This window comes from Chelonus insularis, unplaced genomic scaffold, assembly GCF_013357705.1.
Source record: "Chelonus insularis isolate UGA/USDA-ARS -01 unplaced genomic scaffold, ASM1335770v1 contig_67_pilon, whole genome shotgun sequence".
Classification (NCBI taxonomy): Eukaryota; Metazoa; Arthropoda; class Insecta; order Hymenoptera; family Braconidae; genus Chelonus; species Chelonus insularis.
Genome location: NW_023276701.1, coordinates 235,923 through 376,946, shown reverse-complemented (window position 1 = coordinate 376,946; position 141,024 = coordinate 235,923). Strand labels below are relative to the sequence as shown.

Genomic DNA, 141,024 nt, shown 5'->3' with positions numbered 1-141,024 from the left:
TAGATTTGATAAAAATTCAAAATATATGAGTTTAAACAATTTAAGAAACATCTCGTAAATACTTTTAGTAGTATTAATGTTTATTTGAATTTTATTATGATAGAAATTATAATATCGTAACGTACCAATGAACAAACAAACACTTTTATAAAAGTATAAGGGTGTTAACGGAACCTTAAAAACGATGCACGTGCCAGGATGTTGGTATATACGTAAATAAAAGAACAAAATAATGGATAGAGGAAACTCAATCATTGATACACTCTTTCGCTTATATAAAATACCATTTTCACCTGCATAACATATGGGGATGAGTTTAAATACGTAAAATAAATAATTAAATAACAGCCGTTAGGATGGATGCGTTGATGACACTTTAATAAATGAACGACTTCATAAGTGCGTTTGTTATACATATTTACTATATTTACTAATACTTTCTTATTAATTTGGGGTTAACTTTTTGGTCAACCATCATTTTTGAATTTAATTAATATAATATTTAGTTTTTTTCAACAAGACTGCTGGAATTAAATGAAGAGAAAGTGTACTTTTGAGATATATCAATATAAAAGTAATGTCCGCAAGTACTTATAAAGTTCATTTGGTACAAAATGAGAAAAAATGTAAATGTTTGAAAATTTAGTTGATCTTTGAATGCATGATGTTTTTCATCCAATTGATAAATAAAAATATATATGATTCAAATAATAGATAAATTCAAGAAAAAATAGTAAAAACATCAGTGCATATTTTTATACATATATTATAATGTGAAAAGTAAATTGAAAATTAAAAAATTTTAACTTTCAACTGCACACGAAATTTCCTAATGACTTTTTATTTCATGAAAATCTGTAGGATAATTCTACCTTTTTTATGAGTATTCATTGATGTAGAGTAAAATTTGATATTTTAGCTGAGTTTTAATAATTTTTCAATAAAATAAATATCAGGGTTCCATCAACCTAAAACTTTTTTCTATTATATAGTGTAATTTTCAATAGATGTTGAGTAAATTTCTATGTGCGTATAGGACGAACAGAAGTCAATTTCAATGCTAAGTACATGAAATTTACTTCCCGAATGTTTAGTAAAATTACTATACAATTGTACATGTAAAAAACATTTGTTACATGTACATTAAAATTAGTATAGAACATTTTTATAGTGATTTTTATTGAAAAAAGCTTTCTGTATAAAAAATGATACACTGTGCATTACAGGAAAAAAAATATTGGTTGTAGCTTGTAATGAATAATCCCGTGGAAAACGATCAAATCTGAACTTTAAATTCATTTTTCGGATTACTTCAGACCATTTCAGATCTGCCCAGATATAAATTTAGAAGACAATGTTAATTAAAGTAAAAAATTTTATCAAATCTAAATCTTATTACTGCATCAATATTTTAATATCATGATTACGATTTAGTGTCTGTGCTGAAAATAGAGTTTTTGAGGTAAAGTAATGAAACTTATTTAAATAGGTAGACTCGATCCTGGAATCCTCGTAACCGTAGACTTACATAGTCACCACTACGCTAACCCAGAAAACTTAAAAAACTACTTTTAAATCATCCATTTATATAACTGCAGCTATTTATTCTTATTACATCTTTTACAAGAATAATTAATTTTCTTCAGATCTGATTTTTTTTTCAATGAAAATGATGTATTGTTCTTCAAATCTGTTCAGATAATAAAAATTTTTCTTCATATGATCATACCTGATGAGATCTGATCTCTCTGTCTATAGGAAATTATCAACTTTTTTTAGTTTCGATCAGATTCAAACAGATCTGAATACCCTTCATCTGTCAGCATCTGAATATATCTTAATATGTCGTGTCTATTCAGATCGTTTCAGATCTGAAATTTTAATCCGATTACATGTGAACCATCTGATCAGATCTGTATAGTCTCACAATACTGATCTGATCCGATATGGCCATATCTGAATTTGTTTTTTACGAAATATTTAAATTGTTATGAAATAACACGAAACAATATAATTTTAATCACCGACAAAATTTTTCAATGTACAGTAGTTCGCACCAACACCCTTTTTCTACGCATTTACAAATAATATAAGACATCAATTACTATACATCTCAGTCTGGAGATTAGTAATAATTCTGAATGCGTAGCAGGAGCATAAAGTTACCATTTCATTTTTAATACGCTATGAATTTAAGGGTTAATATTCCATTTGAACTTTATTGTGTAATGAATTATATTTTCCAAAGTTTAGCTTTTGACAAATGTGCATCTCTACGTTTTCTTGTCTTTCATGTTTTTGAGAACAAATCACAATATCATCTCTGAGCTGTTTCTGTTCAATACTTTATGGTATTATAAACACTTGATCAAGTATTTATTATCAAGGGATTTTTTTTATAACAAAAATGTTACATTGCTATTAAAAAATCATAAAGAAAAAATATAGCAAATAGATAAAGGAAACTCAAATAGTGTATACTATAGTTACTTGGTGATTGATTTATATAGGCATGAATTTATAATGTTTAGATTTTAAAGTGGCTACCTATTTTACAATAGTAAGGTTTTTTTCATTGTGTAATTATGTTTTTATCTGTAACAATATTTTGAAATTAAACATTTATTTTAAATTTATGTATTCGTACGTTGTTATTTCAGTTTTATGTGTAGGCGATTTTTCATAGAATTTCTTATTGTGGAATAGATTAAAAAAATTAATTAAATTTGTATTTACTAAAAGTCTTTGAAAATACTAAATGAGTATCAAGATCCATTTTTATAATGATAGTTTTTAAGATACAGACAAAAACATATCCAATGCATGAAAAACGTGAATTACAAATTTTCTTGAATGTAAAATTTTTAACAATAAATAAAAAGTTATAAGATAGTTATTTAATTTATTGAAAGACTAGTCATTAAGTTTTTGTGATAAAGTTGTTAAAAATAACAAGGAATTATGAAAACCTATTCTTAACACACGTGACTGTTTATACTTGATAGGTAATTGTACTTAACAGGTCAAAATTAGTTTAACCATTGTTGTTAAAAACTTAATTGCATTGTATAATCATATTTAATTGAAAAATTGGATGTATGAAGAATGATTTGTGATTAAACGATAATTAAGTTAAACTGTACAGACAAAAAAGTAAAGAACAAAGAAGAATATGATACAAGTAATCACTCGTATCGAAAAGTACAAAAAAATAGTAATTGTATTAATACTTGATTAATATTAAATTATTTAAATTGATATATAATATATTTGAGATATTAAATTGAAAATATTCATATGTATATACAATGCTATAGATTCTTACCAATGAAAGTCAAGGCTAAGTAATAAAGTTGATTATTTTTATGTTGATAAAAAAATATCTCCTTTGATTTTATGAAAACCTGAAACAATTGATTAACAACTTAGAAATACGTGTGCTTGGAGATACATAGCGCTTCTATCTCAACAAAAAAGGTGTTCTTTGCCATAAGTTATCTCACAGAATTTTTTTTGAATTTCAATAATTCATCGTTGATATGTAGCATTTGTGCGAAGTGCACTGAAAATAATATATATTAAGAGAAAGTAAGATAAATGATATTATAGAGTTTTTAATGTATTGCATATATGTATAATAAATATATTGTTCAAGTATACATTTATACAATGTTTTTTGATGCACCTGCATCAGAGCACGCACTTAGTTTTTTCAGTTATCTCTTAGTTTCTCTATCTACATCATATTTATTACTCACATGTAATATAAAAGTTGCTCGATATTAATCAAAATTATCGATGCGGGAATTGAATGGAGAAAAAATGAGTGATTGAGTCGACCAAATCTATAACACATTGGTGTTATCCATCTATATATGTAATGCCCATCTGAAGTTGATTTGATTTATTCAATCATTTATGCATCGCAAATTGAAAAAAGTATTATTTTATCTCAACCTTGTGAGTGGTATAAATAAAATGGGCATTTTTTGTTTCGCCTTCAAAGGAGCGGTTAGGAAAATTTTCTATTTTTTTGACCTATAGCAGGTGAAAAAGGTTAAAAGAAAAACACTCGTTTGATGGGCGGCGAAAGTGAAGAAAAGAAGCAATAATAAAGGTGATTTTTCCAAATCTGATAATGATCATGGACAAACAGCTGCTGCAAGGTGCTCCGTTTTTCATATTTTACGTAGCAGAAACTTTCGTCATTAGATTTTACGTCTCACATTACATTTGTATCATTACTTGTATTTAATGGATAAAGGTACTCACATTATACTAATGATAGTACTTTATTCATTTTTTATGCAAGTAAAAAAGAGTCATCATATTATTCACAATAATTAATTGAAATAAAACACAAGTGACTTTACTGCTTCCGTTGTCGACGTATATGTCTTTACATTTTCCTTCTTCATAGCTGATATATTAAAAATGAATCCATGAATATTTCAACAATTCACACTATATATTCATATTCGTGTAGAAAAGTATAAAAAATTTTCCAAATAACAATGTTATACATACAAAATTTTCAAGTTAATAAAAGCTCAAGTATATTTATTATTAAGTTTAATGTTGAACTTGAGGATTTTGATATTAATCAATTCTTTAGAGTTGGTTCGTTTCTGGTCTCCAATGAAATCAAAATGAAACTGTAATTGTTTAAATAATTAGATTATTTTACCTAGAGTATTTAGATCTATAGATTTTTTCCAGGTATAAAAGAAATTGAAAATTTTATTGCGATTCGGTGGCAGGTGTCAATAAAATTGGATGCTCCGTTATTATCGTTGACCTGAATATTTGGCGTGAGCGTACACCAGCCAGTTTCAATGGTCATTTGTCCTTATAAGGTAACTCGAAACAGACAATTTTGGCAACTTGATTTAAAGTTAAATCTCACGTATATAGTGTATCAACCAAATGAAAAAATAATAACGTTTATGTAAGTATACTGAAATGTAATTATCAATACACGTCTATCTAGAACAAATGTACATTTACGGATAATGAAAATACATTTGACTTCTACATCTAATTCAACATTTGCTAAATAAATAATATCTAAATCGTGCTGCAAACGAACAAAGAATTTAAAAGTAAACCAGAATGAATGAAACTAAAAAAAACTAAAAAATTAATAATGCGTATGTACAATAATGTCATCCTAGAAGTTCTGTAAATTTTGTGATGTCTTTTTTCCTGTGGTTTTATGTTTTGATTTTTTAAAACTCTTTAAATACTCAGTGATCTCAATATCAAGATAAATTACTATCATTAATGTACAACTGCAACCCAAGAAGAGTTTGCTAAAATGGTGCTATCATCCATTTATGGTCTAGTTATTTTTGATAGCTGGGCCAATACTATTTATGGTAGCTAATGATGGGTCAATGATGGGCGCATTGTATAACCCGGTTCGTTAAAGAAATTATTAAATGTGTATTCAATGAAATATTCAATTATTTTACGTTGATTACACTCAATATCGTAGCTCTTCTCATTTTTTCTAATGCTATTTTCTAAAGTATTGTAATTTTCATTTATTAATTTCCTAATTAGAAAGTTATTATAATGGGTCAGATTTTTTGAATTGTCAGAAATTTTGATGTATCTCCCTCTTCGCACTCGTGCGCTAAAGATCAATGCATAAAAAATGCATTTAGGCACCAACGGTCTGAACAGTGATTATGACGATTCCAATGGGGCAATTGAAAATTTTATATGAAGATTTTAAGAAAAGAAAGTGTGACAATTTATCTCGAAATTAGCTTGCAGCTTTCATATTTACAGTGTTATTTTAATAATATATTATTAACGAAATGTATCACCAAAAGAGAAAAAACGTTGTTTCAGTGTATTTTAAGTTTATTATTAGGGTATTAAATTTTTTAATTTCATTTCATGATGTAAAAGAGTTTTAATTTCACATTAGTCAATGTGTGTACGTATATAATATAATATGTCTGAGAGGGTATTCACATAAATCACCATAGACTAACAATGAACAGTCAAGAACTACATGTATGCTTAGTACACGTGTAATCTCTGCTGTGTGAAAACTTTTACTTATGTTAGAGGGTTTCACGTTTCTAATAAAAATAAAAAGATGATATTGCTATTTTTTATGACTGTACAAAAATAAATTTTAACCTTAATTTGTTCTATGTTATTTTATATAAATATAATAATTGATTATATTCTATTATGATCAATGAGTTTATTGAAGATTTAAAATGAATGGTTATAATTTTGTATACACATATTTTATCAATTATTATTTGTACACAAATTACAAATTATTAATGGTATTATACTCAATAAATTAATATTCATAACAATATTGTTTAATAATCATCTTATCTCATTATTATGGTTTAAATAATTATTAAAAAGTTTGTCTTGTGCTATATCGAAAACTTCATTTTATTTGAAAACCTTTAGGGCCGTGAGCAGAGAGACTACCATAAAAGCTCAACCCAGGGTTAAAAATCTGAACAAAGTTTCGGCTAACAGGTTTTAAGTTTATACGTTTGCCCAGATAAAAATTCGGCTAACACGTGTAACAGGTCTGTTTATAAGCGCCTTTTTACGTTGAGCCTCTATATTCGTCTATCCTTTCTGGTCGTGAGATAGATTGCAGCACAATATGAAGGAAAATTGAATCTGTGATCTACATTTACCTACTGAGTAATTACTGCAAATGAAAATATTATTTCATCAAAAACTGCCCCTTCTTTCTGTTAAGATTCATAGAAGCATGAAATTTCGATTACATTGAAAATATCTGAGCCAATTAATAAGTAACAGTCACGTCCAGTTTTTAGTTAGTATGTTGATTGTGTCATAAAATGTACTGAATTTAAAAAAAAAAAAAAATACCGAAGAAAATAATCCGTTTTCAATATTTTTGATTTTGAGATTTAAATATTGGGCGTTTAATAATTTTAGAACTTTTTGAAGTTCCATTATTTATGCTTGGCGCACATTTTTGTACAGCTCAGAAGGAGGAGGCTATTATTGATAAGATTTCACGATTTTTTGTACATACAATTGTATTAACTGAAAAGGATTATTAAAAAACAATAAAACTATTTAGAAAATACTTTAATTATTTGTTGTATATTCATGCTAAAGCAAGAATAACTAGTTACCAATTTTATGATCTGTTAGTGAGAGAACTTGATAGTAATCAGAAACTCTGATCACCAACTTAATGAAAAAAAAATGTATGATTGCTCCATGATTAAACTCTCATTTTACTCAATTTTTGCGCAACCAAATTTTTACAATTTTGTGTACTACGAATAAAGTAATGATGATATTTAATAGTATGCTTAATCGAAAGCCAACATTTGCCTTCCGTGCAAATTCTTGATTTCAGTCCATGTTTATGTTAGAATGAGGAAAATATTTTTATTTTAAAAATTATAACATGCAAAAATCATCTTATATCTCTTGATATCTTTCAAAATCTTGTACATATTTCTTGATTTTTTTTAAAATGTAATGTTTTAAGCATTTTTCATTTCTTTTTTTTCCACAGTTACTATCAAACTTGTTGAACTTTAATATAGTAAAGGGTACATTGGTATTAATTTTTTTTCTGAACTCTAAATACAATTGAGTCTATTCACTGAACTAATAAAAAAATTAGTATCTTTGTAGATTTAAAATTTTTTCCCTTTAGATTAAATTATCATGAATAATCCACAAAAATTCGTTACAAAAGAGTAATTTGTTATTTCTTTTGTATGTCTATTTTAAAACATCATATTCTCAATATAATCTTAAATTTTATAGTTTTTCAAGTTCAGCCGAAACTTAAAAAACTCTTGATCGGAAACTCAATATGACAAAAATTGCTACCGCAGTCAATAATTGCTCTTACGGTACATGGAAGGCATTCATGAAGCCGAAGGTACTTCCGCTACAAATAACACGTAGTTTAATGAGATCATTAAGTTCAATTGTTTCATAAATCTATCAGAAACCGTATGTTTTTTTGATGGAAATTAATAAAGTATTATTTACTTTATTATATATTTCAAATTCAAGCATTAAAAATGAAATTTATAAAAGTGTCAGACATCCTTAAAATAATATTGAAAATATTATGTTTTAGTACATAATATAATTTTTTTTGTATGAAGAGGGTACAAAGTTCTATCGTGCTTAACAAAAAGTCGAAGAAATTCCCAAAAAAAAGAGTAATTAGTTATTTATTTTGCATATCTCGAAATTAAGATGGCCGTTCAAACACAGCAGTAGAAATTTATAATTTATTACTTATTTAAGAAATTTTTGTTGATTATTATTATTTGCGGCAGACCTTTCGATTGTTCTCATAATAAAAAAAATTATTTCTAATACTTAAGTAGCATATTTGGAATATAATTGCGAGTTTCATAATTTTTTGAGTTTAGCCCAAGTTTAAAAAATTCTAGATTGGAAACTCAATGTAAAAAAAAGTCGTACCCGCGGTCGGCAATTACTCTCCAAAGATACACCAGGCATTAATGAACCGAGTGTACTATACATAACGTTGACTTATTGCAGTTTGTTGACTTGTGACAAACGCAATGTACTGCATAGTTGTCAAAATGATCATTTTACGTAGATAACTTTAATTGATTTTAATTTAGTGAATAAATATTATAATAGATACTTAAAGTATATTGTATCTTTCTGTTAATGCTATTAAAAATCTTAAACTTTACAAATACGTGGGCACTCTAACTTAACTAATGAAAAGATAGACATAGCCTATTTTTAAAAATATGAAAGCTTCTGATGCAAGTGAAAGTACTTGTGATCTTTATTGATAGAATATTGAAGGTAAGAATTAGTTCATTTAAATGACTATCAATTCAACAATATTTTTATACTTAATTTTTATCAACATTTAAGATTCAGTTATTAAAAATTTTGATCATATTATTTGCAGTATTTTTAATAATCCAAAGATTCAGATTATTAACCATCTAATTGATAATATATACGAAGTGGAAGTAAAAACAATAAGACCGACCTGCTCGGTCCTAGTGAATGGTGTTGCAGATTGACTCGGTGTGGGGTTGGGCGTCACCCCCGCTGCGCCTTCAGCTAGCCGGTGGCAGCCGGGGCGCCTCGGGGAACGCAGCTGCCCAAACGTCTTGTCAAAGAATGGGTGAAATGATTGTAGAACGTGCTCCATCACCAGCACGACTAAGTCATACTTCTGAAAAGCATCCTCGAGCAACCTTGACTGAATTAAACGTTCTAAGGCGGCATCGAGAGCTTTGCGATGTTGTACTTAACGTTGGAACTAGGAAAATTTTTGCACATCGCGTAATATTATCAGCATGTAGTCCTTACTTCAGGTGAATTCAAATAATTAAATAAAAAATATCAGTGTTCTCCAGTGGTTTAGGTGTGATCCGAAAGGTTCGCATGACTAACTTCCCAGTGGAAAGAATGATAAAATTTAGCTTGTTTACCATTTTTTTCAATTTCTTGATGCTGCATAAAAAATGGCTTAACTAATTTTGCTTAAAATCTCATCAGTTTTAAGTTTTATAATCATGCGTTGAACGCAATTAGTTCCACGTCAATATCATTTTTTGTTCTTGAGATAATCGAGACGAAAAATAATTCCGAATGCATGTAAAAACATATGCACATACATACATACATACACACACGCAAACATCCACTGGAAAACTATCGTATTCGACTCTGGGGACCTTAAAATGTAGAAATATGCCACAATATGGCATTTGCAAAATCGGAATTATTACTATAATTTCCCACTGGAAAGTTGATAAATATTAATAATAATTTGTTGATTCTAAGTAACTTTGAATAGCTGTGATGTAAGCATTTGTTATTTTTATAAAAAATTACTTTTGAAAAGTTATCTAAATTGCTACATTTTTAAGAAATCAGTTTATTTTTTAAAATAATTAATTATAGGCATATCATAGATACATTTTAGATAAAAAGAGAAATATATTTCAAAAAATTCACTTTTTGTAGCATTATCTCACATACTTCTATATCTTATAAAGTAAATTTATTACAATTAATTTGTTTCTTAATCTTTAAATAATATGTAAATTTTTTAATGTTTCTGACTTTTTAATGAATGAAAAGCATTTATATATATATACATATATTTTTAGAGCAATGTTTACTGGAGAATTGGCGGAATCTCGACAAACAGAAGTAACGATACGAGATATTGATGAAATTGCTATGGAGTTACTTATTGATTTTTGCTATACATCACATATAATTATTGAAGAAGCTAACGTTCAAACACTCTTACCAGCAGCTTGTCTTCTTCAGTTAGCCGAAATTCAAGACATTTGTTGTGAATTTTTAAAACGTCAACTGGATCCATCAAATTGCTTAGGGATTCGTGCGTTTGCTGATACTCATTCATGTCGTGAACTATTACGAATTGCTGATAAGTTTACTCAACATAACTTCCAGGAAGTCATGGAAAGTGAAGAATTTCTTCTCTTGCCAGTAGGACAATTAGTTGATATAATATCATCTGATGAGTTAAATGTAAGGACAGAAGAACAAGTATTTAGCGCAGTGATGAATTGGGTTAAATATAATGTTACTGAAAGACGACAGCATTTAGCCCAAGTACTTCAACATGTACGGTTGCCTCTACTTAGTCCAAAATTTTTAGTAGGCACTGTTGGATCTGAATTATTAGTACGATCAGACGATGCGTGTCGTGACTTAGTTGATGAAGCAAAAAATTATTTGTTGCTCCCACAAGAACGACCACTAATGCAAGGTCCAAGAACACGACCAAGAAAACCGACTAGACGTGGAGAAGTTTTATTTGCAGTTGGTGGTTGGTGTTCTGGTGATGCAATTGCATCAGTTGAACGTTTTGATCCTAACACTGCCGATTGGAAAATGGTTGCACCCATGAGCAAAAGAAGATGTGGTGTTGGTGTAGCAGTTTTAAATGACTTACTTTATGCAGTGGGTGGTCACGATGGTCAAAGTTATTTAAATAGCATAGAAAGATATGACCCTCAAACAAATCAATGGTCGTGTGATGTAGCTCCTACTACTTCTTGTAGAACTAGTGTTGGTGTCGCAGTTTTAGATGGCTTTTTATATGCTGTTGGTGGTCAAGATGGTGTACAATGCTTAAATCATGTTGAAAGATATGATCCTAAAGAGAATAAATGGTCAAAAGTATCACCAATGACAACGAGAAGGCTTGGAGTTGCGGTTGCAGTACTTGGTGGTTACCTGTATGCGATCGGAGGTTCTGATGGACAATCACCATTGAATACAGTGGAAAGATATGACCCTCGTCAAAATAAATGGTCGCAAGTTTCACCGATGTCTACTAGACGGAAACATTTAGGGTGTGCAGTATTTAATAATCTAATATATGCTGTTGGCGGAAGAGATGATTGTATGGAGTTATCCAGCGCCGAAAGATACAATCCACATACCAATTCTTGGAGTCCAATTGTTGCCATGACATCAAGACGAAGCGGGGTAATAATTTTAATCAATTTTTCGTTGTTTCTTGAGTTAGTTTAAGTTAACGGGCTTACCACAAATTATAAAAATACTTAATTATCTTGGAAAAAGAATACATCAATTGTCAAAATCTGTCAGTTTTCCTCTCCTGAATTTTTCTTTTTTTTACTAAAAAATGGCTCAAACATAATTATGCATAAAATAAAATTAATCCTATGACAATATCATCATTTGTTCTCGAGATACATGAGACAAAAATTAATAATGAACATATATACACACATACCTACACAAAAAGAATATGACATTATTTTTTTCTACAGATTTAAATGAAATTTTGCTATAAGATGTGGTAATGTGGGGCCAGTTTGAACTTGTATTCCTTTGCACTGTGACCCATAGCAAAATCGCCATTGAGAAAAATTTTTCATTGATCTAGGCTTGAAAATACTACAGACCACAGTAAAAAGTCTTACAGTAAAAAATCCAATGTCAGCCCAGTTTGAACTTGAATAAATAATGAATGTTTAATCTGCGTTCAGAACATTTTTAAGAACAATAAAAATGCATGAAGAAAAGTATGTTCGGCCGTAGGAGTTTTTTCTGTGGTTGATAGTATTTCCAGGCTCAGGTCAATTGGAAATTTTTTTTCTCTTTTGTATAACGAATCCGAAAAAAAATTTACTATAGTCCGTAGCAGCATTTCATAATGACCAAAGAGCGTTTTAAATGGTATTTTATCCAGTTTACTAAAACTTTGGAGATAGTCCGCTAGTACTACACATTCATAGTAATTTTTCCTTGTATATATATACATATACATCGAGGCAAGGTGGGTAAAGTGGAACGCGAGGGCAAAATGTACTAATTTATTAGAATAAGTTTAAAAATGCTTAGTGTACTTTTCGTACATTAATTTTTCAATTTTTTTATGCATTAATAATTATTAACATTTGTTAATATACTGCTTAATTTATTAATTTAAATTTTTTCTTAGTGTTCCACTTTACCCCTTCTTCCCCTATACATAATACGCGACATAAATGCTGTCTGAAGTTGGTATAAGAGAAAAGAGATAATATATAGAAAAACCATCCCAATGAGAGCTGTTGGACGGTAATTTTTACCTACTGTTATATGGCTGGGGATACAAAGCAAATGCTAAAATTTCATATGTATCCCCAAGAATTCGTCCAACGGATCCCTATGCGGTGGTTCTTCTATATTATTTCTTTTCTCTGGTATAAGTAGTATAAGTATGGGAAATCGGATGTATAACCTTCAAAAAATTGGATAGCATTTATGTTGCGTCGTGTATATGTATACGCGGATATCTTTTTTAAAATTATAGCATTTGACTTTAGAGACTTTGAAGCGTGAAGATATATGCATTATAATAACTTTCTATTGGGAAATTAGTAAATAATAATTGGATGATGAAAATAACAAAACTCCGAAAATAACTATTAACTTAAGATTATTTTATAGATGCTTTAAAGACATTAAAAACAATCTTATTTCTTGTTAAAGGTTGGTCTTGCAGTAGTTAATGGTCAACTTTATGCTGTTGGGGGATTCGATGGAACAGCGTATTTAAAAACCATTGAAGTTTATGATCCTGAGCAAAATCAATGGCGCCTTTGCGGGTGTATGAATTATCGACGATTGGGAGGTGGCGTAGGCGTAATGAGAGCACCACAGACTGAAAATTATATTTGGTAGCTCAGGCCCCCCTCTTCGGCCCAATCGGCTGAAATTCTGTTAACTCCAGTAACTCCGGTAACTCCATCAGTTCCACTTTCTGGAATAGTTGCATCGACCAATACTAGAAAACGCTATCGACGCTCTATGAGTATCATTTAAGTGTGTTTAAAATTTTGAAACAAAGGTCATCCATACGTACGAAGTAATCTTAATTATTTGCATTTTAAGAGCTTCATAAATCACAAAATTGTGTAATTTTATTTTCTCCAGATATGTAAAATATATTTACTATGAATAGATAAGTAAGCTGTTAGTTAGATTAATCCCTAAATGCATATTTTTAATCATCTGCCATATTCTATTTTTAAAATGGAATAGAATAAGATATTTCATTGTAATAATTCCTTCGAAAGTTAAAGTTTTGTCTGTGTTTTGAAGTTTTAAAGAGACACATTTGTCCCTATATAGGAAAATAGGAATTCGTCGATTTGCGATCAGAATCGTGTTGTTTTTCTTTGTTCGACAGAAAATGTTATTTTTCCAATCTCAAAATGGATAAGATACTAGGTACGTTATGACAGAAAATAGTATTCGAATCATAAGAATAATTGTGAAATATCTTTATGTGCAAAATATTTCTGCGCCTTCGACTTAGGACGAAATTGTCTTTATGGATAAAATTATATGATTTCTTTCCGTAGTGCATAATATACGATTTATCATACTCTCGTGAAAAGCCTATACTTCTTCCATAATTTGAGGTTCAATACAGATGCTTTTCTGGTTCCTAGGGAGGACAAAAATCGTTTGCGTACAAGCGTCGTCGCGTACTAAATATCTTCATAAAATGGAGAATGTTACAACCTAATGTCAAAACATTAAAGAAATTTTAACTTTTCGATGATTTAACAAAAAATTACATACGTATTTTGATAAAAAGCGGAACTTTTTTAGAAAGAATATTTGCTATTCTCATATTCTCTGTCTGCAAGAATCTCATTTTTGCCCACAATATGTAATGTACTCTAGTAACGATCTAATCAAAATTAACAGTATTTACAAGGAGTTCGAATTTTTTTTTTATGTCATAATGAACAAATATTGAATAATATATTTTTTTTTGAATCTTAATTTTTTTTTATTGATCCACACTTCAATTAAAAATGTTTCTCATTGTTTTTAAGATTTTTCTCATTATACATATCAGATTGATGTAATAAAATACACTCAAGGTTAAAATGAAATTTGTGAACGTTTAGGAAATGTATAAAATCTCAATTTCTTAAGCTAATTTATAAATGATTTTAGTCATCAATATTGCGAAAAAAATAACAACATGATAAATAAATTTATTAAATTATTTTCGCGTTAAACGATTTTTTCGATAGAAAAAAAATGATCCACAAAAATATTATCGATGACTTCTTAATGTATATTTTAACATTTGTCATTTTTCATTGGAAGAGGACCCATATGATTTTCAATACAATTAAAAAGAATAGTTACTAATTGTAAACATTTAAACAAGTATTATTGTACAATTTTCTATATATTTAATCGTTATCATGTTTCTAACTAATTCTAATATTAATGTTTCCAAAAAGCTTATTTATGTGTACAGGTAAACAATGATGGAATTTTTGTTCAATCTATAATTTCAAAACAAATTGAAATTGTTATTAATTACAGATATTAAAATTTATTTAATTGATCAACTTAAAATAATACTTTAATTGAACACTGTGCACGAGCAAAAATAATTTGATGAAAAGTCAATTTAACGTTATGAAATAATGTTAAGAATACAATAGTGTATATTTTGTGTTATAAAAGCGCCAATTCACAATGTTTGAGTTAGTCATTTACTGATTGAAAAAAAATCCTGTTATTGGGTGTAAAAAATACATAAGCTTAATGGTAGAATTTTTGTTTTATAATATTCGTCAATAATTTTTATTTTCAATGTTTAGCCACATTAACAAAAAATTAATTCATGAGCTATATGAGGTAAGAATTTTATTATAGAAACGCAAATTATTATTTCAAAATTATTTGTTATATCCAAAAATGTGTTTTGGAATCAGTTTTAACTTAATGGTAAAAAATGATTCAAAAATTATATTTTGTCTCAGACATTTCACTGTACATATAAAAATATTATAATAAATCAACGGTATTCGAGTCTAAGGCTACGGATTTGGAGTTAGTTAGAAATTTATGGGTATGAAGATTTAGTTAGTTCAGACTCTGAACTAATTAAATCGATAACAATCATCACGTTTAATTTATAAATAGTTTTGCCAATATTTTACACAGTACCAATTTCTCAAAGACCTCTGTTAGCTATCCTTTCTGAGATGTCTAATTTTGAATATTTTTTAACAGATTCCTAAAAAATATCTGATGGATGTTTTAAATGTTAGATGTCTTAAAGTTTTTTTTTGTTTTTTCTTATATTTTTTTTTATTAAAGTTTGTAAAGCTCCAGAAGGAGCTCATTTCAGCGTACACATAAATAATTGTAAATACAGATAAGAACAAATATACAAATATCAGTGCTCTGCAGTGGTCTGAGTGCGACTCGAAAGGTCCACACGACCAACTTCACTGTGGAAAATATGAAAAAACACCTCGAATAGAATTCGTTTCCATTTTTTATAACAAATGGAATTGTTATAAACGAAATAAGTCTGTTTTTATTCATTTGATATGGTTAGTTACTTTATTTCAGTAAAAGAAAAAATTGTGCGTTAGAAGAATTCGAATGTACCTCATAGATCTTTTTTTTCATTATTTACAACGAATTTCATTGTTATACACGAAAAAAGTATGTTTTCATTTATGTCATACGGTTGGTAACATTTCTTTAGTAAACGAAAAAATTATGCGTTAAAAGTACTCTTATATATCGAAAGGGTCCCTATTTTTATTGTTTATAACAATTTAAAACTTATTATTTAAATATTACTATGATCAATAATCACTTGTTAGTAATAATGTTCAATTGTTATGGACACAATTCTATATTATCAACAATTATTATGAACTATTATAGCGTCTTTAATGCTGTTTTCTCAATCCTGACACGAGTTTAAAATTCTTTCATTGCTGATATTGTTTTTTAAATTTTTTTTTTTTCGATGAAATATTGTCATTATTTTTTCATACAAGTATTCTAATTATTTAATATTTAATATATAATTTATAAATTGCAAAATTCAGGTCGTTTTCCATTTTTGCCAGTTTTTTGATTCTGCATAAGAAACTACAAGACCGATTTTGTTGAAAACCTAATCAGTTCTAAGTTGCGCAATTATGTGTCGAATGCAGTTGGTTCCACGTTGATATCATTTTTTGCTCTCGAGATAATTGAGGCGAAAAATAATTCCGAACGCACATACACACACACAGACGTCCTCTGGAAAACGGTCGTATTCGACTCTGGGGACCTTAAAAAGTGGATACATGTCAAAATTCGGGATTCGCAAAATCGGACCTATTACTATAACTTCCCACTGAGAAGTTAAAAATATAACATTATTACAATATCATCTGTGACACTAATATATATTTATAATACTATTACATTACTATTTGTTGCCTATGGTTAAATTTTCAGTTTACAGGTACTGAAAAATTGGCGATAAGAGAACAGATTGTTGCTCTGATTGATGTTCTCCTCAGTGAGATTGCATTTATAAGTCGTGTCACTACATAACGTAATTCTCGCTGCCGATTCTACCAGCGCGTAATGATTTGATCTACAACGATTGACTGTAACAACTGACCGACGATCAAGTTCCAAGACGGTGAACCAGAGTTTAGAGTGTTCACTGAAGTTGTTTGCGAAGTATTCGCGGCCTTTTTGGGTCTATTATTGTTCTTAATTTTCTTTTTGAAGAGTTTTAATTAGTTGGTGTAGCCAATGGGACATGAGAAATGGGGTTGAGTGGTGGTCTCTCTAGCGAGTAGGTCAACTGTCTTTGATTCCTGTGTGAGAAGGAATCCAGTAGAATTCCACTTACCTATCAGGGTTTCTGCTATGGAGCTGTGAGAAAAACCTTTTGACGTCTAAAATATAAGAGTGAGTTCTGACGGCGAAAGTAGTATTTTAGAGGCTCTGAAGAGCGCCGAGAGAATCAGAAAAGACTATGAAGTTAAGACCACAGTGCTGTTCGGTTAGTTTTCGCAGTAAAAACCGACGCGTGAGAGGAAACAAATATCGAACATTAAAAGTTAAGGGTAGGGCGTTGACCGGTTGCATGCGACTTTAATTCCATCAGTGAATATCGTGGCTGCGTTTTTTTTAGCGACTAAGCAGTCGATGGCATGATGGGAAACGTGCCTGTTGATGGGATATAACAGGTTACTGCTCAAGTTATCTTGACACACCTTCACCATAACTCGGTACTTATTTTATTAACAATCCACATTGCTAAAGACCCTACTAACGTCAAGGAAGACTTCGAGGACGTCCATGTAAGGTAACTGAGCTTCTTCTATGACAACGCGACACTAGTCGTGTTGTCTGCACATGAACAGTTTTTTCTAAACTAGAAGTCTATCTGTTAATATGTATTAATTGATACATGTATAACAAAACACTATTTAAGTGACTTTTTTTTGTATACTGTCATACAGTATTAAAAAAATATGTTTAATAAATAGAATTCTTTTTATTTAACCATGTGTAACCAACATGTTTCTTTTAAACTTTTGAAATTAAAATATATTGCTGCGCTTGTGGAATTTGTTCAAAATCGACATAATGAGGTTCATTCTTCTTGAAAAAAGATAAATCTTACAGGCTTTTTCAGAATTTAAATAGGAAACATCACATTTGAATAGGAAAAGTTGAAAAATTTCTAACACCCGCATGAAGTCTAATAGAATTATATAAATCTGATTAACACTACCCAGTAAACACTGTTATATTGTGGTTATATATCCTTGACATAGTTTTTGTTACATATTTTATTACAGTTATGTTACCATGGAAGTAACATAGATGTTACTATTTCCGCCTCAATTATATAACATTGTTTTATAACTTTGTTATACTACAGTAATATTATGATTACATAACATTATTATCAACATTGATATTGTTTAGATTAAAAAAAAAAATTGTCAGCAATGTATTTTTATTGGATTTCATTGCTTTTGTTTACTATTATATTATTTTTTAAGTGTAATTTGATTTCTTTAGTGAAATGAATTTTTCGTCATGCCTGCGCGGAAAGTTCACTTTTCCATTGGAGAGGGGTTGAACTTTCCACTCAGGTATGACGAAAAATTATATTCAGCCCTAAGGAGGACAATTAGACAAGCTTAAACCACGTGTTTACCCCCCTCGCCTTCGGCTCGGGTTGTAATTTTACACGTGGTTTGAGCTAGTCTACTTTTCCTCCCTAGGTGTGAAATATACTATTTCCTATTTGGGGGGATTCGAACCTACGACCGCCCGCTGGCACGCAACTTAAACCTACGTTTTTACCCACTGGGCTGGGTATAGAAATATATAGAAAAATGAGAATAATTGTGTAAATTATAGTTCATTTTAGTTATTTTGTAATAATTATTATATATAATGTCTTCTTTTTATTTTTAATTGAGATTTATTCATTTTTGAAATTATAAGACATTTTGTAAATGTCTTAGGTTAAACAAATTGATAAAAAAATCCTTATTTTCTGAGTATTAAATACACATAGCCAATGATAAAGTGAACGAGAAATTCTCTGACAATTTAAGTACACAAATAGTTCTTGAACTGTAAAATATCCTTATAGCTTAGAAACAATTACCCTGATCTGCTATCAATCTCAGTTTATTTACACATTGAAAAGAAAAGCAACTATAACCAGAATTTTGTAATGTTACATCTGTAGAATATGTCGTCAATACAAAGAACGTATGTAACATCGATGTGGCGATGTTACATTACAAGAACATTGCGCGTATGCAACGAATGTTACCTAAAATTAGTAAAAATATGTTATGTAACATTTGAATAACAGTTGCATAACAAATGTAATGTAACATAGAGATTACAGTGTTATATCATAGAAATATAACATTAAATAACGAAAAATATATACTACTAGTATAACAGTGTTATATAACATAGATACAACATGCATGTAACGCTAATTATATTGCCATGAGATAACTACGTTATATAGCTACAACGTTACATGGGTGTGACATCTGCAATATAAACTTGTTACTTTGACAATATATTACAGTTATATAACATATATGTAACTTTTCGTTATATGACTTGTTACATATTGTTACCTTTGTGTTATATTACTGATATATTCAGTGTTCACCGGGTAGTGATCGTAAAATCTATAGGATACAGAACTTTCCTATTCACACGACTAAATACGATTATGATGATTCTAAAAGGTTGTTAGTAATTATATTTCGAGCCTCGTTCTCGAGATTACATACCATGTAGTTATCTATATACACGCTAGAGGGCACAACTTTAGAGTAAATGCGGCAGCTCGTGAGGCTTTGCCTACTTGCCGCATGGCGGCTCCACCGACCGGTTCAAGGAACCCATCTTGCGGCCAGGCGGCCAAGTTCCAAGCCGGCCATCACATATTCATCCCGCCAGTAACGTAACATGGCGTTTCAGTGACTTTTTACCGCGCTTTCTATTGTAACGTTTTCTAACTAAAAATTATCTTTGTTTGCTATAATTATTAATAAATAACTATTTGTTTATAAATAAATCTTATGTGGTTCGCCCTTTTTCCTTACGGCATCCCCACATAACTGGTGACCCGAACATTCTGATTATTCGATTGACATGGTGATAGATCATTCACCGGTGCGACAGCAACAACGTCAAAACGTACAAGTGGACAGCCCAAATTCTCCAGTCTTACCTAACCGAGAAGCAAACATGACTGAGCAAGCAGGAAACATTGTTTTTAATCAAGAACAAGCTCTTGAAATTTTTCAAACTCGAAAACCAAAAATTGCGCCATTTTGGAAATCAAGTCCAAAGCTATGGTTCGGACAAGTTGAAGCCGCGTTTGGTCTTGCACGTATCACCTCGGATATGACTAAATACCAATACGTCATCACCAACCTCGATCCTGAGACTCTACCATTTATCTCCGACATCATGGAGCGACTTCCAGATCAAGGTAAATACGAAGTCATAAAAGAACGTCTTATTAGTCAGTTCGACGAAACTAATGAGTCTAAATTACGTCGTATTTTGCGAGGAGCTGAATTTGCTGATGACAAACCATCAAACATGCTGCAACGGATGAGAAATCTAGCTGGAACTGAAGTTGGTGATAACATCCTTCGAACACTCTTCCTGGAACAACTTCCTGAGCATGTACGAGGCATCTTAGCTATCAGTGAGGTCGTTGATCTATCAAAACTCGCTCTCCAAGCTGATAAAATCATGGAAGTTTCTCGACCTAGCATCTTGGCGATAGATAACAACGGAAATGCATGTGCATCAACATCCTCAAAGTCAAAAACATCTCCAATGAATACTGAAGATCTGTCAACACAAATTGCAATTTTAACCAAGAATTTTGATGAGTTAAACCGCTACGTAAGACGTGATCGAGCCAGATCCCGAAGTAGATCACGAAATTCACAACAAAGTAACAACAACAATGATGGATTTTGTTTTTATCACAGTAGATTCGGAGAAAAGGCACGTAAATGCCGTCAACCCTGCAACTTCAAGAGTAATTCTCAGCCTTTAAACTAACAGAGCCTTCGGGGATGGTAGCGGGTATCTCTGAAGGTAATCGAACATCCCGTCTACAAGTGCAAGAAAAACAATCTGGTCTTAGATTTCTAGTCGATACAGGTTCTGACATTTCAGTCATGCCAAAGAGTAAAGTAATTATTAAAAGTAAGATTTTTGCACCAGTACCTAAAATCAAACTCTTCGCAGCCAATGGTTCTACCATTAACACCTTTGGTACTAAAACAATGACACTAGATCTTGGATTACGACGATCTTACTTATGGCCATTTACAATCGCTGATGTTACTCACCCTATACTAGGTGCTGACTTTATAAAACATCACGGCCTTCTGGTTGATCTTAAAAATCAACGACTAATTGACGCGCAGACAAAACTTTTTCTACCTGCAAAAATTAGTAGTTCAACACAACCAACAATCTGTTCTGTCATCAAGGAGCATCCGTTCTACGAAGTTTTAAAAGATTATCCTGACGTCACAAAACCAGCTGGTTGTAAACCACCACTTCATGGAGTTCAACATTACATTACGACTCGTGGTCCTCCAGTTAATGAACGTGCTCGTCGTCTAGCTGGCGAAAAACTCAAAGCAGCTAAAGCTGAGTATGAATACATGATGCAGCAAGGCTGGTGTTATCCATCAAACGGTGATTGGTCAAGTCCATTACATCTTGTTGAAAAGAAGACTGGTTCTTGGCGCGCCTGCGGTGATTATCGACGACTAAATCAAATCACTGTTCCTGATCGTTATCCAATACCTCACCTACGCGATTTTACACATCAACTTCAAGATTGTGAAATTTTTACTACTCTGGATCTGGATAGGGCGTATTATCAAATACCTGTCGCACCAGAAGATCGACCTAAAACCGCTGTCATTACACCATTTGGTCTTTTTGAGTTCAAGGTGATGACATTTGGATTGCGTAACGCTGCTCAAACTTTCCAACGCCTTATGGATACAATTCTTCGTGGATTAGATTTTTGTCATATCTATATTGATGACATTCTCATCGCTTCAAAGTCACGAGAAGAACATTTAAAACACATTCGAATAATTCTCGACAAATTACAGCAGCATGGTCTATCGATTAACCTCCACAAGTGTGTTTTTGCACAGCCTGAAGTTATTTATCTAGGTTATGCTATCTCAAAGGATGGAATAAAACCTCCTGCTAATCGAATCGAAGCAATCCTGAAGTATCCCAAGCCTGAGACCATCGCTAGTCTTCGAAGATTTTTAGGTTCCTGGAATTTTTATCGTCTAAACATGCCTAAAGCTTCAGAAGTCCACGCACCTTTAATTGACCTTACAGTTGGTGCTAAGAAAAATGACAAACGACCTGTTTCATGGAATGCTGAGGCAGAAAATGCTTTTGAAGAATGTAAAAAACTCCTAGCAAATGCAGTGCAGCTAGCTTACCCAGTTGATAACGCAAGTTTAACACTTCGTTGTGACGCATCTGACAAATCAGTAGGCGCAGCTCTAGATCAAATTATCAATGGAGTAAGACAACCTCTAGGTTTTTACACAAGCAAACTTACAAAGACTGAACGCAACTATAGCACATATGATCGTGAGCTTCTTGCAGTCTTTAAAGGTATCAAATTCTTCAAACATCTGATCGAAGGTCATGATTTTACAGTGGTTACTGACCATAAACCACTAACATTCGCTTTCAATCAAGATTCTGACAAAGCTTCACCTAGGCAACAACGACAACTACAGTATATTAGTCAGTTTACAACAAAGATCGTTCACGTTCCAGGTAAAGAGAATGTAGTTGCTGACGCGTTATCGAGAATCAATTCTATCGATATGCCGACAATAGTTTCTACAGAAGATATCGCATCTGAGCAAGAAGGAGACGACGAACTCAAACATCTATTAGATTCAAAAACAACTTCACTGAAACTACGACAACTTCAAGTTGACAAATCTGGAAAAGTGATTTATTGTGATATTTCAGGTGACAAAATACGTCCATATATACCAGCTGTTCTACGAAGACAAATTTTTAACAACACACATAACCTATCTCATCCAAGTGGAAAAACGACAAAAAAGCTTATCAGTCAGCATTTTGTTTGGCCTTATATGAACCGTGACATCATTGAATGGGCTCGTACCTGCATGCCGTGTCAAAGAAGCAAAATTCATCGTCATGTTAAAAACATTCCACAACATATTGAAGTTCCTAGTGAACGTTTCAGACACGTCCACATCGATATAGTCACTATGCCACTATGTCAAGGTTATTCATACTGCCTTACCATGATTGATAGATTTACACGTTGGCCAGAAGCTATTCCTTTAAAAGACGTCACAGCAGATACCGTAGTAAATGCTTTCTTTTCTGGATGGGTTAGTCGTTTTGGAGCACCAGAAACAATAACGAGTGATAGAGGCGCTCAATTCGAATCAAGACTCTTTGACGCTCTCACAAAATTGATCGGATGTAGTCGCACTCGAACAACTGCATATCACCCTGCTTCAAACGGTATGATTGAACGATGGCATCGATCTTTAAAATCTGCTTTAATGTGTCATGCTACAAGTGATTGGGTTAGCACTTTTCCAGTTGTTCTCTTAGGACTACGTACTAGTGTTAAAGAAGATATTAAAGCAACTGCAGCTGAGATGTTGTATGGCACAACACTTCGACTTCCTGGAGAATATTTTATCGACGAAGAAGTAGGTCCAGAACCTCAAATTTTTGTAGAAAAATTCAGGGAAATCATGAGAAACGTGCGCTCAGTACCTACTGCACATCACATCAAGACTCGAGTTTTCGCACACAAAACACTTTATACGTGCACTCATGTTTTTGTTAAAGTCGAGAGAGTCAAACGACCACTTGAACCACCCTACGATGGTCCATACGAGGTACTGAACAGAATCTCAGACTACGTTTTCGAAGTAAACATCAATGGTGTTCCTACAACAGTTTCGACACAGAGATTGAAACCAGCTTTTGTTGAAAACGCAGACATAGTCGCTCCAACAGGGCCTACTCCATCTCAGGCACCTTCAACGTCTTCGGCAGCTACTCCAGCATCTGTTCCAGTGTCTCCGGCATCTTCTCCAGTGATCCAGCGTCCAACAGCTCTACGCACCTATTCAGCTAAAAAAAGGGTTCAATTCGTGACAGCTAAAAATATTAACTGTCACTCAAGGGGGGCTACTGCGGCAGCTCGTGAGGCTTTGCCTACTTGCCGCATGGCGGCTCCACCGACCGGTTCAAGGAACCCATCTTGCGGCCAGGCGGCCAAGTTCCAAGCCGGCCATCACATATTCATCCCGCCAGTAACGTAACATGGCGTTTCAGTGACTTTTTACCGCGCTTTCTATTGTAACGTTTTCTAACTAAAAATTATCTTTGTTTGCTATAATTATTAATAAATAACTATTTGTTTATAAATAAATCTTATGTGGTTCGCCCTTTTTCCTTACGGCATCCCCACATAAACAATTTCTTAAGGATCCTTCGCGGTTTCTAGGAACTGCAGTTCTACGGTTAAAAAATTGTTAAAACTCGGTTAAATTTAAGTTAAATTCCAGGTATTTTCTGATAAAAAAATGGTTAAAAACAGGTAAAAAAGCAGTAAAATAACTCGCGTATTTAACTGAATACTCACGATTAAATCTCGGCTAAATCCCGGTTGAATATTGGTTAAATAATAAAAATACATCTCGCGTATTTAACTGCAAAAAAAATTCGTAAAAACAAGTTAAATATCTGTTTAAAAAAAATATATTTTTCAGTAAATAATTGATTTTATATCTACTCTCGCCACTATAATTTGTTTATAACAGCCTGTAATTGTTATCAACAATGAAAAATCATCGATAATTGTTGGATTTGTGTTTTTCCAGCGAAATACGCTCAATACCGACTAGATGAGGTCACTGATGACTCTATATCTACTCTCGTGAATTTTATTTGTTTATAACAGCCTGTAAAATTAAAAAAAGAAAAATCGTCGAATCGACAAATACAGTTAGTATAGAAACATGTACGTGTACTTATTTGAATATATTTTAAAAATCAACCTCATTTTTGAAAAACCCATAACAACTCCTAAAAGATTAATCAATGTAAAAACGTGAATGCACTCCTTAAACGTTTCTACAAAAATAGTCTTCTTTCTTGAGACTTTGCACAGCAACTGAAGAGAAAACATAAAATTTTGATGAATTAAACGCGAAAATGTTCTCCCGATAGAAAATAGTTAATATATAATAGGGAACTGTCAATGGTGATTAGATGAAGAAGAAATCAGCTTGTAAAAATGCAGCAATCAAGTAAATGAAAAAAACTCATATAACTGGAAAAATCTCAAATCCAACGCAAATTGACGTTTTTTAATTATTCATAACAATTGCGGACTGTTATAAACAAATTATAGTGGCGAGTGTAGATATCTCATCAAAAACAGCCCCCTCCTTTTGGTTGTTATGTTCAGTGTCATAAAACGTACTTTTTTTTTTTTTTAAAAAGCAGTTACAATAATAATTCATTCAAATTATTGTTGATTCTTAGATTTAACAACTTAGCGTACAATGATTTTAGAACTTTTTGTCGTTCCATCATTATCATTGTTTATGATTGGCACACATTTTCGTATAGCCCAAAAAGAGGGGGCTGTTTTTGATGAGATTTCACGATTTTTCACTTAGAAATCTTTTCTAAGACTCGATTTCTGATCCTTTAGAACAAATTATATTTTGCAAACATAAAAAGTCGGTTTAAACTCATTTTACACAGTGAGCAACTTTGTTTCAGTAGAGAAGAAGATTTCCCGTTAAATAAACTAGAACACGATGCATAGATCCCATTTTCAATCTATGGGCTTCAATTGCCTTTGTAGAAATTTGTTGGACTAGATTCATGTAGGTTGAAAAAGTATTCGCATGACATTTAGCAGCAATTTGAAGAATATCGCAATCAGCCTCAAACCCAGAAGTTTCTAAATCCAGAATAATGATTAGAATTTCACAATTATCGTCTTCTAAATTTGCATCTTCACACTCGGCTCCATTTTCTGGTACCGCAGATTCCGTCAATAATGAACAATTGCTCTTATATGTAACTCCTTCTTGATTTTTTTTCTTATGCCCTAGCATGGTACGAAGTTTTTTCAGCTGCATTCGACGTTTTTTATACGCATGAGTTCTTATTAATGCACGTCTTTTCAATAAGGCTTTATCTTTGGAAAGAACGTCGCGTGTGTGATGTTTACCTGGTGACAGGGCCATTTTTTGCGTGTATCTTTCCCCAACATTCTCCTGTCCTACCACGCATGCAAAACGATAATCAGCAGATGCAGTTCTGCTATAACATCTTGATTTTGGAGCTTTGCTAGCCATCATAGCATTTAGACTCTCATTGGCATTACTGGATACACCATTACAAAATTTTTGAGCATTCGCTGCTAATTTATCAAATATACTTTTTAGTTCGTTTAATAATATTTGATCTTCAAAACCTCCTAGGATAACCTTATGCACATAGTTTTCCGGATCTGTCTTATAACCACACCAGGTACTACATTTGGAATGATCATTAAAAGCATGATAGGGTATACTTTCAATTGCTTTAGTTAAAGCTAAGCTATTGCCTTTATTTTGTGCTAGAGCGTAAGTGAAACATCGATGGAGATACATGATACGATCCTTGGTTGATTCTTTATGATTTTTTGAATATTATATATATTTTTTTTTACTTCTTCTGATGAATGGTTCGTGTCAGATTGTTTGATAATAGCATGATTTGCTGCAGCTCTGCATGCAGCGATTGTTGAGCTATCATCATCACCAACCAATACTCCAACTTCCATATTCTCAGCTCGAAGCACATCGCTGTCAACTACTAAGTTTTTTAGCTACATACGGATCCATACTTTTCGCTGATTCATAAAAATTTTTCCGGCAATTATCATGGTTTGATGCAGAATCGCGTCGATCACATGTGATACATATCTTATTGCATCTAGAAAAATCTAATACTAGACCCGTTAAACTGCCAATAATAGCTCCAAATCCATTTTTACTGTCGTACTGATGACCTGTGCCTCGAGTACTTCATCCCATGTCGTATGAAACAATGATTCTCACGACATCATCTCACGACATGGTTTCATTTTCATTTTTCGAACTAGATTCCTCGATTCGTGATGAATCAATCAAAGTTGAAGCTGTCGATGACTCAGTAACTGGTATTACCTCATTTAAAACTCGTTGATGAATAATAAAATTCCGTTGGCCTAAGTAAAATTAGAAATATTGACTATTAGAATAGGAAATGAATACAATCACATTGAATGCTGTAAAAATTTCTTTATTTTAATTTTAATAAATCACTATACAATTGGTGTAATGCATAGAACAAGATAGAGGATAGAAATTGAAAAGAGTATGCATTTTGTAAATAAATAAACATTGATTAAGTCTCATTGGACTAAATTGAATACAAAAAATGGTTTCTGCTTCATATTAAATAATCTATGTACAATTAATTTTATAATCACTAATATTCTCATCCCTATCTGACTATTACAGATTTATTGAAATTAAAATAAAATAATGGAAGTAAGTGACGTATTTACAATTGAGTTCGTAAAGCTTCAGATTGCTCTATAGTTTTCTCTTTTTCCAATTTTGCGGCTTTTTGGCAACTTTTTTTAGCAACATCTTCTGCTGCTAAACCCACTTCATTTTCATACTTTTTGTATGTTCTAAAATCGAAATACGGTATGTTCATACATATAAATAATTTTTGAAGATGAGTCCAATCTAATCCACCGTGTAATGCACCTGCAAGCAATTCAAATTAAGATCAGAAATAAATTAGCTGAATAGTGTGTATATATTGATTGAAAAAAAAAAAAATTTACCAATTACTATTTTTTAATTGACGTGATGACGAAGAGACCGCCTGTCTACTGAAGATTTTTGTTTATCAGTTGAAACTTCATTGATCAGCAGACATTTATGACATCTAACCATCAAAATTGACGCGAGTCCTATTCTTCTTTCAGATTCTACATACTCTAAAGATAATGCATCTTTGCATGAAATGCACCATAATTGTTGACCTAGAAATTTTAAGTCAACAATACGACGTCCATCGAGTATTTCTTTTTTCTCCGCGACACTTTTACTGATCACTGGTTCTTCAAAATCGTCACTTGCTCCACACGCGTCAATTTTACGTTTTTCTGCAGACACTTTTTTTCTTTTCAGTCCTAGTTCTCGTTGTTGCAATCTTTGTAGATACACTTTATGGCTAACAATTTTACCATTCTACCGGTAAACTGAGGATTTTGACATTGCAAACAATTATCAATGAGCATGCTGTAAACTCCAAGACAATAACCTCAAACGATATTCGTTAAATTAAAAATTCATACACTTTTGACTCCGATTGTATCTACAAATCTTCCTTAAGTTCCTCTTTCTATACTTACCTATCTCTAGACTGTACTATATTTGAAATGAATTATTTTCTTCGGTTTTTTTTGAAAAAAAATTTAGTACGTTCAATGACACAATAAACATAACAACTCAAAACTTGGCGTGGCTGTTAAGATTTTATAGAAGCATGAAATTGTGAAAATATTAAAAATATTTAAGCCAATTGATAAATAACAGTCACGCCAAGTTTTTAGTTCAATTTCTAAAAGAAGAAGAAGTATGGAGTAATTTTTACTTCTTACGGAGTAGTATAGACTCCAAATTTTAACTAATTTTATTAAGGTTAATGTGGAAGGCAAAGGAATAGTTGAATAAGGCGTTCAATAAAATTTAGAGTACACACGTGACATTAACAAGTGGAATATATTGATAAATAGAAAATAAAAAGTACAGTTACTAAATAGAACGATAGCTGACCCACAGCTTTCTTGTTTACAGACCGACTATATTTTTCAGACTAATTTATTAAAAAACTCTTGAATTACTCTAAGGACGAGCTTATTACTCATACATTGATACAGAGTATTAATGAGCTTCGCCCCTCTCCAAATTACTTTACATTTGAATTTGACAGTTACTTGGAGTATGAAAACTCGAATATCAATAAATTTTAATATTAAAAATGATTTAAATAATTAAAAAATTATTTTTATTTGATGATATTTATGTTAAATACCAATTTTACGTGTACACAGTAAAAAGATTGCGAGAAACGCTGATATAAAACCTAAGTAAAGAATATTTTTTTATTAGGGAGATTCGAACCTATGACCGCTTAACGTACGCAACTAAACCGACGCTTTAGCCTGCTCGGCTATCCGAAACAGTTGAATATGTCTTAAATTTTTATGTTTATATAACAATAACAAAGTTAGGCTGCCAGGTGGTGAAGTAAAAATTACTTCATCAGGAAGTAAAATATACTCCTTGATGGAGTATATTTTACTAGATTAAGAAGTAGAATATTTGACGAAAGAAAAGGAATCGTCGATAGTTTAAAAATTACTTCTAGTAGGAGTAAATAATACTACTCGAGGAGGTAAAATCTACCAAATTCAAAGTAAAAAATACTAAAAATGATTAACTATGATTTAGGAGTATTGTTTACTAATATGTGGAGTAGTATTTATTATTCAAGTAGTAAATCTTACTAGAAACGAAGTACGAAATACTAAATTCTACTTTCTCCGTAGAGTAAAGAGTACTCCTTCATTTTTCTGTGGATACAGCTCAATCTACAAAGAACGTAAAATTCATTTATCAAGTTTGTTCTGAAAATATCAATCCTCCGAGAACAGATATCGTTTGATATCTGTAAAAAAACGGCGCCACGTCACTTTTGTTTGAAAATCCGATATTTTCAAATTGTTCTACATGCAAAAAATGTTTGAAATCATAAAATTGCGCCAAGTTTGACTTATCATAATCGCAAAACCATAAAATTGTTTGATAAAAAAATCGCGTAAGTGTGCATAAGAAATTGTAGATCGAATGTTTGATCAAAATATTAATAAACATTTGATAGCATTAATCTTATTCGGAATTTTCCTTCGAGTGTTTGAAGTATCCTACTAAAACTGCTATCATCGGATGAAAGTAAAACTTTGCGCCACGTACACGCCTCAAATGACTCTGCAAATAATCAAATTCTCATTTTTGAATGATTATTTAAAAAAATGTTGAAACACCATAAAAGTTTGAAATCAAATGGAGTGCGATGCCTATAAAATCAAGTCTTTTTTTCTTTACTTTCGATGAATTGTGTGAGAAAATACTTTTTCGAATTTTCTTGAAATAATTTAAAAAGTAATTTTGTAGATGAAAATTTACGATAAATTTTTTTTTGCGATTAACTTTTACTTAATCTGGAAAAGTAGCTAGTTAAAAAAAATGTCATAAGACGTGGCCCAATTTTTGTAATGTTCTCTATCGATAGAAAATTTTCGGATATAATTTTTAAAAATTGGGCCACGTTCTTCTTCGGTTATAATATTTTCATAAGTCTCATTCAACTCTCTAATTGGAGACAATGGTGAATGCGGTGGACTCTAAGGATTGAAGTGAGTAAAATTTGGTGAGTATAATTTAATCCTTTCTTTTTCATCTAGGTTAGATGGATCAGGAATAGGATGATCAACGGATGTACCAGGTAAGTTAACTATTATAGATTTCGGTAATTGCTTTTACTTTTTCGGGATCTGTTCTTATCTCATTTTCATTGATAGCATGACCAAGGTAAGTAATTTGTTTTTGTAAGAATTTACATTTATCTTCATTTATCCTTAGTTTTGCGTTTCTGAGTCTTTTAAAGACTTCTTTAAGGTTGTTTGATTACGACTAATAGTAGAGTATAGGGAAAACCTATATTGAAATTTAATGTAAAGATAAATGACAATATTTGATATTAAATAAAACTTTACAATTAATTGACTAAATACAAAATTATGAAACTTTTGATCGTTTTGTTTACAAGAAATCTGAATTTATTGGTGCCATTGGATTTAGTGTTTAACCTAACTTTTAACTGAACTGTATACATTTATCATTGCTAAACTAAACGGTGTAATTCATTGATAAAGCGAACTTGATTTCTTTGAATTATTACCTATCACTTTTGAAATTATTATAGATTAATCTTCAAATTCGCTTAATGATCGAACAACTTTAAACATTTCAATGGGTCTAGATAAAGTTTTGCGTACAATGATAATGTCATCTAGATAGACAAAAACGTTCGGTTCTAATTCGGGACCAAGAATATTATCTAGAGTTCTTTGAAAGGTAGATGATGTGAAATGTAATTCAAATGGCATTACTTTAAATTGATAAAGACTATGACCAGGAACTGCGAAAGCAGTGATAGGTTTACTAGATTCAACTAGTGGAATTTGCCAATAACCATTTTTTAAATCTAAAGTTAAAAAATATTTTGCATCTCTTAATTTATCAAGAGTTGCATTTGCATGCGGAAGAAAATAAACATCTCTTTTGGGAACTTTATTGACTTTTCTAAAGTCAATACAAAACTGGTATTGTTTATTCTTCTTTTTTACTAATACTATAGGGGACACTAGGGGCTTGATGATGGCTCGATAACTTCTTCCTTTAGCATTTTATCAACAGAAGAGTCGATAATTGATTGCATTGCAGGATTACGAGGCGTATAACGAGTCTTAATTGGTTTAACACCTTCTTTAATTTCAATGATATGTTGTACCTCACTGGTTGGCCCTTTTATTAAACGGAATTTTTCAATTTCTTCTTTTATAACAGCTTTAGTGGTTTCTTCATTATCGGTATTACTCAGCATATTAATCATGATTCTGGATTGATTGGAAATTGAAAAATTAATTTGATAATTGATTTTTCCTAGATTATCAACTCCAAGAACAATTTTATCAGCCACATCAGGCACGATTGCAAACGGTAAAATATATGGTTTATTGTTTATTTCCAAAGCTACTTCAGTAGCTCCAGTAATTGAAACATCTCGTCCATCGGCAACTTGTACTGCCGGGATACTGACTGGTGAATTTCTTTGTTTAAAAAAATTAGCTGGAGAAATATATCTTTGATTAGGTTGATTCTTATAACCTTTAACAGGTATTTCTCTAGTTAATTGACTTGATTGTGGATTATTATTATTGTTTTTAATTTCTGGAGAATCCGGAGATTTTTGACATTCACAATTTCGAGTAAGAGTTTTTTTTCCACAATGAGAACAGAAAATCTTTTGTTTGTTTTGGCATTCGGAACGAAAATGTCAATTTTCTTCACATTGCCAACAATCTTTACTTGGATTGTACGTTTGATTAATGGTTTGTATGTCATGTAACTTATTCTTTTAATTATAAGAGTTAGTTTCATATGCCGTTTCCGGCATTACCGACTGTTGTACGAAAGGTGGTTTAAAATTCTTTTCAGTAAGGACTAATCGTTCATATTCATCAACCCATTTTAAAAGATTATAAACCGTAAGTATGTCTGAACAACGTATATAATGTTTATATTCTGGTTTAAGATTCATTGAAATTCTTTCTATAGCGCTAAGTTTACTCATTTTACCATACCGACAAATAAGAGTTTGTATAGCTATGACATTATCTTTAGTCGATTCTGTTTAAAAAGTGACATAGGGTATTTTCTCAGAGGAGGTTAAAATGAAAATAATGAAAAGGAATATATTAATGACACTTTTTTCGAAAAAACCACAATTTGATTGGTATTAAATACGTTCAATACTCTTATTTTTTTTCTTCAATTTTTCACGTTCCTGAGCAACTACAATTCTACGTTTTTTGGTAATTGATAATTTTGCCTTTTCTGCACGTCTTAATCGTTTCTTATCAGATTGCTCTGCATGCAAAGAAGTACATTGCCCCGGTGACAATCCCAAATTTTTCCGAACTTCAGTGAGATAGGATGCACCATTATTTTTTGTGCATACTGCACTAGCAAGACGATAACTCGTGATTTGCTTTGGCTGTAACAAATATTTTTTGGTGCTTTATGCGCCATTATAGTATTGAAAGACTCGTGAGCTCGACTAGATGCGGCAATTGAGAACTTATATGCATTAGTAGCATACTTAGCAAATAAAGTAGACAGTTTATCATACAATAAATGATCTGAAAGAACAATTTTTTTTTTCAGATCCATTTTTGCGATTACACCACAAACCAAAATTTTCATGATTATTAAAAAAATGATCAGGAATGCTGCGTAATGTACTAGCTAAATTTTTATTATCACCATTGTTTTGAGTGAGCGCATATCCAAAACATTTTTTTAAATGACTAATTGTTTCTTTTTTCATCTCCCTATGATTACTTAATTTATATGAGTCTTTACTGGAATTCTTCTTTAAATGATTTCGATCAGAAAGCTTAAAAATTATTTTAGGCTTCCCTCGATGTACAGCCGCAATTGTACAACTGTCCTCATCACCAACTAGCACTCGTGCAGCAAGATTGGCTTCTTTAAGAATCTTACTGTTATTTATTAAAGCTGCTCCAGTATCTGCCTCCATCGCTTTTGCACTTCCCGTGAAGTTCTTTCAGCAATCATGATCTTCTTTTTTCCTACCCTTATCACAATATCTACATTCCCTAATTCTATCAGCATAATCGAGAATTTTCCCGCTTAAAAATTCAATAATCGTTCCATATCTGTTAAGACTATCATAACTTCTTCCGTTTCCTCGCTTGCTTCACCCCATATCATAAGAGACAATAATGTTTACTATTTCTCCCACAGCTGAATCGAACTTCGTATTATTATTCTCATCATATTCATTTACTGAGATTAAGTTTTTACGATGGGGGTAAATCTCTTCTACAATTTCTTCATACTGTTTATATAATTTTGGTGAAATAGTGGGTACATTTAGACAAGCCAGTATTTTCTTCAATCCACTGCAACCATAACCAGCATGTATAGCACCTATAATTAAATATTTTATATTAGCATTTTAATTCTGAAAAATAGAGAGATATTTGTTTACTAGAATAACCATGAAATTCAAATAATTTTTACTTTTATGTAAATATTTGTAAAGAATACATATTTTTTAAACTTACCAAAAACTACACCTTTATTGATGTCAGAATGCTTAGATTTATTATTTTTCGTGACATGAACCCTTCGTGTTGGAACTCTTGTTATTGTAAGACACTTCATACATTTCACTTTTGAAATCGAGTTTAACCCAAAACGCTCTTCATCGACTACATCATTAAGGCAAAGTGTTTCGTGACACTTACAAAATTTTAAATTTTTGCCTAATACTTTCAATTCTACCAAGCGAGTGCTTTTACATAGGTTAGATTCCTCAGGTTCAATATTATTTGTTGGAACATTTTAGCTTCTTTTCTCTTATGTAGAGCTTTTGCAATTTTTATTCTTTTATCGAGCACTTTTTTTAAAATAAATCTTCCTTTATAACGAATACGATCTCCCATGATTATTTATTAAGTTAAATAATAGAATAATTTGGTTTACTGGGTATAGAAACTCTGAGCAATTCCGGACGGTATAAGGTAATACAAGGCGAGTAGGAAAATAAACTTATGCGACGTTGTCAAATTTTTAGACAGAATGATAATTCGTAGTATGTGTGTATTTGTATAGAGAATAAAGTAGTTGATAGGTCCAATCACATTAAAAAAACATAACCTACAGTCTTAATACCACAAATATGTCTAGCATGGAGTTTGAGCTTAACCGTTTTGACTGAATTGTAGTAAGCTGTTCGAGACCATGATAAAAGATCGCCTTTAGTGGTGGGTAGAATATTATAGATTCATATCAGATAGCGAATTAAGATTTTGTAAAGGGTAGCCTTGTATTGATAACTCGAGATAAGCTAGCTGGTGTTGGTTGCTCAAAACAGGTGTTAGAGTTCATCAAGTTTATTATGCACAACCGGGAAGTCTCCACGGAGATCCTTGGGGAACGAACCATAATTGTAAATAAGGGTGTGCCGCAAGGCGAGATCCTCACTCCCCTTCTTTACATCATATATGTTGTTATTATCAATCTTCCTAAGAGCGTGACAGTTTTGCAGTTTCCTGAAGATGTGGCTGTTTACTGCCAGTATAAATCTCTACAAAGGTCAACAAACTTAATCACTAAATCAATCAGAACAATTGGAGAAAACCTAACTAATATAGGATAAGAATTATGTCCCTAAGAAAACAAAACAAGTCGAAATCAATAGAAAGGAAATTACTCCAGGTTCTAAAGAAATTAAAATAGATGACTATACCATAAAATTATGTGAAGAAACTCAATGGCTTGGAATATATTTAGATTATAAGCTAACTTTCAGTACACACACAAATCAAGTTCAAAGTAAATGTCTTAAAGCACTCAATGTAATATATTTCTTAAGGGGCACATGGTGGAGTTATGGTCCCGAAACCTTAGTTATTTTCTGTGGAAACTTTGTTCGGTCTATAATAGATTATGTGAGTTTTGTATATTACTCTATGACGAAGCTTCTAACAGAAAGTTGCAAAACATACAGTAAAAATTTGTCAGAGTGGCTCTTGAATATCGCGTTACCATTCTTTTAACTATTTTTTTAGGAGAATCCGAGCTACCTACGATACGCCACCATGCAGAATACCTTGGCAATGACTATCTAGTTAAAAATCTCACCAACACATATATGCGAATCAATAAAACAACTAACCGAGCCTCAGAAAAATTAAAGAAAGTAGATGAGAAAAAGTGTAGACTTTCCCATCACTGTATTAAAAATGCGGTCTAATACAAAGAAACACTGCTCGCTAAGAATCCCTATGATATCTGTAATCTAGCATACAGAGTCATAATAGCTGAGTGGCTAATTCGAATGGAAGTTGTTTTTCAGAGCCAGTCCAAAGACACTAGCTTAGGACTGGCTCTGAAAAACAGTTCCAAGCCTAATGTTACAATCCAGTTGAAATGAAGAGATTTGCTTTCTTGAGGAAGTTGCAAATTATATGGATGACTCTGCTGTTGGGAGCCTTCAGTAGATTAGCAAGGTTTTTATAGGATGTAGGTGCAACTTTTTTGAGGGCTGAGATAAACGTAGAGCGAAGAGGATCGAATAGAAGGCAGGACCATAAGACATGTTCCAAGTCTTGATACACGTGGCTACATTTACAAGACAGCACGTCCACAATCCTTATCCGTTAAAGACTAGAGTTCAAGTTGTAATGATTGCTACGAATCCGATTGATGGTAGCAATTTCCTTTCTTTCTAGATGATGATGATAAAACAAAGGTTTCGCAGTATTGGTGTAGAAGGACCCAAAGTAATCTGCTCCCTTATGAGCAGACTGAGTTTTTAAGAATCTCTCTGTTTTCTCGTGAGTTCTGTTTTTTAAGTTGACATAAAAATCCGTATACGGTAAAAGCAGATCTAGATAAACACCCGAGGATCTTGCTTGATTAGCTAAAGCATCAGCCACTTCGTTACCTTGAATTCCAGAGTGGCCGGGGATCCAGCAAAGGACTTCTGCTTCTAAATCAACTAGTCGTTTATAGGCTTGGAGGATGTAGTAAGGAAAAGGAGAACGCTGGTTAGGGTTGATATTGCGTAATGCTTCTAACGTACTTTTGGAGTCCGAAAGAATAAGGACTTTCTGGTGGCCGAGGCGTAGCGCAGTGTGGAGAGCCTGGAGGATTGCGGACGCCTCCGCGGTAAAAATTAAAGCATACGAGGACATTCTAAATTTTAGTCTGATCTCAAGAAGTCTAGTGGGAAGAGGTAGCACGTAGGAGCCAGATCATCAAAAACTCTGCTTTTGTAATAGCGATTCGATAGCTAAGTGATTAGTAAGAGGAGCAGCTCTGAGGAAGTAGCTACATGCGAGTTCGTAGACCCGGAATTTAATAGGCGGTTCCTTAGCTTCGGCTAATAAGATGTTCGTTGGTGTAGAAGTTCTGTAACCAAGCGCCAGTCTGATAGCTTGGTATTGTACCCTCTCCAACTTGGAGAAGCATGTTTGGTTACCGATAGAGATCACATGAGAACTGTATTCCCACTGGCTTCTTATGAGTGACCTATAAATGTTTAATAGAACTGAGGAGTCAGCACGTCGAACTTTTTAATACTTCAACTTTCTGTCAAATCAGACCCAAGGGAGTAAATGGACCTATCGTCCTGCAGAATTTTAACCAACCCTCCCGTTTATATTTTTTTAAAGTACGCCGAGTCAACGCCTCTTGCTTTTGGGGACGTTTGTAGTTACACCAGGAAAAAGGATTTTCTGAAAGATCTTTGGGCTTCACAAAGTAGGTTCACCGCCTATGTACAATGCTCGTTCCACCAAGGAGCTGGAGGAGAGCGACGAGTCTTAGTCCCAGGAACCGAACCATGACCTCTACGGGATCTCTTGAACGAGGATGCTATTGCCGACTTGATTGATTCCACCATATTTCTATATAACAGGAGACCACGGGAATCGACTTCACAGAGGTCGAGCTTGGACTCGACCTTCTTAATCGCATTTTTGAATCTATCCCAGTCTATCAGAGGAAAATTGATTTTATGACTAAACATTTTAAAATCCCTAGGTACTACTCCCAGGGAAGCGGAAATGGGGAAATGATCACTCCCTAAAGAGTCCTCCATGACTCCCCACGAAGCCATAGTAGCAAGGTTAGCAGTAACCAAAGAGATATCTATCATAGATAGATTCTAAGACGGCCTGATCCTTCTTGTAGGCGAACCATTATTCAGCACAACCATGTCGTGGTCCATGACTAATTCAAAAAACATCTCTCCATCCCTACAAAAGTCAGGTGAACCCTAACAGGGGTGTCTCGCATTTTAGTCACCCCCCAAGAAAACCATGGGGTAGCGGGAGATGGAGCTGAAGAGAGACTTCCAAATCGATTCGTCAAATAGTATTTCGGAAATCTTGTATGTTGATACAACCAGGAGATCACCTGTATCCAGAGGGATCCTAACGGCAACTGTCTCGAGCTGATCTGGAAAAGTAACAAAATTTAGTAACGGCTCAAAAAGACGAATCTTTTTCATGGCTATAGGCACACCACCACTTGATTTACCCTCTCTGTCATTTCGAACAATATTGAACCCCGGAAGACGAAAGCTGAAGTCAACGTTAAGCCAGGTCTTCGAAAGGAGAATGATATCGTCGTCAGAACAAACTAAAATAAGATCTTCTCGCTTATCCCTATACTCCGACACTTGCATTGGAGAATTTTCAAGTCAAAATCGAATGGGGCGAACGCGATTACGGAAGCGTGTCAGACAACAAGATCAATTGTTTGACACAGAAACTAAGAATGTCGCAAGTATGGAGAAGATTATCAAGGTGAGCCTTAGAGCCAGGTGAGTTCAACAACGATAGGGACAGGGGGTTGGGGAGAGATAGGAGTTGATACGGAGGAGACAGGGGTATAGGACTCGAAGGAAGGACTAAGAAAGGGAATTCAGTGTAACTCAGATTGGAAGGAGGAGGAAGGTAATTATGAACTGTAGTAGGAGTCATTTTACTCGCTTCAGCGTAAGAGATATTCAAATATACGGCTCTCTCATGGATGGCTTCGAGTCTGAGGAGCTTAGGACAGGTGGTGTCCAACGACTGGTGAGGTCCACCACAGCTCACTCATTGGGGTGAAGATCTCCAAGGCAGAGTAAACATTTATTTTTTTCGCACACTCGAATCCAAAGTGACCAGGAGTCAAGTATCTGTTACACCTCTTAACTTGTGCCACAAAAGGCCTCACACGATAAGATACGTCCCAGATGGAAACAGCCGGCGAGAGATGCTGACCATGAAACCAAATCCTGATCGTTTCAGAAGGAACAAGCGTCTTGGTTCTTTTATCTCTCCGTTTGCTTCGAAGAAATTTAACAACCTTAATTGAAGAAAGTAGTCCTATCTTAATGTCATCATCAGAAGCATCAACCTCTACTCCAGAAATAACTCCCTCCCTGAAAATTTTAAAACCAGGTATAGAAGCCTCCAGATTTTTTTCTTTGAATCTATTGTGGTTGACAAGCAAGTTCGCTGCCTCTCTATCATTCAAAAAAATACAATAGACGTTACATTGTTGTTTCGCTTCTCTTGCTTTTAAGGTTGAGAGAATCTAAAAGAGAAAAAATTTCTTTACCCATTTGAATAGGGTGAGTTATTTTACCGACCGTCGACCTAATGTTGACTTGAAACGGCCCCAAGTGGTCCTTGGAATACTGGTTTGGTGGCGTGGCAACCGCTCCAGACTTCCCGCCAACTGATGCCATCTTTTTAGGATCAGGAGGAAAGGGGTACAACAGGTGTGCCCGGCGGAATGCTGATCCTCGGTAATTTTCAAGTTTTTAGGTCCTGCCCCCGCTTTGTCCTCATTCTTGTCTGATTTCTTTTTTTTCGTCTTCCTATCTTCAACTTGCACGAAACCATTGTCATTATCATACACACCACACTCATTCAGATCCATATGATCCGATGGCGTCTCTTCACTCAGTTTGTTAGATTCGGAAATAGACACCGACATTATAAATTACACCTTGGATTTATATCACAAGGAAAACCACAGTTCCTTAGTTATCAAAATCACTCGCTTTTTAAGTTGATTCACTATAGTAATTCGTTTAAAACGTCTATTTATGACTTCGATTATCAAATCTTCAACCTGTCACTCCTGAACCTCCGTCAGTATGTCAAGGCTGGGCTATACCGAAGAAAAGTTCCGAAGTTGACTGTGCGCCCTCGCGTTGGGCGGTGGAAGGCCGAAGCTCGATTTCAATTGAAATTGAGTAGGTAACAGGAAAATTGCTCAAAAAATGATAATTTTCAGGAATGCACTGAGAAAAAGGCGCTAAGGGCACCAAAAAATTCCAAATTCTTTAACCATCTGTTCCGAGCAAGACACAGCATAAAGATCATCCATCTCTGTCTTATTCATCAGAGAGATGATTGCAAGTTCTGACGCTTCGCCGGCAAGCTTTATCTTCATCCTCCGTGCCCAAGCCTGCAGCTTATGTTTTACAAATACGAATATTTCAAATGTAAACATGTTAGCTCTGTGTTCAGAGAATCAAATTTTTACTTTGCCGAGCGGGGTTCGATTCCAATCGGGGCCAATTTATTTTTTTTATTTTATTTATTAAAATTGCGCATAATTACAATAATTTCCCATTCATATCAGTTTGAAATTGTTTTCTGAAGTTTTTCGAAAATTCCATTCTTAGTTACTACGAATTCTCTCAGATCAAGGTAGACAGTTTGAATCAGAAATCTTCAAAGAGCTGATGAATCTTTTTGGAATTTAAAAGACTAGAACTACACGTCTTCATCCTCAATCTAATGGTTTAGTTGGAATGTTGCATAGGACTATTCTTCAATATGTATCAAAATTTATTAATAAAAATCAAAAAGATTGGGATCGTTGGATTTCTCTATTTTTGTTAGCTTATCGTTCTTCTGGACATGAGACTACAGAATTTTCTCCAGCATTAACAATGTTAGGTCGTGAATTAAGGTTACCTTTAGATTTTCTTTGTGGAATTTCTCCTTCTGAAAATATTTCTAATGACAATTCTACAGGTGAATATGGTTATGATCTTCGTGAAAAATTACAACTCACTCATGATTATGTGCGACGTAATTTAGAAATTAAATCAGAAAAACTTAAATCTAATTATGATTTAAAATCTAATATTTTGTCTTTTGACGTAGGTCAAAAAGTTTGGTTTTATTTTCCTAAAAGAGTTAAAGGGAAATGCTCTGAACTTTAATCAGATTGGGAAGGTCCATATTTTATTAAAAACAAATTAAATGATGTTGTTTTTAGAATTGAGAAAATTCCGAATGGTCGTTTAAAAGTGGTTCATATAAATAGACTTGCTCATCATGATGTTGATGATTAATTGTTGACTCTTACTTGATTCCTAATTTCTGTTGAATTCTGAAAACGTTGGCTCTCATTGATCATTTGATTTTTGATTTAAACTTACAATGTCTGTCCTGGGGCGTTCTCGTGGAGTTACTATAGGCTATACACAGTTGGAGCGTTTGTGTTGTTAACCTTTTCTACATTAATGGCCAAAATGAATTTAAGTTAGGCACTAAGTGTCCATGGTATCCTATAAAGTTCGAATAGTTGGTTTAAACTATTGAACTTTTTTTTTTCAAAATTCCTTGCAAGGTGGATCATTTGTGATTATTATTTTTGTGATTTTAAGAGTCTGATTTTATGAATAGGATGCGTAGTCAGTTATTAATTTGGAGAAATGTTCTCCAAAAGGTGGGACCATTCAATTAAATACAAAAAGGAATTTGAATTCAAATTAAAAATTTGTTTTTAACTTTGATGCTGCAGTAATTTATAAAATCTGTCTAGATCTCCCTTGTTTTGACCTCCCAGATTCTTGGCATTTTCAGCTCTTGTGGATTTTCATTCTTTACTTCCCAGATTCTTTTCTATGGAAAAGGAGGAAGGAAAAAAGAATTTTTAAAGTTTTAAATAATAGTTCAGAATGATTTGTTTTATTTATTTACAAGCAGGCAGAGTTGGGAAGCGGCAATATTGGAATCTAGGCTGAATGATTATTTATTTGATTTTCATTATTTCGAATTAGAAGTTTAATTTTAGATTTTGCATGTCAATTTATTTCAGCTTAATCCAATATTTTTACCCAACTATTAGGAATTGCCAGGAGGCAATTTTTAGAAGATCGGGAGAAGTGTAAATTATATGTGTGTCCATCTATAGATGGATTAACTAACGACAGTTTGTTAGTTGATGACGATTGCTTGACGATTTGATTGTTTATAGCAACGAGGAGAGAGTTTGTTTATCTCCAGTTTAGGACTAAGACTAGCTAACATTAGACGTCTTGTCTTTCATTCTGTATTTGAATCTGTCACTTTTAATGAACTAACTTTTAATATTAGTTGTTCTCATTCTATTATTTTATAATATGTACAAAAAAGTGGCGTAAAGAGCGGAAAACAGAGTTTTTAGGTGTGACTGCAATAATAATCGTGTAGTAAATGATTTTTTGGTGAAGGGTTCATGACAGGTACTTCCGCCATGACACCTTAGAATTCTAGTGGAAAACAGCTTTATATTTCAGTTAATTTGTTTAATTATATAAACCTATTAAAATTATAATATTCGAGTTTTCCACCCTGGAGGATGAATTAAACTTTCGATTGGAACCTAAATTGAAACAAAACATTCATTTTTGACGACGTAATCTGCCAAGAACTTTTTCCTAGTAACTTTCTGTCTTGCTCTTTTCATTTGAACTGTGGTGCGGAAGCGTCACTACCGTAGAGGGAGAATTGGCAATTGGAGAAGGACAAGCCACCTCCCTTTCACAACTTAAAATTGAGTTATAGTAAATCGGTTTCTGTATGCTTCTTATTATTATTATTATTATTATTATTTCCATCTTGCGATTCGTCAAATGTATCTGGCCAGGGATCCCAGGGCTCCGACCCACCTGGGGCCTGACCAGACGGGATTATCCTGCAGGCACCCGACTCCATCAGGTTTGAGGGTGATCCGGGGCTGCAGCCGTTCAGTCATTATTTACAGTCGTCTCAGGATTCGGAGAGAACCAAAGATGACCGCTTTCTGCATACGAGCCGCGAGAATCTCAGCCTGACTACGGCAGACTGGTATTGTTCGAAGCTCTGTCAGAAAGCGGTCCCTTATCCCTCCGAGGGCGCCAATCACCAGGACTATCACGTGCGCTGTGTATGCGTGATAGACCTTTCTTATGACCTCCATGAGCTCTCTGTAGCGTTTCTGTTTACTCTCTTCTTTCGCACGTATATTTGTCTCGGCCGGGGCTGAGAACTCAATGTAATATACGTGCTTGGTGGTATGGTCGAAAAGAGTAATATCCGGCTTATTGTGTTCAATGCGTTGAGGCGTAGAGAGCGGGTAATTCCAAAGAATTTTTGCTCTCTCGTTCTCAACGACTGACTCAATTTTACCAGGCACATAGGGCAGCACTGGTGTCTCGTCTATTCCGTAAGAGTGCCGTAGGTGGTAATACAGCACTCTGAGGGCGGCGTTATGCCGGTGAATGTAGGCTGAGCGCGCTAATATTGGACAAGCCGATAATACATGAAATAACGTCTCATCTACATCACCGTGGCAAACTCGGCATCTTGTGTCCTCGAGTTGCTCGTGCATAACATTACGCCGATAGGCGAGGGTGGAAAATACACCATCTTGGCAGGCCATAATGAATCCTTCGGTCTCAGAGAACAAGCCAGCTGACTTAAGGTATTGAAAAGTCAGCTGGTGTGACAAGTCCTGTGTTTCGAGATGCCGGTAAAACACACCATGTAAGGACTTTGCCACATGTTCGTCGAGCAGTTTCAACTGCTCGGTTGTTTTTATATCGACCTTCTGTTGCCCTCTGGTCAATTGCAAAAGCCTTAGACCGTCTGGGCTGCTAGGGTCGAAAACTGAGCCGAGGTTCTGCGCTGCCTGATATGTTGCTCTATATAGGAACGCATCCCTTCCCAATAGTTCAAAGCTGTTTACGAACTTGAGAAGAAGATCAGAGCTCTCATAGATGTCATAAGCAAGGCCTATCACTAACCTGTCATGTAGACACTCCAAACTTAGTAGTTCACGCCCTCCCAGATCACGGGGAAAGTATAGGCGTTGGACAGAAGATCGCGGGTGATGACTTCGATATAATGTCATCACTTTCCTCGTGATAATGTCCAGATCTTTAAGCTCTTTTCGGAGCCATTTAAGAACTCCGAATGAGTATAGCAAGACTGGGACAGCAAGCATATTCGTGGCTTTGACTTTGTTAGGGCCTGATAATTCAGAGCCCCGTATTCTCTTAGGTCGCCACTTGTACTCACTGCGGAGAGTATCTTTGATGACAGACTCGTCCTGTAAAGGAGATTGTGCCTGTCCTAGATATCGGTATGACTCTCCAGCATCCAGATGTTTTATGATGCTCCCGTCTCTAAGCTCGACATTATCACTCCAGTTCGGCGATCTCCCTTTTACTAAGTGGGCGACAGCACATTTGTCCAACCCAAACTCCATGCCGACTGCACTGGTATACCCGGAAACAACCTCTAGGGCTGTTCGGAGTCTCTCAGGACTTGCCGCGTACGCTTTCAAGTCATCCATATAAAATAGATGTGTGACTTTGTATACGCGGTTGGAGACTCGTCCGGCTTTATATCCAGGCGTTCGGCGTAGAGTGACAGATAATGGCAGCAGTGAGATGCAAAATAGAAGAGGACTCAGGATATCTCCCTGGTATACGCCTCTCCTAAATGGTACTGCTCTAGTAGACACTCTTGTTTCACCAGATGTTACGGTGAAACGTATCCTCCAGAGCGGCATCAGATGTTCGATGCATCTCACTATTTGTGGGGGTACTGAAAGGCATTCGAGAAAGTAGAGGAGAAGCTCGTGTGATGTTGTATCAAATGCCTTTCTGTAATCCACCCAGGCCATTGACAAGTTGCGCTTGTAGTAGTATGTGCCCATTGTGACGCATCGGTCTACTAGCAAGTTCTCCTTGCAACCTGTCAAGCCACGCTTGCTGCCACGTTGTTCGTTTATCTGTCTCCATACAGGTTCTATTGCAGTCAAAATCCTCTCGTTCAAAATCTTCGTAAACAATTTGTAGAGGGTATTTAGACATGCAATAGGCCTGTAGTTTTTGGGGTTGAACAGATCACCACTTTTGGGGATCAGCACAGTACGCCCTTCAACGAGCCATCCAGGAATGGGTGTATCTCCTCCCAGGTATTCTGAGAAGATACGAGCCAGATGCTGGTAGGATGACGTCAATTTCTTCCACCAGAAGGTGGCGATTGCATCTGGCCCAGGGGCAGCCCAGTTCTTTGTGCCCCTTAGAGCATTCCTGATCTCATCAATGCTGACTCGTTGAAACTCTTCAGGAATTCGTGATAGATGTTCGTCACAGAATTCTCTGAAAAGTTAAAGGGCCGGAGTGTCTACATCTAGCGCACTAGCGCGACCATATATTTCGGCCTAGTAGGTTTCGACTTTTTCTGCACTCGGAGGCTCATAAGTGACAGGGGCTTGCAGCTTAAGAAAGCGCGAAGGGTCAGATTGGAACAATCTGTTGTCCCTTCGTCGCTTGTACCGCTTTGCTAATGACTTTTTAACGGCCATTAGCGATCTTATTTTGCGTGTGTACCTCTCCTTTAGGATCAGTAACACGGCCGTATTCAAAGTGTGATATTCACGTCTGAATTCTAAGATAAAAAAATAATATTTAACAATAAATAATTTATTATTTACACATACCAGTATAACAAATTATATATAATTCAACTTATTGGTGTTTAAATAATACGAGTTTTGTATATTTTTGTCTTATAAAAGGGAGATCATAATCATGGTCGGCTTCAAAATTGAAGTTGAGATCGCTATATTTACCTATGGGGTTGTTTATATTTTTTTGCTGACAACTAATATGGAGAATACCGATACCATCGAACAAACAATTCCCATTTTTAAATTCTTTTCATTCATGACGAATAAGAAGACGTTTATATGCACTTATAAATTGTAAGGCATTTGGGTTATTATTAAACCCACCACGGCTCCGAATAGCGCTAAAAAATGTTTTCAAGTAATCTTGAGATAACTTGTATGTTAACAGGTAATTGAGTCCTAAAGTTTTTAGTTGCTCAAAAAACGGGAATATATTCCTCAGTCCTATAATCATACCAATGAAGCCCGTTTTCCGATTACTTTGTATAATTTTTTGGTCATTAACAGTTTGTAGAACATTAATGTACTCTTCACAATTTTTTGCTGCATATTTGAATTTGTCTACATTTGCATCATTTAATGGAATATTCAGGGTGTTCTTGGAGAATTTATTTTTACAATTTACTGTTTACAATACTTGTAAAATACTTGTTGTACCTTGTCATTATTGATATTTTTAAAAAAAAGTAAAGAACAATATATACTGTTACTCAATGTTTGCATTGCCAATTTAACATTCATCTTATAATTTTGATACATAAAAAATATGTTTGTTTGTTAGTTTATTGGCTAATCTTAAGCCTTCTTCTGTCTGTAATTTAAATAACTATTAAATATAACTCCAATCCACTTCATCTTCGTCAGCAGTTTTTAATACTTTTAAATTGCCTAACGTATTATGTACTAATTTAATCATATGACATAAATCATAAAAAATATATCACGTTTCATTTAAAAAAGGATTAATAAAGTAAGGTTTAAAGTTTGGACCATATATTAATTAGCACCTAGATTACTACACATGCTAATGTTTGATGCAGCTCCATCGAAACGTTATTGAATGAACTTTTCAATCTATTTCATGCAATTCCTTTAGTGCTAACTTTATCAAATTAGCTCTTTCCTTACTATCCAGTAAACGAATTGAAAAATAGCCTATTGGGACTTTCCAACTATCATTTAATGCAACAGCCATAAAGACTAATGCATTGGTTGCATGTACTGCATTATCATTTTGATAATCATGGTCATCTCCGAAGTCAACGCAACCATGAAAACGTCCTTGCTGATAAATCAATTGTTCACGAATAGACATTTCATCTATAACTAAATTAGTTACAACGATCTTCTTTTGAGTTCGCAATTTAATAGCTTCTAATGCTTCAACTGTCAATCCCGGGGACCCATTAACTGCACGATACCATGCTCTCACAGTAGATGGATTCGGTAAATTATTATTAAACATTTTTCTCACGTAATTATACGCTTTTAATGAGTAAAAATGCAGCGTCATGGCATAATTCCAGATTTTTGGGGTGTACTCTCCCTTCACTTTAGCCTTGAACGGAGTCTCATTATCACCTGTTATCATAGTCTGTTAAATACAAATATTTCAATGTCAGCTTTATAATTTTTATATTAGTGTAAAATATAATTACAAAAGAATCTCGCTGCTCATAGTTACACTTTATCGTTGCGATGTATGTGCTATTTGCAGGTTTATTCTATTTGCGTTTCTTGAGCGTTTGTTCTTGGCATATAAATGGTCAGATGTATCGGTAACGCCCTATAATATAGACATTATAACATCCTGTTTCTGTAATGTATACTATTAAAATAATTAAAAATTATACTATACCAGCAAAGCTTCTCCAGTTACATCAGTCACCATATTCTTTTTTTTTTAAGTGTGCAACTATTTCCTCCAATGAACATATTCGTTTCTCTAACTTTCTTTTACTAATATGTAAAATTAAATGTCTCGATAACGAATTTATATTATAATATTATATAATAAAAAAATTAAATACACCCAATTAAACTTACTTGTGTAAAGAAATTCGATCACCTTTTGATGCTTTGCGTCGGCATATATAGCATGTCAGGCCCATTTTTCTTAATGTTATGCACAAAACTACACTCACAGGTACTTATTATTCAAATAATATATTATTTATTTGTATAAACGAATAATTAAAATCACTTGGTAGTAAAAAAAAAATATAAATAACCTCTTAGTGAACACACTTCACGAACACGCGGGCTACACGTGAGTTTATTTGTACACGTAAATATTTATAAAAATAATAATAATTATTAAAATTGAATTGATGTTGAAATGGCTTGGAAATTAAATATAAATAAAAAATTTCAATATTTAAATACTATACTTATTAATGAGGTCAATTAAAATACATAAAAAATTGGATGTAGCATGTAAAACAGACGCTATTTTATATGCAAAATGACGCTATCCTATTTGCAAAGGACACTTTCTCATCCCTTGTACAAATTGAAATGCTATCTAATGCGCATGCTCTATTCACGATCATACGCACAAGTCACAGCGTATAATAAGTTTGACAAACGCATATATGTCTGCACCGTTATGCTTAAGTTTCCCTCCCTATACCGAATAGCAATATAGGAGTATTACATATATGGATTATGGACACTCCGAACACGCCGAGTGCAAGACGCGTTAGCGACCACCGACCAAATCGGATAAAGTTGGTACTACGGGAGGCTAAATTTCAAGCCCTGTCCCTAGGGCTGCAAAGTCGAAATATGACAGGTAGAGTACCGGACATAAATGCTGTGTGATTTTCTATAAGACGGTATAGGGAAATCGTTACGTGTAGCCCCGTGCCTGTTTTAATGCGCAGGTATACTGCTGAATTTTTCACAATTACTAAAGCAATGGACATAACCTTAGCTAACCCTAATAAAAACTTTGAAATTTGCACTGACTCTCCAAGTGCAATTACAAGTTTATAAAGTCCTAAGTATGACGTTAGAATAAATCCTTCTATCCTCAAAATCACTAAAAAGTACAATCAGTTCTTCACTCTAACAAATAATGATAACAATATAAAATTTTTTTGAGCCCCATCACATAATAGAATCGGAGGAAATGAAAATGCAGACGACTTGGTTAAAATTGTTAACAGATCTTCTCCAAGCCATTCCAGCTGTCTTCTCTTTACGGACCTCCGTGAGTTTAATGCGCTCAATCCTTGTGTATTACTGTATTATTTGATCATGCTAAATAACTCTTCACATAAAGAAATTTCGGCTTAAAAAAAAGAAAAACATCCCGCTGGAAAATTATTGATTGTTCTCAATCGTCTTATTCTATTTTATCACCCAGTTTTTTATTCAAATTTCTACTTTTATTTCCTACAAAAACCATTTACTTTTTATAAAATCGCTAACTTCGTTTTTTGATCATCATCAAGTTGTGTCAATAGAAAAGTGCTGAAACCTTGAGTTTTGCGATTACCGTTTAAATTCCTATTTAGGTTTGAATAATCCTATGAGACATTTTTTGAGTGCAGAGATTTCTTAACTTTTCCTATTCAAATATGGTATTTCTTATTTAAATTTTAGAAAAGCCTATAGGATTTACCTTTCTTAATAGGAACGTTGAAACAGGATACGTTTGTGCGCACAGGGTTCGGTTCATTTTTTTCGTTAACGATATCTTCAAAACTAATTGAGATATCTACTCCGGACCATTTAGATAAAGAATGCGACAAAAGGAAATAAAGACGAGTTTAAACAGAAGCAGTCGATTACTTTTATTGTTTAGGTTCTTTTTTCATCTCGCAAGTAGTTAGTCCTACAGTAAAAAGATAAAATACTTCTTTGTAGAAAATTTAATATTATTTCTTATTATAATATACATAAAAAAATAGAATTATTCATTATTAATAATGTAAAGTAATTTGTCCCGAATCAATTTATATTTTAACTTTTCTCATTTCTAAATAAAAATGTTCCATATAATCATATAAGATTCCATACGATCATATATAACTGGCCTCTGTAGAACTTGATTAAAGAAATAAAATCATAGAATTAAATACAATTATATAGAATCTCACATGGTCACATATAGTCTCAAAAGGTCTTTATACAGCTTTATCTCTTCTGGGTAAGCATTAAAATTCGATGAAACTCTTTATAAGCATATGCGATTAGATAGATCAATTCATTATTATGAGTCTTTTATTATTACTATTATTGTATTGCATCCGAATACGTGTGTAATGTCTGAGTGTATATCAATTATTTTACATAATTATTTAAAATATATTTTGAGAGAAGCTGAAAATAAATAGCAATAAAACTTAAGGACTGAGGTTAATGATTATTACTTAAGTTTTTTTTTGAGTTTTCCTAAGATTTTGTTAAAATAGAAAATTCTTTCCGAAGAATAGTTGAGAAAACCATTTTTTAGACATTTTATTGCTTTTGTAAAACCCACGTGGTGAAAAAGCAATAAAACTTTAAAAAAAGAGTACGTAACGTAAGAAGAGCGTTAGCTTTCCAAAAAAGAAAAGGACCATGCGAAGGGACTTGTGCGCACCTGAAGCAAAGGACTTCTAATTATGTCACATTCGCCTAAATAAATACGTAAGGTTTGATGCATCAGTCAGTTGTTGAAAAAGTCAGAACTCCCTATTAAATAAAGGGTAAACGTATTGCCATAAAAAAATCAGTTTAAAGAAAAGGAAATTTCAATTCGCTCCAGAGGTTTTTTGTTTATACGGATTTAATACTTAAATATATAGCTGAAATAAAACTAATTGAAAACTCCGAAAAAATTCTGCTGATGGTAAGATTCGATCCTGGCATTCTCGGGTCTACAGTTCACGAGGGCTACTAATAGTAGATTTTGTCAACAGATTACGAAAAAAAACAAAAGAAATAGTAGAATGTTTTAAAATAAATAATTCGACTGCTACTGTGAATGAAATACAAATTTATAGAGACAATACTGATAAAGCCGTAGCCCAATGTTCAGTTCAAAATTTAAGAAATAAAATAGATCAACGAATGTCTCGATGTGACATCGTCACTGAGCTTAGAAAAAGCAATAGAAATAAAAAGACGATTAATTGCGTGAAAAGAAATTTGTAAAGACCCAAATAGTGCAAAAATTGAAAAAAAAGAAGGTTAAAAAACACCTGTCAAGTTTGTAACTAATAAACAAAATAGTGATCAAGATAAAAGTTCAAATAATAATACTCAAGTAAAGCCAAAAGTTATTTGTCATTCATGTAATAAGCCCGGTCATATAAAGAAAAATTGTCGAAAAATAAACAATAATAATTAAAAAAAAATTGTCAGCTATGTAATAAAACTGGACATACTGCTAAAAATTGTTTTATAAATCCAAATTTTATGACCAAATTTTGTAAAAAATCTGGTCATGACATTTCTAGTTGTTGGCGTTTTGAAGCTAAAAAATACAATGAACAGGACAACTCGAATGTATCTCACTAAATTGACACGGGGTCAAAGACACTTCAAAAGCGTCCGGTGACGTTGACTTCCGAGTAGGAAACGGAAATCGAGTACTAATCATGAGCGTGAAATTAGAAAATTTAAACGATCTACCGTATATTATTGTTTCTGTATACGTTCTGCTTTTAAAATAACGTACATTAAAAAAAGTGCATTTACTTTCTATACACGGAATACGTATTATCTGTTGACAGATGTACTCGGATAAAATAGGCAGGTAAACTCGGAACTGAATGAAATAATTTTTTGTGCAAAACATACAAGTAATTCAATCATTTTAAGTCATTTGCAAATTTTTCAAGTTTTAAATGAGCTATTAATTTTAATGAATTTATGAATTTATTTATTAAAGAAAATAAATATTAATTTGAAAAAAAAAAATTTATTCATTTTGTAACAAGCGATTAATTCACAAATTTTAATTGAAATTTTATTAATGTAATTTATACAATTTAAGAATAACATTAACATTCTAATTAAATTAAGTTGAAACATTTATTTTTAAAAATCCTTTTGTTTTATTTGCATTTTTTGTAATAATGCTTGCATTTCTTGAGCTATTATTAATTTGTCAATGCTTTCTAAACCAGCCTTCAACGTTGGAAGGTTCTAATTTAATAGATTTTTAATTTTTTTAATTTCTGAGTTTATTTTTTGTTTATTTCCATTAATTCCTTTTTGCTTGTTTCAAATCTTTATCGATTTTTTGCTCTTTTTCTTTTTTAATCTTTCTTCTCTTTTTTAAAATAGTTCTAAACTTTTAGGAGAAATGAACGTTCTTTCAAGTAATAACAAAAGCTTTTGGTTTTCATTAATTTTGACACTTTCATTATCAATAACAGTTTTATTATCTGCAGAAGTAGCACGTGAACTTTTTTTCTTTTTTAAAATATTATAGTTTACTGCGTCAGGATTAAATGGGAATAACGCACGAGCCTTAAATCCATTTCTAATTGATGATGAAAAATCAGAACTTTCTAAAGCCAAATTAAGAACTTCAGCAAACATACTTTTTTTAAAATTGACCACATTGTTATCAATTTTCCACTGTCTTAAAGTTGTTCGAGACACGTCTTTCAATGTGTAAAATAATGCCACATTAAGTGGTTGAATTATATGAGTGGCATTAGGGTATAATGCTATCAGTTCGATTTAGGTTTTTCGACAAAATTTATATAAAGGCAATGTAAGATGCGATACATGACCATCTACATATAAAATAATTGGAAATGTATATTTATTTTGTTTCAACCATTTAAAAAACACATTTGTAATGTAACTGTAAAAACTTGGTCCATCCATCCAACCGCAATCCGAATTGCCTACACCCCAGCCTTTGGATATTCGTTTTAAAACTTCTTTTTTTGGCGTGTAATAAATTTTTCCTTTTCAAGTATAGTTCAACATAAACAAACTACTTTGTAAGTTCTTCTTCAGTGACTGATGCTCTGGTAGACGTTAAATTTTGAGCCACTCTTATGCTCAAATTCTCATGACGTTTCATTAAAGTATTGTACCAATATTTGCCAGGCCTGTTATTTTTGAATGGAGTTGTCCTTCCCAAACTAGTCAAATATCTTTGGACACAATCTAAAAGCTGTGAAGAGCTTCTGAGGAACTCTCTTCTCAGTCCGACTATACTGAAAGTAGAGTTGGTGGATAGTTCTCCTAAATTCTACGGGCAGCGCTGATGTCGAGAAGCGTCAGAAAAATTGAAACAAGTGGGAGAATAGAAAAAGAGAGAGGGATAAGAAAATTAAAGCGCGACAGTGGTAGATCCGCCCACATCAGTTGAGGCCAGATAGCCTAGAGAAGAAGGTACAGAAAACATGATTTTTGTAGCTTCTAAAATTTGTAACTTTCTTCAACATCACTATTAAGGAATAAAAATTTGCAGACTAATAGGGAACAGCCTGATCTATAATCCTGTCCAATTAAAATGAAACCGCGAATCGACCTCGCGGGCAATAATGTGAGCAATTATATTTTCTGTACCTTTTTCTATATAATTCATGCTCTCATGATTGCCCGCAAGATCTATTCACGATTGTACATTATTTTATAATATTGATATTGAAAAAAGTTACAGATTTTAGAAGGTGAAAAAGCATGGTTTCTGTACCTTCTTCTCTAAAATTGATGCTCTCATAATTACCCGCAAGGTCGATTCACGGTTTTTAATCATTTTATTCAAAAGTACAGCAAGACGGAATGGCTGGACGCTAAAAGGTCAAAGCAGCGCTCGCTATCTGTCCCTTTAGATATTCAAAATAGTCATAGAAATGTATTTCTTTTCTTTATTAACAAATACAAATGTTCAATAGTCGAGTATTGTTAATTTAATCGATGAGTTGGGAATTTTTTCATAAGAGCGTCTCCTTCAAAAGTACAGCGAGACGAAACGCTGGACGCCAAAAGGTCAAATCAGCGTTCGCTAACTGTCCCTTCCAATATTCAATATAGTCATTAAAATTCCATTTTTTTTTATTGATGTTCGCAATCGTCAATTTCTTGTTTTTCTTAAATTACTTTTCTGAACAATTTTTTTTTCTACGCAGGGAGTTGATTTCAAATTATTTTGTATTAAATTCAATTCTATTAGTTTTTCATTTTGCTTCGATTTCGGTCCCTCAGAGGGAACCACTTTCTGTCTTTATGTTCCTTCTCCTCTCAATTATGATGCTCCGCCTTATATGCCCTCTCTTCTTTTTTTTTCGACGCTTCCTGATGCCAGCGCTGCTTGTTGCGTTTCTGTGTACTACTCTACAACTCTACTTTTTGATACTCATTTTGCCTACTTCCCCAACGTCAGTGCGGCCTCCTTATTATATTCTCCATGCGAGTACTATTACCTGTTCCAGAATTTATATGATGTATACTCGGAAACGGGTACGCCATCTAATCCGAGTATACCATATTATTTTTAAATTTAGCGGGTATATTCGGAATTATAATTACTAAGTAAATATCAATAATACTTGCTCAAACGAGTATTCTCATTATTGAGAGATGCAATATTAATTATTTAAAACATTATTTTTATATGAAATATACATTCAGTTTCATTTTTCGGGTTCAAAAAGTTCATACAGCTTACCGCAGCATGTATGTAAATAATGAAAATTTTGCTTCTCTGAAAGGCATAAGTTGAAAGCATATAATTAAAAATTTTAATTACAGTCACTGTGACAAAATGTTGTGCATAGAACACCCAAGAATAGAAATCAATTATTCGTTTTATTGATTGCTTGGATTTCGATTTCATAATTAATATTTTCTAATTAGTTCCACCATGTAATACGAATGTTTATGAAGGTACAAAATTTACACCTTATGAACTTGTCTTTAGAAAAGTAGCACGTGTTCCGAAAAATAAACCGTTGCATAACTTAAATCGTCTACTAATGCATGAAAATTATATAATAGATTTAGTGAAAAGATTAACGAACATATGTAAATTAGCTTGCGAAAATCTAGTAGATTCCAACCCGAGTAAAATTTATTTTTGGGAAAGAGTTCGCACCCAATTCGAATTTCCTAAATTCAAGTCAGGCACCCAATGGGATACCACACTAGGCCCACATTAGGAATATAACGCTAGTGTCTATTGAAATGAAATACTGATTATTAAACATATTTTAATTAAATTTCCGCGAAAATATATATGATCGAATTTGTACCTTGGTGGATTTGAACCTACGATTGCTACCTTGCACGGATCTGAGACCAATGCCATTACCCACTCGGCTATTCATTCAATTAAAAACTATTCTTTATAATAACAATGAACTATTGTTTAAAGAAAAAGAATATCCAAAGGTATTTTTATTATTACAATACTTTGTTTTTGGAATTTGAAGAAAATACTTAATTTAATGTAAATCCTTTATATTGTGACAAATTTATTTTGAATTCATCCTTACAACGTCTTTATTCGTTCTTCAAACATTTTAATGAGGATAATGTAATATGTGCCTAATTTAGATGTAATTTTTGTTAGCTTAATGCGGACCTGATAAACATTTTCTAATAAATGACGAACTACGATATCGTTTTAGTTAAGTTCATAAGGTTGTAATTGGGAAGTTATTGGGAAGTGCGAAATTGGGAAAATTTTATTTCATCCTAAAAATAAATTTATCAAGCATAGGTTGGGAATGCCTAATTTACGCTAACCCATTCAATTCTCAATAAGGGCCCGATAAGTATTTAGGCATGCCTAAAATAAATTCTACTCGGAAAAGAAACGTCAAAGAAATATTATGATAGAAAGACGAAACCTATCGAGTTACATATAGGGGATAATGTTTTCTTAGAAAAAGGTCCAAAGCCTAATGAATTAGGTGATTATTATGATGGATCATTTGAAGTTTTAGAGATATATCTGAATGGAAATTTGAAAATCGTAATTTAAAATAAACCGAAAATAGTTCATTCTGATAGATTAAAAAAGTCGAAAATCACGATGTCTAATGCTTAAAAACAATTAAAGAAGTCAAAAAAACGAATAACCAAGGAGAAGGATCCCGATTATCGAAATTACTTTTCTTCTTTATTTTATTTTTACAGTATAGATATCTCTATTAGACGTTGAGAAATGCAATGTCGAAGACGAAAACGTACAAATAACAAAGGTAAACCTTTTCTTACTGCAAATTAATGAATATGATCGTGTTGAAATAAAACACTGTAAAATTAAAATAAGTAGAATTGTCGATTATTGTAGAATGCATTCTCATGTTTCGGGTGCGGATAACACGTACATGGATTATGTCTAATATGGTACATGGAATTCTGTAGTAGTAATGGGCACTGTTGGTGTTAGTTTATGATCAGTAATAGCCCGAATAAAAACGGATTTTAATCAAATTTATTTACCTCCTAGTTTTAAATGTAGATGTGTACATCCTGAACGAGGACATACTTTCTGGGATCAATTAGCGCGTAGATATTGTTCTATGGCTACATATTCAACATTATATAAAGGGTTAGCTCAAAAATAAGAAACTGAAAAAGAAACAATTTATACAGTTCAGGCGACAGATACTACATTTCCATTAGCTGTAATTAGAGCTGAGGACTCATGCGGTCTCAAATTATTAGAGACTGAGCATCCAAAACTTTTCATGGTTATTGGAACTTCACTCGGTCAAGTAAAAGCTTGTCAGCTCCAAATATTATATTATGATGTAATGATGCATGAGTGTAAGCTGGAGAAAAAGACTCTACAGAACAGCCTAGCTATTGCATCAACCCAGCCCGATTTATTCGCCTATAGATTCATGAAAGGACCTGGATTTATCGCAATCTTGGTCGGATAAGTTATTGATATTGTACAATGTGTTCCAGTTGAAGTAAAGATTCAATGTACAGAAACTTGTTACAACAGAATACCAATATTAAGAAACAATCAAAGTTTTTTCTTCTCACCAAAAACTCATATAATCACAAATCAGGCAGCAAAAATTCTTTTTAATTCGCCACTATTACAATTTTATAGAATTTGACAGACATGGTATAAGTTTATGCCAAAACCGGTCGAAACATTACCACCAATGAGTCTAAAACCAGACTCAAGAATTACTCGAAAAATACAAAAATCTCGTTCATTTGGCAAGTTGCGGATTTAGAAACCATAAGGAATCAGATAATGTTCGCCAGGGAATAGGCAGCAGTATTAGAAACAATTACAGAAAAGGCAACAAGAGGATCAATATTAGATAAGCCGTCAATTTATAATATGCTGGATTAGGAATCGCTAAAAAATAGCTAAGAATGCCTAGGAGAAGACCTGGGGAGGATTTGTTCAACTTGAGATTATCAGTACAGGATTCATTGATGTGTTTATGGTCCTGAACATATGTAAACTAATAGTAGATACCATTGTACATGGTTACACACTTATACCGTACACAAATGGTCATTGAAATTAATAGGAGCTCTCTGGGACTTAATAATATACTTATTGGTTCATTCAGCAAAAGATAATTCAAATGAATATTTTTTGCCAAATGTGAAGATGTTGGATATAAACGTTGAATGCGGAGAAGATGGTACAACAGCTAGAACTAGTTCTCCATTCTATCCAGATATAGATAATCAAAGAGCAGAAATGAAAACTCGAGTATTTGTCAAGTGAATAACTTTCCGCAAAATTGGGCAACTCAACTTTAACTAATTTTCAGAAGGATGTCAAAAAAGCCACCAACGAGCTACCGAAAGGTCTTCGAAACATTGTAAAATAGTTATAAAAGGGTAACTAATCTTATTGTAAATATTTGATTTTAAAAACGTCGTACTTGATTAAATTTTGTCACTCGCACTTCTGTCTAACGCGGGGGGGGGATGAGTGTATATCAAACTTAAGGATTTCGTTAAAATAGAAAAGATTCCGAAGAATAGTTGAGGAAATCATTTTATTGCTTTTGTAAAACCCACGTGGTGAAAAAGCAATAAAACTTTAAAAAAAGAGTACGTAACGTAAGAAGAGCGTTAGCTTTCCAAAAAAGAAAAGGACCATGCGAAGGGACTTGTGCGCACCTGAAGCAAAGGACTTCTAATTATGTCACATTCGCCTAAATAAATACGTAAGGTTTGATGCATCAATCAGTTGTTGAAAAAGTAAGATCGAGATTAGATCGTCGTGGAACATCTCTTAAAATTGTAAGTCTTATTTGTCTTGAACATAGTATTGATAATATTTTAAAGTTTGTCAATTTTTTTATGAAGTTTATTGGATCGTTAAATTATTTTTCAATTAATTCGCGAGTAAAAGTGAATACTGCGCTGACTGAAGTATTAACTAAGGACGAATTAACCATGATACATCTCGAGATGAGTTAAAGAAATCATCTGTCGGTAACGTTTCAATTGTTATTATAATTTTTCAATAATTTTCATTTAATAAATTTTGTTATTGTTTCTATATGAAACACAGGTTTTCACTTTCTCTATCGAAGATCCTCTCATCCCTGTCTATTGGTCGAATGGCTAGGACTAAAAAGAGGAACTTAAAGTCTCTAAGGTTAAGCATATGGTTCACATATTGACACCTTTAAAGAGAAAAAATACATAATACGTGCATATCAGTAGTCCAGAAAAAAATCACATTCCACGTTAAAGTTCTTTTCTATAGTAGACTCGAACCTGTGAGCCCCCGTGAAAAAATACACATGTGAATTTGAGAAGCAGAAGTATCTAGTTACCAGTGAATTTTGATTGTACGTTATGGTTGAGTTGCCATAAGTAATTGTTAAGTTATTGCAAGTAATTATTCACCAGCATACTCCGTGAGCAATGAAATGTATGAAAATTGCCAATTTACTGTTAAATGACTGAATGTTTTCTCATAAATTTCTGAATACACATTCAGCATTTCTTGCACTTACCTGTGTAAAAAATTCTGAAAATTAGAAAAAAAAATTGGAATTTCCTAGAATTCTGAATGATGAAAAATTCTTTATATGTTAAGGGTTTTTCGTTTACAACGAGTTTTTCTTTTTTATTTTATTATGTTGACAGATTTTGGTTGGCTATATGTAAACAAGTAGGAGTTAGAAATATGAGAAACAATTTGTCAAATCGCTTTAGACTTTTAATTTCGGGTATTTTGCTTATTCTTCAACCAATCGTCCTCATCTCGTTTCATTCCATAGATTGTTGTTGCGCGAATATTTTCATGTCAATATTTCCTTATTTTATTTATTTATTTGCCTAAAACTAGTGCACAAAAGTTCATATACTTTATATATCTATATTTTTCCGCTCGAAGCGCCTTAACGCCGATAAAACTATCCATTCCTGAAAGATTATAAAAAAAAATCTAACATATGGACGTACACACATCTAGACGTCTTTTTAAACTTAATTAGTGCATATCTCGATACTTTAAAACACATAAATATCATAAAACTTTAAATTTTGCAAATTGACCTTTTTATAATAACTTTTCAATACGTTTTTACATACAGACACATATATTGAAAAATGGACACACATACATAAATTAATAAAAGTTAAATATTTGTTAATTTATTAATACTCATATTCTTTATGTACAATGGAACATGCCGGTTTCTGCCAATTAACATATATGTAAGAACATTTGTATATTCATATTCAGACGTTTTACCTCCACGTCCTTGAAGAATTTCTCCTTCTCTGCATCTTTATTCTCATGTCGGACATGATATGTGACGCAATAAGATGATTTGTTTTTATATCATTGTTTTAATATGTGACTCACATCAATTGAAATAAAAACTATCAATTCGATATAATTCTAACCTATCATTAGCATTGCTTATAGTGTTAAATCGTCCGACCGTAATCGGAACTAGAAGTTTAATTTTTCAAATTAAAAATTTAGTGTCAGCAATAAACAATGCATTAAAGATGAATGATAAAATCTGAGTTTAAGTTGAAGATTTAAGGTTCAATATAAGTAATCAAATAAAGGAGTTTGAATAGTGAAACGACAGTGTAATAATTTATTTCTTGTTTATTCTGTTAGTATACAGTAAGTCAAAGAAAAATTTCTTAAAATAGACACACTAAGTAAGAGATAAATTGAATCTAAAAATTTGCAATAAATAGTTAATACTTGTTTTAATAATTTAGTATGTAGTATATATTGTATTCTTTTTTAATTTACTCAAGTTAATATAATATAATTTCAATATATGACAATTAAACTATTTTAAGGTGAGAGTCTCAGTGATCCAGATTCCAAGAATAATTGTTTATTTCTTTATGAGTTTTACGAAAATTGGTATGGAGCTTTCTTATATAGTAAGTTACATGAATAATACATTTATTGATCAGCCTTAAAACTTTTAGAAAAGCATCAATTTAATTTTTCGATTTATCGTTTAATTAATTTTTTTATATATTGACATTTTGCGGACTGTTGATATTACGCTTTTATTATCTCAGAATTTTATTCAGTCGTTCACAATATTATTCCAAATTAAAAATATTATTTGTGGCAATAGACACATTGATACATTTGTAACACGAGGTAGTATTAATCTATAAAATAATTAAGCAAACAAGTTTTACTCAGTTTTTTTATGATTGGCGTACATTCCCTTTGTTGTTACGTAAATTGTTATTTAATATCTAGTGCGATGTTTCCCACCTATGTATAACTTGATTTATTTCATTAACATATTTCTTGAATACATGATAACAAGAATAAAAGGAGAATAATTATTCAAGATGTATAGTAAACATACAAATTCATATAAGTTTTCAATAAATTTCTAACTCTATTTTATGGAAAAATAATTAAACGTCTACTACAGATGGCTGTTATTCTCTATTTAGCCAAATGAAACCGTTAATCGGTCGGAGGAACGAACCGTAAATAACTCAGGGATAATTGATAAACAAGAAGATAATCGAGGAAGTACTTTGACTTATAGCATCGATGATGTGCCTCCATGGTATCTTTGCTTATTTATGGCTCTACAGGTATGGATAATAAGAAAATTTTTAATTAGGAATATTAATAAATATTTTTATATAACACAGGTATGATAAACGTAATTCATCATGCCCGTAGAAGGGATCTAATGGGTCACGCTAGTCAGTGAGCTACTTTATTTAGGTCTACTACTATTTATGCACTGCAAAACCAAGTGTTTAAAAACTAAACATTTGAAAGATGAGCAATTTTAAACATCATAAACGAACTATAGTAATATTGTAGTCGATTTTTAAACGCTCTTTGCCATTTACCAAAATGCTTAGTTTATTTATGGTGTTCGATATTGTAAACACTTAGGTGTTTAATCATTAAACACTTGAAGTGATCTATCATCAAACACTTGAATTTTTTCAGATTTTCAGTACAAATTATCAAATTGCAACACTCAGAAATACATAATAAATGCAACCAGGAATGAATATATAAGTAACGTAAACGCTGAGCAAGTGTATGTCCGTTCTTAGCAATTAGGATTGGTGTGAAAAGCACCAAATTTGGATTTATGTTGAATAAATACCTTTAAGAAAAACACAGCAGTAAACGGTCATTTTCGTATGAAGAATGCAGATTAGTCTAGTAGCCAAAAAAAATATCTAAGGAATATTTGTTCAATGAAGACACAAATTTTTTGACGACGGATTGTTATAAAAGTCTCTGAGGAGAGCATTTGTGCCAAATGTTTTCACTCAGAATAAACTATTACTATTATTCAAACAATTTTAAACTTTTAATCCATGCCTTTTTTCCCTTCCATTGCTTACGTAGCGAGAACGGTGATAAATAGGGTAAAAATTAAAGATATTATTTTTGTAGGGAGTCGGATTTTCTACGAAAAATCTCGCAAAGCACCCGTTTATCTGAAACAGGTAAAAAAGTACAACGCTTTAAACGCGGACTTAGAAAACCAATGTTTCGGGCTTTCCAGAGAAAAAAATATAAATTACAGTCAGAAAAAATCGAAGTAATTAAGGCATGTTTAGAATCGCTTTTTTACATTACACAACATGCTATTAAAATTTTTATTGTAATCATTCTTCAATTAGCATTTTCGACAAATGTTTATAAAAATTGTTTACAAAAATTGCTTGAAAATTAGTGAAAAACATTGCTTTATATTTTTCAAATAATGATATGGAAGTTCACTGTGCATTGTAATTGCCCATAGTTATAACTTTACCTTTAAAGTAAGGGTAAAAGTTATAAGAATAGAGTTTTTTGTTTTTTCGGAGCTGAAAATAAAAAGTTTTTAAAAAGTGCGATAGCCATTTTTGAGGAGATGATAAATCTAATCTGCCTTCAGATTGGCATTAAAAGATGCCCTTATATACAAAATATATAGGGGCGGAAAGTTGACAAAAAAAATCACTTTTATAACAATTTGTCGTCAAAAAATTTTTATCATTACTGAACAATCGCTCTTCAGTAATATAGAGCTTAAAATTACGGCCACTGAACTAGATATCAATGAAGAAGAAACTGATAATGCTTTTAGAGTATCACTGAAAAAATTCAGATAAATGCCAGAAATACCGAGCGTAAAATCCAAATCATCGGCAACAAATGTATTTACAGAAAGCCGAAACAGTTAAAGGTTCGATACGTTTCCACCTATTGCAATAATTTCCAAGATTAAAATAGACTAAGCGTCAAAAGTTTTTGTGGTTCTATAATAGACAACGCAATCTTAGTATCCTTTCTTCTGAAGTTTAATTTTTATAAAATCTTGACTTAAAAGCTAAGTAATAAGGTAGATGTCCCATATTACGGGATGTTTAGAGATATCGTAGGTTAAAGTTGATTTATAAATCACTTACAAAAATTCTAATAATGAAAATTGAATTATTATATAAAGTAGTTTCGCAAAATTAGCGTAGAACGTTTTTTTTGTATTTTAGTTTTTAATTTTTAATTTAATGTTAATCGTTAATTTTCGGTAAGCATTGTTGTCTCTAATTCCGTGATAAAAATTTTCTAACAACCTAATTCCGGGACAAGATGTACATAATTCCGTGATATCTTTGTAGAATACATTTTTGCATTAAACAATGAATGAATAAAAATAAATAATACACTTTCAAGTTATATACGTGAATGATTAAGATATATTTTATTTGATAAAATTAAATTTATTTAACTTTTATGTCTACAAAACTCCAATAGAAAAAGAATTAATACATGAAATTTAAAATTAAATAAAAATGTTAAGCTTTTTTCAAAAACACAATTAATAATGGTATTTTTTTCAAAGAAAAGAATATTAACTCATATTTGGCAATATTGAAACCTATCAATATTAGATAATAAATATCTTAAGATTGAGAATAGATATTCTTCAAAGATTAAATAATTTTAAATCTTCTATAAACTGAATATAAACTTCTTCAAATTTTATAACATGACCATAGTAAAGCAATTATTAAGTTAGGATGCTTATAAATTAATTGAAATCAGGTACAGAAAAAACGCCTCTTCTGTTTACTGGAACAGGAGGATTGATTTTTTTTAATACGTAATTGACATCATAATCTAAAACGTCGTCCTTATCAGGCCAACGCCAATTAACTTGTCCATTGACAAAGCCACTCGTAGTCATCGTTCTTATCACATATTTTTGATCATTTTTTTTGTTGATTATTCAAAGCACTTGCCCAGGAAATTTTTCCTCTTCGTAAATTACAACTACATAATCTCCTGATGAGATTGAACTTTTGCATAAGTTGTTGTTATTGTCCTCCTCTTTTTGGTTTGTTTCTTCTTCATCTAAGTTTTCAATTTCAGTTTCTTCCTTCAGTTTTCTTAAATTCTTTACTTTCTTTCCTTTTTCACCTTTCTTAGTTTTTTGTGCTACTAATTGATTAATTTTTTTCTCTTCTCGCTCTTTCTTCCGTTGTTCAGTTTTTGTAACCTTATCCTGTTTTTCTTGATCTAAACCTTTTTGATAATTAATATAATCGTCATGTGACGCAATCGTTGGAGTTATTTTCTTTTTAATATTTTTCTTATTTTTACTAGATATTAGAGTTTCTGGCTAGAAGAAAACATCTTTAAATGGAGACAGAAAATGTGATGGTGGTCCATTATTTAAATTGTGTACTTCGACTATCTCAGACTGAGGTTTGTTTTGTGTTTCTTTAGAAATTATTTGTAATGGAGGCGTCTTAGTCCCCATTGAATCACTTGAACTCAAATATTGTCCTGTAGAACTTGGAGCTACACCATTTTCTTCGATGTTTACACCATTGTTTATTGTGGTATTATGTTCAATTCCAATTATATTATCATTAACTTCATATTGTATTCTTTCATGATATTCAGGATCTTGCACTGTGTTGAAACATTTTTCATCATGAGAGATAAATTCTGATGTACCTGTCGGGTTTATTTCACTAGGTTCATTTCCAATAGCTTTGTTCATATTATTTGTAGTTGTTGAAGTAGAAAAAGGTATCAAAGTGTTATCTTCATTTATGACCATTTCTAGCACTGAAATATCATCATTCGGCCAATCTAAATTTATATCTGTAAGGGTACAATTATTTGCATTTATTGTAGAATCACTTAATTGCATTGAATCTGAATTAACATCAATAGTAGAACATTGATTTCCATAAATTTCTTTAATGTTTTTCCAAAAGTAATACAAATTTTGATCTTCTATATCTCCTTCCCATTCTGCAGGATATTCTTCGAACGCTCGTAATTTTTCTATTTTCGAATTCTGTAAGGAAATTAATAGCACCTTGTGGAGTTGAGTTAATATTGGATGGAATACTTGTTTCAAGACTGGAATTAGTAGAAGAGGATATAAACCGACTATAATCAATAGCATTTGTACCAAATGGGTGAAGCCCACATTTACGGAATCTATTCTTTATTATTTCGTCCTTCAGTGTACGCTCTATAAATTTTTCGAGGATCGGCCCAAACTCTTCTCGTTTCATACGATTACCATTATTTTCTATACGCCAGGAATAAACATCTTTACTCCAAGCGTTCTTTAGACTATGAAAAACTGCTACATCCATTGGTTGCAAAGCGTGAGTAGCATTAGGCAATAAAGCGATTAAAATTATTCCATTGTCTTCCTAAAATTGACATAAGTGGAGAGATAAATGAGAAACATGCCCATCTAAAAACAATGCCACTGGTTTCTGTATTTTTTTTTTTATTAAAAATGGATTGAAAATATTCGCTATATATTCATAAAAATTTTCGCGTGTCATCCAGCCATTTTCGCTTTTACCAATACACCAGGTTGTTGGATATTTTGCAATCAAAGTTGCTGATATTCTTTTGTATGGAAACAATGCTAAAATAGGCATTAATTTTCCAGCTGCAGATGCACTAAGCAACAGTGTGAGACATTCTTTCTTGTCATTTCCTGCTTTATAGTATACAGCTTTTGTGCCTGTTTTAGCCAGAACAGCTTGAACTTTTGGATTTAAATAAAAAGCTGATTCGTCGCAGTTAAATATTCTTGATGGATTCTTTAAGACATCTAAGAGATTATTGTCTTCGAAATATTGTTGCACTCGTAGAAACCATGCTTCCATTTTTTCTTCAGTTGCAGCGACGCGTGCTGTTGTTAAACTCTGACAAACTCGCTTACTGATGTCAGGATGTCTTTTGAGAAAACCTTCAAACCAGTGACGACCAGGCAGTCCATTTTTAAAATTATTTTGTCAGTTAAGCTTCAATATTAATTTATGCACAGAATGTATTAGTAAGTCTTTGGTTATTGGAAAACCCATTCTAGCCATCAACATTATCCACTCAATAATGATAGTTTCTTTATTCATTGTGAGTACTGTTGGAGCTCCTGCAGAGTTTTGTTTCTTGTATTTCTTGCGAAATTTATCATATAATGTTTGACTAGGAAAATTGTAAACTAGTGAAGCTTTGTAGATCGACAATGCTCCAGAGTTTATCTCTTCTACAGCTTTTTTGAAGGTTTCGGCCGTGTATTTTTTTCTAGCCATATTATTCTGTAAAAATAAACAAATAGTTAAATTTACTCACTCTGTAAATAATTTTGAATTATTTCCAATTCAATTATTTCATTGAATGATTTAAAAAATTAAAAAACAATCAATAAACAAAACTTTCATATCATTTTTTGTTATGCTCCCGGAATGAGGTACATGAATAAAAACTTATGGAGTTTATTACGGGACATGATTAAAAAATTAAAAAAAACCCATCCCGTAATTGCATCACAACAATCTGTAATATCTACCGATTCTATTAATATAAAATATAAAAATAGTTTCATTTCCAATTGAATGGGAAAATTAAAAACAACTCGTTCATGTTTTTCTTAATTATGTTATATTCCCGTAATAAGGTTAACCATAAACAAATTTATGAACATAATTGCGGGAATCAGAAAACCACTCGTTTTTATTAAAAATAATAATTAATAGAAAGTGTCAAATGCATCCATATCCATTAATAATATTACGCAAAAAAATGTAAACAACTTACCTATTAATTAAAAAATTTTTAAGATCACCGTGCTGTCACCTTACACTCATCTACAATAAATATGGCTGAAGCGTGGTACGACCATGACCGATCGTTTTCGAAGCTCAAAACAATTTCTGGAGACATTAGGTCCGTTATAAAATCTTATTTTATGGTCAAGATTGAAAATTCCCGTAATTATGTACTACACCGGAATAAGGGACATCTACCTTACTTATCCTTACTATCACTTAAAATCGGTTTTGTCATTATTGTCATTATATTAATTTTTTACTTTCATGATAAATACCCGAAAAATTTGTAATATAACTAATTTTCCCACTTTTTAACTGTTATGGCGGAATATCATTCTTTGGCTAGGCATGCGATAAAGAATTCCGCTTTTATCATGTGATTCGAATCTCCAACTTCGTGGAGGGTATTTCACTTTTCTCACTTGTAGAGAGGGTAATTTGAGGTTATACTTATCGCTCGTCGCTCAAGAAGGAAAAAGTTTATTTATTTTCTATACTTCTTGCTGAAGGGACCCGAGTCGAAAAATTTTTTTGATTTTAACATCGGTTACATTGCTATAATATTTATTTTATATTGGATACATTGCTGAAAAATTTTATTTTACATTGGTAAGCTTATAGTTCCAATAAAAATAATTTAAGCAATGTCAAATTAATATATAACAATACTACCAATGTAAAAATAAGGTTATTAAAAACTTCATTTATAGTCTTGAGTTTATATTGGTTACATTGCTAATCATCTGCAGCGATGTAACTAATATCGAAAAAATATAAAGTAATTTTAGCAATGTATGTACAGGATTTTCTAAAGATTTAAAGACAAATCGTTAATTCACATTAGCTGCATTGCAGATTCCCGAGTCGAATAATTTCAATGGGTCTTACATTGATTACATTGTTATAACATAACTTTTACATTGGATACATTGCTAAAAAATTTTATTTTACATTGCTAAGATCATTCTTACATCGAAAATGGTATAAGCAATGTTAAATTAATATATAGCAATATTAGCAATGTAAGAGTAAGATTATTAAGGTTTTATATGTAGATCTTGAGTTTACATTGGTTACATTGATAATAGTTTCTAGTAATATAACCAATGTCAAAAACGAACATCGTTAACGGATGATTATTGTTTTCATATTTATTTAATTAAATATCCCGTAACAATGGTAATTTATTGTTAACAATATTTTAACTGTTGTTCATAAAATTCAACTGTTTATTAACAGAAAATAAGAAAAAAAATTATAAATCAATGTAACACAGTGACAATCGGTACGCGCGATCTTCAAGTCAAACAACATTTAAGCCGGTAAATATATGGATGGGTGACCGAAAGGGAACACCAAAAATAAAAAAAAGCAATATAACTAATGTCAATACCAATGTAGTTCTAAATTTATTTTTATTTTTTTCATTGTATTATGATTACATTGCTTTTATCATTTTTACATTGCTTCTTTCTTTTCCTTGATAACATTGAATTGGCATTGCTACTACAGAAAAGGGAATTATGCAAAAGATACAATGTTGAAGCAATGTAATCTTAAACATTGAAAATGAAATTTAATTTAAATTATTTTTACATTGGTTGTATTTCTAAAAAGCAATGTAACCAATGTACAACCCATTGTTGACCCTGGGTGTAACGTGGGGCGTCACTCGTGAACTGTATCTGTATTTCTGTTAATTGCCCTGCTATTATTGTGTATTGTATCGAAATCAAATCTCACTTTTCGTCACCATGGGTTAAATCACAAAGTCTTTACAGAGTATCGGGATATAGATCTCACCTTTTTCTAAAAAAAATATATTTAACATACCTTATACATAAATTACTGAGTAAGTTTAGGATGTATTTTTTTTTCTATTTTTGAGTGTTGCTTGTTAATATTTTTTGCATAAAATATTATCGAAACTTTATCCCTCGAGATCGTGTCTTCTTATTTTCAATAAAAACTATCAAAGATTTACAATAAACATTTATATTGTCATATTGATTAGTATGTTAGATTATTTTTCCTACTAGTAATAAGATAAGAGCTTATATTTAATTCTCAAACAGCGGATAATAACCACGTGTATAGTCTCTGCATAGTATTTTTGTTATAAGATGACTGGCGAAAAATTTCTTCGAAAAACTTTACGTAAATCTGATGCCGAGAATTCGCCAAAACTATCCATGGCATTTTTCGAAAAAAAAACAGCAAAATTCAGTATGATTTTCAGAATTATTCTAAAATTCAAATGATGATAAATATTTTTGAGTGTTCTAAATTAGGGAGTTATCCAGATATTCTGTTAACTATAATTTGTGATGTTATTACTATTTTTAATATTAATTATCGTTGTATTACTGTTGTAGCATTATTTGACAATGATTGGAGCAATCGTATCTATTCCGTTCATTTTAACACCTGCTTTATGCATGGCAGAAGATGATCCTACTCGTAGTTATATAATTTCAACGATGATTTTCGTCACAGGGATAGTAACATTCATTCAAACAACTTTTGGTTGTAGGTTAGTAAAAAAATTTATATCTAAGTCAAAGTTAATTGTCGCTATAACTAATGATAAAAATTCATCCATCATAATCTTTTGATTATTTAACTTCAGATTACTGATGAAGAATCGTTTAGAATTCTTCTTCCTTTTTTTAAACTTCTCTGTTCAAACTTATCCTGAATTAGTAATAGACTGAAAAATTTAAAATCCCTAGCGTCTATTATCATGAATAATGTAGAATACCGCATTTCACAGAATCCTGATCATATAAAATAACGAAAAACGTACTTTATTGACCCTTATATTTCTATAAATTATGTATTGCTACGAATATTTATTGCCCCGAAAAATAGTGTTTTGAAAGGATGTGATTCTTACAACTGTGGGTTTCAAATGAAGTTCTTACAAATAAATTTGGCACTATCATGACGATTTTTAGCAGACTACAAGAGAAACAAAAATTTCGTTGTATTTACATAATGGATGGATTTAGTATTATATCCACCATCTTGATTCGAAAAAATAAACATATTATTAAGTTTCAATTATAATGAAAATTTTTTTAGGCATTTTCCTCATCCCTATTTAATTCAAGTCTAAATAATTTTAAATTATTATTAATTTTTAGATACAACTACAAATACTTAGCTCGGGATTTTCTATCTGAGGATATATTTGTGTTATAACAACTTTCTGAATGATTTTTTCTTCATTATAAATTCTGTTGAGTTTAACTGTTTATAAATTGTTATCAGATAGAAAAAATCATCGAAAGTTTTGATAATGCATTTGCGAAATAAAAAAAAATTTGTATATAAATACAAATACCTTGAAAGTATTCAAGTAGATTATTTTTAAATACTTTTACTCAAATGCTTTACAAGCATAAAATCCATTACATACATTTTAATTGATGAATTCATAAATTGTGTAAATCATTTAGATTTACCTAAAAAAAGATTATACTCTAATAATGTGAATCAATAGACTAACTGGTAGTCTAGATCATGAAAGATATTAGCTCAGCCAAATAAAGAATCTTAGATGTGCTGAAAGCGACTTAATTGCTGGTTATCTAATGTTGGTTTAAAGTTGCTGTCAGACATTTTGAAAAAGGCACGGGAATACCCGCAGCTAGCCCGAGGCCGTAAACATACGATTAGGAGTCCGATCTCAATTGGTCAGTTGTACCTACACAGAGAAAAAATTTCAACAAAAATTATGGTTTTTTCACTGTAATCTTGTTGAAAGTCACAAATCTTAGCAAAATTTGAACTGAAGTAGTACAAAAATCAAAATGTCTTCAACAATTTTCAATAAATGTCGAGAAAAATTTTTAATAAACACAACTGTAAAAATTTAAGAACCCATAAAATTTACTAGCGCATGTTTCTTAAATATCCTGAAATGTTAAAATTTAAATTCTATATTTAATTTTGATTTACTCTGAAACTCTTTGAAAATCTCAAAAATTTCACTTTTTATTTTCCTGATTATCGTTTATTTATTCAGAATCACTCTGAAAACTCTATATTTCTAAATTTTTCCTTCTGATTGACTCTGAATCTTTCTGAAAAAGTATGTTCCAATTACGACAACGTTTCAGATTACTTTTCCGAGTTCTTCAGAACAAATATTGAACATTTCTCTGGATGTACGATAGATGAATTTTGTATGTAAGAAAGTTTTGTATTTTATTCAGTTTGTGCATTTAGAAAATATTTAAAATTGTTATAAATTATGTTTTTTGCATTCAAAAATGTCTCATTGAAATATCATATTTTTCTCTCTTTTGAAAAGACATTTTTATATTGAATTTTTTTCTTCATAAAGAAATCAAAAACTGGCTCTGCAGACTAACAGAAAAGTAAAACATACATTTTTTAACAATAGAAAATATTGTTATGAATTTTCAATCAATTATTATATTGATTATTAGAAAACATTTTTGCTCTATAGGACGTAATTTTTATGTGTTTTATAGAATGCATATTTTTTGTGTAATAATCTCTATTTATTGCATTACCAACGTTATATTTTCATTAACATCTTACCGCTGGGATTTACGACATATTAACTGTAACCATAAATTAACTATCGAATGTACTATATGCCATTTTCTCCAATTATTTATAACCACATTAATTCTTTTCATTTCATTCTCCTGATACTAAGAAATTCAAACTTTTCTTGAGAAATACTGTTGAGAAAATCTCAACTTTTGAATTAACCTAACCGTTCAAGGATAGGGATGATTGTGCCAGAACAGAGCAAACGGAAGTCAGGTGTTATAAAAAATATAGAATCTTTATTTTCAGCACTAACAGATACACAACATACACTGTACAACTTTTGTCACTGAATACAAGAAATGAACGTCTTTAGAAATCACTGAATGTCAATTGTAATTACTGAATTTTAATTGAAGGTCTAAAAAGCACTCAACTCGGTGTGTTCGGTATTATTGACCTCCCACACGAGCTCAGCACGCTTTTCGAGTTGAGCAAGAATATGATTGTGCACGTGGAGTTAACCTATCAATGCAATGCAAAATGAATTTAATGAAATTTTTTGAATTTACTATGAAATATCTTGAAATGTTAGTTGATTTTGATTGTAGAATGAAGCTTGAATGTTTCTGGTGATTTAGAATAGTACTAGCACTAATGACTGACTCAAAACTTCAAGATTGTCCGAAAAGCATTAGAATGGCGTGTACACGTGAACGAAAATATTGAAAGAATGGCGACAGGAACTTCATTAGTCAAAATGGACACTGAAAATTAGTCAAATGAATGACTAGATTAAGAAATATTGATTATTTGGTCGATTGGTTATCGATCCAGTCCCAAGATGGCCACCGAAGTTCCTGTCAGCTAGCAAATTCAAACTGAGAATTAATCAATTCTCAACAAATACATACATTTTTAAAAAAATTTTTTTTGTTGCTGATTTTTTCCCATAGATAAAAAGATCATATAGTGATATTTATCATAGTAGCGGGTACTATAGCAACTGTTACGATACCAACAGGTGAGTTTTAGCTGGTATTGATATATTATTAATGATCAGTGAAAAAAATATTTGAGATAGGACTTAGTCAAAACCCGTTCTTAGTGGGTGTCTATGTCGAGGATAGAGACATTCGATGGACAATTTGAGACTTCTGAAATTGATCAAACACGATAAAATTATGGTCAGGAAGAGCCTCAACACACTGTCTAAGAATAGATTTTTTTTTATTTTTATGTTTGGAGCATGTTTTTTTGAATTCGAAAATTTTATTCGATAGCATAGAACATGAGCTCATTGCAATTTTTGTTACAAACATGTTACATAGGAGATTTGCCCTTTCCCGGATGAATGTAAGCTTGGACTCAGCAAGAAGAATATTTTTTGGAGTAAATATTCTGTACTCCGATGCACGTCTAATAGCAGAGAGTTGAATTTTTTATATTTTATCCGCTTTTGCTTTCTGAGTCGGCATGTATATAAAACACCCATAGTCCAACATGGATCGAACAAAACTCCTAGACAAAATTAATAACATTTCAGGGTCAGCACCCCACCAAGTACCACACAAAAATTTTACAATGTTTTAAGATTTATTACTTTTTTTAAGTGTTTCGCATAAATGAGTGTCAAAGGAAATGTCATAGTCAACGAAAATTCCAAGAAAGCTTGCACTAGCACTTGATTTAATAATATCATTAACCTTAATATTAAAATTCCTAGGTTGTATTTTCCTCTTATGGCAATGAACTAATCCTGTCTTATGAGGAACGAGTTCTAGTTCAAGATCGAAGAGATTAGATCTGATAATTTCAATAGCTTTTTCAATTTTTGAAGGTCCTTTCCTAATCGAATTAGAGCTAACAAATAAAGCTATATCATCGAAAAATTAAGAAATTTCGACATTCCCAGGAATATTATTAACAATTTCAGATACTTACAGTAAATATAAAAGAGGACTTAAAACTCCTCCCTGAGGGACACCCTTATTGATAATACGAAACAAAGAAGCATTTTCTTTAGTTAAATGTTTGATAAATTTGATTTGTTTTGTCAGACACACTAATTTTTGCACGTTTGGAAAGAAGAATGTCACTGTCAACGTTATTAAACACCTAAGAAAGCCGCAAATACTCTCCTCACTCAAAAAAGCATTTTAAATAGTTAGTTTGAGATTAGATAATTTATTATAACAAGATTTCCCTCTTCGGAAGCTAGATTGCCTGTGATGAAAAATGCCATTATGTTCAGCCTACTATTGCAACCGGTTTTTAACAAGCGTTTCAAATAACTTGCAAACGCAAGACGTAGGAGTTATAGGTCTGATACTGTCAATTTGGTTTGTCAATAAATTAAAAGAACACTTTCCTCCATTCAAATGGATAGTAGGACGTATTATACATCCCGTTAAAAATATCTAGCAAAATTAGATTAAATTGAATCGGTAGAGCCTCAAGGATTTTGAAATCAATAACATCTAACTCAGGAGAGGAATGATTATTTTTACATTCCAAAGCAATACTAAATCCAGAACAATCAAAATGGGAGTCAAAAAAATAATTAGGCATACACTGAGGTGTTCACTCAGAGTTAGTACTTGACCAGGCTAAACTAATTTTATCTAGGGATATCTTAACTTTATCTCAAGATGAATGGAATCAAATTATTGATTTAGTTGAACCCAATATCTATACTATTTTCATAGGCCATTTTAATTAGCATAGTTAGAGTTGGAATTGTCAAGATACAGACAAGACCGGTGAAAGACTTGATCACAGTGTTGGTAAAAGCAATCTTTTTTTGCTTGATAACAATTTTATTACTCGTGTCAGTTCTAAACATGATTTTAAATCTAACATTGACCAAGCTTTCGCCTCTTGTAATCTTGTCGACAAAATAGAGATCCAAGTGGGAGATGATACCTGGGGATTCGATAGGAAAATCATACTATAAAAAAGAAACCTTCAAACTAAAATCTGTGAACACAAATTGGAGCAAGTTTGGAAAATACCTTAAAGAGGGTTAATGTCAATTTTTCAATTCCAATTACAATAGTCTTCCTGTTGTTGATGAATGTAAATTTTTTTTAATTAGTAACAAATTAAGTCATCTACTCTACGTAATAATAAGTTCAAACCTCGTAAAATAAACAATTCTGTTTTTAAGTGGAATTTAGAGTGTTGCAAAGTTAAAAGATTGAGAAGGACAGCTTTCAGGAAGTGGGATCATACTAATGAGGCAATTGATTTCTATGCGTATAAGAAAGTTTGTGCTGTGGCTAGAAGAATTTTTAGATTAAAAAAAAGATCCGCTTTAGAAAATTTGCTAGTATTATTTCTCATTAAAGCTGTTATTATCGGATTGTAGCCATGACTCCATACAAATAAAGACATCAATATCGTTGAGAAGAGAAGACTCCAGCTTAGCAGTACAGTTGCAGTTACTATGTGCATTCCAAAAAGTTAAACAAATAGGTTTGAATGAGGACATGTTCACTAATTATTATTCACGTTGTCAACACTCGATTCAGAGAGATTCGATGGAGCACTAGCTAAGTCACTGGTAGTTTTGTCTGGGTCGAGACAAAACTACCAGTGTAGTTTATAATGTTTATAATCTTTAAAAATTTGTATTTCACACTACGAGCAACCATACCACGATATAATTCTCTAAAGTTTGAAACTAATGTGAGATTATTTTGGGTGAGACGTGGTATCTCTGAGGTTTTTTTTCCTATAGGTTTCGACAATGTAGTTTTTTAGTCGTGCAAAATTGATTCAGATTTTTCAGGATTAGAGTTAATATTGTTCCTAATAGGATCAAGAGCTTCTTCTACTATGGCCGAGTCGGATTCTTTATTAATTATCTTTAGCTTTTTCTCCCTCAGTGTTTTGGAAGGTTTTGGTGACTCAAATTGCTTATCAATAGTTTGAATACAAGGTGAAAGCAGTCCATTCTGCTCATGAGAAGAGTGAGAAGTTAACCCAGATCGTGGTCGTTTGCTGTTTGTAATTTCAGTAAGACACGGATTTGTTGATGAATTACTAATGTGTGTTTCTTGCGTTTGTTTTGATTGCATATCACTTTTTAGTTATTGATTACTTAAGCCAGAAGGATGAGTAATACCAGATGATAGTGTCCGGTGAAAAATAATCCAATAATTGGTGTCATCAAAATTTATCTACACACGCTCAGGTAGCTTAGAGACCACATCTTGATGCATATACACTTGCCTACGGAAACTGAGTATATGTGAGAAGTCATCGTCATCAATTCCTACTCTGATATATGATATTGAAAATGCTTGTTGAATGCTGCTTTTTGAGAAGAGATTTTCCACAAAACTGTGAGGTACGATTGAAGGCACATTAGATATGATGATTCTGTTGTAGGGGGCAATTAGAGGCCTTATTTTTATTACATTACTAGAGATCTTAACTTGTTTCAGAGAGTGTGGAATAAAATTTGTTAGTAACGTTGTCCGAAAAAATCTTGTTTATGATGTGATTCAATCCTGGTAACGTCGGGTTCACAGTTCAGCACGCTGCTCATTGCGCTATTCTAAAACATGATAATATGATTTTTGCTTAATCTTAGAAATAATATCTTTATCACAATGTTCTACGATAGGATTTTATATAATTCAAGTGGGGAAAATGAGAACAATGTTTGTAGGAAATCCACGAATTTAAAAATAAAATACGACTTCGAAAATGTTTTTTCGTTTTAATATTTTTCAACAGAGTTTGATGTTTTCTAATAGAACTAATTTCTATATCTTTCGATACCAAAGAAGACGATTCATTCGAATCATACAATATAGATAATATTTCTTAACTATTGGATGTTCCAATATGATTTTATATTTTTTTATGGGTTTGATTTATTCAAGTTCCTGTAGAGAATGAAAGATTGAAAAAGAGTATACGATATAAAATATATTTAGTCATCACTGGGAGCTTTGATAATAATAATTTATACAATTCCACGTAAATTGTTCTTGAAATTACTAAATACTAAGTTTAGTATACACTATTTATTGCGACTAGTAGCTTCTATAATTTTGTGACACTCAATCTCCAATGGACAGGCCTGACTTCCCACTGGCATTGCTTAACATGAAGGGGTACGATGACTCTCAATTTTCAATCTAGAGAATACGTTCCTTGAGTTTCGAAAATTAGAGTTGTAACAGAGTATTTATCGGCTGTCCCTCAACTCCTCACGACATCTATCAATGGTGTCAGAAGTCAGTAAGACCCAGGGTGCGCTGACGATCAAGATCGATATCTTTTCCCCCACAAATTAATTGGGAGGATATATATATACGGTGACAGTAACGTCTAACTTGCCTTTTGTTGCCGAGTGGGCCGATAGTAGCCGTTGGGGCTTATCGCCGTTTGCTAAGTAGGCTGGTTGCCTTTTACTTTGGTCAAAATGTGTTAATAAAGAAGTGGACACTTGAGAGAAGTCCTAATAATCTCAGGGAAATTTTATATCACATAACCAGTAGAAAAGTGGAAGAAGTTGGGCCACGCTACTCAGAGAAGCAGTGCCAGGGAGTCTGGACTCTTAAAGACAGAAGCCGGGTTCGATGTGAACTGGGAGTTGTAAAAGTCAAGGAGACTTCATTGAAGGCGTCAGTTGTCGGGATCTTTATCAGTAAGCGAGATATCTGCTGCTATGCATGAATGAGTGAGTGTGAGACAATTTTTTCTACACGTATTAGTGTGTAAGAGACGACCCAAAGTTTATGAGAAATTAAGTATTATACAGACATCCTAGTGTGTCGTAGGCCAAAAGGGTCATTACTTTAGAGTACCGAATTCACGGGAATTCAGAGAAATCGAAATTTATTAATTCTTGGCGTCTCGGTATGAGAGTAGAGTGAGCCAGACTAAAGTCCTTGTATTTCATATTGTAAAGTCAATTCTAGTCAGTTCTAGAGAGTAATCTCTTATTTGCCCGGCTTCCTCGGGATACTGGTGCAACAGCAGTTCCGGGGCGTTGCACGGTTGCAAAGCAATCCGACTGTATTGACTATTCGTATGTGTATTTACTTGATATATCGAGTAGAGTATTATTATTTTTATCGAAAATGCGTGCTACATCTTGATCATCAACTCAATGTAAATAAATCAGGGCTTCTCTTAACCAGAGAGGTTAGGCAATCCGTCAGTCTGCTGACTGAACACAATCATGATTGAATGCTTATATGTTTTACATATGGCCTCAATTTTTTTGAGCGTATATCGTCTACAATGCGAATTTTCCTGCAGAATCGTTTAAGTTTACTGTACAGTAACATTTAAATTGTTTCTTCTTTAATATCAAGGTAAAAAAAATGAAATCCGGACAAATATCTTTAGATACCTGTGAAAATTGGCGCCAAGCTTACATTTAAATGACTTTCAGAGACTTGAATTCGACTTCATCTACTTGCACCAAGCTTCTCTTCATTGTTATAGTGAAATTTATAAAATCTCTGTAGTATTGTTAAATCATTTCAGATAAAGTCGTATGATTTTCGTCATTCTCTAAATCATCGATAATTGGTAGTAATTAAATTGTTTTTTGTGAGTTATTTTTATAAAATTGAAACTATTGACTCATTTCCTGATTAATTAATTCTCCATAACTTGGCCCTATTTTTCGACGTACGAGTAAATGAAACTGATTATGGTTGCTTCAAGAATTTAGCCTAAAAATGAAATCGTATGCCATTTTGGATAATTTGGTTTGTTTCTTATATTTACTTGCAAACCAAAATGGTCAAAAAATAGAAGATCTCTTAAGGCATGATCAAAGATCTTATGATCGACACGATATAACATCAAGGGCTTTTCATTCAAAAATTAAATAGGGGAGACTGGGGCTGGTTGTAACACGAGTAGATTATGACAGCGGACAACGGTACAATAGCTACCGTTGCCGCGGTAGCAACCTACCCGTGACACAGTCAGCCCCAGTATCCCCTATAGGGGTATACCTGATGAATCTTCCGAAGAAAGGTTGTATACTTTGCAATACCAGGTGCCACATATATACTGTCGAGTGGTTATCCTCAATATCGTGGACGATCTCTAGTAGATGGTGAAATGGTAAAAAAATTAACGGCAGTAACATTGATAACACATAGTTACAAAATTTCAACTCCAAATAAATTGACCCTGACCATAAACAAAGGGGGGTTGTACGATATAACTTCCTTTCATCCCGTATTTTTTAAGCTTAGATAAATTTTAAATACTGTAATTCAGTTGAATCTATGAAACATGTCTGTTAGTACGTAAATAAAGGATCCGATCAGGTAGCGTTTACCATTAAAAATTTAGATCAGATTTCTAGGTATGAAGCAGGACGATACGTGAACAGTTCCGAAGTAGCTAGGTGTATCTTTTGTTTTCACATTCACGCGAGATACCTTTCTGTTCTTCATCTTTCTGTTCATCTAAAAAATGGTCAAAGTGTTCATTTAACAGAAGAGAATGTTGTGAGCACAATTCATAATCCTTCAAAGTAAAGTATCAGGTTGTTCAATAAGTTTTGGCGTTCGATAAGAGATAGGGTGACACGCGTCAATATCCACCAACAAATTATCTACAAAAAATATCCTGGTGACAAAAAATATCAAGAATATCAGATAATAAATATTATTAACTTCCCAGTGGGAAGTTATAGTAATGGGTCCGATTTTGCGAATCGCTAATTTTGACATATCTCCACGTTTTAAGGTCCCCAGAGTTGAATACGATAGTTTTTACGTGGACGTCTGTGTGTGTGTGTATGTACGTATGTGCGTATGTGCGTATGTTCGTATGTTCGTACGTGCGTTCGGAATTATTTTTCGCCTCGATTATCTCGAGAACAAAAAATGATATCGACGTGGGACCAACTGCATTCGACGCGTAATTACGTAACTTAGAACTGTAAAAGTTTTCAGCAAAATCGGTCCAGCCATTTTTTATGTAGAATCAAAAAACTGAAAAAATAGTGAACTACCTAAATTCTGCAATTTATAAATTATACCATTTTTTAGACGGAATTTCGAGATCTTTTGAAAAATATGAATATCAAATGTTTAGAATAATTGTACAAACATATGATGACAGTATTTTATAGAAAAAAAATTTTTAAAAAACGAAATCAACAATAAAAAAATTTAAAACTTGTGTTGGGATGGAGAAAATAGCGTTGAGGATAATAAAATAGTCAATGATTATTGTTAATAATAAGAAATTGTGTTCATAACGATTGAACATTGTTAATAACAAATGATTATCGATCATAATAATATTTGAATAAAAAATTTTTTAATTGTTATAAACAATAAAAATAGAGATCTATGCAATATATTTGAATTCTTCTAACGCGTAATTTTTTCTTTTGCTAAAAAAATGTTACCAACCGTATGCCATAAATGAAAACATACTTTTTTCGTGTATAACAATGAAATTCGTTGTAAATAATGAAAAAAAGGATCTATGAGGTACATTCGAATTCTTCTAACGCACAATTTTTTCTTTTACAGAAATAAAGTAACTAACCATATCAAATGAATAAAAACAGACTCATTTCGTTTATAACAATTCCATTTGTTATAAAAAATGGAAACGGGTTCTATTCAAATTGTTTTTTTATTTTTTCCACTGGGAAGTTGGTCGTGTGGACCTTTCGGGTCGCACCCAGACCACTGCAGAGCACTGATATTTAGTTTCAAAGTAATATCTTGTACTTGCACGGAGGCAGTGGGGTCTAGGGGTAATCAAGTATCTCGAGTGTAGATGGTCGATGATGAGATTTGTTGATTGTATATAGATTAGATTAGCGTCAAGGTTGTATTTTCAGTATTTAATGTATTTTTTTCTTCAATTTATTTAGGTATTTGAGTAATTCATTTTTTCTATCAACTATTGCATAATTAGAAACTATGTGATATTTATTCATATTTCACTATGCCTCTAAAGTTTGTTAATTTACAAAAACGAGATAATTTGTTGTGTTTGGAAGGTTATTAGTATTCCGCGAAAAGTCATAATGAACATTCCATAACATGGCAATGCATAAATTATGTCTCTCGACATTGTAAAGTAACTGTCAAAACTGATACTGAAACATATCAAGGTGACTCAATAAATTTCCTAAGGTTTTTTTCCAACATTGCAATTTAGTCAAGGTTTATATTACAAACATGATCATTCATTATAGGAAAGGTTGTTAGTGCCATTCCAAAGCACGATCATGAAGCAGATGTAACTCGAGTGAAAGCTAAAGTTTACAGAGAACGTTTAACAAGTGAAGCAATGAACAGTGATTGACCACCGAAAGTTGTCGTTAGTCAGTCATGAAGTAATCTAAATACCAAAACCTTATTTTTTAGTTTAGTCTTGTCTTCAAAGGTCCTGATTTTCGTGATGAATTGTCATTGCCTCTGGACTATCCACTCACTAATGATAATGAGCCATTTTTATTACACAACAGTGGTAGTAATCATAAACCTTTTTTAATCTTTTTGACGGCAAAAAATTTCGACGATTTAAGTGGGTGTGATAAAAGTTGGCAGATGGAACTTTTAAAAAAATGCCATCGTCATTTAAATAACTATACTTCATTCATAGACATGAAAACAATGAAACATTGCAATGAGTGTATATGTTAGCACCCAGTAAGAGAAAAAGGATTTGTTGAACTTTTAAAAATAATTCAAATTTCGCACTGAATATTTGCATGCCTCTGGCATTGGCTTTTCTACCGCAGGATGATGTTATTATAATGGGGAAAATCAGAATTCTATGGGTTTATAATATTTATTCTCAATTCTGATAAAAATTCATATTTTTCGAATGAACTTTTGTTAAAAACAAATATTTCTTTGGCTGAACCTACTTGAATTCTTCATTTCCTATTAAATTCTTTGAGGAAATCTATAGGGTTTTACATATTTCAATAGGATAGTTTAAGCAGGATACTTCAGTGAATTAAAAATTTCAAAGTAGTACTCCTCCTATAGAAGAAATCTATTTTCTTCTAAAACTTTTAGAATGTCTTCTTATAGGAATGAATGAAATCCTATTGAAAAATACTTCAGTGAAATTATAGTTATTATGTAGTATTTTGCTGTAGAAAAAATCTCTTTCCCATTGAAATTCTTCCACTGTTTTCCTACAGAAATGGATGGAATCCTATTGGAGAATATTTTAACTGAAAAGAAAAAACAAACGATCCTTTTTGTTGAAAATTACCAATTTAATATTGAAATGGTTGAACTATTACCCATAGAATAATATGCAACCCTATCAGAAAATTCTGCGATAGTGGAAAAATTTTAATTTATTTTTTTTCCTTGTTAAATTACTCATCTACTATCAACGCTTTTCATTTTTTTGTTGTAGAATTGAAGTAGATTCGGACGAAAAAAGTTACCAAGTTTCATTTTCTTCTTTATCCATCTTTATTATTTTTCAATCGTTTCAACAAAAGAAAGCCTTTTTTTTTTAATGTGACTATAATCTGATTTTCAAATTCATTCATTTTTCGAAAGCAAACAGTTCCTCAGCTTTTCCTGTTAAAAATTTCCCGTTTCCCATTCAAATTTAATGAATATTCAATAGGATTATCACTTTTTTAACAGGAGAGTTTGAGCAGGGGGATAAACACACTGTTACGATTTGGGCTTTTAAAACCATTAAAAGAGAAAAAGAAAAATTAATAACAATTGTTATTATCTGAAGAAATTGGTTTCGTCAGGTACTGCAATTACATTGCTTAATGGGAACAAATGTACTATGGCACATACGAAATGCGTTGAGGCTCTTAAAAGGATACTTCGATACATTAGAGGGAATAATTCGACTTGTGGGTAGGTTAACTGTTCTTCTTGCTGATGACTTTAAACAAACTTTTCCTGTTGTACTACGAGGGATACATGCTAATAAAATTAAAGCCTATTTGAAATCATCAGTTCGATAATCCCATGTAAAAGCGAGATCTTTAAAAGTAAATTTCTTTGAATTATTAACTAATATAGGATTCATCGCTTTGACTGATAGAATATATCAAAATATTGAACATAATGCAATAAATAAATTGCAATGATTAAGAAAAAGATCTATTGTAACTCCAACAAATGTGGGAATACAGTAATAGAAGTAGAAGATACTGATCACTTTCCTGTGCAGTATCTGAATACTCTAAACCTGCCTGGTATACCACCTCTTATTCCTTACCTAAAGAAGGGTACATCAATAATGTTGTTGCTTAACTTAAACCCACTAATATTGTGTAATGGCACCAGACTTCAAGTGAAAACATAGCAGAAAAGTACAATTGAAGCGACGATTTTCACAGAAAGTATGAGAGAAATGTATTTATTCTGAGAATACCTTTATTTCCATCCGATTATCAATTGGATTTCAAGCGTTTACAGTTTTTTGTTCAAGTTATCTTTGCGATGACTGATAGTAAAGCTTAAAAGGAGAGTTTGAAAGTAACTGGTTTGGATTAGTAAAGCAACTATTTTTCTCATGCTCAATTTCACGGGGCATGTTCTAGAGTAAGTGTAAAGAAAAGTGTACAGAAAAGTAAACAAATAATGTTGTATATACAAAAGTTTTGGGTATGTGAATCCTTTATTTCATAGTTTTTCTATTTATTTACAAATGACACTAGTCAACAAGGTTTCTGCTCAGTGGTAATAAGTTGTAATATCAAAAAATACGCGGTGACTATTCATCAACCATAGAAGTTTTACAGCTGGCTTAGTTCGATTTTCTGAGTGTGTGCTTGCTGTAATATGCATTGGGTGTTAACGCTGTACATAGCCAGGCACGTGTTCTTTCTTGTCTATTATGCTAGCAGATTAAATAGAGCCTAAATCAGTGTGATACCCGCGTTAGTTAATTAATAAATACCATATTCAGGTGTTTATGAAAAATTCATACTGTAAAGAACAATGGGTAATTAGTGATAGTCATACTTGGTTGTGAACGAAAACAGTTCGACTGAATGCGTACAAATTTTATTCAAATCTTTTTCATGATAAGATCTTTCGAATAAATTTCAGTTAAGGTTGATATCCTGATCTGTTCTCAAAATATCAACTACAAAAAAAATTCTAACTTCCGTACATTCATACATCATTCTATAAATTAGTTAATATGCTTGTAACTATCTCGAAACGTGGGATTGTGATAAAAATTCTAATTTCATCAATCGACCCAATAACAATAACTTCCTGAAAGGAGTTAAAGATATTTCTAATCAATAGCGAATTTTGGGTTGTTATTGGTAATGTTTGAGTTATCCTAAATGATTGTTATCCGGAAATACCTCTTAAATATCAAGTTAACTTGCAAAAACTCGGAATTCATTATTGAAAAGAAATATTTTTACTCCAAAATTTCAAAATGTGTATTTGTCATCTTTGCACTTACATTTAGTGAATAAATTTTTTTCGTGTAGATCTCAATTATAAGAGGAAAAGTAGTTTAACTTTTCACTTCTGAAATTGAAAAGTATATTAATATAGATAAACTAGTTAGTCTTAGATAGCTACAAGCAACTCAAGCTATTCAAGACATAAAGTTATCACCATTGCGAACATTTTTCAATGGTCTCAAAATTAGTTGAACTTCTTTCATGGGTTTGCAAAAGTTCATTCTTATGTTGACCAGTGTTATTATTAGTTATACAATAACAAAGTGTTATAATTAAGAATAAAAAGTTAATAATTTAAAGAATCAAGATTTGATTATTATTTATAACGAGTTCAAAATAAAAAAATACTACAATGCATTTGTAAAGAAATCTAATTTTTTTATTGCAAGAAATTATTCAATCATGTTTCAAAAAAACCACTTCAGCCAGTTTTCTGAGTCTAAAAGAGCTGCTCTGCATCCAGCCAAGATCTCAGAGTTTCATGAATTCCTACTGGCTCGGATTCGTACTTTGAAGAAACTGGAGCCACGCATCAAATCAGACAATCAACAACGCTCGTCACATTGATATATGTGGGGTTATGAAAAATCCTTATTTTTAATGAGGGCAATCTCACTCACCTGTTGTTGGATAAATGACTCAATAGGTCACCAACTATCCTAACATCTTCTATACAAATTCAAGTTTTGAGAGCAATCTAGTATGACTAAAATGACTTCAGATGAATCAAATGATTTGCTTGAGTAAATACATGAATAATCAGGAAAAATAATATTAACTGTAAGGTTCCCCGTAAATGACTTGACTAATTAATTATAATAAAACAATGAGTAAGTTATTAATATAAGACTTTCTTGAAATATAATTTATTGACTCTCAAATATAATAATTTAACATAGAATTGACTTCTTTTACATATGATATAATAATGTCTTGTTAAAAAATTCAATATAAATACATTTAAGTGATCAAAGGATCATACTTTTGATTAGAAGTGAAGCTTTATCGACTTCTATAATATTCATTAACTTTACATCGACTTCACGACGACTTTTACAATAATAACATAAAGCACTAGTAATATAAATTACATGAATCTTTTGATTAAAGTCATAAGACTCATAAATATAATAATAATATGAATATTTGATTCAATATAAAGATTCCCCTAAGGGCACAATGTCTGTAAATACACCATTTAAGGTACGAAATGCCTAAGTGACTTCAGCCCAAAAAATAAGTACAATTGTGTCAATATTAGCCACCCTTTAGTCTACTCAATCACCCTCAATCGTACTTACCAACTGGCTGGGCTTACATGACTCGATCAGTGACTTCAAGGAATGCAACTTTGGCCTCTGGGTACAATTCTGCGACTCTGGACTTCTGGAAATCTGGAACGCCGTCGATCAGTGGCTGATTCCTTATGTATCCTGTCTCTGGACAACTATTGGCCTCTGGACTACTGTCAGTGGATTCGCAGTCTCCTTTATGCCAGACTTCAGTGCCGACAAGGGTTCTTGGATAAACTGACTTTACTATGGCGTGTGCCTGAATTCTCTAATATGACTACTAATTGACTTGATAAACAGAACAACGTCACTGGCAGAGCAACAACTTTAGATGCCTAGTTGTCTGTGGGAAGCCTCTGGGCTGAGTGGCGTCTGTTGAACTTGCTGTGCTCCTCGTGGCTTCGGTTATCCCTTCTCTTGTGTGCTTTTTTCCCGCTCATTCTGCTCGATGCTGCTTCGCCTGGCGTTGGAGTGCTGAAACTACGATTAAGGGCTTTTAGTTCTCGTTGGTAATGTCACTTGAAGGCCAAGACATATCTGAAGCTGGTGTTTTGCCGTTGGTCGAACCCAACGCTTCACAACATTCAACAACTAGTGAGCGTAGATTCATTTGTGACTGCTTTAATGGTGATCACTTCATCGAAGTCTGCCAAGAGTATGGGGCCTTGCCTCTTAAGCAACGCCTGAGGACGGTAGACAATAAAAAACTCTGCAGGAATTGTCTTGGAAGACACAATACACCAGCTTGCACCAACAAAAACAGATGTAAGGAGTGTAACTCCAAACATCACACCATGTTTCATTCACTACTCTTCAGACAATCGTCAGGCAGCAGCAATCAAGCGTCTTCCAGAACACAATCATCACAACAATCATCATCCAACAATCAACCTTTAACTTCACAGCAGTGAAGAGACGTAGGAGTCTTGAAGAACAATCATCTCTAACACAAACATTTAAACTTGCTGATGGACTCGCTCTGAAGGGTCAAACTGACTGGATGACCTTAGCACATGAGGTTTCGGCCTCAGGAGGGTTGAGGGTTCAGTTGGAATGGTCCAAAGGACAAGTTCAGAAGCAGGACAATCAAAAGGTCAGAATGACCACAAGACAATCAATCAATATTCAACTAGTAGTGCGAATAGCACACAAAATCAACAATCAAGTGACGTTAATTAAATTCAACCTAATAGACGATCAACGACGAGAGCAATCGGCTCAAATAAAACTATTCCAAGTCATCTACAAGATGATCATTCAACGCTGTTAGCAACAGCAAAAGTCAGAGCCAATTCACATTCAGGAAGTTACATTGCACGAGTGCTCATAGATCCTGGATCAGAGCTGACATTAATCACTTCTCATCTAGCCAACCTGCTGTAACTGAGAAAACACCATCAGACAATCAACATAAGAGGAGTGGGAAGCTCTGAGCTCACTCAAACAAACGGTGTAATATTCTGCGAGCTACAATCATTATTATCCAATCATTTAGTATACATTCGAGCTCACATAATAAAACAGTTGACAGCTTTAATACCAAAAGTGCCATGTAATTATCCCAACAATTATTGGCCTCATCTCAATGGATTAACACTAGCCGATCCAACATTCTACAATCAATAGACATTCTACTTGGAGCTGACTTTTATGGACAAATCATCAAACAAAATATCATACTTCATTCTCCAACAGCTTCTATAGCTCAACTTTCGATCTTTGGTTGGCTAATTCTTGGTCCAGTAGCACCAAATTCATTAGTCAATCACTATTATATTCATTATGCTACTACAATCAAGAACTATGAAGACATTCAAGAGTTGCTAACAAAATTCTGGGTCCAAGAAGAAGTTCCTATGTCAAATCAACATCAATTATCACCCTTGGACCAACGATGTGAAGATTTCTTCAAATCAACACATTCTAGACATTGATTAGGACGATACATTGTTCGAATTCCACTTACTTATTCACCTGCAGCTCTCGGGGATTCCTATACAACTGCGTATCGATGCTTGAAACGTCAGTTGAGGAGATTAACCAACGAGACTGAATACAGCAATCTCTATAGACAATTCATGACAGAATGCGAAGAACACATTCACATTCTCATCAAAATCAGTCACTCATGAGTCAACATATTCAAAACGTCTCATTCTTCCAGAAGTAGCTCAAATTTATGATCCTTTGGGGTTTGTGTCACCAATCACAATCAGAGCTAAGATGCTCCTTCAAGAACTCTGGTTACACAACCTCAGCTGGGACGAACCAGTCCTACAATCAATCATCAATCGCTGGCTGATCATTAGAGAAGAATTTACTCAACTTCATGAGATCTCACTTCCAAGATGGATTCACACAACCAGACATTTAACTGTAGAAATTCATAGATTCTCTGATGTCTCACAGCTTGCGATGGCTGCAGCAATCTACCTCAAAATCAATTCACTGTCCACAAGACCCAAAATCACACTCATCTGTGCAAAAACTAAAGTAGCACCAATCAAACAAATCACGATTCCCAGGCTAGAGTTAACAGCTGCGTTAATTCTAGCGAAACTCACAAAGTATGTTCGAGCTACACTCCACGGAGTGAACATACATTCAATTCACTTATGGACGGACTCTTCAATCACTCATTCATGGATCAATTCAAATGCAGGACGCTGGAAGGACTTCGTCAGGAACAGAGTAGTGCAAATACAAGAACCAGTTGCGGACGCGCACTGGCACCACATTTTTGGCAAGGAAAATTCAGCGCACTGTGCTTCAAGAGGCATTACAGCCAATCAATTAGAAGATTACTCGCTATGGTGGAGAGGGCCCACCTGGTTAGCTGAAACTCAAGAAAACTGGCCAGTAAATTCACCACCAGCTGACGAGGCTTGCAACTTAGAAGCTCGTACTGGAATTTCACTCATAGCAACCATTCAAGATACAATAATTCAATGGGACTTGGTTAACAGATATTCTACTCTCAACAAGTTACTCAGAATCACCGCCGTAATTATAAAATTCACTTCAAGACTTCGACATTCACCAGTTACCAGTCCTGTAGCATCAATCACAACAGCTGACATCGAAAAGGCCGAGAATCTTCTGGATAAAGTCTACTGAAGCAGCACATTTTCACCAAGAAATCAGGACTTTATCTAATAATCAACATCTTCCACCAAATCATTCATTCAACAGACTCACAGCATACGTTGACTTAGAAGGAGTTCTACGAGTAGGAGGACGACTTCAGCATGCTCAGTTGAGTCATGATTCAAAACATCAATCAATTCTACCTCGACATTCACCATTCACCACTCTTATTATTAGACATTATCATTTAACCACACTACATGGTGGCATTCAACTTACACTCACAACAATCAGACAACGTTACTGGATCATGAGTGAAAGAGCTCCAGTAGAAACATTCATTCTTCGGTGCATCAAATGTGGTCGACAAAGAGGCATTAAAGCACAATAACTCATGGGCCAATTGCCATAATCACGTATCACTTCTTCACGGCCATTCTCTCATACTGGCATGGATAATGCTGGGCCATTCACAATCAAAACATCATCAGGCAGAGGAGCCAAGACACGAAAAGCTTGGGTCTGTGTATTCGTCTGCATGTCAACTTCTGCAGTTCACTTGGAAGCAGTTAGTGTCTATTCATCTAAAGCATTCATTGCTGCCTACAGGAGATTCACTTCTAGACGAGGATTATGCAAGACAATCTATTCTAACTGTGGCAGAAATTTCATAGAAGCTGGTATAGAACTCAAGAAACTATTCACACAATTCACCAGAGAACATGAGGTCATCTCTAGATTCATAATCACCAACGGCACTCAATGGTCATTCAACCCACCTGCAGCGCCACACATGGGTGGCAAGTGTGAGTCAGTAGTGAAACTACTTAAATTTCATTTGACGATCAATCTCAGAAACTGCACATTCAACTGGAAATCGATGGCGGATGATTCGACGACAATCACAGCAGTTCTGGTACAAGTAGTCACAATCTTATTTACAAAAACTACAAGCAATTTCTAAGTGGTTCTTCAGGAACAGAACAATTCAAGTTGGTGCATTAGCTTTGCTAACCGATGAAAGATTTCCCCCCACGAAATGGCCACTCGTGAGGATCATTCAATTGCACCCAGGGCAAGACGGGCTTCCACGAGTAGCAACGGTGAAGACACCAACAACGACGTTAGTCAGACTAATCGTCAAACTGGCCATTCTACCAATTAATCCAACCCCTGAAGCCCAGCAGCAGAATCAACCAGAAGACAATCATCAACCAGTTGCTGATGGCGGGCGGCATGTTGAGAATTAATTAATTCTCAGTTTGTGTCCATTTTGACTAATGAAGTTCCTGTCGCCATTCTTTCAATGTTTTCGTTCACGTGTACACGCCATTCTAATGTTTTTCGGACAATCTTGAAGTTTTGAGTCAGTCATTAGTGCTAGTACTATTCTAAATCACCAGAAACATTCAAGCTTCATTCTACAATCAAAATCAACTAACATTTCAAGACATTTCATAGTAAATTCAAGAAATTTCATTAAATTCATTTTGCATTGCATTGATAGCTTAACTCCACGTGCACAATCATATTCTTGCTCAACTTGAAAAGCGTGCTGAGCTCGTGTGGGAGGTCAATAATACCGAACACACCGAGTTGAGTGCTTTTTAGACCTTCAATTAAAATTCAGTAATTACAATTGACATTCAGTGATTTCTAAAGACGTTCATTTCTTGTATTCAGTGACAAAAGTTGTACAGTGTATGTTGTGTATCTGTTAGTACTGAAAATAAAGATTCTATATTTTTTATAAAACCTGACTTCCGTTTGCTCTGTTCCGGCACAATCATTCCTATCCTTGAACGGTTAGGCTAATTCAAAAGTTGAGATTTTTTTAACATCGGTAATTAAATCCAATATTTGAATACTTCAAATTACCTAACATTTTTTCAACATACGGTTAACGATTGAATTATTTTCCGTCTCATAACATGATGACATATCAATTTGATTACACACAACCGTCTCTACATTATAATTTCAGATATATGTTCAACGTCAACCTCAAATTAAGCATTTCGTTTAAATATTACGTCGAAATTTCACAATTGAGTTTTATTGCTCAGCGAAGTGGACCGGTCTAAGCTCGTGCTTTTATATGTCTTAAAAGAAAAAGATATGTAGTCCAGTAAGGGTGCAAATAAAAAAAGGGGTAAAAGAAAATCTAATCTCCCACTTCGAACTAAGGTTTATTTTATATAAAATTACAGGTGGATTCCGAAAAACTATTTGCAGGCAAAAAAAATGTACGCGTCATTGACTCTTTTATTATAAATAATTATTTTTCACCGAAATCTATACATTTTCTTTATTAACTTTTCAGTTATGCAGAAATCGACAATACGTCATAGGACATTTTTTATTCCTTATTATTCAATGAAGATTTCTGTCACCTCACTTTTCTCATTTTTTGCCTATTTTTTGAGATATTCGATCCTGAAAAATGAAAAAGAGCATGCTAACTATTTTACAATTATCATGCCAATTTCTCGGTATCACAGAATCCTTTCCAATAGATCTCAAAATGATTTTTCAGAACAATATATAATGACAAAATTACGAACCACGAAATTACAAAAATTTTTCAACGGAAGAAATTTTATGGATATTGTATAATTTATAATGACCTAAAATTTTTATAGACTTCCACTTGTTCAAGGAGGAACGATTTCTTTTCTTGTTCCAACTTTGGCTATTCTGAATCTTCCTCAATGGAAATGTCCACCTTCAGAAATTCTAAACAATATAAGTCCGGAAAATAGAACTGAGCTATGGCAAATACGGATGAGAGAGCTATCTGGAGCAATTGCTGTTTCAGCATTATTTCAAGTTATTATTGGTTTCGGAGGCATAGTCGGATATTTATTAAAATACATTACACCTCTAACTATTGTCCCAACGGTTTCACTAGTAGGTCTATCTTTATTTGAGAATGCGTCTGCTGCTGCTTCACAACATTGGGGAATTGCTGCAGGGTAATAAGAATATCCAAATCTTGTTTAATTTAAAAATAACGTTCAGTAAAAAAAAAACAAAAGAGATGAATGATTGTATCCAGTATAAAGTAACTATATTCAATGGGTATTGACATAAAGCCCAGCTAATAAGATTTCGAAGAAATCTGGATTAACAGTATTTCATGATAGAAAACTACAAAAAACTTTCTTAATGTCTTGCTCATTTTATAAACGGATTACAACGTTAATTTCGTGCAAAGTTCATTGAGAACAAAAATCAGATTATAATCAGAATATATTTAAACATTTTTTTATTATTTAACTTATCATTAACAATTCTACAGCTTGAATTATTTTGTAAATGAATATTTACAAACAACTACTCAAAAACAGTGATTTTTCAATTTTTTAGAGCCAAAAAACGAAGGGACCGTGAAAGTACAAAATTACTAAATATTTGTGTACGATAAAATAAATTCCTTTCGCTTAATTAGAACATATTTATTCGGAGAATATTTAGATATTTCTGTATGTAACTGCAGTCTTGTTAAGCATTCTTAAAAAAAAAAAAATCATCAATAATAAATTCAGAAATCTACTTTTAGATTAGGTACTGAGGTTAGGTACTAGAGATTAGGTGCGGGTCTCTAGTCTCTTCTCTCTAACGCTAGATCTTGGTATTGAGCGTAGATCCGGTAGTAATCAATCTGATCACACAAAGTGACACACAAAGTTATTAGGCACAAATTTCTGTACAACCTCCGCCGTCCCTCTTACGGCCTAAATTTAATCATCAATAATAAATTCAGAAATCCACTTTTAGATTAGGTACTATTTTCAATGAAGTCAATCAAACATTGAACTTTCTCTATTTTTATTTTTTACTGCACTGTTAATATGAAAAAAATATATCAAGTTTATTATACAATATTTATTAATAATTTCTTTTTTCAGGACAATTTTGATGTTAACAGTATGTTCTCAACTGTTAGTGAATGTCTCATGTCCTCTTATAGTGTATAAAAAAGGTCATGGATTAAGAATAGTTTGGTTTGACTTGTTTAAACTATTCCCTGTTCTTCTTACTATCGTAGCAATGTGGATAATATGTGGAATTTTAACTGTAACGAATATCTTACCAGTGGGTCATCCTGGGAGAACGGATACCAAATTGAAAATAATAGAAGATTCACCCTGGTTCCGAGTACCCTATCCCGGTCAATGGGGTATTCCGACTGTAACTGTCTCAGGAGTACTTGGAATGCTTGCTGGAGTTCTTGCATGTACTGTTGAATCGATAAGCTATTATCCAACAACATCACGAATGTGTGGAGCTCCACCACCACCAGTCCATGCTATCAATCGTGGAATTGCAATTGAAGGATTAGGAACTGTTTTAGCAGGTCTTTGGGGTAGCGGCAATGGTACGAATACGTTTGGTGAAAATGTAGGGACCATTGGAGTTACAAGAGTTGGAAGCAGACGAGTTATTCAGTGGGCATGTCTCATCATGATTTTACAAGGACTTATCTGTAAATTTGGAGCAGTTTTTATAATAATTCCTGAGCCTATAGTCGGTGGTATTTTCTGTATCATGTTCGGCATGATTGCTGCTTTTGGATTTTCTGCTTTACAATATATTGATCTGAACTCGGCAAGAAATCTGTATATACTAGGATTTTCTATTTTTTTTCCACTTGTCTTATCTAAGTGGATGATTCAACATTCAGAAATTATCAATACTGGCAATGAAGTCGTTGACAGTGTTATAACAGTTTTGTTAAGCACCACTATTCTCGTTGGAGGATTCATTGGATGTTTTTTAGATAATGTAATTCCCGGAACAGACATGGAGCGAGGATTAAAAGCTTGGGCAAAAGAGATGGCGTTAAACATTGACACAGGAGATGATGGAAATGAATACACACCAAATACTTATGACTTTCCAATCGGAATGAATGTTTTAAAGAAGTGGAAATGGACTTATTACTTACCTTTCTTACCGACATATAAATCACAGTCGTGTTGTCAGCAAAGTAATCAGTCGAATGACATAGAGAAGTGAAATAAATTTCATTGACGTTTGTTTTCGTTAGAATAATAATCGTTGTTTATGTAATCTATTATACTTTAATAACTCATCACTAATTAACGACTTACATTGTTATCCCAGTAAATACTGTTATATTGTTGTTATATATCCTTTACATTACTTTTAACACTTTTATTTACTTATATATCTTTGTCTTATAACTTTGTTCTATTACAGTAATAGTATGGTTACATAAAATTGTAATCAATATTAATATTGTATAAATTAAAAAAAAATTTGTATGCAATGTGTTGTTATTGGATTTCATTGATTTTGTTTACTGTTCTATATTTTTTAGGTGCTATTTGATTTTTTCAGTAAAATGAATGTTTCTTATTTGGGGGTGGGGGGAGAGAATGTTAAATTACGACTTCCTACTCGCACGCAACTTAACCCTACATTTCAACCCATTCAGCTATTCTGATAATTAATTCCCAAATTACAAACAGACCGATTTAAGCACATATTTTCGTTACATAGATAAATATGAAGAAAAATGAGAATAATTGTATTAATTATAGTTCAGTTATTATGTAATAGTCATTATTTACAATGTATTCTTTTGATTTGCAATTGAGATTCATTCGCTTTTGATATAACATAAAATTTTGTAAATGTTAAACAAATTGATAAAATATCATTATTCTCTGAGTATAAAAAATATATACATAGTTAACAATAAAGTGAACGTGGAATTCTCTAAAAATTCAGGTATACAATTATTTCTTGAACTATAAAATATCTTAATAGCTTAGAAACAATTACCGTAATTTGCTATCAATCTTATTTTATCTACACATTGAAAAAAAGAGCAACTGTAACACTGATGTGACAATGTTATGTGCCTGAAAAATTCTGTTGAATAAAAAAATATATGTTACATTGATGTAGCGATGCTATATTACAGGAACATTGCGCATATGCAACAAATGTAACGGAAAATTAGTAAAAATTTACTTATGTAACATTTAGATAATAGTTGTATAACAAATGAAATATAACATGAAAATAACGATATTGTGTTGTAGAAGCATACCATTAAATAACAAAAAATGGTCATGGTAAAGTTCAGGAAACTCATCTTCGATAACCTTGGAATTTTAGTAAGTTGTACAGTTTTACCGAACAAGAATATATGTATATATTGGGTAAGAAAACGTCATCTTCATATCGTTTTTATGTTTTAAAAAAAATAAAAAGAACAATTTTGAAGCAGTATTGAGTATAGTTGTATATTAAGCTACAAGCGCGGTCACTAGCCGATTGCCCTTACAGTGTCAGATACACGAGCGAAGCAAGGGCGTTAACTGCCACCATTGGCATCAGCTAGTTACCGCCCGTGTTGCGTATGCTATTTTTGTTTACAAGTGAGACGGAGGGGTTCGTTTAAGGTGGTGGGGGACGAAAACGAAGAGTTTAAGGAGCGAAGTCCCTCGCAAAAGGAAAAAAAATTTTCTTCCATTAAATTATTCAATTAATAATAAAAGCTCCTCATAAATAAACAAAAAATAATTTATCCTAAACATGAACTTTCCCCTTTCCATTTATATAATTAATACGTTGTCCAAATATAAATCCGCCATTTTGATCCAACTTTCAAAAAAGTATGAAAATGTTCTGGAAACATCCACACTACGGTTATACAGGAACAGCAAGCGATGTTTTTATTTATTTTATAAGTTTAAAAAATGCAAAATCTGCATCCATTCTAGAAATCTTTGCGTCATTCTCAATGCCTCGTGCATTATTTATAATTTCCCGTATTTCATTGTCCGCAAATTTAGAGTAGTCAATCAGTGAGTTACTGCTCGGAACTCGGTAACCTAGAATACACTGAGAAAAGAGTTTGATTACATGAACCAAATGTATTAAGTTGGCACTTTTCTACTAATATCATATCTTCAAGTGGCTAATAATTCATTCAATTGAATGATGCTGGTTATTGCTTGAAAGAAAATATTGCTTGATACAAATTTTTAAATATTTGTTAAGTAATCTGTTACTGTTATACTATTAAGTATTCTGTTAAAGTTAAGCTTTATAGCAATGCAGCAAAATCGAGGTACAATTATTCAATTAAACAATAAACATTAACTGGCCCCGTTAGGAAAAACCAAGCAGCTCGAAAATTACTATGTGGTTCGAGATTTAAAGTTAATGGACAGTAGCGGCATCTTCAGTGTGCAGTTGAAGCACCTAGATAAGGCTACTCCCCCCACTCCGGTCACCGATATGAGTGGAGTCAAGAACACGCGTAGCGGAACAGTTAACAACAAGCTGCTAACGGATATGGTGAGACCAAGCAAGGCCGACAATCAAGGGTCTAACTTGTCTGACATGAAGCTGATTCTGGATAAATTAATACAGCTAGACATGTTGGACAGCCTGAACAAAGATATTGTCGACGTGAAGCAAGCGGTCCAGGAGTTGCAAACAATTAAAGATGGCTTCAACGCACATGTTTTGAGCTGCGAGATAGAAAATGAGCTACTCAGAGAAAAATTGCGAGATTTGGAGTCTAAAGAAAGCCAAAGAAAGAGACACGAGAAGCGCCGAAATTTTATTATCAAGAACCTAGAGAACTTTAAGAACTTTGATGTGGTGGAAGATTTTTTATCATCTCAACTGGACATTGTTGATCAGGTTGACGAGATACTTCCAATCAAAAAGGGTGGTGTAACTATCTTTTTGGTGGTCAAGATGGTAACAGTAGTGGGAAAAGATAATGTAATGAAGGCCAAGAGATGTAAGCTATGGAGCTCGGGCATATCCATAAATTATGACCTAATGGAAAACGAGCGTAAAGAAAGAAGCAGAATCCAGAAAAAGATCAAAAGCCTTGCGGGTGAGGAAGAAGCTAAGGGGCGAGAGGTATAAATTCACTTCTTGGGTTTAACCATCGATAATGAAAGGTATATTTAGGACACTAAAAAAAAAACCAGCTGCAGCTTTCGTGCCAAATCGCAGGAGCAACCAGAGTCAGAAGCCCCATCAATAGCTCTCAAAAACTCTAATCCGCTAATTTCTTCCCTCAGTAGTCAGTCCCAAAGCGAACTTCTTTATGATTACCCTGCTTTAGATGTATTGCAAGATAGTCAGCAGAGTCATCAGCTCTATGAGCAGCGAAATGCACTTAATCTAGTTTTTTGGAATCTACGTGGTTTTAGTAACTTTTTTGATCTTACAGAAGTCGAATTTAGTAGTGATCTACCAGATTGCCTACTGATAGGGCTTACCGAGACTTGGCAGACATCGGCATCTACAACCGTACATTATTTTGTACGTCACATGAATACGATAGCGGTAGCTAGAGTGAAAGAGAAGGCTATGAGGCGGGCCAGTGGTGGCTTTTGTCTATTGTATAACAAGAAGATGGCAAGTATTGTTAGCGACCCAACTTTGAATGAATTATGAACGATGTGTACTTTTATAGTCGACACTAAAAGGATTACGGTTTTTAATGTATATTTAAAAGATCATCACTAAATCTTACGATTGGAAATGCTAGCTGAAGAAATCAAAGCTGCTCTCGTGAAGAATCCTGGAGATGTAATAATCGTAGGTAGGGATTTTAATGCCAGAGTTTGAGATCGAAACCAGCTGGACGAAAAAAGTGTAAAAGATACTGTGCTAACATCAGATCGTAAGGCTCCAGATAAAGCAGTAAATAAAAATGATGAGCTGGTACTAGAAACCTTTGCGAGTTATTAAGTTATCGAAATCTTTACTAAGGCAAATTGTGAGGATCTTTGGTATACATTACATGGAAACGCAGTCAAAGATGCAGCTGATATGATCTTGGAGAGGCTAGTGAGTGTTCAATATGAATTTAACATGGAAAGAATCATGAAATCTACCTTTATTCCGCAGTATAAATCCGGAAATCCGGCAGCGACACTTGATTATCCATTTTTCCGATATGCTAGGTCCTTCTGACAAACAAGATGCTTCTAGTTTATATAGTTATGTGATACATAGTCTAAAGCTTCGATCATTTGTGCTAACTGAATAATTGTACAGTAAGTGAAGGCCGTAAGTGTAAGCTGGATATAGTACACTCGGCGTCATTAATGCTTGATCTATCAAAAATTTTTATACCATCTGAACAATTATCAATAGAGTAGTTTTTTTTTCCAAAAAGAGATTCCACATCTAAAGTAATTTAGAAAGTTTATGATTGAATGCCTTCTTAGATATTCCTTATAACAATAGACTATCCCCACTTGAAATTTTTTGAACCTTCATTCAAATAAATAATGAATAATAATAATAAATTTAAATAATAACAGGTTCGAATCTCATAAAAAATAAATTTTATTGAAACATAAAAATACAAAAATTGGACTAAAATTCATGAAGCCTATGAAAGTAACAGAAAATCGATAAAAAAAAAATTAATTATGTAAATTATTTAAAATTTTTCAATTTTTTTCTTCGAGTCTGTATACAAATGAGAGTTTGACTGAAATACTATCGATATAATTGTTAATTCATATTATGCTCATTCAGATTCATAATTACTTAATCGAACTAATTTTTTTTTCAATCTAACGAAGCATATAGTCCATCTGCAATAATGGTTTGGTAATTATAACCAAATAATTACTTGTGTCAACTAGAAAGCTTAAATATATAATTTACTTTTAGTAACTAAATATTCATTTCGCTATATTCGAGGATAGAATTTGTTAAGTATAACCAAATCTTGGTTGATAGAAAGAAACTCTTTTTTCCGTGTCGTTACCCTGTACGTGTGATGAAGAAAAATTATAATTTTTAATTTTTGAATTATCACCTCATTATCAATAAAAATATTTAAAGTATGAAATAACGATACTACGAAAATCAATAATTAAATAATCAAAGTTACTAATTATCAAGCAATGAAAAATGAAAGTTCAGAAGTTATAGAATAATTTGATACTGGATAATGGAATTCTGAAATTACTTTGATGTATGTACGTGGTGCCTCATCACTCACATTTATATTTTCTTATATCTATTCCAATGTATTTATAATCGGGTGTGATTGATACTGAGCGGAACTTGTCGCCAGGTCGATTACCCCATCAATTGGGACACAAATTAGGCTACGCCCTAATTTTTAGTCAGTACCTAGCAAACAACGGAATAAGACAATGTATTATTCTATATCGCCCTTTACCCAGTAAAGTGTACTCAACAAAAAAAAATCACCGCTATTTTATGTACGGATCTTTTCATTTTATACAACACGATTCGCTATATGTATACTTGGAGTGTTCAATTTTTTTTGTCACCTGTTAGAGATGACATCAATTTGCTGAGAAAATGACAGAAGTTTTCTGAAAAATGGTTTTTTTTTTAACTGATGATAATAAATTCAATAGAATAATAAAAAAGAAAATAAAAATGAAAAAATATCATGTAAATTTCTAATAAGCTAATTTCTATGATTCGACAGAATAAATAAAAAAAACTTAAACTTTTCTAGCTCTATTTGCTTGTGTTATGTTCGAAGATATTTATTACAGATTAAATAATAATAATAGAATTTAATTTAATATGGTAGCGGCCAAAAGAGCTTCGGAGACTCGGACAAACAGGGGGTTTTTGTAGATATCAGAACTAGTCTTAATATCAACCGATCAAATTGTGGGATCGTTTTTCTAATAAACTTTGTTTTGTCTGCTGGTTCTCTATCCAGCTCAAGGTTCTTCACCTGAGTTAAAGAAAGAGAAAGAATATGTCTTAAATATGCAAGTTATACTTACTGTTGACAGCTAGTTGTAACATGAATTTCAATGCCAAAAAAGATAGATAGAGAGAAAAGACATCAATTTAGAGGCTCGAAATGATAAATGAAAGAGAAGAATAGATGTTGAATTGAAGAGAACTAATTAATAACTTTAATTTTACTTCCATTTCAATGTAAAATACTGTTTCGTCACACAATTTTGTGATTATAATTTACCGAACTCAATTTTAACTATTATCGGTTTCGAGTCGATACACACTGAGTCTGTACGCGAAATTAATCGCGATTTGATTTCGAAGATATTCCAACAGATTCTAAGCGGCATAAGTAATAAACTCATCTTCAGGATAACTGAAAAAATGCTCGAGAATAGTAGATATATAAGGAGAGATCTAGATCCACATGCAATACCGGCCGAGATGGAAAGTGGGTTCTGATCCACACTAATTATCGACCGCGGTATTCATGTTACCATATGGATAGCATTGTGAATTGAGGAAAAGTTTTACATCTCTTAAATCACAATGATCGAAATGACTTGCATCTTTCGTAGCATCATTTTTGCGTGGAGTTTGAAATCCTAGTATAACATAGCGTGGCTTTTCTAGTTGAGTCGATGTTTTTACGACCCATACGTGTTTGGTTGTGTTCGACAGCATTGGATATTCATATAATTCCCATGAATTGAAACTCACTGAAATCGGTGGGTCTTTTACAGTGTGACTTAACAATTTTACTTTTTTTATTTCTGCAACAGTGACATAAGGAATTATCCATTCAATTTTCATAAGCGTGATAGGCGATAAGCTTTTCTCGTTTGGCTGCAGCTTGTACAATTGCATTAAGATCGGTATTCGAACGAGTAAGTATCAATTTATGTTTGGCATTGACAATTATGCGATGATAATCTTCAGCAAATCCCAATAGCATATGTAACGGTATCAAAACATCAAAGTATCCATTATCATTAAATAATCTTTTATTATCAGTTACTCAACCTGCATTATCTAAATACTTTTTTTGACCTGGATGAAGAGATAGATATCCCTTCATGAGACTTGTAAGACTAACATTTTTATTTCGATCAATCTCGACACCATTCAATTCTTATCGTATTTCTTTAAATAAATAGCATACGGTCCCATATTAACGAATCTTGATGTTGCTGCTACTGCATTTCCGTCAGATTTTGTAAATTTCCCCGTAATATGAAGGGAACTTTTGCTTGGCAACAGACATAAATCTTGATGTTGAACTGAGATATGTATCTCATCATTATTATTATATGTTGTAGATGCATATGGTTGATGAGTATGCACCTCAATGTGTGCAATAGACTCATCGAATATGACACCTTTGCTTATTGGTAATTTTTCTTCTTCCATGGTATAAGACATGCAAGACAGCACACTTTCACTTTTATTTCGTTGCACCTTTGCGTATTTTTAGTCCCAGACTTTGTAGGAATAATCGATTTTGATAAGTTAATCGTTTGAGTTTTCTTCGATGACTGATGGGAGTCAAGCATGATGTGTTAGTTTTATAGCTTCCCCCTACTATTGGTTTATAAACAATCCCCATCACGTGACTGATTTCAAATGTGAACGTATTGTTACAGTATCACCACGTAAATTAACCAATTACCCGTCTTGATCAGCAATGCGCAGTTGTGAATTATTTATTGCTTGTACGGTGATTGGAAGATAAATGACGTTTGATGGAACTTCAATGATCTCATATCTTGGTGGAACTGATGAAAAAAATTTATGAATCGTATGTACCAACTGATTATTCATGAATGCTTCGGTAGTAATATTACATTCGATCCTTACTGCATTAATTTTCAAGATAGATATATTTTTGAAGTTCACAATGAGGTAAATTTAAAAGTTTTTTTTTTGCCGGTTTCAAATACAATCCTAATTCTCTCTTGTGCGGTTTTAGACGTAAACCTTTGGTCAAAGCTATTGTTTCCATTTTCTCATTATGTCGTTTAGCTTCTTCTAATTGACGTTTAGCGTCTCTAGCATCATCAGTTGCTTCTGCAATGCCAGCAGCGGTGCTGCACCTGCTACAGCACCAACTGCACTTAAACCTGCAAATAGAGGTATAAGAGGTAAAATACCTCCCACTTTTTGCGGCATTGGTATAATACGTGGAACTTTGATTTTTTTCTTTCCGTCAGCAGCTAATGCAGATTCAATAAGATCTGAACTAGAGTTTAACATAAGCTTTGCTAAATTAACAACTTTTCGCAAATGTTTAACTCCGATTAAAGACATACTTGTAGTGAGGTATTTGAAGATGTTCAATTCTAAGCTCTTGTCCAAAGACTTAGATACAAAGTATGGCATAACAAAGTTAAAAGGTAATCGGCTGATGATGGGTGATTCTGATTAATCAAAAATAACAAAAGAAGATGGAAACATGTATAGCAGAATTATCAGTATGATAAATGCCTATCGGAAGCATTATCTTCCCGACAAAAGTATCAGCGTAGATAAGAATTTAAAAAAATTCACCGACATAATCAGTAAATATATACCAAAAAATGGGGAAAGTTTACCACGGTATATGATTAAACATGAACAAAATAATCCTATCGATTAAATTTGTTGGGATGATCCCCATGAACTTGTGAATCGACTTCGTTTACTTATTGCATCTCAAACTGCTGGAAATTTTAGTCCTACTAACGAAATTTTATCAATTTTGGAGGAATTACGCAAAGCTGAAATTATTTATTAATCTGATGTATTCTACACAGCTACTCATTCTTTGAAGGACTTTTGAAGTGAGAGAATTAAAAATGAGTATTGACGTTTTTAGACGTCAGTTGACAAATTATATTGTAAATGATATTGTGAATAGTGATATTCGTGGGCCTCCTGGTAAAGGATTCAAATTAACTGCGAATCAACAGTTTGATATAGATCATAAAAGATTGTGTAATCTCGCTGAACCATTAGATTTTAATGATGCAACATCATTAGGAGTAATTGAAAAAAAGATTACAATTTTTAAATTTTTTATTGAAATAAAACTAAATCTGTTACGCGAAACTGTAGCTTTCTATTCATATGATATTCCACACGTCGGGTAAATCTTTCAGATTTCCTCTATTTAAATTTTCGCGGTTTCCAACGCGTTAATGTGAGAGCGCTGTATTATCGACAGCTTCACAACCGTTAAGCGTGTTCACACGGGAATTATTTGATAAACTGACTCCCTGTTTACTTATCGTTTGTAAAAGCTCCCTCAACTTTGAAATGTCATTAATTACAGGATAATTAGTCAGGACGTAACACAGATAAAAAGTTTGGTCCATTGGTTGAAAAAATAATGTTTAGGCTAGATAATGCATATGTAGTCACATCAAAATCGGTAAAACTTACTTCCAGTAAATAAATTTTAATAATACTCGAAGAATACAAATTTTTAATTACTATCATAAATTTTACTAATATTTCTTATTTGTAGACCACTTCGAGACTTAGCTGAAACATATATTCTACTAAACGTTGGTTGTATAGCAAAAAATAATACTAATATGAACAAACATTTCGGCCTACTCTTTGAATTTTGTCGTATGATTAAATGGATTCTGTTGACACCCACATTCTCAGGTCGCGAAGAGCACGTGTGCTTTCATTGAAGGGCTTGGTTATTCATTTTATGCCATTGCACATTATTTTCAACATAAAGACCCAATTGAAATTTACATTGAACACCTCAGAAAAGTATTGACACACTATCTGCCAGACAATTACTGGACTTTCCGGTGAAAATTGATGGATACACCAACACTCTCACAAACGGATTAACAGAACTCTAAGTCTATCCCTCGTCGAAAAACACCCAGGAAAACGAATTTCTGCTGAAATAATAACTTATCCCAATTAAATCACAATGTATACTGATCGCGTTATGAATGCTGAAAATGATTTATAATATACATGATAACACTGACATATAATAAGACTTGGACTTGGAAATTTTGCATTTGTAGACTTGTACATTCACCACTGCACCAAACTAGAATCATAAAATACCCATTCTCAAATCATCTTTTTATATAATGCAAAAGAATCATATTCTATTAAGAAAAAATTGTGATAAAATAAAAATTCGTTAGAAAACAAAAATTAGAGAAAGAATATTACTAAAAAATATTTGATTTCAATTCTTTACCAAGTACCAATTAAACTTCAATCGCGGAAAATAGTTTGTATAGAATGAAAAACTGCAAAAAAAATCTAATAGCTAAGAAACTACTTAACAAAAGATACAAATAATGAAAAATTTTCGAGCATAAATAGATATTATTAATAAAGATCTAAATCGAAGTGAAAATTCAAAAATAATGTACCGAACAATTAATAATGAACTTTTTAATTAAGTATTTGTTGAAAAAATCTCAACTTTTGAATTAGCCTAACCGTTCAAGGATAGGAATGATTGTGCCGGAACAAAGCAAACGGAAGTCAGGTTTTATAAAAAATATAGAATCTTTATTTTCAGTACTAACAGATACACAACATACACTGTACAACTTTTGTCACTGAATACAAGAAATGAACGTCTTTAGAAATCACTGAATGTCAATTGTAATTACTGAATTTTAATTGAAGGTCTAAAAAGCACTCAACTCGGTGTGTTCGGTATTATTGACCTCCCACACGAGCTCAGCACGCTTTTCAAGTTGAGCAAGAATATGATTGTGCACGTGGAGTTAAGCTATCAATGCAATGCAAAATGAATTTAATGAAATTTCTTGAATTTACTATGAAATGTCTTGAAATGTTAGTTGATTTTGATTGTAGAATGAAGCTTGAATGTTTCTGGTGATTTAGAATAGTACTAGCACTAATGACTGACTCAAAACTTCAAGATTGTCCGAAAAACATTAGAATGGCGTGTACACGTGAACGAAAACATTGAAAGAATGGCGACAGGAACTTCATTAGTCAAAATGGACACAAACTGAGAATTAATTAATTCTCAACATGCCGCCCGCCATCAGCAACTGGTTGATGATTGTCTTCTGGTTGATTCTGCTGCTGGGCTTCAGGGGTTGGATTAATTGGTAGAATGGCCAGTTTGACGATTAGTCTGACTAACGTCGTTGTTGGTGTCTTCACCGTTGCTACTCGTGGAAGCCCGTCTTGCCCTGGGTGCAATTGAATGATCCTCACGAGTGGCCATTTCGTGGGGGGAAATCTTTCATCGGTTAGCAAAGCTAATGCACCAACTTGAATTGTTCTGTTCCTGAAGAACCACTTAGAAATTGCTTGTAGTTTTTGTAAATAAGATTGTGACTACTTGTACCAGAACTGCTGTGATTGTCGTCAAATCATCCGCCATCGATTTCCAGTTGAATGTGCAGTTTCTGAGATTGATCGTCAAATGAAATTTAAGTAGTTTCACTACTGACTCACACTTGCCACCCATGTGTGGCGCTGCAGGTGGGTTGAATGACCATTGAGTGCCGTTGGTGATTATGAATCTAGAGATGACCTCATGTTCTCTGGTGAATTGTGTGAATAGTTTCTTGAGTTCTATACCAGCTTCTATGAAATTTCTGCCACAGTTAGAATAGATTGTCTTGCATAATCCTCGTCTAGAAGTGAATCTCCTGTAGGCAGCAATGAATGCTTTAGATGAATAGACACTAACTGCTTCCAAGTGAACTGCAGAAGTTGACATGCAGACGAATACACAGACCCAAGCTTTTCGTGTCTTGGCTCCTCTGCCTGATGATGTTTTGATTGTGAATGGCCCAGCATTATCCATGCCAGTATGAGAGAATGGCCGTGAAGAAGTGATACGTGATTATGGCAATTGGCCCATGAGTTATTGTGCTTTAATGCCTCTTTGTCGACCACATTTGATGCACCGAAGAATGAATGTTTCTACTGGAGCTCTTTCACTCATGATCCAGTAACGTTGTCTGATTGTTGTGAGTGTAAGTTGAATGCCACCATGTAGTGTGGTTAAATGATAATGTCTAATAATAAGAGTGGTGAATGGTGAATGTCGAGGTAGAATTGATTGATGTTTTGAATCATGACTCAACTGAGCATGCTGAAGTCGTCCTCCTACTCGTAGAACTCCTTCTAAGTCAACGTATGCTGTGAGTCTGTTGAATGAATGATTTGGTGGAAGATGTTGATTATTAGATAAAGTCCTGATTTCTTGGTGAAAATGTGCTGCTTCAGTAGACTTTATCCAGAAGATTCTCGGCCTTTTCGATGTCAGCTGTTGTGATTGATGCTACAGGACTGGTAACTGGTGAATGTCGAAGTCTTGAAGTGAATTTTATAATTACGGCGGTGATTCTGAGTAACTTGTTGAGAGTAGAATATCTGTTAACCAAGTCCCATTGAATTATTGTATCTTGAATGGTTGCTATGAGTGAAATTCCAGTACGAGCTTCTAAGTTGCAAGCCTCGTCAGCTGGTGGTGAATTTACTGGCCAGTTTTCTTGAGTTTCAGCTAACCAGGTGGGCCCTCTCCACCATAGCGAGTAATCTTCTAATTGATTGGCTGTAATGCCTCTTGAAGCACAGTGCGCTGAATTTTCCTTGCCAAAAATGTGGTGCCAGTGCGCGTCCGCAACTGGTTCTTGTATTTGCACTACTCTGTTCCTGACGAAGTCCTTCCAGCGTCCTGCATTTGAATTGATCCATGAATGAGTGATTGAAGAGTCCGTCCATAAGTGAATTGAATGTATGTTCACTCCGTGGAGTGTAGCTCGAACATACTTTGTGAGTTTCGCTAGAATTAACGCAGCTGTTAACTCTAGCCTGGGAATCGTGATTTGTTTGATTGGTGCTACTTTAGTTTTTGCACAGATGAGTGTGATTTTGGGTCTTGTGGACAGTGAATTGATTTTGAGGTAGATTGCTGCAGCCATCGCAAGCTGTGAGACATCAGAGAATCTATGAATTTCTACAGTTAAATGTCTGGTTGTGTGAATCCATCTTGGAAGTGAGATCTCATGAAGTTGAGTAAATTCTTCTCTAATGATCAGCCAGCGATTGATGATTGATTGTAGGACTGGTTCGTCCCAGCTGAGGTTGTGTAACCAGAGTTCTTGAAGGAGCATCTTAGCTCTGATTGTGATTGGTGACACAAACCCCAAAGGATCATAAATTTGAGCTACTTCTGGAAGAATGAGACGTTTTGAATATGTTGACTCATGAGTGACTGATTTTGATGAGAATGTGAATGTGTTCTTCGCATTCTGTCATGAATTGTCTATAGAGATTGCTGTATTCAGTCTCGTTGGTTAATCTCCTCAACTGACGTTTCAAGCATCGATACGCAGTTGTATAGGAATCCCCGAGAGCTGCAGGTGAATAAGTAAGTGGAATTCGAACAATGTATCGTCCTAATCAATGTCTAGAATGTGTTGATTTGAAGAAATCTTCACATCGTTGGTCCAAGGGTGATAATTGATGTTGATTTGACATAGGAACTTCTTCTTGGACCCAGAATTTTGTTAGCAACTCTTGAATGTCTTCATAGTTCTTGATTGTAGTAGCATAATGAATATAATAGTGATTGACTAATGAATTTGGTGCTACTGGACCAAGAATTAGCCAACCAAAGATCGAAAGTTGAGCTATAGAAGCTGTTGGAGAATGAAGTATGATATTTTGTTTGATGATTTGTCCATAAAAGTCAGCTCCAAGTAGAATGTCTATTGATTGTAGAATGTTGGATCGGCTAGTGTTAATCCATTGAGATGAGGCCAATAATTGTTGGGATAATTACATGGCACTTTTGGTATTAAAGCTGTCAACTGTTTTATTATGTGAGCTCGAATGTATACTAAATGATTGGATAATAATGATTGTAGCTCGCAGAATATTACACCGTTTGTTTGAGTGAGCTCAGAGCTTCCCACTCCTCTTATGTTGATTGTCTGATGGTGTTTTCTCAGTTACAGCAGGTTGGCTAGATGAGAAGTGATTAATGTCAGCTCTGATCCAGGATCTATGAGCACTCGTGCAATGTAACTTCCTGAATGTGAATTGGCTCTGACTTTTGCTGTTGCTAACAGCGTTGAATGATCATCTTGTAGATGACTTGGAATAGTTTTATTTGAGCCGATTGCTCTCGTCGTTGATCGTCTATTAGGTTGAATTTAATTAACGTCACTTGATTGTTGATTTTGTGTGCTATTCGCACTACTAGTTGAATATTGATTGATTGTCTTGTGGTCATTCTGACCTTTTGATTGTCCTGCTTCTGAACTTGTCCTTTGGACCATTCCAACTGAACCCTCAACCCTCCTGAGGCCGAAACCTCATGTGCTAAGGTCATCCAGTCAGTTTGACCCTTCAGAGCGAGTCCATCAGCAAGTTTAAATGTTTGTGTTAGAGATGATTGTTCTTCAAGACTCCTACGTCTCTTCACTGCTGTGAAGTTAAAGGTTGATTGTTGGATGATGATTGTTGAGTAGATTGGCTTGTAGACTTCCCATACAGTTTCTGCAAGGTTTTTTCTAAAAGCTTCAGTGAATCAAGTGAATTGTCTATGATTGTGAGTAATGATGAGATTTTTGCAGAGTTAGATACAGCTCTCTTGAACTCTGCGGATTGGTTGAAGAGCTTCTCCAGGTGAAGGTGGATGAGCCGCTTACGATTCTCGGACCTGGATTTGAGTGTAGAATGATTTCTCCGTGTGAGGAAGGTTCTCTATCCAAGAGGGAGCTGGACCCGAAAGAGCTGGCTAAAGATAGCTGAATTTTTTTACCTCATCCAGAACCGGTTGATTGGCTATTTTGATTGTGAAGATCACTCACGCAATTGGTTGTCTGAATAAATTGTAAATCACTTGATAGATGTTTGTTATGATTTAGGAGAATGTCGATTGTTCAGTACACTGATGGTACCAAAACAAGCACTTACACAACCTAAAGCTCTGATTCGGCTCGAAGGACCAATAAAATGTTGCAAAAATCTCAATTATTCTTGTCCTCAATTCACCCCTATAATCGACAGGGCCAACGCCTAACGTTAAACAGTATAAAAGCCAGTGGTAAAACATAGGTTGATGGCTCGCGCACGTTAAAAGTACGTTCTGTTTATTTTATGTATTTGAATGAATGATTTTTTCTTTTTCACAATATATACAATTAATTCTGATCGTTCTCGTACGATCTAATGGCATGAAATGTTTCTAACATTTACAATGCAGTAAAATATCTCTATCCAGTTGTAAATGTTCCGACAATTCATCCCAAATATCGTCGATGTATTCTGGGACAATCTTCGAGAAAAAATATTTCGGAAGACAAGCAATATCTTCACTTGACATATTTGTTATATTTTTCAATAAACAATACATTTTAATGACTTTTTAAATGGGGGTTTCTTATAAAAATTCACCATATACCATTCTTTCAGAATTTTTCCATTCTTTCCTGCACATGGTTTACTTTCTCCATTATGCACCCCACAATCTTTCAGATGATTACATGTTAATGTATTATTATTATACATGTAATTTTTGTTAGTCTAAAATGTTCAGCAAGAATGATGAAACATCATGCCTCCCCTCCCCAACATATTCCGTGGAAAATCGAGCAAGAATTTACATGATCTCAGGGCTAATTCACAGTCTTGGCATGTTCTGAAAATTTTCAGGGAGGGATGATAAAACATCATGCATTACATTTTTCTTGGAAAATCAAACAAAAAAATCACATGGTCTCAGGGCTGATTCACAGCCACGGCATGTTTTGAAGTTTTCAGCAGGCGATGATGAAACATCATGTAAACGTTTTATACGCATGTTCTAATTTATGATTGCGTTAAAATTGAAACATTCTGGATTCTGTGTTTGGAGGGGATTAATTGTATTTATACCCATCCAAGTCATGTTCAAAATCACTGATAAATTAAAACTGATGTTGTACATGATTCAAACAGTAAGAATGAATTTATCAAGAGTAAATAAAATTGCCAAGTGTGAGACATACTTACCAACCAAGAAGATGAATACATTAAAACCCTCTTAAACGTTCAAAATTACTGGTCTAAAAGAACTTGAAACTGTGTACGGAACAAAAGTGGCAACAGCTAAAAATAGCTCCATGATATTTTTACATCCAAGAATGGTTAAAATTTTGGAAAATCATAAAGAATTTGAAAAATTGGTCGAGTTAGCCGCTGACAACAGATTATCATTGTTGTACCATCGTGAAGCTAATAATTCGTTTGAATTCACAGTTGATGAAATGTGAATCTTACAATAATCAATGTCATCTAAAAAATTTACAATAAACAGAAACATTTTGAAATCATAGTTCTTTTAATTCCAATATTTTCCCTTTCTTATTTAAAAAAAATTGGTTCTTTAGTATAAGTTAAATTTGGTATTTGATCTTAGAAAATGACACAAAATTGATATTCTCTAACTTTCAAGAAATTTTTTTTAGATTATGACAGTCATTACAAGGTCATCTAAATCCTATATAAATCTTATTAAGCACGCTTTTTCATCATTGTAATTCTAAAAGTCGTCTAGAATCGCCGAAAAAAAATGAGTGCACTAAACTATTATTCTGATTTAATTAAAATGATGGAGGAGGCTTATTCTCTTCTACCATCTTTGAATCATGAATCTAGTAGAATCATCGATAAGTGGGTGCGAATTAGTGCTAAAAATATTATTACTTTATTCCAATTATTCCATCATATGTAAGGAAACATTGAAAAGTAGATGAACCATGTATTCATCTGTTAATGGTTCAAGGCCGAGTTGAAATAGATGATAAAGAAAACGTTAACTTAATTTGTCTTATAAAGGATCTTTCAAGATTAGTTGGAAATCAAATTTCTAAGCATAATGGTCAAGTAATTTTATGTGATCGATGTCTCAACCATTTCCAGGTTAAAACTTCATTTGAAAAACATCATAATGACTATATCAATATAAACAATCCGCGAATTTTACTCCCTGAAAAAGGTGGTAAAATCTAATTTAAAAAATTTTCATTTTAAAGAGCCTGTGCCATTTGCTGTCTATGCCGATCTTGAGAGTATTCTTGAACCTGATGATGAAGGTAATCAAAAGCATATTCCATGTAGCGTAGCCTATTATATGCACGGTATGTATGACAATTCAAAATGTCAATTTAATCTTAAACGTGATGTTAATTGTATAAACAATTTTTGTAATGCAAAAATCTGTCACATTTGTAATAAACCATTTTTACATGATGAAACGAAAGTACATGATCACTGTCACTTTACAGGTAATTATCGAGGCGCTGCTCATGTTTAATATAATTTAAATTATCAAAATTCATGCATGATTCCAGTCATTTTTCATAACCTCTCAGGATATGACTCACATTTTTTTATTAAATCATTGGCTACATCAATTAAAGGTTATATGGAATTATTACCTGTCAATAACAAAAAATACATAGCATTTACAAAAACAGTTGGTCAGAAAATTTCCTACGAAAAAAGGAAAAAAGAAATAGTTGTTAAATTAAGATTTATTGATTCTTTCCGATTCATAAGCAATAGTATTAAGAAACTTGCATCATTTTTAGATAATAACGCAAAATCAATTACCCAAAGTTTCTATCCCGAGCTAGATAAATTTCAATTAGCAACTTGTAAAGGTGTTTTCCTATATGAATATATTGACAGTTGGGAAAAACTTGACGAACGACAACTTCAACTAAAAACTCTCGGTTCATATTTAGATTTATATTTAAAAACAAACGTTCTTCTGTCAACAGACATTTTTCAAAATTTCAGACAAAGTTGTCTCTGCGCTTATGAGCTTGATCCGTTACATTACTACACTGCACCTGTATTAACTTTTGATGGTATGTTGAAATATACAGAAATTGAACTCGAACTCTTGGACAATGTAGAAATGCGAAAGAAAATAACCCGTATATGTGTAATGATTATAACCTCAATGACAATGTATCATATCTCATGGATTTTGATGTAAATAATTTGTATAGCGCAGCAATGAGTGAGTATCTACCGACTGGATCATTTGAATGGGTGGAAGATGACATAAATATTTCTAATATCTATGAAATAATCAGAAATATTTCCAAGGATTCTCCAATTGGTTACATTTCCGAGGTTGATTTAGAGTATCCACAAATCTTACACGAGCATCATGAAGATTTGCCATTGTGTCCTGAACACCACAAGCCTCCGAACAGCAATAGTAGCAAACTTATGACGACATTATTACCTAAACTCGAATGTGATTCTCTACAGAAATTTAAAACAATGTCTCGATTTAGGAATGATTGTGACCAAAATTCATAGAATCCTTAAATTTTATCAATCACCACGGATGAAGAAGTATGTAGATCTAAATGCAGATTTACGAAGAAAATCTGAAAATGATTTTGAAAAAAATTTCTATAAATTAATGAATAATACAGTTTACAAAAAAACAATGAAAAACGTTCGGAAGTATAAAAATGTAAAGTTAGTTACACAGTGGGAAGGTCGGTATGGTGCAAAAAATCTCATCGCCTCTTCAAGATTCCACAATAGTATGATTTTCGACAATGACATGGTAATAATAGAAATGAAAATACATAAAATTTATAGTTTTAGATCTTTCAAAAATGTTTATTTATGATTTCCATCACAATTTTATTAAAAGACAATTCACATACAATTAGGTAAAATTATTATACACACATACAGATAGTTTAATTTTTCAATTCCTCAATGCTGATATTTATGATTGCATCAAAGATAATATACATAAATTTGACACCTCAAACTATCCACCAAATAACCGTTTCAATATTTCATTAGTTAATAAAAAAATTGTAGGTCTAATGAAAGATGAAAATATAGGTGAAATAATGACAGAATTCATCGGTCTAACAGCCAAAATGTACATATTTTAAGTTCAAAATAAAAAAAAAAGACAAACATAAAGCAAAGAGTGTGAAAACTGTAACAATAAAATCTATGAATCATATAGTCAGCAAGAAACATGAAGTACATATGATCAGTAGAAAAAAATTAGCATTAAGTTGGAAAGATAATAAAAGAGTTTTTTTAGCACAATCAACTGATACACTTTCTTGGGGTTACGATTCATATTGAAAAGTGCTAATAAATTATTGTAAAAATAATATTTATGTAAAACTTATGACAAAAAAAATTTATTTAATAAAAAAAATATTACAAATTATTTACATTAGTTTGTATTTTTGAATTCATCTCTTACAAATAATATGACAAAATCATTGTCATCCTTAATGGTCTTATTAGTTTTAACTTCTTTTAACATTCGTTTATTAATTTTATCAAGATGTTTAATTGTTTCTTTTTCCTTATGAATTTTTTGTTGTTCTTCATGAGTTAAAGGTATCCATTAAATATAGCAGCTTTATTTTTTGTATAACGTGGTAATTTTTGAGTATCAGTATACATTTCGTCAGCCATTGCTTCTAGATTTTCCGCTAAAGACATTTTGGCAGTCATTCTTTCTAATTCATTAGTTAGAGACATTATAAATCTTTTGTGTCTATCCAGCTATAGTGCGTTTTATCAAATCCTAACCACAAGACAAAAGCTTGATTGCCACGCTTTTTCAGAATTTTTTCGACCAAATGAATATCAGAATATTGAACCTTATTCAATTCTTTTTGATACGAACCTCCTTCAATCGGTTGATCTTGATAGTCGACAAGCTTAGAAGTTACTGGATTAGTGTTCAATACTTGGCTTACATTGAATATTTCCGTTGTCTAATTAGGAGTATATCCCTTCTCAAAGACATGTTTATATTTACTTATGCTTATTTTGTCACCAATCTTAAATTTCGTCTTCTTCATTTTTTGTTGAACTTCGAGTTTATTATTGTAGATAGTATGACGTAATTGTTTCTCATTGGCTGAAGTATCAATCGGTTCCATTTTGATGGTTCTATGTTTGCTATTGTTATATGATATCTATCCACTTGTAATTACCTCGCAACGTAAATTGTTCCCACATTTTATTTTGCAGTGTGCGATTAAATCGTTCACATATAGATGCCTTGAGGTTGCTGAATATGAAACATTTTGATATTATATTGTAAAATAAGACTCAATAACAACTTCGGAAAATTAGTAAATAAATAAAAATGTTTATTAATGATTGACAGCAATTAATTGAAAGAAAGAATCCGTGCGGTCAACTCAAGTCACAGTCAAAAACAGAAGATAAACAAACTCTCCCCTCGTTGCTATAAACAATCTAATCGTCAAGCAATCGTCGTTAACTAACAAACTGTCGTTAGTCTAATAGTCATTAGATGGCGACATACAAATATTTTACAATGTTGTTTCATAAGTACGTCGAAATCTTCATTGTAGAATTCCTTTCCACACATGGGTGGCAAGTGGGAGTCAGTAATGAAATCACTTAAATTTCATTTAACGAGAACAGTAAAAGAATCTCTCTTTACGTTTGAAGAGATCACCACACTACTGACTCAAATAGAAGTCATTCTCAACTCAAGACCTCTAGAGCCAATCAGTGATGACCCAGAAGACAATCAAGCACTCACTCCTGGATATTTTCTGATTGGGTCAGCAATCAACACTATTCCTGAACCATCAATCTCAGAAACTGCACATTCAACTGGAAATCGATGGCGGATGATTCGACGACAATCACAGCAGTTCTGGTACAGGTAGTCACAATCTTATTTACAAAAACTACAAGCAATTTCTAAGTGGTTCTTCAGGAACAGAACAATTCAAGTTGGTGCATTAGCTTTGCTAACCGATGAAAGATTTCCCCCCACGAAATGGCCACTCGTGAGGATCATTCAATTGCACCCAGGGCAAGACGGGCTTCCACGAGTAGCAACGGTGAAGACACCAACAACGACGTTAGTCAGACTAATCGTCAAACTGGCCATTCTACCAATTAATCCAACCCCTGAAGCCCAGCAGCAGAATCAACCAGAAGACAATCATCAACCAGTTGCTGATGGCGGGCGGCATGTTGAGAATTAATTAATTCTCAGTTTGTGTCCATTTTGACTAATGAAGTTCCTGTCGCCATTCTTTCAATGTTTTCGTTCACGTGTACACGCCATTCTAATGTTTTTCGGACAATCTTGAAGTTTTGAGTCAGTCATTAGTGCTAGTACTATTCTAAATCACCAGAAACATTCAAGCTTCATTCTACAATCAAAATCAACTAACATTTCAAGACATTTCATAGTAAATTCAAGAAATTTCATTAAATTCATTTTGCATTGCATTGATAGCTTAACTCCACGTGCACAATCATATTCTTGCTCAACTTGAAAAGCGTGCTGAGCTCGTGTGGGAGGTCAATAATACCGAACACACCGAGTTGAGTGCTTTTTAGACCTTCAATTAAAATTCAGTAATTACAATTGACATTCAGTGATTTCTAAAGACGTTCATTTCTTGTATTCAGTGACAAAAGTTGTACAGTGTATGTTGTGTATCTGTTAGTACTGAAAATAAAGATTCTATATTTTTTATAAAACCTGACTTCCGTTTGCTTTGTTCCGGCACAATCATTCCTATCCTTGAACGGTTAGGCTAATTCAAAAGTTGAGATTTTTTCAACAAATACTTAATTAAAAAGTTCATTATTAATTGTTCGGTACATTATTTTTGAATTTTCACTTCGATTTAGATCTTTATTAATAATATCTATTTATGCTCGAAAATTTTTCATTATTTGTATCTTTTGTTAAGTAGTTTCTTAGCTATTAGATTTTTTTTGCAGTTTTTCATTCTATACAAACTATTTTCCGCGATTGAAGTTTAATTGGTACTTGGTAAAGAATTGAAATCAAATATTTTTTAGTAATATTCTTTCTCTAATTTTTGTTTTCTAACGAATTTTTATTTTATCACAATTTTTTCTTAATAGAATATGATTCTTTTGCATTATATAAAAAGATGATTTGAGAATGGGTATTTTATGATTCTAGTTTGGTGCAGTGGTGAATGTACAAGTCTACAAATGCAAAATTTCCAAGTCCAAGTCTTATTATATGTCAGTGTTATCATGTATATTATAAATCATTTTCAGCATTCATAACGCGATCAGTATACATTGTGATTTAATTGGGATAAGTTATTATTTCAGCAGAAATTCGTTTTCCTGGGTGTTTTTCGACGAGGGATAGACTTAGAGTTCTGTTAATCCGTTTGTGAGAGTGTTGGTGTATCCATCAATTTTCACCGGAAAGTCCAGTAATTGTCTGGCAGATAGTGTGTCAATACTTTTCTGAGGTGTTCAATGTAAATTTCAATTGGGTCTTTATGTTGAAAATAATGTGCAATGGCATAAAATGAATAACCAAGCCCTTCAATGAAAGCACACGTGCTCTTCGCGACCTGAGAATGTGGGTGTCAACAGAATCCATTTAATCATACGACAAAATTCAAAGAGTAGGCCGAAATGTTTGTTCATATTAGTATTATTTTTTGCTATACAACCAACGTTTAGTAGAATATATGTTTCAGCTAAGTCTCGAAGTGGTCTACAAATAAGAAATATTAGTAAAATTTATGATAGTAATTAAAAATTTGTATTCTTCGAGTATTATTAAAATTTATTTACTGGAAGTAAGTTTTACCGATTTTGATGTGACTACATATGCATTATCTAGCCTAAACATTATTTTTTCAACCAATGGACCAAACTTTTTATCTGTGTTACGTCCTGACTAATTATCCTGTAATTAATGACATTTCAAAGTTGAGGGAGCTTTTACAAACGATAAGTAAACAGGGAGTCAGTTTATCAAATAATTCCCGTGTGAACACGCTTAACGGTTGTGAAGCTGTCGATAATACAGCGCTCTCACATTAACGCGTTGGAAACCGCGAAAATTTAAATAGAGGAAATCTGAAAGATTTACCCGACGTGTGGAATATCATATGAATAGAAAAACGAAGGGAAAATAAATAAATAAAAAAAAAAGAAAAGAAATTAAATACTCACCGTTGGAGCCGCTTGGTTGCTCATGATTGAGAAAACAATACACGAAAAAAAACTTCAAAGGAAAAGGTCAACAAAATTAGACAGTCCCACCCCCACAAAAATGTCACTGGGGATAGATGGCTGGGTAACTATTGGAAGTTTGTGGGGATCACCAAAATCACCTTGAAGTTTAACAACACCTCGTCACTCAGAATGGTGATTCCTCTTCCGATGGGTGAAGTGGGCTTCGGTGGCTCCTCCTGGAAGATAGCAGATAGCTTGGCGCATCCCCTGTGGTGATCCCTTATGATCCTTCTCATCTGCACCCTTCAGCGCGCTCTGATGCCTCGCCTTTTGGATTTAGCCATGAGGGCAACACATGGTTCTTACAGTTCACTGAACTTAAAAATTATGCACAGTAATCCAAAATATCTAAACTGAGGGTTCACTGTAGATCCAGTTACCGATACGGTTCATTCGAACTACTCTAGAGAAACGTCGGAATGTAAAAATTCGCACACTTGTGAAATAAATAAATTCAGGCAAATAGAGTCTAGGAAAATAGGGAAACAGGAACGTTTCCGCTCGGGAATGTTGTTTGCACGCGTTATGCAAACTGCGCCTTAAACAACAAATTCAGAAACGTAGCGTGTAGAAAGGTAGGAATGACTGCACGCGTTTTATTAACTGCGCCTCAGTCATGTGGGTGTAGAGGAGATAGGATATAGTGAGCAGAAAAGAAAACTACTGACGGATATCTTTGAGGGTTTCATGATTGACAATGAATTTATATACCTCACAAGGAGTGTCTAGTTCACTCTTTGAGATTTGCGGATCAACTGAGGAGAAAGATCACGTCAGCGACGACGGCGGCTCGGGAGCTCCGCACTCGACGTCACTGTATCCATGGTGATACAGGTCCAACGTCAGGACTTTTCGGGCAGACTTGACAACGTCGAGCCCCCTGAGCCTCATCGCTGATGTCGGCTTTCTCCTCGTACATTTGATATTTTTCTAGAAGATCAAATTGTTTTCTTTATGATTTATGATTTTTCAGGTTTTCATGAATTTTCAGGCGCTGCGGTCCAGAAACAGGTGTGCCGCTGCGGCTACCTGACTTATGTCATGAGTTTTCTCGGCTGTTAGCATTTTTAACGCCAAAAATAACGCGGTTTCTCGCGTTTTTAACTATTTGTAACAAAATATTATTTTTGTTACATTAATACTACTTATCCCTAATTACTTAGAATTTAGTCTTGGGAACGTCCGGTTAACAAATCCACATCTGGTTTTGTTTAAACTTTTGCCTGACGCTGCGTGAGAACGCGCATCAGTTGGTGGGCGTGTATGTGTTGACATACACATGCGTTCATTTACGTATTCTATACGAAAATATAAAATGTAAAACTTAGGGGATTTTTGGGGTCTTATGTGATAGGGACGCTTATGAGGAACATACCTGCCAAAAATCGGCAGGTAAATATTCAATATTTATTGATTTGTTTAATAATTAAAGTCGCTGTTCTCTTCGCGGAGTATTAGGGGTATTGTTAGCCGTGCGCCCCACTCTGCCGGCCTCAAGGCCCCCATCTACCCCGCCACGCTAGCGGTGACAAGTGACCTTCCCGCTTGGCAACCTTAATCCTATTTTATTTAAAAACTACAAATTGTGTAGAAATTTTATAAAAACAATAAATTTTACCTTAATGGTATAATTAAGTTTTATTTAAAAGATCCCTGGGTTGTCAGGGAATCAATTTGGTTATACTTAAAATTATACGACTAAATTGCTAGACACTAAGTCCAAGCGCGTGCGCATTGGCTTTTGCCTGCTACACGTACATGTGCGTTGGACTTAGTGGTGATTGTAAAACTGTCTGTTTAAAGTTATTAATGTAGTGGTATATTGATTTTCTTTAACTTAAAATCTAAGTGAAGTTCGTCAGGACGTAACAATCTGATTTTTCCAAAACCAGAACATTTATATAAGCTCTCAGTTTAATGTTATGTACCTTATTGTTCCTTCTATATTACGCATCAGTTACACGGCATTATGACTGGAATTGAATATCGTAGCTATGACTGCTTTGTTATGTTAATAATTACAAAACCGTTATTTTTTGTTTAAATTTTTTAACATATAAAAGTTATTTCATAATATAACCTAACATTTGATTAGAATAACCATGATTCTACTCTATCAATGAGTCCAATCATTGAATTCAGATGAGAAATTAATATTTGTTAGCAGCTAAAGAATCATTTATTGAACCAAATCAATCTACTCTAATTCTTTTAGTGCAAATAAATTGTTAGTTTTTTTAGAATGTTTTATTAGAGCCAAGTTATATGGTTAGCAGATGAGCTACGCTGAAGGATGTGGTCAGGAAAGGTTCACATACACAAAAAACTTTAGAACCATAGTAGAGTTAATTAATGAGCGTAGAACAATTGTAATGAAAAAATAGAAAGAGCGGCAACGATGGTCACGTGGGACTTTCGTTGAGTGAAGACGTGAGTGCTTATGCTGAAAGAAAAATCGACCATAAGAGTAACAAACGGCAATTCCATTTTCCAAAAAAATGGGAATTGAAGGCAACAAGGTTAGGACAAGATTCGCAAAAGATTACATTGTAATTATCAAGTTTGATAACCTGAGAACTCAAATGACCCTATTAGCGAACAAAAGCAAACTAAAAGGTACGCATGTCTGGCTCAATAGTGATCATATCTTCTAAGAAACTAACATTCAAAGGTTATTGAGACACACTGCGAAGTAAATCACGATTAATGGCAGCCTTGCAAAAATAGGGTACTTAAGAATCACCATTGATGGAAAAACGTTCAAATTTAATGAAATCACGGCGAAGCCTAAAAAGATGCTCTTTCGTGGTTCCCAACCTTGGAACTGAAACGGGGGATTCGGACAACAGTTTAGAAATAGTTATGTGGAACACGCGAGGAACAAAATACTTTTACAGAGGTGTGAAAGAATTTTTAAGTGACTTTGACATAATAATCTTACAGAAAATCTGGCTTGAAAAAATAAGTGAGAAGACTACCAGTGAGGAAGTACAACTCATGGACAGAGTCACGAGAGAAGTGCACACTAATTAAGGGGTACGATAAGGGTGCGCCTAAGTTAGGAGTGAACATAAAAAAGACCAAGGTAGTGGTGTTCAGAAATAGTGGGAGGCCAGATAGAGATGAAAAATAGCAGTTCAATGAGAAGCCAATAGAAGTAGTTGATGAATTTCGGTACTTAGGCTATTGGTTTACCCCGAAGAACAGTGCAGAGAAACATCTAACGAAGATGGCTGGAAAAGCTCATTAAAAATTATTTGTATTAACATGATGTTACAATAAGAAAAATTGACGTGACAACACTCGTAAGAACATTATTATCCCAAATCACGCTAAAAAGATCTTATAAGACTCTGAGAAAAGTCTGGTGAACTTCTGTAATAATTGTAGGAAATTATATTACAACTCTGGATATACTGCGGGATTTGCAAAAATACGTGTGTGTAGGTTTTTTCGAAAACTTTCCGAAAGAATTCCGGATTTAAATCTATTAAAAATCTTATTTTTTTCCTAAGACTTCTCACAAAAATGTCCATGAAGACGATTGCTTTATTTAAATGTAATTGTTTTCTTTTGAATGTTATGCATTCCCTACATGAAATTAATATGTTCGACTTTATTTTATTTATTAATTCAATTTTTTTCATTCTTTTAATAATCTTTTTTATTTTGCTTTTTTGATTTTATCTTTTATCTAATGTATTTATTTCGATGATCAGCAAGAATTTACTTTGATATTGTCGTAACGAATTCTTTTCCTCGACAGGAGTCTGAATTCCCAAAATTTATGCTGTTCTAAATATTTAAACATACATGTTTCTTAAACTTCTTACGCTGAGAAACTACAATATAAAATGCCTTTTTAACGATCGTAAAAACGAATATAAAATATTAGTGCTGTCTAGTCGTCTGAGTACGACTCAAAAAGTCTACATGACTAATTTTCCAGTGTAAAGAATGATATAATTTAGCTAGTTGACCATTTCTTTCAGTTTTTTCACGCCAATATCTTTTTTTGTTCTCGAGATAATGAAGTCGAAAAATAATACTGAACGCACATATAAACATACAGACGTACGAATATACGTACATATACACATGGAGGTCGACTCAACAACTATTGCGTTCGATTTAGGCAACCTTGAAACGTGAAGATTGGTCAAAATTTGGGACCAAAATTGCCGTAAGGAGTTGCTAGCTCCTAGAGTACCCTGGGACGAGTTGTAGCTCGTCCACACTTAGATAGGCCCTTTTAGGTTAGAAGGTAAAGAGTTGTAGCTCACACTAGTGTCCCTAGAAGAGTTGTAGCTTATGGATTACCTAGGTAAGGTTGTAGCCTTCCCTCTGAGTTGTTAGCTCTCAGAGTTTCTCCGGTTGGGTTGTAGTCCGACCAATTAGGGGTTTAGGTTGAGGGGTAAACATTTTTGGGTAGGAACTATCTTCACAAATACCAAAACTATAATTATTTTATTGTCGTATTGCCACCGTTGAGCCACGCGTGTACATAAGGATCTAGTTAGGTTAATTGGTTGTATTAGCATATTGTAAAACCAAACTGTTGGTTAAGAACAGTAAAATTCTATGTACGTCGCCGTGTATGACATACACGCAGTATTATTGTGGTTCATTTTTGTATTTCTTGTTTACTATTGGTTTAGTGAAGATTCTCAACAACGAAAGGAAAAAACAATCCCACAAAATAGAAATGTTGCGCATAATAAACAATTACCATCACAAAGACAACAAACAATTAAGAAAAAACAGGAAACGCAACTTCAAACAGATCCAACTCCCAGTACAAGCATGGAGCAAGGAATTGAAGAGATAGACGAACGTCCATACTGTGACATAAAGATAGGAAACAGACTCTTCAAATGTCTACTCGACACTAGCGCCACAAGGGCATACTTGGGTGGCAAAGTATGGAATTACATTCAAAATCAGAAGCTAGGAAAACTAATACAGAAAGAACCTGCTCTTTGTCATCAACCAGATGGCAGGACAATAGCCGTAAAAGATATAGTGTCGGTAGATGTTGTTTTGTTGGGCAGACATGGCAGGGTAGCTTTTTCGGTATTATCAAAGTTAATGCAAGATGTTATCATAGGGATAAGAAGTATGAAGCAACTAGGGATTGATTTGAATCAGTTAATAAACATGGGTGATCGTTTAAGTACTGAAAATCTGGCGAATATTGATGAATATATCACTGTGGAACGGGCTTTAGGAATAATTAACAACGAATTAGAGAAATTTAAAGATATAAAAGTACCAACTACTCTTGCTTATCACGAATTAAGGGTTAAAGAAGGAGTACAGCCGTTTAAATATAGGTACAAACCACGTAACTCAGCCATGATTAAAGTTATAGAGGATGAAGTTGATAAAATGCTCAAAGAAGATGTGATTGAACCATAAAAAAGCCCATGGAACTCCACAGTCGTGTTGGTAAAAAAGAAAAATAAGCAATATCGCTTTTGCATAGATTCCCGTAATATCAATGAAGTAACACATAAGGATACATACCCACTACCGCAAGTTAATGCCACGTTAGATAAACTACGTAACAGTAATTATATATCATCAATTGATTTCAAAAATGGCTATTGGCTTATACCACTCGAGGAGGCGAGTAAAGAAGTTACCGCGTTTACCATCCCCGGTAAAGGTGTGTTTCAGTTTAAAGTTATGCCGTTTGGGTTACACTTTTCAACGGCTACTTGACCAAGTTATAAGACCTGAATTAAAAGAGAGAGCGTTTTCCTATTTAGACGACATCATTGTGTTGAGTGAAACATTGGGTGCACATGTTACAAACCTCCGGGAAGTCTTTCAAAGACTTAGAAAGGCCAAATTAATAATTAATAAAGAAAAATGTCAATTCCTTAAGACAAAATGAAAGTATTTAGGCCATATCATGGATAAAGAAGGCATCAGAACTGATCCAGAGAAGGTACAAGTCATACTCGATATACAAGAACCTACAACAGTTAAGGCTGGGCTGAAGTCAGAGAGGCGACTGATTCCCCCTATTTAAATACATGGGATCGAGATATTTCTAATTTCTTTGCCAATTTACTATTATTTCTATAAAATTAGGTACCAAATTACAGAGGAATTAATGCCAGACTGACGTAAACGACAATTTTTTGTATGTAGTGAATATTTTTATTGAAAAAATTAGAAAGAATAATGAACAAATTATGAGTTGACTTGCCGCGCTTAAATTCTAAGATGGCGACTACTTCATTCAGATGAAAAATCACTAATTATTTTATTTTTATACGTTTTTCGCCCAAAATTCGTGTTTGTGTCAGTCCTTGCTACCTATCTAAATGTCAAAAAAATCGATTTATAGTGTGACGTGTTGGGCTCGACCAACAGGAACAGCATCGACCATCGATATGTCTTGGGCTCATCTCCACCTTATCCACTGGAACTTACACTCGATTACAAGTTTCAGCGCATCAACACCAGGAGAGCTGACTGTTGGAATAGGCGGAAGAATCGAGCAATGGAAGGGGTCATGGCCACCACGAGGCAAGCAGCCGGCGTTCCTGACGCCACTCAGCTCAAAGGCGCCAAAGCGACAAGTGCAGTCCACTGGTTGCAGCAGAGATATTGCCAAAAAGGCTTCCTACATAGTACACGATACTCGTATACTTAAGTGTCTATGTTTAGAGTCATAGTCGTTAATATAATCAGACAGATAGTCACAGTTAATAAAGTCAGTAATAGTCAATACTCAATAAAGTTGTAAAAGATAATTAAGACTGGCAGAAGATAGAGCATCCCTATATTGGCAGTGAGCACTTATTCAGTCGTCCAGATCTCCAGTACGTTCCAGAGACAACGCACGAGATTATCCTGAAAAGCAGCCTTCATAGTCCTGACGGGAACAGTCATGTAAGTCCAGCATTTATTCTAACGCACTTGAGAGGTTAACTGACTAGTGTGACTATCGACATAATTGGAATATTCTCTCTTTGGATAGGAGTCGATGTAGTACCTTAAATGGCATAATTAACTCATCAATTAGTCAAGTAGAGACGATCATAAAGTTCATAGTTTCTTTTATTAATTTATCGCGTAGTCGATTGCTTTAAGGTGACCTGTAAGAGTCACGACTTTCTATAAAGACGCGGTTGTTATCTCAATTAATCATTAGTATTATATCGAGTCAATCGTAGTCATAGTAATTATTATTGTAAAATCATTTGTAAGTCAAGAGTGCATCAAGATGTCTATTTGTATCTGTATTGTTTGAAATCGCTTAAAGAAAAGTAAATATTGGTATAAATAGTGCCACATTGGGAGAAACCTTACCGTTATCCCATAGTTGTTTTTGGATTTGCTTGCCGCAAATCACCCGATCAATTTTGAAGTCAAGAATTCAATTAATTATCGGTTGCCAAACTTGCATGCTCTCACAACTTGACTAAATTGCTTATATCTGTTAGGATAGTTGGTGATCTATAGAATCACCCATCCAAAAAACTATTATTCGGGGAAGTCTCCCTCATTAAATAAAATATTTCCCCACAACAAGTAACAATAGTATAAAATTGAATAATTTAGAAATAATCAGAAATATTGTATTCCAGATGATTTTTTCCAGTAATTAGTTTGAAAAAATTTCGATAGGTGACAGCAGTATTCTCGCAGTGACCTCAATAATCCATATTGAAAAAATGCTCAATCCGTATCCAGAACTGATGGTGCCCTGCATTTTGGCGAGTAATTTGTATATGAGTGTGTACAATACATGTTGTGATGTAAATGTAGTGTGTCACACTACAATGCCCTACACTTTGATGACTATTGCAGTATTATAAATGAATATGATGATACTCATTGAACATTAATTAATGTAATACCTGAAAATAACTTAAAATACATAGGTACTTTTGGTACTTTTGGCCAAGAATGCAGGGTGACATCAGCCGATACGTACGCTCATGCAAAAAATGCCAGCAGTACAAGCCCGTCCAAAAGCAGACGCAAGGTAAAATGGGTACAATTAATGCTACGAAGCCCTAGGAGATTATAGCAGCAGATCTACAAGGTCCATTTGTTAGGTCATCAAATGTACATACACAATTACTAGTTTATCAAGATAAATTTACAAAATGGATCGAAATAAATCCGCTAAGACAAGCAACAGCTTCTGATACATGTAAAGTTTTTAAGGAAAGAGTCATTTATGAATTTGGGTGTCTAAAAGCCATTATTACTGCCAATGGGACTCAATTTACAAGTAGGAAATTTCAAGGGATACTAAAAGATTTTGGTATTAGACATATGGCCACTCCCCCATACTCTCCACAATGCAATCCCGTGGGACAAATATTTAGCTGAGTTGAAGTTTGCATATAATACAGCAAACCACGAGTCAATAAAATTCACTTCAGCATTTTTAAATTACGGGAGAGAAATATTACCACCAAATACTTTAAGAGAATGTGGAGAACATAACCATAACCGATGACTCAAGTCACATTGAACAGTTGCGACATCTACAGGACGTTAGAGTTGTGGCTCAAACTAATTTGGCCAAAGCATACGAGAAACAAAAGAAATACTATGACCGAAAGCGACGAGAATGGATACCGTGTATCGGGGCTATGGTAGCCAAGAAAGAGCACCATCTATCATCAGCGATTGATAACTTTGCGGCTAAATTTGCCTCCAGATATGACGGCCCCTATAAAATTTGTAGAATACTAAGTTCAGTATTAGTAAAGATTGAAGACATTAATAATTGTGTCCAAAGAGTACATATTAAAGACTTAAAACAATACGTAGATGAAGTAGGTGTCGGGTGGAACAATGGAAACGCACCCGTAAGAGATATAAAACTTTAAAACGATAATTTTACTCTTCTACAACCACTTGGTTCGTTAGGCAAACGCAAGATGGCGTAAAACGCCATAAAATAAGGTGTATTTTCACGAAGATGTGATTCGATTTATGAAAATCGTATATAAATCAGTTATTGTTTATTGTTGGTGATAAATGTAGTAAAAGTAATGAAAATCGTATTTAAATTATTTGTTTATTGAGAAAAAGTTTGATTGGCTCGGCGATACATTTCTTATCGAGCGTTCCTTTTGGCTCGGAGGTAAATCACATAGCCTAGCGTGATTAAATTATAATTATATGAATTTAAAGCGAAATTAAGTTATAATAAACCAATAAATGGTTAATTTATTCATAAAGTTTCATAAAAGCAGCAAAGTAGCTAAAACCTGATTGGCGAATAAAAAATGGTGGAGGATCAGATCGAGTAAATTTGTGGAATTCGCGAAGAGTGACTATAAATTCAGCGCGTAACCACTGTGGAGCTCATTATTTTCTCTGCCCTTGTACCAGACACATTAAGAAAAGAAAGGACGCGAAGAACAAGAAAAAGGAGAAGAAGAAGAAGAAAAAGAAGAGCAAGAAAAGAAAAGAACACTGGAGAAATGGAGCGGCCAGTACAAGAGCCAGGCATAGTTGATGAAGTATCGGATCGAGCAATCGCCTCGATCATTGGCGATAACATACCCTGACCCGGCGACTCCTTCAGTCGTGAAAACCATCGAAGATCGACGGTGAGCCCGGGGAAAGATTCCCACCATGGCTGTAAGATACAGGCCGAGAGGAGATTGGCTATGGGAGGCCGACACCAACCGCGGTCGTCCCGAGGTGATGCTTGACCTAGATTAAGTAACACTGGCTAAGATGCCATCACCGAACCCACTCATAAAAAGGGAACCAACACCGAAAAAGATTCCGTACGTCGAGCATAACCAAACGTTTAACGGAATAAAATTATCTATTAATTATATTCGGAAATCAACCTAGATATCTCACTGCTTCAGCAGAGAGCTTTAGATCGGGTAGCTTTTTTGACTTTCCCCTGGTGGCGGGGCTTTCCTTTTACCGGAGCGGAAATCGTTCATGATCTTTTATCCCATGCTATCTTCGGCTCAATTCTACCGTCTTCTTCACTGCTGCTTCGTTCTGGATCTATGCTCTTCCAACTGGCACACTCAACTATCTACAGGTAAGGCTAACATTCGACTGACTACTGCACTTTCCGAAATCGCTTATCTTGTCTTTTCCTTCCAAACTCAAAATTCATCCAACTTGTCGTACAATACTTCTTATTAGTGGTTATTTTCACGTGGCTTCTCCCAGATTTCGGTGGGGAAGAGCCACTTACAACTAATGGGCACCAAAACTTAATGTCTAAACTTAAAAACTTATGACTGCGACCTCTTCCAGACTTCCATCTTTTTTTGGAGTCCCATTTTACTGGCAACAGCATCGTAACTACAACCCTTAGGGCTAGGACATCTTCCAGCATGGGAAAACTGCAGTGTGACACGTTGCTTTTGGTCCTCTGCTCCACCACAGCTTTGCACTCTCCTTCCAACAGTCCATACTATCCAACAACTTTATTTTATCTCTCCAACTCTGCCTCTGCACAGGCTATTGAGGTCTCACCACTACTTTTAATGTTTAACAATTCATCAACTTGGGTTTGCATTAACAAATTAACAATACTAGTTAATCACAATCAACAACTCATATCTACCTAGCCTACGCCACCAAACGCACATAAAGATGAACATAATGTTGCATAAAAGAAAACAAAAATAGATTTTTATAACTGTCGTGACTTATGAATTAAAATAAAAATAATAAAATAAGAAAATGATTAAATATTTTGGCGTAAGGAATATAATTATTATGAATAAGGAATTTAAAAGTATGCACAATTAGACTATAAAAGTCAATATATCTGCTCAAGTGGACGTTAAATAACTAAATTTTCTTTGTAATTTATTATTGGAACATACAAAATTGGCTCTTATTAGCCTCAAAAATCTAAATAAAATATTGCTATAGCTAACAATGGGACGTTATCAAAAAAATAACATTACATGTCTTTGTTTTCCCTGTCCTGAGAAGGACATCTTGTTTCTGTACCTCGCCTTATAGGGCATAACTCTGGAGACAACTCTACTTTTAGTGACGGCGTTACTTGGGATGTTATATTCTTGTGCCTTTAGAAAAGGCACGGGGATACAACATACCACTACGAGTCCAACCTCAATTGACCGAAGGCACCCGGCTCTCTGCATATCGTTTTTCGACTTTGCAGCTCCGGATGCGGGTTTCGATTCCGGTCTCCTGTAGTACCAGTTTTATCCGCTTTGGTCGGCGGCTCCAGTTATTTATGGTATGAGGGGAATACCGGTATATTGCCAACAACTGAAAGAAAAAAAATGGTTAGTGTTGGAGTTGGATGTTTCTTGGAATGTATAAAAGTTTGTTATTGTTTTCTTATTATTGTTTGTTGTTGCGTGAGAAATCCCTATTCGTTTGATCCACAGGTATCAGGTGTTCTGCGAAGGTTGCCTGCAACCTGTGCCTAGGTGCTTCGACAACACCTAGGTGTGGATCAATGAAGTTCACGAGCTATGTTGTCTTACGGCGCTGGTACCTTGACCTACTACTCCTGCAGGGCGGAGGATTCTGTGTGCAGGGCATTGCCGCTTCCGTTCGCGCTACCCTCTCTTACCACTTCGCGGATTCTTCTAACTTCCTCGAACAATTTCTCTTCCGCGCATGTCTTGACAAATTGTTCGAAGGCCCTACATCTGTCCTTCATTTGGACAAACTTTGGCGCTATTTCAGACCATGACGATCTGAGGTCAACGTTCGTTTCCGAACGTATAACCACTATGAGACTCGTGCGTCTGTCTCTATATGCGGGACAGTGCAGCAAGAAATGCTCCACTGTGTCCTCATCTCCCCTATTGCAATTAGAGCAGGTTGAATCTGTTTCGGTGGCATATACCATGTCCTGTGAATATTGGCGTCATTAAGTTGTTCAGGCGTATCCATTTATTATCAAGCCTGTCTGCTATGTTCGGGAAGAAATGGTATGTTTTGCCGCCCGTCTCAGACGTATCCCATTCTGCCTGCCACATTTTTATTGTTTGCAATCTGAGGTTTATTATCGGCGTCGACGACTTCCCTGACGTGTTGTCGTTTAGGGAGATTCTAGTGCCGTTGTACGTTACTACTTCGTTGGTACGAAATGTATGCGCATTCGCGCGCGCGCATGCGCAATGACTCCCAAGACGCTCCTCTGATGGTTAGACAGTTATGATAAGTAAGTCCCTAACGCATTCGCGAAAGGCGTCTCATCTTATGGAATAACTTTTCCGCTTGCGCCCGTCGTTTATGAATATGTGTGGAAATGTTACGGTCTCTGCCGAACCAGACCCCCAGGTACCTAACTACCTCTGGGTCCTTAATTTTGTTACCCTCTATAGTGATCTTCGGTGGTTTACATTCATGCCTGTCTTTCTTTCTTCTGAGGTGTGGTTTATATTCTCGATAATTGGAATTGTTTTTATGCCTGTAATTATTCTTTCCTCTAAGTTTTATTTCTCTCTTCATAACGATTGCCTCCGTCTTGGTTTTCGATAACTCGAGCTTGGCATTCTTGCACCAAGTGAATATTGTGTCAACGACTGCCTAACAATTAAATCATCCGCGTACGCTGCATATCGTTTTCCATGTTCAGACTGATCAAGTGTTTTTAAGAGATCATCGAACATGATGTTCCAGCACAGGGGCCAAGCACGGATCTCTGAGAGTATCCATGATTGGCTAACTGTACGATCTGTGAAGTAATTTTGCATTACCTTGTAGATATTTTTGGGGCAGTTTCGTGACTTGAGTCCCTCGAGGACTAAAGGCCACCATACATTGTCAAACGCGCTCGAGATATCGAAGAGCAATGCAACCACGTTACTTTCCGCGGACTCTTGCACCGCTCGTCGCACCGCCAGTATCGCATCCACCGTTGATCGCCCTTCCATAATTCCATATTAGTGGTCTGAAATGTTTCCTTGTTTAAGGACTTTGTCGGGACTCTTTAGGAGCATACGAATTGTTCCCTCCTTCCAAGCCCGTGAAAAGACATCTTGAGACAAGTATTCGTTGAATAGTGCCAAAAATCTTTCTGGGAGGTACGCGATTGCGCGTTTAACGGCTTCCACTTCCAGCAGGTCTAGTTTTGGAGCTTTTCCATTCTTAAGCGTTCGAACGACTTGTTTGAGTTCTTCTTTGTTGAACGGTTCTGCATCGTTTGTATAGGGTAGGTTGAGAGTGTTTATCTTTATCCTGCTCTGTCCATCTGTATTCTTTTTTCGGGTGGTCATCGACTACATGTACTGCCAGCAATCGCTCGGCTGTTTCCTTAAAATCCAGGGTTCCACCACCCTCTTTAGTGCGAAGCGCATTCATAACTTTTTCGGCTCGAATCTTGTCGGTTACAAGCTTGTGTACCACACCCCATTTCTCTTCGTTTTCGTGGGTTGTGACGAAATCATTCCAGCTCTTTGTTTTGGCTTTTTTTATTGCTTGGAAGTACTTTTTTACCTGCTGGCGGTATCGAAGTCTTGCTGGCGTAATTCGGTAGGTATCTGCACCGAGCTTTTTGGTACGTTGGAATTTATGGCACAGTTTATATACACTGCGCTTCAGGCGGGACAGATAGTTATTCTACCAAGGATTCGCTTTCCTTGGTGCTTGACGGCGCGGCATGGACTTTTCTTAAAGATCCGTTAACTTATTTGCGAGAGTGTCAGCGAATTCGTAAATGTTCATTGGAGAGTCCAGCAATGGTCCAGCGAAAAGTGTGCTCTCGAGCTTGGGTATCAACTTACCGAAGGCTTCTGTGTGTAAGTTTCACCTTGCACTCCACTTCGACCAAGCTGGATGCCGATGGCCAAATGGTCTGATCCCTGAACCCACTCTCTTTTGACCGACTATTTGCCAAGGCACTGTGACAGTCCCTGAGTAGCTACGGTCACGTCAATGTACGATTCTCTTCTTGAGGAGCTGTATGTGGGACCTTCTTCAATTCTATTGAGAACTTCCAGACCGAATTCGGTGAAGAAGTTTGCGAGCTTTTCTCCTCTGGTGTTGAAGTCTGGCGACCACAGAGGAAATCGGGCGTTCGCATCCATACAGATAAAAACTTGCTTGCCTCTAAGGGTGGTCAGGACCTTTCGTAAGCGTTCGATATGAACTTCGATTGGGTCCTTGTGCTGAAAATAATGTGAAATAGCGTAAAACGAGTAACCAAGCCCTTCAATGAGGGCACACGTATAGTGTGCAGTACTAAGTTCGTCGATATAGAGCATCTTAAGGAGAGGTTTAACTAAGACAATAGCCAATTTGAGTTTTTCCCCTTTAAGGGTTTTTGCAGCGACCAAATCCTCTAATTGCGTAGCCTTGTGAACCGGCATTCATGGAGTAGGGCTCTTGTAATAGTACATCCAGTTGCTTTTCGTTCACAAGTGCAAACGCTTCTTTCGTGGATTTAATGTTTAGATGTAGATTTAGTTGTAGAAGACGGAGCTCGTGCGTTCTTCTGATGACATTTCTTGTAGTACCCATGGATGGCGCCTGACCACCTGGAGTCGGGATGGTGCTAACACCGTATTGGCCATCTCAGGGTTTGCATGCCGTGATGTTTTGGACATAATTATTATTGTTATTATAATAATCATGACCGTGATCATAGGCAGCATCGCAAGTATTATTATTATTAATATCATGATGATTATTATTATTATTATTGGTATCAGTTGCCTCTGCGGAAACCCGCTGCCGAGCCCTAACAGCAGCCTTCCATTGCGAGAGGTCAAAAGATACTTTTTCTATGCTTAGAATGCGGGGCCCGGGAGGGCTGCGCATTTTCGGTGGGGTGAGGCTCACTGAGCAGTTACGGATTCGAAGTACCCTGCTTATTGGGTTTACTCGAGCATCCAGTCGATTTAGGGGCACAAAGCATTTCTTTGACTGGGCAAGCTCATGTCGCGACGCGCGGTAGGGACGGACCGATCGCGTGCGCGTGGCCAGGTTCGGAGTCCGGCTGTTAGCGAGAGCGCCAGAAGGCAGCGCGCGCGAGGCCAACCGGACACTCTGTCGAACGTTTCGGACCTCTGCGGGTGCTGAGGTGTCTAAGTTCCAGGGTCGTATCTTTAGGATACGCATTGGTTCTAAAAAACATAAAGTAACTAGGTCGGTTAGTTCATGTGCATTCCTGTGTGGAAATGACACATTTATGATAATATAGTAATATAGTAGACATAGTAAAGTAGAAAAGCAGAAAATTTGGACAAGTACCATGGCGTACTTTTATAGGTACATAGTGCTTTCTAGAAAAAGTAGAAAGAAGAATAATAGGGAACGCGCTAGCTTCACGACTGATCAAATATGAAAGATGGAATAACCTTCGCAGTATCGTCTTACAATATTTTCGAGAGAAGGACGGACTTTCGGAAAGCGGTCTGCGTGCGATCACACCCCTCACTGGCCGACGACTGTGGCTTGGGTTATTAGGAACTCAATATCAACATGCCTTCTTAAGAGACCTACGACATGACAACAAGGCAGCTCAGAACTCTCCGGGGGTAGGGGCACGCTAGATCGTCCGTGCCCCGAGAGAACCTTACTACCCTGCTTCAGCTTCCAACCTCCGCATGTTTTAAAGTTTGTTCTTGTCTCACTTGATTAGTCCAGTATTATAGCAGGGTCCAGCTGACCTCCTGAGGTGACAGCCTACGATCGTGAACATGGTTCGGATTCATTTGTTTACTTGTTTATTTATTTGTTCATGTATTGTATTATTTAGGAACTGTGCCAAAAGTTTTCATTCATTACGTTTACGCATTTATTCAATTAATTATTTATTTATTTGCTTTTTTATTTCTACCGTTTCTGCCATGATACTTGGTAGCTTTTATTAATAAATATATTTGCATTTGCATTGCCATTCTTTCATATTACATTCTCTTTTAAGACACATTTTCTCCACCACACACACACATCTGTAAAGGACTTCACATCAAGGCAGAGCCTTGATTGTGGACATATAAAGAGGTATTGGTGATGGTGGCTCTTAGCCTCTATCTCGTTATAATAAGGGTAGAGTTACTAGGTATACCCATGAAGAGAGGTCCACCTTTATACCCAATAACGTCACATATAAGCTTATTTGAACACGCATTATAGTGTGATAGTATCAAAAGAAAAGCGAAAAATTTGTAGTCATTAGTCATAAAAAATGCAAACGCTGTTGTGAGATCTAAATTCTGTTCCGCAACAACCGCTTAGTTGTTATAAACCGAATAAAGACAATTTTATTTATATTATACGTGTAGTTACTTTTTTTTTGAATAAAAGAAAAATTTTTTCGTTAAAAGAACGTAAATATATCGGTTAAATCCTCTTGTTGATAACAATTGAGTTTGTAGTAAACAATAGAAAGTGGGATCGATTCCCTATATTCAAACTCTTTCCTTCTGCTGAAATGAAGTTACAAACCATGACAAACGTATAAAAACATACTCTTCTTGTAACAATTGAATTTGTTATAACCAATAGAAAACGGGTATCGACTTGATGGCCCAGTGGGTTCAGCGCAGCCTGGCGTGCCATGGGTAGCGGGTTCTTACAAAAGTTTGACATTCTTAAATCGAAAGTAATAATTGTTTTTCAGTGCAAACATTTTGCAATCCGTTGTCAAATATTTTTTATCTCCATTGAACGATTATTTCCTAGGTATTGTTTTCGGCTATCAGACTATGAAGGAACTTGATAAACAAAATGCCTGTCTGAGTCATGCTATTAGTAATGTTTGAAAGCCTCTTCAATGCCAACCACAGAAAAATTTTGAAATACATCAAAGATTATTAAATGATTGTTTTCAATTGTAATTTGTTTTTATGTTCTTTTATGTAAAAGTATAGAAATAGCTAGAGCTTCCGGTATCTAAAGGTAAATCTGTATATTAATTTTCATTGGAGTGATAATTCATATTTTTGCAAAAATGAATATAGTCCATAGGCCAGCCGTAAGAGCTGTATGCAATTTTTATAACAAAATGTCAACGAGATAACTTGGGTAATTTTTGTTGATTTTTGCTTGCTAATTACAAATATGTTAGTTATTTCTTTCCACCATGGTTAGTTCATCAGTTATAAACAATTCAATGTTTAAAGAGATACAAAAAAATTGTTGAGGCAAAAAATATGTATCTTCGAAAAATGAACAATTTTTGTAGTGACTACTTTTTGTCAAACTTCATTATTCGGGGAGTTAGAAGTGTGAATCCATTTTTAAGCATAAATATTACTCGGCGCCTATAGCTGACCTTTTTTCTGGTATGTGCTGGACGCATTCATTACAACTGTATACAGTGTCGGTGTCATCCGGATTTTCAGATTCCCTTCGATCGTCATTTTTATACCTTTGAATTGCAATTTTGGGGTAGTTTTAGATTACCTGTCCATAAAAAAATAAAATTTAAAATTTATTGGTGACAAATTATTTTTGGTTATTTGCTGCTTGATAGTAATGTGTTAGATGTTTTTTCGTGACCTGGGATTATATTTTCCTGGGTTTATTGCCTTCGAGTGAAATAAGTCAACTAGAAATTATTTTTATTACTGCACCTCATTAATATTAACTATAACATCACTTTCATTATAAAGAGTGTACATTTTCGTCGACTATTGTGCCTTTAAATAACACTTAATTGCATTTACCTGTTTGCAGCCTTTCTATTCAGGTCCATAATTGCTTATCTATTAACTGATCGACGTTCTTTTTACATTCAAACTCATGTAAAAAATGAATAGTTTTATATTTTTTTGATTTATATTAGTATATTGTGGAGTACTCCGGTAAGTTACTAAGCCATTTACCTCTCTACTATTTCTTAACATCTTAACTTATTTTCGGATGGGTCTCTTACAGTTTTATTACATTCACTTGTCATCTTTCATTATATAATGAGTATTTTTTTTTCGTAGTCTTTTAAATATTCATTATTATATATGTATATTGAAGCGTATTATTATATATATCTTAAGTGGTACATATGAAGACCAGAAAACAATTTTAGCGGCAGTTGTAAGGACATTTTTGATTTACGAGGACCTTCCTCATAATTTACTATCTGAAGTACTACTTATGAGGACGGTCCTCATAAAATTGAAAATTGTATTTATAAGGACGGTCCCATAATCGCAGTAATTCCAAAAAACGCTAAATACAGATATACTAGTATGTAGTAGTATATACAAATACAACTTTTTTATATAGATTATCGTGCGATTACGTAATCAAGATAAGAAATATATTTATCATCTTGAGCTCGTAAGCTTAGAATCTTAATAATTGGGTAGATTAGTGTTAAATCAAGTAGATAAGAAGAAGAAAACTATCCTACTCTAATATTTGATTGTGTATAAAAAGATACGTAGAATATGTATACAATCTTATATTATTGGTCTAAACCATAATTGAGGTATTTTCAAAAAGAAGAAACAAATGATTGATGTAGCAGTATATGAAAGGTATTTTAACAAACGAATAATCATATAATCATGAAACGATAAATATTAAATAAGATAAAAAGTTCTCATAAGTACCGACAGGCTATATTTATCCTTATAACATTTTAACTAATTCTTTTTTTTTCCACTCTGAAAAAAGATTATTCTTTCTATTACAATATACTATACAATGAAGGATTAACATCATTCGAATGCAGTTCTTTTAATTTTCTGAAGTGAAATAGATATTTTTATATGTGGTCTAATTCATTAATTCAAGTTCTTACGAGTACTAATATGTGATGTTTCATTCTTCGAAATAAGCTTTTCCCTGTGACAAATTTCAGGAAATATTTTCACAAAAAGTATGATAGACTATTTAATAGTAGCGATAAACTTGAAATAAAATAGAATGATATTGTTACAAGTAACCGTAGCTAGAAACATCATTTGAGGATATCGACTTTAAGCGTCCAAATTCTCCTAAGTACCAATGAATGGTCTTCATACTTGAAGAATTAATTTTTTTATTCTACTTTATTACTCTTATCATCTATGGACATACGATTAAACTATGCGAGTGATATCTGAAGTTTTCTCGAATGTTCGATGTACAATCATTGACATTATTAATGTATATCCTTATGAAGCCTTATGAATTCCAATTTATAACTTCGTTATAAAGCCAGGATGAGATGTTACCCTAGACATGTTTAATAAAGTCTACTTTTTTCACTCGTATTACTCCAATGAACATTAACGTTCATTTTAAATGTTTCGCTAAACACTTTTTGCTCAGTTCATCAACATTTCTACGTCCGTAGTATCTTTTGAATGTATCAACATGTAGGTAGAATAGAACAGTATACTTTAGATATTAATACGCATAGAATACAGTTAACAATTATGTAACGATAAATTTGAGTCGTTAGAATTTTCCAGAATTAAAGTAATTTTTTTCGTATAAAATAGTGAGAATAAATCATGTATACTTTACACATAATAATCTGTGAATCATGCAGAAATGTTTCATAAAATTTTATCATAAAAACAAGAAAAATATAGAAGGAACAATGACCTAACATTGTCGTGGGAATGAATTTAGTTGCTTATTTGTATTTATGTAGAATTTATCATAGTTTTTTTGCTGTGATTATAAAATAAACAAATATTATCATAATTTGACTGAATGGACCTATTTGAATAATATGATCGATGATTTTGTAGACAAAGTCCTTCATTATTCCAAATGATTATTTGATATTTTCATCATAAGGTTGTGAGTTAATTATCAACGTTACATTCTAGAACTTTGGAAATCATGAATCTATTCCATAAAAATCAGAGTATTTTTATCTCCAATTGTACGAAATAAATTCCAATATCAATTGGTTTTTCGTATCAATTATAATGAACGATGTGTTGATTATATAAATAACAGACAAAATAATGATTTTATGAAAAATAAAGGAATATAGATACTTTGTCTTATAGATAATATTGTTAATATTACATCTTTACGATTGTATAACATTGTAAGTCTTCTTTTGAATATCATATTTATAAGACATAGTTCTACTCTACCGACTTGCATTCGATAATCAATTGGTTATAATAAAATGAAACTTTAACAATTGAAATATTACACGCTTTGTTCATATTTGTTATGGTTTAATCATAAATATGTCACAAACAGAATTTTTATAGAATTTATTGTGATTAAATTAAACGAATTAAATGCTAATACATGAAATATAATGGATGGATTGTTTTTTCAGCGCACAGTTCCGTATGAATACTGAATGTCTAGTTGAAATTAATCAATTTTTATAGAAAACTTCAAAAGAAAACTCAATACATTTTTCGACTTATTCAAAATTCAAAAGAACTTATTAATACAATACTGTTTATAATTAATAATAACATTAGATTTTACATCATTTATAATATTTTTTATATGTATTAACATGAGTAATAGAATCAATTATATAACAATTAACAGTACGTTAGTTTTTATTAATACTTAGTTGACTTAACAAATATATAAACATTAAATTTTTTTTAAATAATGCTTATCGATATTAATGTTTTTTCTTCAATACTTTTTTTTACTCGCAATATGTAGTGTTAGATATATATATTACTGCAGTACAAATGCATCTTATAAGTATGAGTATATCTGATAGAGATCATAACAATGCACGTAAACAAAGTATCAATTATACTTAGAGTATATTGCGATTTATTGGACTAGTATCAAGTATACTGTACTTATCAATGAAAAAATAGTACTTACTTATGTACTCAGTCTTTTATCTATTCATATCATTATTAAAAAATAATAAATTTAACAAGCATTGACTGGAAATCTAGAAACAATCTTCCTCGTTATTAAATTTTAATAACTATCTAAAACTAATGGAACGCTAAAATGAAAAAAAAATGTTGAAGATCTTGAAACGAAGCATTAAAAATTAAAAGTAAACTAAATGTACTTTTAATATTATTATTTTTTATAATAATTCTGCAGCCACGATTTTATATGAGAAACTGTCCTATTTTTTAAGATAGTTGGATTTTGTGTCATCACCTTTTCAATTTCGCATTGTGGAAGATACGTTTTCTTCTTAATAAAATTTGCAAATGTAGTTAATATCAGATTAACTTCACCTTGTACCCACCGAGTACGTGTTGTTTTCTTCTTAATAACTGATTGGTTGTCGTCAGAGTCTGATTCCGATTCGTACTTACGTTTCCTCATATTCACTTTTTTCTTGTTATACAAAACATTCGGCTCCTTCTGTTTTTGACTTTTGCTATCCAACATTATTGACGTTTCTGAAGAAGAATAATCGTCATTTGTACCTTGAGACTCAATTGAAACATCGTTTTCTTTTTGATATTTTGATGCACTAGCACCCTCTAACAATTTAGGCATTTCCACGATGTCTCTGACCTCGCGTAGATGATAATGAGGAACGTGAATTTTTTTTCTATGACCCATAAATAAAGACAAATCTTCAACATCTCCATCAGTGAGATTCTTGTTGGTTCAAGTTACGTCCAAATACATAAAGATTTTTTGCTTCCACATCAGCTAACTCTCGGTATTTGAGAATAAGTTTGATACTTTCCACAAATTCCTTCTTTATAAACTCTTTTCTTTTGTCATGGTTTTTCATATAATTGTTTATGTATGTATGTTCATTTCTTATCTTCTCAATAAGTGAACATCTTTCTTTAGAAGTAATTTTATCATCATCGTAGATCGCTTGAACTTCAGGTTTATCCTTATGTTTATCCCGGAGATGACGTGCAAATTTTTAGATATACTTATTACACCACGCACAGTAAAATTTTTTAAGTTCTTTAGATGATGTGACGCAAGCTTGATCACTTAAAAAAACGCTGACAGGGTAGTGAGTTGAAGAAGTCTGTGAAATAAAAGCAGAAGTGACGATACTTTTATAATTTGTTTCATGATATTGTTGACCTTTTCCACTTCAATGATCCGTTTCAACTTGAAGATTGCTATCACCACATTCTGATTTTTTTGTGATACTGGATTTTTTATCTAAGCTTTTATTGTGATTCATTTCAGTTCTTTGTTCATCTATTTCATGACCAGAAATTGAAATATCACTAACTGGTTCATCAACTTGATTTATGGAATTATTTGAAATTGCTGATTCGTTAAGGCTTAATGATGTTGGACATATGTGAGGAAGATTTTCTTCTACTCGTAATGATTCATTATTCAGTTCTGTATTATTTGATTCAACAAGCAGAGGTCCTGAGTCATTAAAGTGCTTTGATCACTCGTATTGAGAAGTGAAGAATCGCTATCAAAATACGAATTACATCTGGAAAAGAAGTAAAATTATAAGGATATATATTGAAATTAATTATATTAATATTTCTCGAAACTAATGCTTCACCTCATCATTTCTAAATTAGCAGTATTAATAACTTGGTCGTTGATATTTATATGTTTGTAATTATTCTTTGGATCCTCATTAAAATCGTCGACTTCTGATTCATTATATTCAGATGCAAATCTATTATTAAGTAATTCATCATCAATTTTCATTAGGTATGCCATTTCTGCAAATTACACAAAAACTCACATAAACTTTATATATGAAGAAACAACTTCCATGTATAAAATTGAACAAAAAGGTACCTTTGGAAGTAATGACTCCTACATTTTCGTCAGAGTTTTGTTGTTTGCTAACAAATACATCTTTAGAATCATCTGTGGAAAATTGAAAAACTAATTTATACAGATGTTAATAGGCAGGAACTGTAGATCTTATAATCGAAAGTAATGTAAAATATGACGAATGGATATTATTTAATAAATTAGCATTCTACTATTCACTTATTTGCAAAAATTTTCATTTTGCTCTTCATCCAAGTTATCAACATCATACTGATAATTTTGTGTTTCACGATAACTACGATCATTGCGGTTTTTACAATCTTCTGAGTAATTAACAAGATTCTGAACGAGGCTATTGGGTAATGTTAGAGAAATGCTACTTAATTGTCCTGTAATAAGATTTACTTATGAATTTATTTATTTATTTAGTTTGAACAATAATTATGAATATTTACATTGACATGTAGTTCTGGCAACTGAAAATATTGCTACAAGTTGAATATATGCAAACGATTGTCAACTATTCACTTAGAATTAAAGACAAAATTGAAAGAATTCTCTTAGTAGAGTATGTCAAAGCTTAATGTAAAAAAATAAATATATAAATTATGAATAGATTGAAAATACCTGTATATTGAACTGTAATAACGTCTAGTGTTTTATTATCATACTTTTTTTCTTTTAAATTAATATTTGCCTTTGAATCTGAGCTTTTAACTGAATGCTTGAAAAAATTGCACTTTGTAAGACATATATTGACTTCTTTTTCAACAAGATACTTTTTGTTTCTTTCTGTCTGAGGAACATATTTATACAGTCGAAGTTCTGGGAATTGAAAATTCAAATTGAAACTCAAATTACTTATGAATTTTTCATCACCTATAAATTGCAAAAAACATACAGTAAGTATTTTTACATTTTATGATTCGAGACTTTGCCAAACGAAGGTTAAAAAAAAACTTGCCATGACTGAATATCATTTTATAAAAACAACCGTTATATACTGAAGCAAACATAACGAGAGTAATACAATACAGTCTTCTAAAAATGAGAAAACACGAAATAAGGTTTAAGACGTGAGCATATATACAGTTCTTTATACACCAAAACTATCAAATAAAAACAATCTACATGGCATTAAATAAGACATTACCTGTGAACCAACTAACGTAGATAACTGAGATAAAAATTTTAACGATGGGATTCACCTGTTGCTGACTTACGTGGAACAAGCTTATGAAGGCGGGATCATTGTGTATATAATGATGTAGACTGGAAACCCATCGGATATTGACTTGAAAAATCTATTATATCGACGAAAGCGCCACATAGGCGACAGCAAACACTGACTAAAACGATCGTAGTAACGTTATAATAAAAAAAAGATAGCGTCTACTATATCGTAGCATACTAAACCTCGTTGTCTACAAATTCTCGGCAACAAGTAGATGAAAACGTAAATATGATGTATTGAAAACTGTTTTCATTTATTAATTGGTATTTATTAATTGGAAACAGCAAAAAGTACAAAAAAGAAAAGAAGATAATTGATATCTATGTTTCATTTTTTTATATCTAAAAACTTTTTATTTACTTCTCATCTGCAGTAAATAATAAAATGCCCATAGTATTAGTGAACTTGCCCATACCTTTAACGAAAGTTCCTAGAAGTCCTTGCATTGTAGCACCAGTATCGGAAGGAACAATCTTATTACTATAGACCACGATTATGGGCCAAGAAAGTTCAAGAGCTGGTTCATGAAGAATTTCAAGGACAAGAAATAACCATGTATTTCTAATTAAACTATACGCCATAAATCTTATTGCATAAATAATCAATTCTGAACTTATAACATTTATGTGTCCGAGTTTTGTAAATATCTGACCAGAAATGAAAATGAATGGTAATTCCCCAAAAAAGCACTGGACACCACTAAGTGATTCTTAAAAAGTTTATGATCAATCTTGTCGATCTACTGCAACTAATCTTTCTGTGCAGTAAAATGAAAAATTCCAAACAACTCCAGTACACATTCCTGCTCTAATACACCAAAAGATAACAACTAGTACACGAACTTCTATACCTACAATTTTTCAAATTCATCAGACGATTTTTAAAATAAAGTATTGATGATGACTATTGTCCGAGCATTTTGTAACAAATAAAATATGAATATATAATTTATCCTGTTCAGTGTTAAAAAAACAAATCGTATAAAAGATCGTCCGAATGGACATTATATATGAAATAAAGGAATAATTTTTATCGTAACTTCCTTGACGAAAAATATTTACTAAATATCCGGCAATACTAAAAATTCAAAAACAAATACTCTCCCGGCTTTTTTGTGTCTTCCATAATCTTTTTTTCGTTCATAGCTTAGAACAGAGCCGGGCAAAGTTTGACTCCATGGGAGCCACTACCTGCGGTAATCCTTGGGTTACCATAACCACCAATAGGTGCAAGTGAGTGAGAAACACGACCCATGTTTCTCTCCTTTTCTTCTCCCTTCCATACCGGAGATCCCCACCATTCCGCCCAGAAGTCCCCTTTCTTTCGTGGGCAAGTGAAGCTCCACTCGCACTTTAAATGGGACTTATAAAAATTTTCTTATGATGACGATATAGCTCAAGGGCAGCGCGCTAGCCTACGGGTCCTATAGTTTTGGATTCGAATCCTACAAGGTTTATTTTTTTTTTCTCATTTTTTAAAATTTTTTTTAATTATTTATTTTTATTTTGCACAAGTAATGTCACTCAATTTTCTACTCGTATAGGGTTGCCTATTCTTAGTCAATATATGTTATCATATACTGTCCGATGAAAGCCACGAGGAGGCGGTAGGTCTCTTCCATCAGAGAAAGAATAAGGAAAAGAATGGGTTAGGGAAAAAGATAGGACAGAGCGACGAATAGTGTGTGCTTTTATTTTTATTTTTTAATAAATTCCTGTTGATCACGCTCGAACATTGAAAGCGCTAATTTTTTTGTACCGGGGGTTTTTCATTTAACGGGTTTTCTAAGCTTCATGTTGGAAAATGTCAATTCACATAAATGTGTCGAACCGAAACCGGACACTAATTTCTTGTATAGAGTTGATAGGCCGGGATAAATGTTTTCCTTTTTTATTATTTCCCAAATATTGCTCCCCGCTATAAGAACTGCTTTTAATTTTTTATTTCCGCGAATATCATCTATATCAATCATAACGTTCGATAAATAACGATGGCAATGAATATCGAAAATTTTTATCGCTTTTTAATTTATTGATTGTATCGATGTACTCTCAAAAATTTCTATTGATCCCTTGCAATTCACGATTAAATATAGTTATAATGTTTGTTAAATCAACCAAAAAAGCTAATTTAACAACGAAATCAAAATCGTGTAACTGATTATGAATTTCGCCGTTCTCTGAACAAAATTCATAAATAATGCTAATATTTTCATAAAATCTTTCTAACATAATCCCTTTGCTTAGCTAGCGTACTTTGGTATAGAACTTTAAATTGCGAAATTCTGGG

The 141,024-nt window shown here is 33.4% G+C and overlaps 5 protein-coding genes across 9 annotated transcripts; 3 read left to right on the top strand and 2 right to left on the bottom strand.

Annotated features, from left to right (window-relative positions):
* Window positions 1-8,576: 8,576 nt before the first annotated feature.
* Window positions 8,577-14,508, top strand: dbo (Kelch-like protein diablo). The gene is made up of 4 exons (XM_035089564.1): window positions 8,577-8,841; window positions 8,951-9,365; window positions 10,167-11,523; window positions 13,039-14,508. Exons 2-4 carry the CDS (start codon window positions 9,052-9,054, stop codon window positions 13,228-13,230), a joined length of 1,863 nt encoding a protein of 620 aa, XP_034945455.1. The 5' UTR covers window positions 8,577-8,841; window positions 8,951-9,051; the 3' UTR covers window positions 13,231-14,508.
* A 5,526-nt stretch (window positions 14,509-20,034) lies between these two features.
* Window positions 20,035-20,964, top strand: LOC118070747 (uncharacterized). The gene has a single exon (XM_035089532.1). The coding sequence runs from the start codon at window positions 20,035-20,037 to the stop codon at window positions 20,962-20,964; it is 930 nt and encodes a 309-aa protein (XP_034945423.1).
* A 4,784-nt stretch (window positions 20,965-25,748) lies between these two features.
* LOC118070745 (uncharacterized) lies at window positions 25,749-26,633 on the bottom strand. Its single transcript, XM_035089530.1, has one exon. It carries the CDS (start codon window positions 26,631-26,633, stop codon window positions 25,749-25,751), a length of 885 nt encoding a protein of 294 aa, XP_034945421.1.
* Window positions 26,634-46,275: 19,642 nt separating this feature from the next.
* LOC118070744 (uncharacterized) lies at window positions 46,276-47,097 on the bottom strand. The gene is made up of 2 exons (XM_035089529.1): window positions 47,065-47,097; window positions 46,276-46,800 (listed from the first exon to the last, which is right to left on the bottom strand). The coding sequence occupies exons 1-2, from the start codon at window positions 47,095-47,097 to the stop codon at window positions 46,276-46,278; spliced, it is 558 nt and encodes a 185-aa protein (XP_034945420.1).
* An 11,891-nt stretch (window positions 47,098-58,988) lies between these two features.
* On the top strand, window positions 58,989-92,218 carry LOC118070765 (solute carrier family 23 member 2). 5 transcript variants are annotated; one of them, XM_035089572.1, is made up of 6 exons: window positions 58,989-59,256; window positions 59,442-59,528; window positions 60,066-60,212; window positions 68,102-68,259; window positions 89,714-90,046; window positions 90,983-92,218. In XM_035089572.1, exons 2-6 carry the CDS (start codon window positions 59,490-59,492, stop codon window positions 92,091-92,093), a joined length of 1,788 nt encoding a protein of 595 aa, XP_034945463.1. In that variant the 5' UTR covers window positions 58,989-59,256; window positions 59,442-59,489; the 3' UTR covers window positions 92,094-92,218. The 5 variants fall into 5 exon arrangements, with proteins under 5 accessions (XP_034945463.1, XP_034945464.1, XP_034945465.1 ...); XM_035089573.1 differs by having other exon boundaries at window positions 60,044-60,212; XM_035089574.1 differs by lacking the exon at window positions 68,102-68,259.
* Window positions 92,219-141,024: the final 48,806 nt, after the last annotated feature.

Bases quoted from the DNA above. Each gene is read 5' to 3' on its own strand.
- LOC118070765 (XM_035089572.1), top strand. From the start codon at position 59,490: ATGAGTTTTACGAAAATTGGTATGGAGCTTTCTTATATA. The intron at 59,529-60,065 runs GTAAGTTACATG...TTCTCTATTTAG, and splicing joins GTATGGAGCTTTCTTATATA to CCAAATGAAACCGTTAATCG. The intron at 68,260-89,713 runs GTTAGTAAAAAA...AAATTTTTATAG, and splicing joins CAAACAACTTTTGGTTGTAG to ACTTCCACTTGTTCAAGGAG.
- LOC118070747 (XM_035089532.1), top strand. From the start codon at position 20,035: ATGGTGATAGATCATTCACCGGTGCGACAGCAACAACGTCAAAACGTA.
- LOC118070744 (XM_035089529.1), bottom strand. From the start codon at position 47,097: ATGGTGACTGATGTAACTGGAGAAGCTTTGCTG. The intron at 46,801-47,064 runs GTATAGTATAAT...TGTATTTAACAG, and splicing joins TAACTGGAGAAGCTTTGCTG to ACTATGATAACAGGTGATAA.
- LOC118070745 (XM_035089530.1), bottom strand. From the start codon at position 26,633: ATGTATCTCCATCGATGTTTCACTTACGCTCTAGCACAAAATAAAGGC.
- dbo (XM_035089564.1), top strand. From the start codon at position 9,052: ATGGTGTTGCAGATTGACTCGGTGTGGGGTTGGGCGTCACCCCCGCTG. The intron at 9,366-10,166 runs GTGAATTCAAAT...ATATATTTTTAG, and splicing joins GCATGTAGTCCTTACTTCAG to AGCAATGTTTACTGGAGAAT. The intron at 11,524-13,038 runs GTAATAATTTTA...TTCTTGTTAAAG, and splicing joins TGACATCAAGACGAAGCGGG to GTTGGTCTTGCAGTAGTTAA.